Below are 104,176 nucleotides of genomic sequence, written 5' to 3'. Positions count from 1 at the left end.
AATACTTTAAATGATACATAATAAAGATAACTTTTTATACCTACAAATTTTTACTATGGCAAATGATAACATATATTAGGTAAATGTTGATTTAACGTTTTGCTATGTTATACTTTAATTTATTCTATAAAGTCATGATGGTCCACCAATAATGCAAAAAATAGTAAAATATAATTAAAAATTATATTATAAATTAATATAAAATTTTCTCCGTGTATATATGTATAATTACTTAAAATTATATGTAATTATATTAGAAAAGTTCAATAAATTGAAAATGCACTTACAGAAAAATATATAATTTTATATCTAATAATATGTATATAATTATTATTACTATAATTATATATAATTAAAACTAATTATATATGTACATGGACATATTTCATATATAATTTTATAAAAATAAATATCTTATGAGCAAGTCGACCAAACTGGCCAATTTATTACAATTGTTTAATACAACATTTCGACCGTCATTGCAGTCTTTTTCAAGTATCTACGAATAACAAAAAATTTTTTAATAGATAAAAACATTTAAATATAATTAAAAAATAAAAGTAACACCAAAAATGAATGCAATACCTAAGTCAGATATAAATACGGATTAGTAAAAACAGTAATAAAGACTAAAATTTAGTTGAAAACTGCAATAATTTCCACAAATTGTTTTAACGAACAATATAAAAATGACAAGCGTGTATAACGGATGTTAACTGTTTGACAAACGCTTTATCACTAACAATTTAAGAGGACGCAATCCATTTGTAAAGTCAGCACAAAATAATAAACAATGACAAGGTGAAAAGAATTATAGTAGCTAACAAGTGCGGGGTATCGTAAATTGGTCGAGAGTACGGAAGTTTGGCGCACGAGGCGAAGCCACACATGTTGGCTACGATATTTGTGTGACCGGTGCATGGAAAGGAAGCCCTTTCTAAAATTTCATTATGTGCGGAAAGGGCGACTTTCCGCGCGCCGGTTGCACAAAGTATATTAAATAGCGTTAAAAACCCGATCATAAGTTCTGCTGAAATTCTCCGTATCTTTTTGTAAATTAATAGTGTTTAAATGTCTTTATATGTGAAACATCTCTGCAATCTCTCTTTTTTTTGTATGTTTTTCTTGATGTAAAATAATGGGAGAACTCCAACGAAAGTCATGGTCATTAGAGGTCCGATGGAGGCTGACCACCGAATGGAACGGAATATCCTTTTTAATATTACTAATATGTTCTTTAATACGTGTTCCTAAGTGTCTTTTTGTTTGTTCAATATAAATCGCATTACAACTTTTACATTCTATTTTATAGACTACCTCAGTTCTTTTACTCGTGTCTATCTTATCTTTACCTCCTTTAATAAGGGTGTCCAATTTTTTTGGGATGGTATAAAGTATATCACAACCGTTCTTAGTAATAGAACGTGTAATATTCTCACTCAGACCTTTTATATATGATAGAACAATGCATGACCTAGCGTCAAATTTTTTACGATTTAATGAACCGCGGTTATTATTAGCAATAAGTTGTCTACGCCTTTTATTTATGTTTCTCAACCACTGAAGGGGGATAACAATTATTGATTAAAATTTTTTTAACGAATTCAATATTATCATTATAAAAAATAGGGTCTGAAAATGAGATGGCTCTGTCAATAAGGCCCGCGATCACACTAACAAGGGAAGTTCGGCAAGTGTAAAATTCAAAAAAATCTGAAACTTTGTATAAGTTTAGAGTAGATGAACCTAATCACAAAACAATTTTTTTTAGCTGCTGATATTCGGTTTTAGGGGTGCAGCATCCCCTTAAATAAAATCGGTGTTTACGTTTTCAAGCGAATATCGCCGAAATAATGAGAAATATAAAAAAATGTTTCCAGCAAAAGTTTTATGGTTTCGAAAGCTCTTTATAATGGCATGATCATATTTTGCAAAAATGTTTAATTTTTCAAAATACCCCCACCACGTATCTTTTTTTTTCATATTTAAATTTTTCTTGCAACTAAAATTAAAGTTTATTTCACGCCAAATTCAACCATATATAATAAAGTTGCGATCCGTAAACGTGTTTTTGAGAAATAAACTGAAAACATCCTTACAGGGTATGCTGTCAATTTTATCGGCCCGCTAATTTTGGCTACGACTTCTCTTATTCTATATAATTGTTACAATAATGGTATTGTTCAAAGAAGTGTTCAAAACAGAAGTAATTTTTGCACCATGCACAACGTATAAAAGCCATTTTATCACAAATGCTGCATTTCGGTATATGTTTTTCTTCTTTAAAATAACAGTAATTGATTGGATTTTCAAACTTTTCAGGCCGTGTTGATAAATAGCCACTTTTATACCAACTATATTTAAATAAATTTCGAAATCTTGGAGAAGAAAGTTGATTGTGTGCCAAAGACTGTAATTTTATAATGTTATTGCGTAAATGTAAATTTATATCGTAATTATTTAAAATAACATTATCAGAGAAGCTTCGAATAAAATTTTTCCAGATTCTAAAGCCAAAAACATCTAAAGGTTGTATAAAAGCAGTTGTTTTTTTTGGTATTGTTAAAATATTTACTTGTTTGTCTTTTGGTACAAGTTCTATTAATTGTTCCGGGCAATGGCCTGTCCATGAATCTAGCAACAGCAAACTTTTCTCTTTAGTATTCGGAAGATATACCTCTAAAAACCAATTTTTAAAGTGTTGGGTTGTGAGCTTTCCGGATTTTGAAGCCGCAATGTAAACATTAGCAGGTCGAAAAAGAGTTTCTTCTACTCGTGGTTCAAACGACCCAGTAGTTTCTTTTAAGACTATATATAGAGGCGAAAGAAGATACCCGTCCGCAGATATAATTGGCATAATAGTATAACTATGACTTATAGAAGATAAAGATTGAACAGTAGCTTCGACTGTCTTTACTCCCATATTAATTAATGTTCTTCCAGAATGTATTTCTAGATTAAAACCGCTTTCATCTGCATTATAAGTTGATCCTTCACCAGTTATAGCAATATGTGGTTTTACATTTGTCACAAATTCTTCTGCATTTTGATGTATCAGTGCATCAGCTTGTAAATTAGATTGCGTTTTAAATTTCGTTATTTTACGTGATGTAATGCGATGAGCTTTTTTAAAATTCCATATCCACCAATGTCCTGCTTTAAATGTAGCAAAATTCACTTGCTCCTTTGCTTCTAGCGCCCACCTTCGCAAATCGATGTCATGAATAATAGATCCTCTATCAATAGTTTCTTGAAATTTTATTAATACATATTCGGCAATGAATATCAATTTGTCTCTGTTTGTCCCTCCACGCATTATATACTCCTGCCATCTGTACAATTGCGAAACATGTTTTACCTAAAAGAGAAAAAAGATCCAATATTTAAAAGATTATATCAAACACAAGAAAATTAATCGAATGCAGATGAACATGCGACATGAAACGTTGTTCCTGACTTCTGTTTATTATCCACTATGATATTCATACACGTTTATCTATATTTAGTTAGTATTGTACTTATTTTTTAATGAGAATTTACCTTTCTAAAACGATTCTGTACAACAGAAACGGATAAACGTCTTTTTTTTCCACTGTTCCAATATTCAACCGCTTTTCTTTTATAATTTAAATCTACACTTCCACCTTCGTCATCTACAATACAAATTTCATCTTCATAGTTATCTTCTTCAGCATGAGGATCATACAAATCTACAAACTGTACAGCTTGAGGTTCCGATGGATCATCAAAATCAAGTCCCCAATCATATTCAATTGTAATATCGTCTTTTAGAGAATCCCTTATTAAATTTGAAATTGCATCGTGGAGTTCTACTTCACGATGATTAACAGGAGTGACAGCGAGATTTGCAATGTGAAACGTTGTAATTAACAAATTTATAACGTTCGCCGTATTTATGGCCAACATTTTGACATAAATGCTTGAATAAATGTTATATGAAACTTTCCCACAGAAAGTATCACACGTACAATATATTAAATAACATGAATGAAATGCAGAAGCGGATGGCTTTTATACTAATTGTATAAGGAAAACGAACATTAAAGATAGCCTTCCCATAACCTTCTCTTTTATTGCATCACATCAATCTCGATAATCCTTCAACCTTTCAACTATTCAAAGTTGATAACGTTCTCATAAATATAATGACGTACATAACAGGAAATATTACATATACGTTAGTGCATCCGTGTTTATTTCATTCTAGACGATAATCTTTAATTTTTTTTACCAAAGGTCTAAATCAGAAATTACTTTATCGATAACTTTGACTTTTCTCTTACGATATATTTTGACTACTATATTATTTATAAAATGTGTAATATACAAAAATCAGTTACGTGATTAGATTTATTACAAACATCTGTTTCATCGTTATCTTGTATTGCGAAAAATTACAGAGAGAAAGGGAGAAAGAGAAGTCGTAGCCAAAATTAGCGGGCCGATAAAATTGACAGCATACCCTGTAAGGATGTTTTCAGTTTATTTCTCAAAAACATGTTTACGGATCGCAACTTTATTATATATGGTTGAATTTGGCGTGAAATAAACTTTAATTTTAGTTGCAAGAAAAATTTAAATATGAAAAAAAAAAGATACGTGGTGGGGGTATTTTGAAAAATTAAACATTTTTGCAAAATATGATCATGCCATTATAAAGAGCTTTCGAAACCATAAAACTTTTGCTGGAAACATTTTTTTATATTTCTTATTATTTCGGCGATATTCGCTTGAAAACGTAAACACCGATTTTATTTAAGGGGATGCTGCACCCCTAAAACCGAATATCAGCAGCTAAAAAAAATTGTTTTGTGATTAGGTTCATCTACTCTAAACTTATACAAAGTTTCAGATTTTTTTGAATTTTACACTTGCCGAACTTCCCTTGTAAGTTTGTATCTTATTGGATGATTTGATAAGTTTATCTAACGACCCGAATAAGTGGACTTCCTAAATCAATTAGTGGTCAGTCTACCGCCATGTCGTAAAACATTAGTATCCAAGAAGCTCAAATCGGATAATTGTTAGATTACAAAAAGAATATACCGAAATAGGATCAAGAGACACGGTAGTGTCTCGCGCCCAGTTCGCGGCATAGCCAAATAAAAAAAGCGAGGCACACCGTGTATCTTTACGCGAAGTGGAGACTTGAGTTTATTATAAATTTCGAATACTCAATAACGGCTGAAGCAATCAAGTTTATCCTAGACTTAATCGATAGATTGAGCTCGAATTATATAATAAAAGTGTCTTTATTTCTGCTCTATGTGCTTTGTAAACGGAAATATTTTAATGCAAAGTCTCAAAGTAAAAATTTTCATTTAAGAAACGTTCACGTCGTCATCGTTCACGCAAGTCACCAATGCGCATGCGCGATTCTTGTACAGTTCCAACTTTTGATACAAGGATGTGCTATAGTAGCATTTCGTAATTATTACGTACAATGTGTTAATACTATTGACAGTGTAAAGTTATGTTGGTTAGAGCTACGGTCCAAAATGCGCTTACAGTGCTAAAAGTATCATTCTATCTTCGTTTGATATTCGTATATATACACATTGATGGGGTTATATTATAATATATAAAATAATAGATATGTATGTATGTATACATATTGATCTCTTGACATGTACACACATAACAGGTACGTGTCTTTTTTTAATAATATACTAAATTTTTCATATAATAATATCTATTTTCTTGTAACGCAGGATGATTGCGTAACAAGAAAATAGATTATTATATTATTATGAAAAAATATAGTATATTACACATATATTATATGGTATTGCATATGACATGTATTTAGTAAATAAGTATATATTGCAAAATGTAGATTCTTTTATCTATCTGTTTCTTAAATGTTAAATGTGTGTGTGCATATTTATATATTGATATTTGCAACTACTTTCTAGTTACGTTACTATTTTATTAAACTATTTCTTTTATAATAATAACTACTTTCTTACTACACTATCATCCTACTATTTCTTTTTTTATAAGTAGATAATTATTGATGTAAAATAAGGAAGCGAACTTTACCAATAATAATTATTTATATACTTATGAAAGATGTGTCCCCCGAATGGGTCTCCACCTTGGCGTGGTGGAGGGGTTTAAGATCGCGTCCGGATTCATCCTCAGGGGTGACTCCGGGTGCGACCGACGAAGAGGGACCCCCCAAGCTAAGGTGTTAGCGACCGTTCCGAGAGCTGCATGGCGCAGGGGATGCTGCGTTTCAAACGGTGCCTTCTGGATACCGGGCAAAATCCGGGAGTGGGCAGCCAAGCCCTGGCAAACGCGGCTCTGACCAGGTAAGACCGCTCTTCCGCGACACTCGTGAGAACCAAATGGACACAAATGAAAACAATAACACAATGCAAAAAGTCCTTCAGGGCGTGGCTTCCTTAGGAAGCGAACGACCGGAAGAAGTTTCTATTGCGGGGGAGGATTCCTCTGGGACCCACCCGAAAACCCGTCGTCGCTATAGCGGCGCCGCCAGACGACGCTATAAAAACAGAAGCAGCTTCAGGAGGAGGGGCTGATTTCTGGGACTGAGGCAACTCCTTCTGGGGCTGCTTCAAATTCAAATTCCAAGGGGGCAGGAGGATCGGAGCAAACCAGGGCGGGCAAACGGCCCAGACCGGTGCTTTCGTATACTCCTAGCCCCTCAGATAAACCCAGACAAGAGGCCCCGGATCAAGGATCAAGGGGTCTTTTACTCGGGCCACAAAGGAAATTGTCAGGTTGGCCGTCGTTGGAGACGGCTTCCCTGACAAAAAGCTGGGTGACGGGGAGGTGGCGGAGATCAGGAAGCTGATCAGAAGTTGCATCATAGCGCTCCAGAAAGGCACCAAAGCTCCACTTTCACCGGCTCCTGGATCAGGGATGGGGCGCTCATTTTTGCATGGGCCAATGATGAGTCGGCGAACTGGCTGAAAGGCCTCTCCGCCGATCTCAAGCTAGGAAACGTTTCCCTCCGTGTGCTGCCAGTCGATGAGTTGCCAAAGCGCCATCAGGTGGTGGTACACGTGGAGGAACCGGACCTCTCTATTAAGGAGGCGATTGAACTTCTTGACAGACAGAATGTCGGCTTTGCCCCTGAGAATTGGATGGTCTCAGGCGGGATTGAAAGTAGAGATGCTTCGAGCTCCCACTTTGCCTGCTTGGTGACTGCGCAATTGCTGGAGACACTCAAGGCATGTAATTTCAGGCCGTTCTGTGGCTCCACTTGGGCGACTGTCAAGCTGCTCAGGAAGGAATACAGAGAAGGACCTGCTGTTGCAGAGACGTTAAATTAGACCCTATCTACTCTATGATGGGGCCTGAAGTTCCTGTAACTCAGATTAACTTGCATCATAGCAAGTGTGCCTCGGCGATCTTAGCCAGGAGCATGGCTGCGATGCAAACAGATATCGCACTAATTCAGGAGCCTTGGCTCCTGAAAGATGCTATCAAAGGTTTGAGTAGTTGTGGTAAAATTTGCTACACTCACTCAAACTGCAAAACCAGAACTTATATTGCCGTCAAGGGTCTAAATGTAACTTTTATGCCACAGCTTAGCTGCGAGGACCTGACGGTAGTTCAGATAAGACTTGATTTCTCGATGGAGGTATCCTTGGACGTTCTAGTGGGCTCAGCTTATATGCCCTACGATTCCGAGGACCTACCATTTCAGGACGAAGTTAAGAACCTGATTGCATATGCGGAGAAACGTGGGCTCGAACTTCTACTTGGTTGCAATGCTAACTCTCACCACGCGTTGGGTGAGGGAGTTTGGGCGTCAACTCCAGGGGAGAGGGCCTACACGATTCATTATGAGCACCAACCTCATGATTCTCAACAGAGGTACAGAATTTACCAGGACTCCAGAAGACAGAAGGTAATAGACATCACGCTGTGTATGGAGAGAGTGGCTGGTTTGGTGACGAACTGGATAGTCTCAAATGAACCTTCAGGATCCGACCACAGATTTGCCTATCTCTCCGTCACTTACCGGTACATAAATGAACGAGACATCCGAGGAGAACCAATTGGGAAGGCTTGAAGGCCGCCTTATCGGCAAACCTTAGATCAGTTCTAAATAAATTTAATAACAAAGGTGATCTGGATACAGCGACATTTTTTATGAAGGGCGCCATTACAGATGCCTATGAAGCTAACTGTCCGTTAAGGAAGAGCCAGTACTTCTCAAGAGTTCCATGGTGGAACAAAGAGCTTTCAAAGCTTAGGTCAAGGATCAGGAAACTTTTCAACAAGGCCAGGAAATCTAGCTCTGCGGCCTGTTGGGCAGGTTTTAGGATCGCCTAGCGGGAATACAGCAGGGCCATCACTTCAGCCAAAAGACGCTGCTGGAGGAGTTTTTGCGAAAGCATTGAGAGCCTTCCTGAAGCGTCTAGGCTCAATAAAATTCTGAATTCCGATAGCTGCTCGCCAATGGGCTGTCTCAAGCACCCTGACGGGCATTACACGGAAAGTCTCACTAAATCTCTCACTCTCCTTATGGAGACTCATTTTCCAGGTTTTCAACCTTTTACGGCAAAACACCCTTTGTCCATTATGCCCACACCTAAGGTAGGTTATGTACCTAAGGAATGGGCACTAGCGGCAAGAGTGGTGTACTCAGAGGGTGTAAAATAGGCGGTTCGCTCCTTTGACCTCTATAAGGCACCGGGGCCGGACGGCATCTATCCCATTCTCCTGCAAAAAGGGCTAGACCTCCTAATAAGCCCTCTCACCAAAATTCTCAGGGCAAGCATAGCACTAAGACACATTCCATCGGCGGTGGAGCGACATTAAAGTCTGCTTTATTCCCAAACCGGGGAGAAACAATCATATTCTAGTAAAAGACGTTCAGACTCATCAGCCTCACTTTATTCATATTGAAGATATTAGAAAAACTGGTTGAGATTTTAAAACAGGGCCCCTTGCTCATAAACCCCTGTCTTCATGTCAATACGCCTACAGGGAGGAAAGATCCACGGACACAGCCCTACATCACCTTGTGGGCAGCATTGAAACACAACTTACGGCCAAAGGCTACGCCCTGGGAGTCTTTCTAGACAAGGGCTTTTGATAGCACCTCTTATACAGTGATTGAGAAAGCCATGGTCGATCATGACATTCCAGTTGCTATTATCGACTGGACCCTTAGCATACTAACGGGAAGAATTTTTACCGTCAATCAAGGAAATTTAACCTTAAAGGACTGCCCGCAGGGGGAGTCCTGTCTCCACTCTTGTGGTGCCTAGTGGTGGATGAACTCTTAGTCAATTTAAAGAAAACCAGTATTCGGTTGTTTGGCTACGCGGACGACGTGGCCATTATACAGAAGGGTGGTTTTCTTTCCATTCTCAAGGAGCTTATGGACAAAGCACTTAAAAGGGTACAAGATTGGTGCGCGGCCAAAAGGCTTACGGCTAATCCAAACAAGACCGAAGCTATTTTCTTTACCAGGAAGTATAAACCAGAGCACATTGACCCATTAAAGCTCTGGAATACTAAAATATGCCACCTCCATTAAATATTTGGGAGTCTACCTTGACCCGAAATTGAACTGGAGTTACCATCTTGAGACTAAGAGAAAAAATTTTACATTTTATTTTGGGTATGCAGGAGGGCTACGGGAGCAACTTGGGGCATTAGGCCTAAAGTTGCCCTCTGAATATACAAAGCTATCCTGTTGTCTAGATTGATGTACGCTGCGGTGGTCTGGTAGCCGATGCTTGAAAAGATGGGGGCAAGGAACCTTTTTTTTTTTTGTCTCTGGGGAAACCTCATGGTACCGTCCGCCTCCGGGTAGAGGCGGGGGTTATGCGGGACTCCCTGCCCCGTCTGGCCGGCCCGCACATCCGCCTGGCCGGTCCGCCGTAGCGGGCCGGAGAGTCGGGATCGGCGAGCCGGAGAGCCGGGACAGGACCTACCGCACTAAAACCCCAGAGGATGTCCTTCACGGGCGTTAATAGAGGACGACTAGGATGCTGGGATACCCATACCGACTGGCCGCCCCCCCGCCATATCCCTCCTTGAGAGGATGCCGCGGAAGGCGACACCCTCCCCCCGTCATTGTACGGGTTATATCTTCGCGGTTGCGGCGCAGGGCGACATCAACCCCACGCCGCGCCCTCTCAAAGAGTTTGAGGGGCGGAGCCATGGCTCGAGAACTCCCGCTCGAGCCATCGCCCCTCGCCCCCCCAGTGTCGCAACCCCCGGACCCCCAAGAGGGTGGTCCAGTTCGGCGGTCCACTGAAGGGGCCCTCATCAGGAGGCTCCTCTCAGAAGGAGAGGAACCCCCTTCCGTGGACGGTGTTGCCCTCCCACCGGTGCCTATGGCTCCCGGTGAGAGGGCCCCACGCGTCACGTCTCGTCCGTAAGAGGGGGCCAGGCACCCATACGGAAGGACAAGTCCGCCCGCACGGGATACGTGGCCCCCCCTCTCTAGGTCCCCCCGACTGCGGCCTCCCTCCTTCCTCTAGGGGTCAGAGTTCGCCCGAAGCCAGGGGGGCCCCACCCTCTTGGAGAGCGTGGGGGGAGAGGGTACGCCTAGGCGCACCCATGTCCCCCCCGACACCCTCACCCGGCATCTGACAATGCCGGGGTTTTTTGGGTCCCCCTCCCCCGATCCCCGTCGCCGCGTGCGGTCGCAGCCTTGGCTGCGGCCCCCGACGACGGGGAAGGGGAAGGAGGGCCCCCACCCCTAGGCCCCGCAAGGGGTGCCATAAGGCACCCCCGCTCCCCAAGCCTATGGAGCTGCCGAGCCGGCCGGAGGAAGTCCACACAGAGTGGACACCTCGGGCCGGATCGGCAGTTCGCCGCCCTGTGGGCAGAGGAGCCGCAGCGGTAGTAGCGGCTACCCCTGTCCACCCGCAAGGTGCACCGGCGCCAGGTATGTCCTGGAGAAAGACACCGGTAACACCTCGCTGCGCCCATGGCGTTGGCGACGGTCGCGCCGCCGTCGCCAACCCCATTCCTCCTTCTCTTTTCCCCACCACCGGTGGCCTTCCCTTCCCCACCGCTGGTGGTGGCGCCTCCTCCTTCTCCTTTCCCCCTCCTTTTTCCCCCTTTAATCACCTTCACCCACTCACCGGTGGCGGTGGTGGTGGTCTTCCCCTCCCTTCCCCTCTCGAGGGTCTCCTGGACCCTCCTCCCTCCTTCGATCTCGCCGAGACGCATCTCGATCGCCCTCAGCCGGTCCGCGGTGGCTGCCAGTCCGGAGAATATTTCCCCCAACCTGACCTCCACCGCCCCCGGCAACGGAGGGTCGACCTCCATCGCCTCGGCGATCTCCACCTGTGTCCCCTGATCCCGGAACCTCCCTCCGGGGTCAGGGGACGTCTGAGTCCCCCGGTCCCTGACCTCTTTTCCAGGATCCGGGGGGGACCCCTCCTCCTCAGCCTCCTCTGCCTTTCTCCTGCGCCGATCATGCTCCCGCATCGCAAGGCACACCACTGCCCGCGCGAGACCCTGTATCCGCCTCTCCATGGTCTCGGCGTAGCACTCCGCATGGCCCATCATCTGCTCCAATCTCCCTTCTTCCCCACATTGACGGAGGCTCTCCAGAAAGGACTCCGTGTCCTTCCCTACTCCGCCAATCTCCAGCAGTGAACGGCCGAAAGGTCCCGTTGCCGGGGCCTCGACCTCAGCCATCTCCAACAGCGGGGTGATCCTTTCCGGGTCGAGATCCGGCAGTAGTGCCAAAACCTCGAGCATCGGGGTCCGTGGCCCCGCTTCCATCGGGGTCGTCGGATCCCTTCCTCCCAATCCATGCCCGTCGTACGATGACGACGGGGTGGGGGCCGGGATAATACCCCCCTCCCCGCCGGGCCCTGACATATCCGACCTACCTGGGCCGGTAACAGTCTTTTTCTTTTTTCGTCCTCCCATGATGTTGTTTTGTTGGTTTTTTGACTTGGTGGCCTTCCAAGGGTGGCGGGCCGAAGCCCTGTGGCCCCACCAGGCCAGATGTACCTCCACTGGAGGTACGAACCACTCTTAGCACCCCTCGCAAGGCTATACCCTTGCGAGGGGTGAGCCCCCCCACCACGACAAGGTGGTGGTCCACGGGGGGGGGGGCAAGGAACCTGCTGAAATGCCTACAGGGTAGTTACCTGAGGTCGGCAGTGGGGGCCATGAGAATCACACCAACGGAGGCGCTGGAGGTGGCCTTCTGTATTCCTTCACTCGGTCAAAGGATCATCTGTGCAGCCAAACTTACGGCCTACAAGCTCTATTGCCAAAAAGAATGGAAGTGCGCCGGCCCTGGTCATACAGGGCTGGACTTTCTCTTCAAACCTCCCTTTTCTTTGAAACAAGACAAAATCACCAGGAGACACCATCCAAAGAGAACTTTTAAGATCTCTATACCGGATAGGGCTGAATGGGAAAATAATCTCATTCTTAGCCGTCTGGGCCATGATGTGTGGTATACAGACGGATCGGGAAACAATGGTCGCTTTGATGCGAGCATATATGCCTCGAAGAATAACTTTAAGTTGAGCATCTCTATGGGTGGAATGGCCACGGTTTTTCAGACTGAGATCTTGGCTATCCTGGAATGCGTCAAATCTATAACCATAACAGAAACTGGCAACAGGGGTATAACTATTTACACCGACAGCCAGGCTGCCCTTGGCGCTCTTGCGAAGCCCACCACGGAATCCTCCCTGGTATGGAACTGTATACAAGCACTAAATCATCTCGGGGAACACAACAGGGTTACCCTGATGTGGGTACCGGGTTATTGTGGAGTTCGAGGCAATGAAGAGGTGGATGGCCTAATATGCTTATTTTTTGTGTGTGTTCTATTGGTTTTTTTTTTAAGTTTTCTTCTAAATTCTATTACTGTTTCTAAGTTCTTTTAATTTTTTTTAATTTGTATTTTTCAATAGATTTGAAATGTTTCTTTGGGTATACATACATTCTCCGTAAAGAAAAATAATTTTTACTTTGTCTAAAATAAAATAAATGCAATCTAATATTTAGCAGAATGGTATCTATGTATGGTATAATAAAATATATTTTAACTGCAATAAATTTTAAAGTAACAAATAATTTAATTTTAATATTATTAGGATATTATTTAACAGTTAAAATATATTTTGTAATTAAATTAAGTTATGTAACTTTAAGGTGCATTGTAATTTTGAAACTTAGCAGCGCGCCCAGTTTTTTTAACTAAAATTTTATTTTTTTAAATTTTATATTAATTTACTATTATATTAATTTACTAGTTTATTATACGACTCTATATATGTTTGCAATTTTTCACTGGTACAAATTTCTACTTTAACTTGGCGCAATTTTTTTTATATCATTATTTTTGTAGTAAGATTCTATATGGATTTGCAATGGATAATTTTTCATACAATTCTACATGGGTTTGCAATGGTTTATTCTGCATAGAATTCTATATGGATTCGCAATGATCAATTTTTCATATAATTCTACATGGGTTTGCAATGATTAATTTTTCATAGGATTCTACATGGGTTTGCAATGGATAATTTTTTCTTACTGGTATGCCGTTAACTAGGCGTCTTTTTTACCTTTTTTTAAAGGTCTAATTCACGTAGTCGAAAAATTTAGAAAGTAGCATATACACGGATTTATACAGAAAAATTAGAAAGTAGCGTATAATCGGTTTACAAAATAATAGTAATAAAAAAAAGATAATACAAAAAAGGAAATTGATTCAGGCTAACATTCGCAGGATAAACAATAATTGTTACACAAAGCAAACGGACGTCGCTAAGATTTCGGCAAAGCCGACAAAATATAACAGTACGCGAGATACCGCGACAATCACAACTCGAAAAATAACGCAGATTTTATATACTTTCGATACGCGACAACTCTATAATATATTACACACAAGAGAAGAGCAGAACTAATGGTTCGGCAATCGAGAAAGTCAGAAATTAGATTCAAAAGATTCTTACAAGTGATAATCAGAGAGCAAAAGTATTGCCGCAAAATAATATAATTCGATAGTTAACGCGAATACGCCGGCGACCAGTAGTTCACAGCTATCGCCGTCTGGCTCACTCTCGCGCGTGCACACTCTCTGTCCTTGTCGCTTTCGCGCTCTCGCACGCGGTTTCCCCTGACCTCTTCTCTCTCTCGATTATATGGGACAACCGAATTACGGACAATTACAATTTTTACGCGATTTATTCTATTCACTCACACATGCATTGCTCGACATTCTTGCAAAAACGCAATTATACAAACACGAAAATAAGCGTGACAAAAAGTGAAACGAGGCGACGACAATAAATCCCAGAGAGATGTAACTCGCAAAGATAACTCCAACGCGTAAAGATTCTCGAAACTCCTCGCCGCTTGACCACGATTGCTCTCGCAAAATCACAAACTCGAAATTATTTCCAGTAACGGGTTTAGCCCATGCGTTAAATAAATACACTAAATTACGCGATCGCGCCAGAACGGTCGAGACTCGGAATTAAACAAAATGCGAACGTGTTACTAGTGATACTTTGACGAGAGGGTAGCCTCATCGGAAGATCCTCTTTTTGTCCTCGGGGTTCCAGCGTCTACGTTGACGAAACCAAGTTGACTTAAACAATGTGTTTCAAGATCATCCATCACCATGTCTGCCAAGATGGGTGAGAGAGGAGATCCCATGGGACTGCCAAAGATTTGTTCATAATATTGTTTATTAAAGCTAAAACTAGTAAAATCTAAAATAAATTTGACGGCATATAAAAACTGAGCACGACTGAAATTCGTGTGTTGAGAAATGTCACTCCATTGTTTCTCAATAGCGCGTAAAACCAATTCTTTTGGAATATTAGTATATAGGGCGGTCACATCTAAAGAAATCAAAGTATTATTGTCGTCAATGATTGTATCTTTTAAATTTGCGGAAAATGTCCAGCCGTCCTTAACGTAAGATTTCGGTAACAAAATAGAACTATGTAAAATATTATAAATATATTTAGCAACATTATATACTGGACTACCTAATGAAGATACAATGATGCGTAGAGGAAATTCTTTTTTGTGAACCTTTAGCAGACCATAACAACGTGGTAAATTACCATTAGTGATATTTAAAGACTTATATGTGGAATCGTCAATCAAATCGTTATCTCGCCAGAATTTTATTAAGGCGTTGGTCTTTGTAGTTAATTGTTTGATCGGATTTTTCTTTAGTTTTTTTAAGTGGATTCGTCATTCAATAACGATTCCATTTTCTCCAAATAATCATTTTTACTCATTACTACGGTGATCTGACCCTTATTAGCTTTGGTGACAAAAATATCTTCATTATCCCGTAGAAATTTTTTACAGAGTGAAAAACCTTGTAAGATGTGGCTGTCAGAAGAAGAAATGTGTTTATTTTCACATAAAAACTTTTTGAGAGAATCAGCTACTGAAATTCTGGTGGTTTCCAGTACGTCACTCGGAATGTTCTTGTGATTAATCTCTAAATTCTTTATGTTCTCCAGGACGATATTCATTCGATCTTTACCATTTGCGTGATCTATCGGCAAACCAAATTTGTCACCCAAGCTTAAAAAATCAGATACCTTATCCGGAATAGTTTTACCACTAATGTTCACCAACCACTTAGAATTGTCAATGTTTTTGAACAAGTTAGAAAATGCGTTTTATTTAGTGCACAATTTGTCAAATTTACTGATAGACTTATTTTTATGAGAGAGTTTAAATTTGAAAAGTCTCCTTTCATTTAACTTAAGAAACTCATGAACAAGATTATGTGGCAGACATGTAAAGAGTTTCTCAACTATCGCTTTAGTGTTGCGGCGTAAGTATTTTAAATTGAAATTCGCGTCTTTTATTTCCAATTTTAATAATTTATAACGATATTTATTAGTAATCTTCTCCATTTCGTGTTTTGCACTACTGCTTTTAAATAGTATGTTCGTTTTAAGATTAATAATATGAGAAGGAAGAACATCTTGCCTTCTACATCGTAACAGAAAAATTAGATGTTGGTTCACAGCAATAATCTTTTTCATGTTGTTAATCCAAGTTTTCAAAAGTGTTGTATGATAAGTACCGAACCTTCTCGAGATTATGCAAAAAAATCCTTCCACTTGTGTGAGCTCCATATCCAGGTCCAGGAGCGTAAAAAATAAGAACGTAGATATTTGAGAATCGCCAGACAAAATTTAAAAAAGGTAAAATTCTTCTCTCGACCGTACTGACAAATATTATTTATTTAATCACAACGTTTCGACCCTTCTTTGAGTCCTTATCAAGTGATCTAGATATACATAGACAGATTAATACAATAAAAAAACAAAATTACTTCACTAACAATATTACAAAATGATAAAAAGAAAAAGAAGCGAAACATATTTGTAAAAATAAAAATAAAATTATAATTTTAAGATGTCAAGAACGAACATAGTGTCGGTTTGACAACACGACAAGACTCTTAGACGAGTTATTGGAGACTAAACAACCTTTATTATTTTGTCGTAGATATTACTTAGATTGTCGGTATCCTTTTGTAAATTAATAGCGTTATTATTTCTCTTAATAAAAAACATTTCAACGATTTCTCTTTTTCTTAACCTTTACATATGAGACGGAATCAAACGGATGTCTTAATTTTTTGAATACAACGATCTCTCGGTCAAATGGAAAGCTTGTAACAAATTGGTACAGGAAGGAAACGTGTTCGAACAGATATATAAATTTCTTTTCCAACTACCCTTTTAAATATAAAATGAACACAATTTTTAATCTAGTAGATCATGCGATTCTTTTATCTAATGACCAGTTTCACGACGAGAATATTAACATCGTAAAACAGATTTTATTTAATAACTGCTTTTCTAAACATGTAATCGATTGTTGGATTAAAAAAAGGATTAATTTTTTAAAACACAGAAACATAAATGAATCGAGTAATGAGCGAAATATAGTTGATAAGTCTCCTTTCATTTCACTACCTTATGTTAATAACTTAGGCGATATTGATCGAATTTTTAAAAATATCGGATTTAATGTTGTTCATAATGTTCCTAAAAAACCAAATCATTTAATTACACTCGGCAAGGATAGACTGCTTACAGATAAAAAAACTGAAGTAGTTTACAAAATTAATTGTAAGGATTGCAACGTGTCATACATTGGACAAACAAAAAGACATCTTTGTACACGTGTAAAGAAACGTTTCAGCAACATCAAAATGCATTTGAGTAATTTATCAGTTATCAGTAAACATAAAATTGAATTCGATCACGATTTTGACTGGACTTCGCCTGTTATTTTGCATAGTGAAAAGCACGTAAGAAAAAGAGAAATTGCTGAAATGTTTTTTATTAAGGGAAATAATAACGCTATTAATTTACAAAAGGATACCGACAATCTAAGTAATATCTACGACAAAATAATAAAGGTCGTTTAGTCTCCAATAACTCGTCTAAGAGTCTTGACGTGTTGTCAAACCGACACTATGTTCGTCCTTGACATCTTAAAATTATAATTTTATTTTTATTTTTACAAATATGTTTCGCTTCTTTTTCTTTTTATCATTTTGTAATATTGTTAGTGAAGTAATTTTGTTTTTTTATTGTATTAATCTGTCTATGTATATCTAGATCACTTGATAAGGACTCAAAGAAGGGTCGAAACGTTGTGATTGAATAAATAATATTTGCCAGTACGGTCGAGAGAAGAATTTTACCTTTTTTAAATTCTGTCTGGCGATTCTCAAATATCAAAATTCAGTAATATTAATCCCGCTGGGGAGGCGCTTTATTTCGAGGCTTTTGCAGCCTTGAACGACGGGCCTTCTTATTATAAGTCGGCCGATGGGGTTCTAGCGGGGAGGACGCGGGGGAGCAGAGGTTATCCGCGGCTCCTCAGGGTCCTTTCGGCTTGTGGGCGCGCTCCTACCGTCCTCTTGCCCCACGGCCTTTGTTGTTGTGCTGATTTTTAGGTCGGCTACGTGCTTCATGCGTGGTGTTTTTGGCCGTTTCCTCGTCAAGGCGAAATTTTACATACAAAAATAAAAATAAAACGCGTTAATAATAATATCCTTCGCGCCGCTAACTCTCTCTCTTTCTCTCTCTATCTCTCTCTCTCTCTCTCTCTCTCAATTACTTCAAATCCTATTTTGATAAAGAAACTATACTGCATCTAATAAATACTTTTCTTTGTAGGAAATTGCTATTCATTACAAATCCAGAAAATTATAATATGCTGTGGTTCTGCAGGCAATCTGTGATACAGATTTACATTTGATTGATTGTTCTACTGGTTATCTAGTTTCAGTAGGGGACTATCGAATTTTCCGTAACTCAGACATATACAGAGATATTAAAAGAAATTTTCCTATATTCTTTTCTGATGACGAATTTATCATTGGTAATAAAGCGTATCCTATTTTAACATGGTGTATTCCTCCATTTCGAAATAATGGACGTCTCACACGAATAAGTACAAAAAGCCAAAAATTTATGAAATATGTTTAATAGTCGATGAGTGTACAGAATAAGATTTCTCTGGAAAGAGTGACTCTGAAAACAGCTGTTTTTTAGCCTGTTTTGCGGACCTCAAAATTCAAATCGAATTGTATGCCAAACAATGCTATATGATGGGACATTAATTCCTGAAAAATTAAAAATTGAGCATAGAGCTAGTTTTGGAGATACCGGGGGTCAAAGTGGCTAAATTTTAATATTATCCAAAAACAATTGTCGCAATAATTTTTTTGATAGGGCTAACGGTTTAGCCGGACTAATCCGCATCTAAAAATAGTATTTAGAAAGGACATCCTTTTCTAAAGGGAATCTGTAAGGAATTATGATTGCAAAAATAAATGTCAATATTATAAACTATAGTTGCAAAAAGATTTTAATTATTAGAAACTGTTATTATTTAAAATATTTTTATATTTAAGAGAGCTACTTAACAGCTAAGTGTCGCCAACTTCCACACTTATAATTAGCAGTGCATGATACGGAACTTATATAACTTTTTAAGTTGATAATGTTTATATTAGTTTGGATGCAATAACCTTTTGTCTTCTATAAAAATGTAAATAAATAAAATAAATAAGAGTTGCTGTGCTGGAAAAATAAAAAAGTAAAAATACAATAGTTTTTTATTTTTTTTTAAATTTTATATAAGCGTAAGAGAAGAGTGTTAGCCGTCGTCTCTATCTGTAGTATATCAATAATATAATGTCACGCAACGTGACTGGTGCGAGATAATGTTCTTAAACAATTCATGGTTGTCTTTGTTTCTTGGGAATAGTGATTGATATATTGCATACAGGATGTCTGACATAAGGTGTCACACCGAAAATATACAAGTAAATCTTGTTATTTAGAGACAATTTTTCCTCAGCAAAAATATAGAAGCATTAATAATTTTTGAATTATAAGCGATTGAAAATAAAGGGTTTTTCGCAAACTAAGCCTTGTGAAAATATTAACAAAACTCACATTCTGCAATTAATTCAAGTAGAGTTTACTTTAATAAAATTTTAATTTAAGGTTCGCAAACTAAGCCTTCTGAAAATATTAACAAAATTACATTCTCCAATTAATTCAATTAGAGTTTACTTTAATAAAATGTTAATTTAAGTATAAATTTAAAGTGTAAGACAGGCAATAAGAACCAAATCGCGGATGACAGTGCGTTATCCCAACAAAACTAAAATTTTTTCCGTTAGAATTAAATACCTGTGCACAAAGCACCAAATTTTACTTGGTCACGGCCAAGATTTAAAATTGGAATAATCTCTACAAGAGATTTAATTCCATACATCCCCTGTTCCCCTCTAAGGAAATAAATGCGAGAGAAAAATATAGATCCGAAAGTCGCTGAATCGGGAATCGAACCCGAGACCTTTCGCTTGCCGGACGAATGCTCTTCCAACTGAGCTATTCAGATCCTTTCGGTTCTATACTTTTCTCTGCTATATATATAATAATGTTAGGGGATGTATGGAATTAAATCTCTTGTAGAGATTATTCCAATTTTAAATCTTGGCCGTGACCAAGTAAAATTTGGTACCTTGTGCACAGGTATTTAATTCTAACGGAAAAATTTAGTTTCGTTGGGATAACGCACTATCATCCGCGATTTGGCTCTTATTGCCTGTCTTACACTTTAAATTTATATTTATATTACAGAGCTTTGTTAAACTCTTAATATATTTTGTTTGTTTTCTTCTTTTTGGCATCTACTTATTCTACCGCGACCTTTATACATTGTATGTGGCTCGTCACGGCGAACCACCGAGTCCTCTTTTACCAGAAAACTACGTAATCTTTTGTTCTTTTCACCGCACATATTATATACGTTTTTTTCTCTTCATCATGTTATTCAAATATGTTATGAAAAACTACACACCTCTGGTGATTTCTCGCCGCCACGCACCCGAACCTGTACCTTCCCCAGGGCTAGCCGAGCGGAAAAATTTATCGTCGCGATCTCTCTCCCGTAAATGATGTTTTCGGTAGCAAATTTTGACGATACTTCCGATAAAGTAAAATTTTGCGTTTCCGGTAATTAGCGTGATTGAGAGACGGTGCGGCTGCCGCACCTGGCGCCCAACTCAGTTGTGAATTTGGCGGATCGGACAGAGAGATTGTTCCGAAGAGAAATCGGCGTTCTGAAGGAGAAATTTCCTCCGTATTTCAAGATTCCCATTTTTGATGGGAATTTCGCGCAACCGGTTTCAGTATATATTATTAAATTTAAATAAATTATTAAAATTTAATTTACATGTATATTATATACATTTAAAAAAGATATGTACATATAATAATTAAAATAAAATTATGCGTTTATTAAAATTTTGTGAGTAATAAAATACAAAGATATGTATATAAAGAAGAAATATATAAAGAATATTGGTAAAGCGTTTATAATTAAATCGAATTTTTTTGTCTTTTTTATTTCGATTTAAATAATTATTTTGAAAAAAAATATGTTTAAATACAATTAAAATAATATACATATATATATATATATATATATATATATATCAGGAGACGCGGTAGTGTCTCCGGCCATGTTCAAACCCTAAAAGACCTTAAAAGACACTACAAGTCTCCTTATCCTGCACCATCAAAGTCCATTTTTTGGGGGTGTAGAACTACTAAAATATAAAAAATTTTGAATTGCACGTAACATAACCTGAAAGGCGGCATCGCCACGAGTAATTTGAGCCAAGAAAAAATAAAATCGGTCAAGCCGTTCCGGAGATACAAACGGTCAAAAAGTGACGTTTTTCATGAAAAATTAAGAAACGTCGTCTTCTTCTTCTTCTTCTTCTTCTCTGTCCGCGTCCGCTGACGTCATCAGGATTATATATATATATAAATCTCTTCTCACCTTTCACTCACATCTCCCTCAACTTCCACCCACCCCTTTCCCTCCCACATCCCGCCCCCACCCCCACCCCCACTCCCACCCCTCTTTCGCCCTAACTCACCCTCTTTCGTCCTATTTTTTCAGTCTTTTTGTTCTCTCTCACCCTCTGTTGTCCTCTTTCACCCTCTTTCACCCTCTTTCGTCCTCTTTCACCATCTGTCGCCTCTTTCACCCTCTTTCGTCCTCTCTCACCCTCTTTCATCTCTCTCACTCTTTCATCCTCTTCACTCTCTTTCGTCCTCTTCAACCCTCTTTCGCCATCTTTCAACCTCTTTCGTCCTCTTTCACCACTTTCTTTCTTCTTCACCCTCTTTCGTCCTTCTTTCACCTCTTCGTCTTTCACATCTTCGCCTCTTTCCACCCTCTTTTGTCCTCTCTCACCCTCTTTCAGTCTCTCTCACTCTTCATCCCTTTCACTCTCTTTCGTCCTCTTTCACCCTCTTTCGCCCTCTTTTTCCACCCTCTTTCGTCCTCTTTCGTTCCTCTCACACCCTCTTTCACCCTCTTTCGTCACTCTCTCACCCTCTTTCGTCCTCTTTCACCCTATTTCGCCCTCTTTCACACTCTTTCGTCACTCTTTCGTCCTCTTTCACCCTCTTTCGTCCTCTCTCACCCTTTTTCGACCTCTTCACCCTCTTTCGTCCTCTTTCACTCTCCTTTGTCTTCTCTCACTCTCTTTCATTTTTTTTCACCCTATTTCATTCTCTTTCACCCTCTTTCGTCCTCTTTCACTCTCCTTCGTCCTCTCTCACCCTCTTTCATTCTGTCTCACCCTCTTTCATTCTGTCTCACCCTCTTTCATTCCCTCTCACCCTCTTTCGCCCTCTTTCACCCTCTTTCGTCGTCTTTCACCCTCTTTCGTCCTCTCTCACCCTTTTTCGACCTCTTTCACCCTCTTTCGTCCTCTTTCACTCTCCTTTGTCTTCTCTCACTCTCTTTCATTTTTTTTCACCCTATTTCATTCTCTTTCACCCTCTTTCGTCCTCTTTCACTCTCCTTCGTCCTCTCACCCTCTTTTATTCTCTTTCACCCTCTTTCGTCCTCTCTCACTCTCTCTCACCTCTTTCACCCTCGTATGTCCTTTCTCACCCTCTTTCGTCCTCTTTCACCCTTTTTCGTCCTCTTTCACCCTCTTTCGCCCTCTTTCGTCCTCTTTCACCCTCTTTCGTCCTCTCACACCCTTTTTCATTCCCTCTCACCCTGTTTCACCCTGTTTCGTCGTCTTTCACCCTCTTTCATTCCCTCTTACCCTCTTTCGTCCTCTTTCACTTTCTTTCGTCCTCTCTAACCCTCTTTCATTCTTTCTCCCCCCTTTTAATTGCAATGAGTTTAAAAGTAACAATTTAATTTTAATATCATTAGAATATTATTTAGCAGCGCGCCCAGTTTTTTTAACTAAATTTTTATTCAGAAATAAATATTTTTATCGGCTCTCAATATAAATAATATAAGTATGCTGTCTTCTAAGCTGGGCAATAGAGCCAAGGAAACGAAACGAAAAATTAATTAAACGGAACTGTATCTCAATTTGAGATCCCAAAGTTCCACATATAAATATTTATTTCTGAGTTTATTCACGCCTTGGGCTAATCACGGCGGTATTTACTAACATCTACTAAAAAGGCAAATGAAAAATATAGGATCGAAAGGGTCTGAATAGCTTAGTTGGTAAGAGCAGTCGCCCGGAAAGTGAAAGACGCGGGTTCGATTCCCGCTTCAGCGACTTTTCGGACCTATATTTTTCTCGCTTATTTCTCCATATGTAAGTTTCGAAATTAATTTATATGTGGAACTTTGGGATCTCAAATTGAGATACAGTTCCGTTTAATTAATTTTTCGTTTCGTTTCCTTGGCTCTATTGCCCAGCTTAGAAGACAGCATACTTATATTAAAATTTTATTATTTCTTTTTATTTTATATTAATTTTAAATTTGCATAAGTTTTTAAATTTTAATTTTTGACTTGGCATCTTGCATTTTAGAGCAGATAAATTTTCCAATTTTTGCTGTATCAAATAATTTTACTTTTTTTTTTAACTTTATCGGTGTGTACACACAAAACATTTCTTTGAGTAACATAATTTTATATTATTTAATTTTCTTTCTAAAATATTTATAGCTGATTTCATAAAAATTTTAGATCAGCTTTGACATAGCTTATACATCTTTTTTCGGACAATGATTTATAAATCGCTTTTTTTATTTACTCTTATTAAAAGTACATTTATTTTAGTAGTAATAAGAAACTACAAATTAAGTAGAATATAAAAGTGGCCTCCTCTGATATTATTAATGAAGAATAATCATGTTTCTCTTGTTACATAACATGTCAAAATATCAAAATTGATAATTTATATATGCCTCCTTAAATGTGTAATAGAGCATATTATAACTTCTACATACATTTCTAAATATAAGAATTAATATTTCAATGAGAAAAACTGCTGGTCAAAAATAAACTCTTCAAGTTTTTTTGCTTTACTCTAAATATAAGAATTAATATTTCAATGAGAAAAACTGCTGGTCAAAAATAAACTCTTCAAGTTTTTTTGCATTACTTACAATAAATTGATATACATCTCGTTCAAAGTCAACATTTGGTAAATCTGACATCATGTGAACTATCATCACTTTGAAGACTTTAAATATTCTGATGTATTCGTATATTATGTGATATATTTTTTTATATTATATATAATTACATATATGCAGTATTGCATATCACATGTTTAGTATATCATAAACATATTCTTTTATAAATATATATTTATATAATGATATTTGCAACTTTTTGATATTTATTAAATACTTTTATTATGTTACGTTATCATTTTATTTATACTATTTTTTCATAATAATTTTCTGCAACGCTATCCACATGTGGATAGTCCGCGACACGGGGACTAAGTTAAAACATTTAATGAAATTAAAGCTCTCGATGAAAATTCTACGAATATTTACTGTTCGTCACTCATCGATGATTACTATCCAAATAGACCTCAGGAATTAGAATCATTAAATTTGTACGATTTTGCCAAATTCTGGGAAATTACGAAACAGATGTCAAATAATGACGAAGTCAAGTGTTACAAACTGGCATCGGGTTTATTTTTAAAAAAACGAAAAAAGGGTTATTTAATTAACCATTATCGATTTAATATAAAAACTGAGCCCGAAAAATACTTTTACTCGCTGCTTCTTCTGTTCAAACCATGGAGAGATTTGAGTGAACTCAAAGGTACATTCGAGACTTACACGGATGCCTTTAAGAATTCAGAGTCTGTTTTAACGAAGGCAATGAAATATCACGAAAGGCTCGAAGAAATACAGAAAGCTTTTGAGAACGTTGCTGAATTAATCGAGAAGCGCGAAAATGATCTGAAAACAGCAGACAGAGACAAATCCGATGACGATGAACTGGATTGTAATCCGATAGAAGCTGACGACGCGATGAAAGATCTGGAAGATTTTGGTAAGATTGACGACCCGATTGATTTATCGCAAATGATGTCGCAATTGAACAAAGACCAGAAAAGAGTCTTTGATGGAGTATGCCAAGTTTTACAAGATAAAAATCAGATTCTGCGACTGTACGTAAGTGGCGAGGGTGGTACAGGGAAAAGTTTTCTAATTGAAACGATTAAACATTGGATCAGAATAAATTTGGAAAAAACGACTGCCATATCTGCTCCCACGGGTATCGCAGCATTCAATATCGATGGCTTGACAATCCATAGAATGTTTCAACTACCCGTTAGTCATGAATCTACACCAAAATATACGCAATTGTCAGACATGGTCTTGAAAACTTTGAGAGACAAGTTAAAGAATGTCGAATTATTTATAATCGATGAAGTATCCATGATTTCAAATGTGACACTTATGTTTATCAATCTACGATTATGTGAAATCTTTGATACGACAGATACAGATGATGGTTTCTTTGGCAGAAAACACATTCTCCTGTTTGGGGACTTGTTGCAGCTTCCTCCTGTAAAAGGACAATTTTCGTTTGTTAAAATGTCTCGATCAGAGATTCAGAAGTATTTAGGTACCATGGGTGGATGTGATTTGTGGAGATTGTTCGAGTACGACGAACTTTTGATTAATATGCGACAAAGATGCGATAATACATATCGTGATATACTTTCTAGAATACGAATAGGTTTAGTAACGGATTCTGACATCAATGTTCTTCAGTCTAGAAGAATCAATTTTAAAGAAGTTGCGACGAAAGATTGAATGAACTTTGCACTTATATGAATCAATTACCGATTGATACAATTTGTTTATTGCCCACGTGTTATTTGTGCAAGGTTTTGAACACAGCAATGCTCGATAAAATCGACAGCGATGAAATTCTACTGATAGCAGAAGATGATGTCGACTGTGCTCCAGCAATGAAAAAAAAAGGTGCATAAAATTTTAGAAGACAAAGATGATAAAGTGTCTGAAACAGCTGGCATTGAAAGAGTAATAGCGATTAAAATTGGCGCTAAAGTGATGATTCAACGAAACATTGACGTAACTTTGGGACTTGTCAATGGAACGATAGGCAATGTAGTTGCAGTTAATCGCTCTGCTGACGGCAATCGTATTGATTCCATCAAAATAGTTATTTCGGGTAACAAAGAAATCGCAATAACGAAAGTAGATATTAAATTTGAAGTATTCCACAAATTAGTGGTACATCGGAAACAATTTCCATTGTCTCTCAGTTATGGTACACAAAAGTCAAGGAATTACATGTAACAATGCAATGATGGATTTAGGAACGACTGTATTCAGTGATGGTCAAGCCTATGTAGGTTTGTCACGAGTAAGTAAATTGGAAAGCCTACATTTGATAAATTTCAATCCAGCATCAGTTAAAGCAAACTCGAGAGCCATTGTGGAATACAATCGACTGAGATCTATATTCAAATCTGAACTGCCACAAATCAATCGGTCCGAGAAAAAGGTTGTGAAAATGTACGATCGTCGATGGGCTATCCCTAATATCATTGATGATGTGCAGAATTATGATTGTGAGGAACCAGAAAGTATAGTTACGTGGAAAATATATGGCCTTTGCAATAACGATGCTGTTTCGTGTTACGCTAATGTAATATTACAATGTGCGTTTCATTGCGTACGTATTAGGCAACAAATACTGAAAAACAAAGCATCAAATGCATTGACTGATGCTATCTGCGCGTATGGTGAACGTAAATATTGATTGCAACATTCAAGCGGTTAGAAGATCTGTCGGAAAACGCTTCGAAGAACGAACACAACAAGGTGTTTCGGAATTTTTTACGGCTCTAATGTCGACGTATTCCGACATCAATGATGTATTAGAACTCGAATTAAAGCACGTAACATGTTGCTCGAATGTCAAATGTAATTACAATGTAACTAAGCTGGAAAGCAGTAGTTTGCTAATATTACCTATACATTCGACATTAAAAAGGAAAAAAGGTGTCACTCTACAAAGTTTGATTAATGTAGAATTTTCTAAATGGGAAACGATAAACGGCAATTGTAACGAATGTAAGGGTACCGTGTTGAAAAGGAAAACCGTAATCGAATCAACTTTATCCGTCGTAGTAATACAGCTCAATTTATATACTTTTGTAAACGGTGCTTCTAAAAAAATTATCAACAATCGGATTAACGCCGTGCCGACGAGTAATATCACGATTAATGAAAAGAAAAAAAGTACAAGGTAATAAGCGCTATATTTCACGAAGGTGAAGAAATGAATCGTGGTCACTACACGTGTATGTTGAGAGCTGACACAAAATCGGAATGGTATTATTCTAATGATATGGAAGTGTTCAAGAAAAAATGGCCCAAAGGAGCACAAGGGGCATACATATTGTTCTTAGAACAGATTAAATAATGGCGCTGTATAAAGGCTGCCGTAAGCGCCGAAATGAAACATCGGCTGCTCTGGCGCTGTATAAAGGCTGCCGTAAGCGCCGAAATAAAACATCGGCTGCTCTGGCGCTGTATAAAGGCTGCCGTAAACGCTACATTAAAACATCAACTGTTCTAGCGCTGTATAAAAGTTGCCGTAAGAGCCAAAATAAAATATCGGCTGCTCTGGCGCTTTATAAAAGCTGCTGTAAGCGCTGCGTTAAAACGAGTGCAATAAGTTTCTAATTTGACCTAGGCTTCATGACATTTCAAAAAGTAGTATCATCAAGAAAAAAATTATCAGACATAAATATGTATGTCGTGTTAAAATCGGAGAGACGAAGAAAAATATATGGTTGCGTTCTCACGAGAATGGGCGATGGAGGGGCCCATTCTTTATTTTCAATATTCATTCCATTCCTCTCTATTCCACGTTCAAATTAAATCCGGTATTTCTGCTTCGCGTGCCCCACCAATCTGTGTGTTACAAGCATTATCCAATGTGCACCTGGGTGCTATCTAAAAAAATTACAACAAGCGGATTAATGCGGCCCGACCGAGTATAGCACAATTAATGAAAAAAGTACAAGGTAATAAAGCGCATCATTTCAACGAGGTGGAAGAATGAATCGTGGCACTACACGTGTATGTTAGAGCTGACACAAAAGCGGAATGATCTTCTAGATTATATGGTAGTGTTACAGAAAAATGCCCAAAGGAGCACAAGGGGCATACATATTGTTCTTAGAACAGATTAAATAATGGCGCTGTAAAAAGGCAAAGGCTGCCGTAAGCGCCGAAATGAAACCACGGCTGCTCTGGCGCTGTATAAAGGCTGCCGTAAGCGCCGAAATAAACATCGGCTGCTCTGGCGCTGTATAAAGGCCGCCATGTTATTTTTCTGAGTCATTAACAAATTGGTACTCTGGAATTACGAGCAATTATTTTTCATTGTACGGGCTAGTATGAATTTCAAATCAAATCTTTATAAACGACTATTATATTTTGTGCACTAAGAATAACATATCGCACTTATTTTCTAGAATCAAATTGTAATCAGTTTTACTTATATGTATGTATATTCAATGTAAACTTGCACCTTGAATAAAATATCACAGTTACTTTTCATGGTAATATATTATTACTAAATTTAGATAATATCTACTTTACGTATGTTCACTTTGAACTGGCACCTTGAATAACATATCAGTTACTTTTCGTGATAATTTATTATTAGATCGTTTAAATTTTGAGTACCTTCTTTTGAACATGGCCTGATCTTTTCATTTTTATGATTTTTTTAGGATTTTCTCATTTTCACATATTATTTCAGTTTTTATAAATTTATCAAGTCAGAGTGGATTTTCTTTTAAATATTATTTAGTATTATATTTTCATGTGACTATGTCAAAGTATATTAATATATTAAGCTTTTATTTATAATGCATTTTTTGATAGAATTTTAATGTACATAATAATAATATTTAATTAAAAAATAATAATGATAAATGATAAAGGTTTCACACACATTAGCTTAATTTAATTATACATTTATTTATATTATTTGTATTTATATATTATTTTATATTTTTTATTTTGTATTACTATTTCTTTTTATTCTTATAATTATGACGTTAATTTTAATATTTTCTTATTAATGAAAGTTTGTCAGTACTCTGAAGAGATTTTAAAGTAATCTTATTGTATTAGTAATATAAATAAAAATACATTTAAATAAAATTTAAGTAAATTATTGCTTTTTATATAGAAATATTTATTCTGATTCATAGATATTCATTTATTTTGTAGCATCTCCATTGGTATAACAAAAAGAAGACGTTGGACGGAAAGAAGAACTAATACAATATTGAAAGAATTTCAAAAAGAAATTATCACTTCACAGCTGCCATCTAAGAAAAAAATTTCCTGTATAAAAGAAAAAAATAGTGCTTATTTAATCGATCCGTTTCTCAAATTAAAACGTAAATCCTTAACTATATATCTGGCAAAATTAAACTTCACTAAATGAATAAATATTTTTTCAGAAATTATTTATGTAGTCATAATCGAAAATATTTTAATTTTTTATTCAAAAAATAATACGTAGATTACTTGTATTTAAGCAAATGCAAAAACTAAGTAGAATACCTAATTTTTATTATTTCAACACATTAAAACTGAAAGTTAAGGTTCCGTTGTGAGGAATTTATAAAAAAGAAGTTAGAGAAGTTGCACTGCGCCAACGTCATTATTTTGATTTCTTCATATATTTATATACTAGCTTTTCGGACCGCGCTTCGCGCGGTCCTCAAGCCAGCCTTTCTATTCGGACCGCGCTTTGCGCGGTCCTCATATAGTCTATATTAAATCCGTTTTAACACAAAAAATTAATTCTTTTTTTGTATTACCGCGAACTACTTCCACATTTGTTGTTCGACTTTCACGAAATTTATACCAAAATAAATGTTTAAATTTTTTTGTGGATGACTACTATGTTATCTATTTCTTTCTCCCAGATATTTTATTTTCTTTTTTTAAGACACGCTTTCTCTCTCTCTCACTCTAAAACACACGCGCTCCCTCTCTCTCTCTTTAAGACACATGCTCTCTCTCTCCTTATCTCTCTCCCTCCCTCTTTCTTTAAGACACACGCTCTCTCTCTCTCTCTCTCTCTCTCTCTCTCTCTCTGTGTGTATGTGTGTGGGGTTTTTTAAGTTTAACGCTTTCACCTACGCATCCACCCACACAATCGCATATTTATGAACGGATTTTTTAAAAAATTGGTACCAAAATGTTGCAAATTTTTGGCGACGATGTGGTTTTTTCAAGTGTTACACCTCCACCCACACGCATGCGCATTTATGGACCAATTTTCACGAAATTAGTACCAAAATGTTGCAAATTTTTCTGAGAAAGCTGCTGTGTGGTTTTTTTAAGTTTTATCCCACCCACGCATGCATCCACGCATTCACCACATTTATTCACATACTTTTTTGAAATTTGTAGTTAAATTTTGTTGGAGATGGCTACTATGATTTTAACAAATTTTTATCATCCTATTCATCCACCCACGCACCCATGCACCCATTTGCATACGCATTTATTGACTTGGTCACACCAAGAAGTAATTTTTAAAAAATTTGTGTACGTATTTGTGATTATGTGTGCAATTCGTGTAAATAAACCTTTAATTTGTATGCAATTTTCACGAAATTAGTACCAAAATGTTGCAAAATTTTTGCAATCACAAACATGTACACAAATTTATTTAAAATTACTTATTGGTGTGACCAAGTCAATAAATGCGTATGCACATGGGTGCATGGGTGCGTGGGTGGATGAATAAGATGATAAAAATTTGTTAAAATCATAGTAGCCATCCCCAACAAAATTTGAGTACAAATTTCGAAAAAGTCTGTGAATAAATGTGTGAATGCGTGGGTGAATGCGTGGGTGGGATAAAACTTTAAAAAACCACACAGCAGCTTTCTCAAAAAAATTTGCAACATTTTTGTACCAATTTCGTAAAAATATTGGTCCATAAATGCGCACGCGCGTCGATGAATGCGTGGGTGGAGGTGTAACAATTGAAAAAACCACATCGTCGCCATCTTCAAAAAATTTGCAACATTTTGGTACCAATTTTTAAAAAATCGGTTTATAAATATACGATTGCGTGGGTGGGTGCGTGGGTGGAGGTGTAACACTTGAAAAAAACCGCATCGTCGCCATCTCCAAAAAATTTGCAACATTTTTGTACCAATTTCGTAAAAATATTGGTCCATAAATGCGCACGCGCGTGGATGATTGCGTGGGTGGAGGCGTAAACTTAAAAAAATAAAACAGTAGTTTTCTCAAAAAAATTTGCAACATTTTGGTGCTAATTTCGTGAAAATTGGTCCATAAATGCGCAAGCGCGTGGGTGGATGCGTGGGTGGGTGCGTGGGTGGGGGTGTAACACTTAAAAAAACCGCATCGTCGTTATCTCCAAAAAAATTTGCAACATTTTGATACCATGTGTTCAGAAATATTGCAAAAAAAGATTAAATATACCCTCCTCTGTAGAAAAAAAAAAAATTAAAAAATTAAAAAAAAACCCCACAGCAGCCACCCCCAAAAAATTTGCAACATTTTGGTACCAGTTTCACGAATATCGGTCCACAAATGCGGAAGTAGTTCGCGTACATACATACAGACAGACGGTGCTTATATATATAGATATGTAGAGTAGCAGTACTGTGTAGTTATTACAATTCTTTTATTGATAATATATATTCGTGATTACAAGTGCAATATGTTAAAATAATTATATGACACATTAAGCTAAAAGTTAAGTTACATTGCGAGAATTTTATAAAAAAAAAAGTTAGAAAAGCTGCACTGCGCAAGCTATTTATTTTGATTTTTTCATATATTTATATTATATGTAGAGTAGCAGTACTGTGTAGTTATTTATTACAATTTTTATTGATAATATGTATTCATGATTACAAGTGCAATATGTGAAATTAATTATATAACACATTAAACTAAAAGTTAAGTTACATTGCGAGAATTTTATAAAAAAGAAAGCAAAAGCTACACAAGTTTTTATTTTGATTTTTTCATATATTTATATTATATGTATAGAAGCAATACTTGTAAAGTTATTTATTTTAATTTTTTTATTGATAATATGTATTCATGATTACAAGTGCAACATACTATTATACATATATGTATTAGGTTTGTGTTTTTATATATATTGTGGCGATTACATCGTCAAATAGGCCCGTATTCATAGTCCCTTCTCAAGGCAAAATCTTCATGAAGATCATCTTATTCAATTAAGATCGTCTTAAGACATTATAAATTCATAATCTATGCATAAGATAATTCTTAAGAAGAAGCTAATCCTTAGGATCGTCTTGTGTCGTATAAGACTATCTTTATAAAGACCGTGCTTAAGACAATGCTTGTTTGCGTTCGGAAATTTTCGGAATAATTCCGTTGAAACAACCAATGACAGAAGGCTATTCTGCTCGTTCCATGAAATTACAGGTTAGTCTGATTTCGTAGTATGTATGTGCATAAACATTTTTACTTTTTTTTATCTTATAAGTTAAAGAATCTTATAAAAAATGGAAAAAATAGAAAAGGAAAACAAAAGCAAAAGTAAGCATTATACGCCAGCGGAAAGAAGTCTTTTTTTACAAATTTTAAATAAATATAAACAAGTTATCGAATGTAAAAAAAGTAACATTAATACACTACGCGAAAAAGAAGCTGCGTGGGATTGTATCTGCCAAGAATTTAATAATTCCTCATTAATTACCCAAGAAGTAAGAGAGAATCTTTATTTATTATGCAATCAGGAGACGCGGTACGTCTCGCTAAGTTATATCTTTCATTCGTCAAATTGAAATACAATCTACAAAAAAACAAAAAAAAATATTGAAAGATATCGAAAAGATAGCGAAAATATCAAAACAAAAGCAAAAATTATCCGTAGGACGCTATTGTGTATCCTTTACCGGACGTAACACGATTTTCGTCACCTTGAAAACAAAAATTTGAAATATTTCATGAACGGGAACATATTTTTCAAAAGATGACCAAATCAATCGAAAGCGCGATTTTTTCCGAGTAAAATGAGACCTTAACGAACTTGATAGCTCTATTGGTTGCGAAGATATGAATTTTTTAAGTTATTTTTTGGTCGAAAAGGTGTCACTTTTTTTTAAGACTACGGCGTCGTACTTGTCCGCGGTCACCCATCCCGACAAAGTGATTCTGTCCGAAGCCCGAAGCTGCTTTACCTTATCCGCGGTCACCCATCCCAGTATAGTGACATTTTCCTCAGCTGCTTAACCTTTTAAGCAACCAAACAAAAAATAAATTCTCTCTCACTCTCTCTCTTTCTCTCCCCCCTCTTTCTCCCTTTCTCTCTTGCTTTCCCACGTCTTTTTTCGCTCTCTCTCGCCCTCTCGCGCTTTCTCTCGCTGCCTCTCGCTCTCTCTTGCTCTCTACCGCTCTCTCGCGTTCTCTCGCTCTCTGCCGCTCTCTCTCGCGTTCTCTCGCTCTCTCCCACTCTCTCTCGCGTTCTCTCGCTCTCTCTCGTCGTCTCTCGCTCTCTCTCGGTTTTTTTCGCTCTTTCTCGCTTTCTCTCGCTGTTTCTCGCCTTCTCTCGTTCTCTCTCGCTCTCTCGCTTTCTTCCGGTCTCTCTCGCTCTCTCCCGCTCTCTCTCGCGCTCTCTCGGCCTCTCTCGCTCTCTCTCGCTCCCTCTCGTCTTCTCTCACTCTCTCTCGGTTTTTTTCGCTTTCTCTCGCTGTTTCTCGCTCTCTCTCGCTTTCTTTCGCTCTCTCTTGCTCTCTCCCGCTTTGTATCGCTCTCTCTCGCTCTCTCTCGCCCTCTCTCGCTGTCTCTCGCTCCCTCTTGCTCTCTGCCGCTCTCTCTCGCGTTCTCTCGCTCTCTCTCGTCTTCTCTCGCTCTCTCTCGGTTTTTTTCGCTCTCTCTCGCTTTCTCACGCTGTTTCTCGCCTTCTCTCGTTCTCTTCCGCTCTCTCTCTCGCTTTCTTTCGCTCTCTCTCGCTCTCTCCCGCTCTCTCCCGCTCTCTCTCGCTTTCTCTCGGCCTCTCTCGCTCTCTCTCGCTCCCTCTCGTCTTCTCTTACTCTCTCTCGGTAATTTTTATCTCTGTATTATTTTTTAAATTTCATATATGCATATACGTAAAATATAATATAATAATTTTAAAGATTATTTAATAGGGAGTATAGGAATATATATATATATATATATATATATACTTTGACACAAATTTGTATGTATATCGAGACATATTTTATTTAATATATGTTTAGATTTATTCAAAAAACCAATAACTTAAAAGAATATCCGAAATATAAAAAATATTTCATATATAAGCATATATAAATAAATATATATATGTCAATCGCATACTTTGACGACGATTTTACGCAACACTTGGCTATTTCAACGACTTTTGGCTATTTTGACGACGGTCGTCAAAATTTTACCGATAAATCGTACACTTTGGCGACGTCGTCAAACTAACTCAAAATGGAGAATTGTTTAATTTGACGACATTGTACACTTTGACGACACTATATTTATTTTTTGGCGATTTTGATGACAGTATAAGAATTTATCAAAAAATTGAAAATATAATATTTGACATATAATACAATTATTTCTTTTTCATTACAAATAATTTGAATGACTTAAATGAATAGTAATTAGTTATTTTTGAATAAATTTTGATTGACTATACAGATTGACAAACCCTTTTGCCATATTAAAGTATTAAAATTAATAAATCGCGCTAGCTATATTTCAAGTAATAAAACAATCTGTATTAGTCAATAGATTTTTAATCGAATCTATCTCACTTTTCGGTCGATAAAAACTGACAAAACAGATGCCACTGCTCCGGCATTATTTTAATTATTATAATCATTTAATTATTGCAATTTTTTCTTAAGATAATACATGGAGGGGACAGAATATATGGTTAAGCATAACAGATTTTATATGTAAATCTCATATGTATTTCGTAGTAAATACATATGAGATTTACATATAAAATCTGTTATGTTTAACTATATATTGTTGAAAGAAAAATATGTAAATAACAATAATTCAATGTTATATATTTGAATTTATTTAAAATTTATTTTAATAAAAAAAAGTTAATTTTATTTATGTATATAACTCAATATCTTTGGTTGTACAGATTGTATTCATATTGCATTTGATAAAGATATATAGATAAAGAATATGTGAACAAGATTGAGGTATTACAATATAATATTTATTCTACTAATACTAAATATGTATTATACAATAGTACTAAAATTTAAATATGTACACGTTATATATATATATATATATAGTAAAGTTCTATGATGATACTTATTATGTGCGCAAATCTAATCAAATTACGATTTAAAAGTGTTACAAAAGCTACATATAGTGATAAATGAAGCTACCCAGCAACCATTTTAGCGAAAAATGGTAAGTTAAATAAAACATCAATCTTTGTAATATGTTTCATATCAACATTTTATATTATTATTATTATTGGATGTCATTAACATTTAATACATTACCAATATATATTCGTAGATGTATTTCTACATCTATAATTTCATTATATCGTACACAATCGCATCGTTACTGTTTACTATTTAATCTTGGATTTACGTATATGTATATTGGTAATGTAATATAAATGTTAATTACATACAATAAAAATAATATATTATACATACAATAAATTTAAATATGTATACGTTAGTAAAGTTCTATGATGATATTTATCATGTGTGCACATCTAACCAAATTACGATTAAAAAAAATGTTACAAAAGCTACATATAGCGATAAACGAAGCTACCCAGCAATCATTTTAGTGAAAAATGGTGAGTTAAGAATACATTTCATATCTATATTTTATATTTTTATTATTATTGTATGTAATTAACATTTATATTACATTAACAATATATACATAAATCCAAGATTGAATAGTAAACAGTAATGATGCGATTATTCACGATATAATGAAAATATACATGTAAAAATACATCTACAAATAAAATAAGTAATTGGGAACACATTTTAATGTATTCTCAATTTCTTATTTTATTAACAAATATTTCTTTAACATTACAGATAATAAATATATATTGCAAGATATTAAAAAAATATTATAACAAATAAACCACATATATTACGCAAAAGAACTGATTTCCCAAAATTTAGTGGTAAGTATAACTCATATCGATAATACTTGCAATACTTATTCTATCATATGTATGTGATAATCATGTATCTCTTCTCTCACAGATATTAATTCGATAAGTCTAATAGATAAAAACAAAGGCAATGAGTCTGTGATACTAAACAAGGAGTGTATTACCAAAAACATTGATATTTCATTAAATATCGGAGAATCTCACATGATAATGTCTATGGATGAAAACCATAAATATAATGAAGATGTGTCAAACAGAGATTGTAATAAGAAGTTGACTGATGTTACATCAAATACTGGTAAATGTACACATTTCCAATTATTTGGTTTAGCTCATATGTATGATGTTTGTAATACTTATTTTATCGCATGTATGTCACATAATCATGTATTTCTTCTCTCGCAGATATTAATTCGATAAGTCTTATAGATAAAAACAAAGACAATGAGTCTGTGATACTAAACAAGGAGTCTATTACTAAAAATATTGATGTTTCATTAAATATTGGTGCATCTGACATGATAATGTCTATGGATGAAAGGGATAAAAATAATGAATCTGTACCAAATAAAGATTCTAATGAGGAGATGACCGATGCTACATCAAATACTGGTAAATGTGCACGTTCTCAATTATTTGGTTTAGCTCATATGGATGATGTTTGTAATACTTATTTTATCGCATGTATGTCACATAATCATGTATTTCTTTCTCGCAGATATTAATTCAATAAGTCTTATAGATAAAAACAAAGACAATGAGTCTGTGATACTAAACAAGAAGTCTATTACTAAAAATATTGATGTTTCATTAAATATTGGTGCATCTGACATGATAATGTCTATGGATGAAAGGGATAAAAATAATGAATCTGTACCAAATAAAGATTCTAATGAGGAGATGACCGATGCTACATCAAATACTGGTAAATGTGCACGTTCTCAATTATTTGGTTTAGCTCATATGGATGATGTTTGTAATGCTTATTTTATCGCATGTATGTCACATAATCATGTATTTCTTCTCTTGCAGATATTAATTCGATAAGTCTTATAAATAAAAACAAAGGCAATGAGTCTGTGATACTAAACAAAGAGTCTATTACTAAAAATATGATGTTTCATTAAATATTGGTGCATCTGACATGATAATGTCTATGGATGAAAGAGATAAAAATATTGAATCTGTGTCAAACAAAGATTGTAATGAGAAGATAATCAATGTTACATCAAATGCTGGTAAATGTGCATATTTGCAATTATTTAGAAACTGACAAATATCTTTATCTTTAATTATTTGTATACTTAATATCTTTTAATATAATAATAAAATACATATAAATAATAATACATTCTTTTATTTAATTTTGTTTTTTTTTAAATTGTCAAATACACATTGGGTTCTTTCCAGCAATGACACAATGCAGCATATATGGTATTCTATGTGTTAGATTATAATACTTTTTCATTATTTTAGATTGTCACCATAAACCGACGCTTTTAAATGCGAAGAATAAAGGATATGACATAAAAGAAGATGAAATTCCCGTAATTATTGACAACTGTGATTATCAAGAGATTACAGATCTCCCAGTAAATTTTGGTTAGTTTAGATAATGTTATCAGTTATATTTCTAAGCACTATTTTATTATCTGTATGAAATATTTTTTTTTATATATATTGTTTCAGATATTGGCACAATAATCTTTACAGATGAAAATGAGAGCATTGAAACTGTCATGCCAAGTAACTTTTTCATGAATGATAATATTGAAGCAGCAGAGGCAAATATTTCTTTATCTGGTATGCAATACTGTTAGAATTAAATTTCAAATATTAAGTTTCATATTTTATACTATAAATAATATGCAATTTTTTATTGCACTGTTGAATGAACGTATTTGTCCCTGTTTATCTAATCTCATGTTTTGTTTGCAGATTCATTTAATGGATCTATTAGAATCAATGAGTGTGTTAGGAGATTAAGTTTCAATATGACTGGTATGTAAAAATTGAATTATTTTTATATAAATAAGTATAAACTCATAAACAAAATATAAATATACACAAATTATAAAAAATAAGAAATAAATGCAATAAAATTTATATATATATATATATATATATATATAAGCATATCATGAAAGTAATAGACAACCACTTAAATTAAAATATAAACATTAATGTTTATATAATAATATTATAAATATATCAGCTGCAGGAGCCTAATACGATATCTTTTGCGTCGGTTATTGCGAAAATTAATTGTTCTGCTAATTGGGAATAGTATCTTTGATTTAGATCTCTAATTCTCATGTTTTCCATTAACCCCTCTGTAAAGCTGTAGACGAGAAAAATATCGGTCTGAAAGTTGGTTGAATTGGGAATCGAACCCGAGTCTTTCGCTTTCCAAGCGACTGCTCTTATAACCAAGCTATTCAGATCTTCCGAAACAATACTTCACTTTGTTGCCTTTTAACTAAATAACGCCGTTTTTTTGCCCAGACATAAACAAACAATATTATAACTATTAATATTATTAAACAATATTAATATTATTATTAATATTAATATTAATAATGTTTGTGTATATTTATATTTGTTTAGAGATAAAAGATTGTATCTATACTTATATAAATTTAAAAAAAAACAGGTTTTGTAGTTTCAAATATACATAAGAAATGATAAAATTTTAGACATAAAATAAAAATAAATATAACACAGTAATACAATTTGATAAAGTTTTATGAAGTATTTATAAACTGACATTTTAAAATTTGTTTAAAGTATAATCTTGTAAACATGTATTATTTTATGTTATTTACACTTATCTCTTTTTATATCTTCAATAAATCATACAGAAACTGATGCAAGACGTGTAAGCATGTTATCTCCTTGCCGAGATGATGTGCCAGATCCAGAAATTGTTGCTGCGCCAGTGTCTTATAGTATGTAGTTATGTTTTTTTTTTCTTTATAAATAATTTTTGACGTACATTTTTAATTAACAAATTTCACAATATTATGTATATAATTGATATACATATACGTACATATATAATATTATATATATTAATGGATATAATTCTTATAACATTGAGTTGCTACTGTTTTACATCAAGTTCGTTATTATTTTCATATAATGTACAAGCTGCGATTGCAACTTCATGCAAAAAGCGGCAATAATTTTGTTTCATTAATTTTATATAAACTTTTAGAGATTCTAATTATAATGACTAATTATAAATATATACTTTTGCAAGACTAATTATAAATTTAAGTAATGTAATTCGTGCAATATTGTGCTCTATATTTGAACAAACTATCTTTTGTATTGAGAAAGACCTAGTAAAATCGAAACGTATACTTTTTATTATATAAATAAATTATGTTTAATTTTTTTTACATCTAAATTACTTTGGCTCGTAGTTTTGGCCTACTTTTCTTGATTTATTAATTCTATATTTGAATTAAAATTAAAATAAATAAATTTTATTATCTCTATTACCTACTTCAAACATTATTTTTTGTCTTTTGGTAATATATACATTGACATGCAAATATTGTGTGCTTTAGTTTTTCAATGATATGTGAGTTATGTCCTTTGTTCATAGTTATATAATTTCTTTGTTTTTTTTATATTAGATAATGATAAGAATGAAAGTGATGATGAAGATTCAGAATATATACCTTCAGAACACAGTTCTTTAAATAACGAATCTCCTCAAAAGCAAGTGTCAATTGTTAACAGAACTATTTTATCCACTTCCAGTTTTGATACATCAAATACAAATGTTGTTGGTACATCAGCATGTAACGATGAAGTTATGTATGTTCAAAAGTCTAATATAAAATCGAAACAAAATTATTGCGCTTTTTGTATGAAGTTGCAATCACAGCTTGCACGACATTTGGAAACAGTACATGCTAATGAGCCTAATGTAAAAAAATTTGCCATTCTGCCTAAAAGAAACCCAGTAAGGAAAAAAATAATAGATACTATTCGAAAAATGGGTAATTTTAAATTTAACACCAACCCAAAATTTAATACTGGTCAATTAATTGTATGCAGACGTCCAAATGAGAAAACTAATAAGACTGCTAAAGATTTTGTTGCCTGTGTAAAATGTAAAGAATTTTTCGCAAAAAACACAATACGTCATCATGCTCGAGTTTGTCTTAAAAAAGATTTTCGAAAAAATAAAAATATTATGATTATGGGAAGAAAAATCACTGGTAGAATACATTCAATAGCAAGTGAGTGTTTAAGAAAAACAGTGTTTCCTGTTATGCGAGATGATGAAGTAACACGTATTGTGAGATATGACAAATTATTGATCATATATGCAAATAAGTTGTGTGTTAAATACAAATCCCAACATCAGCATGATATGATTCGTGCACGATTACGTCTACTAGGTCGTTTTCTTATAGCATTAAAAGATATAAATACGAATGTAAAAGATTTTCAGTCGCTGTATCATCCACAAATATATGACGATTGTATTTCAGCAATTAATGTAGTTGCAGGATATGACAATGAAGAACAACTTTATAAAACTCCTGCAGTAGCGGCTAACTTGTCAACACTTATTAAGCATATAGGAAATCTTTTCATTATGGAATGCATCAAGACTCAAGATGAAGAGAAGAAAAAATTAGTTAAAGACTTTTTAAAACTGTTAGTTGTGGATATAGGTACGAGTGTCAACAAAACAGTTCTCGAAACGCAGTCTGCACATAAAAGGCACAAGAAAATAAATCTCCCGTCATTGGAAGATATTAAAAAATTACACACACATTTGGCGAAAATAAGAACTGAAGCATATACAGCATTAAATGAGTCCTTTTCATATGAGAAGTGGATTTCTTTAGGAGAAGTAACATTAACTTCAACACATGTCTTTAATAGACGACGAGCAGGAGAAATTGAGCGAGCATTAATAGAAGATTTTGAAAATTATGAAAAAGTAAATAAAAATATGTACAGTGATATTTATAAATCATTGTCAATGGAAGATAGAAAAATTGCAGAGAAATATGTCCGATTTTGCATCAGAGGAAAACTAGGACGCACAGTGCCTGTTTTATTACCGAATGAGCTCTTTGATTGTATCACTTTAATCTTAAAATATCGTGAAGAGGCTAATGTATTAAAGAAAAACCCTTATATTTTTGGACTACCTGCTGTCGACAAAAATAGACACCAATACCTGAGGGCCTGTGTTTTAATGCGTAAATTTTCCCAACAATGTAACGCAAGTCAATCAACTACTTTGCGCGGTACAACATTAAGAAAACATATAGCAGCATACTGCATTCAATTTAATCTGGATGTTACTGATGTTTCGTATATTGAAATATTTATGAGCTATGCTGATAAAATACATGGAGATGATTAGAAGCAACCATAGCAAGCTGAGATATACTGAAAATCTCCCGCTATTTAGAAGCAGTATCGGAAGGAAATGCACAAAATACGAATAATGAATCGATATCGGACAGTGATTCTGAAATAGAAGATAACATAATTGACGTTAACAACAATAATACTGGCGAAATAAGTAATGTTATTTGCTTAAATTATGTAAGACGTAGAATTTATAACATTAATATCTACATTGTTTATATTATTAAGATTTACATTATTTACATTATATTTACATTATTGTTTTCATTATTAATTATTTCACTGTTTATTTATTATTATTAATTGGTTTTGTTTTTTTGGTGCTTATTTATTTTATACTAAGTATTCCTTTTGTATATTATTTTAATATTGTAATGATATAATAACAAAATAAGAGCATTACGATATTATGATATTGTAATTTTGTAAATGTTTTAATAACTACTGTTTATTGTAGATATTTCATTATGTGAGACATCAAATCATTCCAGAAATTCTGACAAGCAAACGGATGAACAAGGTGGAAAACGGAAACGTAGTAGTAAGTAATTTTTCATATCTACTTTCAATCCATAACTGTACGAATTACAATACTATTCAGTTTCCTTTATTATTATGTTAATTCGTTCTTAAAATGATACTTATTTATATATTTCTAATATAACATTACATATTTGATTAGTGCCTGCAAATAATTATCTTTTGTCGCTCCTTTTTTATTATACCGAAATACATAACTTAGTTTTGTTTCCATGACCGATAACATTTTCCAATATTTATACTAAAACTATTTATAATTACTATTCAAAATTAAAAGTAAATAAGTAAAATAAAATAGTATTAACATTTAAATAATTTATTATCGTTGAAGATGGAATATAATAAGAATGTATAATTATAGCACTCAACATATTATTCTTATGTCAAAGTCAATAACAAATAGTATACTTATTTTGTTTTGTTAAATTATTTCAACAATATTCTCTATACTCCTCTAGCATCTCCTTATGGAAAAACAAAAAGAGTACGATGGACAGAAAATGAGAAAGAAGCAGTGCTTTCTGCGTTTGCACAACATATAGAAAATCATACATTGCCGTCTCTAAAAGAGATTCAAGAAGTAAAAAAAAAATATATTTCTCTGGCTCGGCGTACATCGCCGCAAATCAAAACGTGGCTGCATAATAAACAAAAAACCTTGCAACAACAATAGTGTAAGAGTTTGCAATTTCGTACAAAACATTTTATGAATACTTGTAAAAAAATCAGAATTTTTTTAAAAACAATATAAAATGTTTTCATATTACTTAAATCTTAAATTTTTAAATTAAAATTCATATAATTTAATACTTTATATTTTTGTATAATATATAACTTTTTAATTTAATATGTACTATACAACTCTGATTCAATATCTTTTTCTTTTTGTTTTTGTACATCTGTAGTAATCTGTATATTAGATAAGCTAATATATAGATGTGTGCGTTAGTTCGTCAACATTATAGATGTTCAAAGTAAATCTTATTCTATCTTTTAGTTTCAGTTTCACTGCCTCATTTTAGGAGAACTTTGTAAAGGCGTTCAACTCAAGATTAACGTTGAATACACCTAGATTATCGGATATATTGAATATATTCAATAGAATCAGAGAACCTGAATATTGCTATACCCAGCGATGAGAAGTGGATAGAATGCTTAACGGAACAGATTCAGTACAAGATGGAATTTATAAAGTGATATGTTCCAGAAGATGTTCAGCTGTATCTTATTTAACATTCCATAGCTGCTTGAATAGTACTCAACTTGTTAAAAAATCATGAGATTGATAAAAGAATAATAGATTACTTCTGTTCCTTTTTACAACAAAGCACAAGGCAGAAACAGTAAAGCAACCTTCACAGTGATGTTTCTATCATCTCTGCAAACATTATTAATATAAGTCTTTGATATATTTTGATGTTTTCAAGTAAATTTGTCAAGCCAGTGTATGAAATGCAGTGACAAAAGTCATAAACTTAAAAACTTTATGCAATTAAATCAATTTTGATATAGAAAAAATGTATGAAAAGGTTGCAAATTGAGAGCAATTAAAGCTGACAAACTTTTATTTTATTATAATGTTAACAGTAGCGAAATTCCAAGACAAATGTATATTAGACACTTCAATCTAAATGTTCAATGATACTAATGCGATTTTTACTTGCTTTTGTGCTAAAAAAATGATATGTGATACTCGTCGGCGATTTTATTAACTAAATTTTAAAATATTAATTTTGCATTTAATTTATTAATGGTGCAGTTCTTTGTTACATATTAAAGTAGCATTTTTTATAGTAAATAAATAGGACACATTTTCATTTTACTGATTAGAACAAGGTTTTGTTATTGCTGTGTGTTTTGATGAATCGAATACAAAACTGATAATTTTCGATATCCTTACAAAAGATTATAAAAATAATTACAATAAACGGATTAGCCAACAAACAACTAATTATAGTGATATCTTGAATTAATTACAATTTGATTATTATAGATTAGTTAGTATGGTATAATATCTCTTATGTTATGTTAATTAATTAATTACATATTATTTATCATTTGTATTATCGCTAAACGTTTAAGGATTTAAATTTAATTTTAAGGATGTTGCTTTATATAGTCAAAGTAAACATGAGTGATGTATCAAGGTTCTATTATTTTTGCTGAAGTCGAGAGTATTAAGTTTCCTTATTTATAACTAGAGAGAGAGAGAAAGAAAAAGATATCAAATTTTGTATTGTCATAAAAATGAATAAGTAATTACTTAAAATAAGTTCTACATACATTATAAGCAATGATTTTAGTTACCATTCTGTTGTACAATTATCATTTTCTCTCGTCTTACTATATATTTATCACATTTTTCTTTGTATGATTAGTGGTATTATAAACACATATTAATGTTTTCAGATTATTAAAATCGAACACAAAATTTTATATTACACTATATTAATACGTTATAATTAAGATTTTTATGTATTTCTTTGAACCACCGCACAAGCTTTTCTGTAACGCGTTACGTTACGTTAAGTACTAACCTTTTATTCATTAGACTTTACTCATTGTCAGTACATAATCTCAAACTTTAGTCAAAGCACAAAAAATCGTTATGTTAAATTACGTTAAGTTCTGATCTTATCATTATGATTTTTGTGTGCGTTGATTAAAGTTTAAGATTATGTACAAGTTAAGTCTAAAGTAAATACTTAATGTAACGTAACACTTTACGAAAAGATTATAGGCGATAACCCTTTTTCTTCAACATATTAACTTTGTCATTTTAATGTATACAATATATACGTTTCTTTTTTTAAAACTAATTGAAATTGTGAATATTTCAACTTTGTTCACATATTCTTTATCTATGTAGAATTATTATAAAAAACATTCAGAAAAACAAAAAAAATGTTCAAATATTATTACCATATGTCACATATCATTATCAAATGCTATATGAATAAACCTGTACAACCAAAGATACAGTTATATACATAACATTTAGTTTCATTACTGTTATTTACATATTTTTACTTCATATATTCTCTACGAAATACATGAGATTTTCATATAAAATCGATTTTATTTAACCACATATTGTTCTGTCTTCTCCCTGCACCATCTTAAGAAAAAATTACAATAATTAAATGTCTATAATAATTAATACAGACTATGTATATATATCAAAGAAAAATGTAGACACATAGAAATCTATTTAACAACTTCGAATTACAGACGTCAATTTCAACATTACAGCAGTACATCACTAATCTAGCTTTTCTTGTGCGTTAATGTATTTATGTATATACAAAAAACAAAAATAAATATTTTATACATCTAACACTTGTCACCTATTAACTCCAACTAAAAAAACATTAATAATTTGATATTTCTATAAACTTTTTATAGCACTCAAAAACAAGGTTTATAAAGAAAACGCTCGGTATTGCATCCGTTCTTGTTAACGCATGATGACGAAATATCTAACTTGAAAGTAACTACGAAAAGACTAAAAAATCGTCCTATCGTTTCAACTGATTTCACTTCCTTGCACCAGGATATCGATTCTGTAACTTTTTTTAAAGTGAAAATGTGAAAAGTGAAAAATTCTCGCCAATCACGCATTGATTTTAAAATGAAATCGATGTACGATTGGCGGAAATTTTTTACTTTTCACGTTTTCACTTTAGAAAAAGTTACAGAATCGATATCCAGCTGATTTTGCGTATTACAAGTAAAACACAACTTAAATTTACTTAAAAACAAATTATAAATATTAATAAATCAAAGCAAAATAATACTCGAATAAATTATAACAAAATACATAATGTCAATCGAATAATTAACTTCTTGCTTAAAAAATTTGTTCTAACAATAAGGGTTTCATATATTGTGAAATCCTATAAATTTCTTTAAACGAAAAGTCAATTTCAATTAGACGGTTGAATTTTGAGCCAATATTACTATTACATCACATCTATAGCCTCGAGAATCCAATGAAAGCTCCAAAAATCGTTTATCGCTTTTCCGATAGTAATAATTAATTTTAAATTATATGACATTCTTTAGTATATACGAAAATATGATTAAAAAGTTGAAAAAATTTGATAAATGATTGCTATTCAAAAAGATTTTTCAACTTATTTTTGGAGTGTCGTTAAAACAACCGTTTTATAGAAATTAGTGGTGTCGTTATAATAGTCAAATAGTACAATGTGTTGTACATAATTTTGTACTGTCGCTGTACTAATGGTTTTATACTTAATTGCTTATACATATGTACCAGTTCATTTTATTACAAAATTATAACTAATGTATACGGGGGAGGAGGTGGGGGAGAAGTTTTGGACGGGGAGGGGGGTGAGACAGGGATGCCCACTGAGCCCGCTTCTGTTTAACATGTTGATGGCGGACTTGGAGGAGGAAATGAAGAAAGGGAGATGGGGGGGTGTGAGATTAGGAGAGGGCAAGGTCTATACATTAGCGTACGCGGATGACGTGGTGCTGTTGGCAGAAGATGAGGGGGGGATGAGGTGTATGATGGAGAGGTTAGGGAGATATCTGGAGGGGAAGGAACTGGAACTGAATGAGAAGAAGTCGAAGGTGATGAGATGCAGAAGGGGGGGAGGGAGGTTAAAAAAGGCTAGTTGGTTTTGGAAGGGAAAAAAATTAGAGGAGGTAAAGGAGTACAAGTATTTAGGATATGTGATTCAAAGGAATGGGGGTCAAGAGGGACAGGTAAGGGACAGAATAAAGAGAGGGGCAGCAATTATGGGACAGGTATGGGGAATAGGTAAGAGGAGATTTGGGAATAACTGGGAGAGGAGGTTGTGGCTCTTCGATGCGTTAGTATGGACGGTTTTAGGATACGGGATGGAGATATGGGGATGGGAAGAGAGAGAGGGATTGGAAAGGATACAAGAAAGGTATCTGAGATGGATGTTAGGAGTGGATTGGGGAACGCCTGGATATATGGTAAGGGAGGAATTGCAAAGGGAAAAGATAAGGACAAGGATGGGAAGAAGAGCATGGGGATATGAGAGAAGGTTAGAGGAGGGTAAGGGAGGATGGTTGGCGAGAATATGTTTGGGGGAGATTAAAGAAAGGGCAAAAAAAGGAGGGGAATTGTCAGGGTGGGAGAGAGAAAGAAGGGAATTTTTTGAGGGTAAGGGGATGGGATTAAGGGAGATAGAGGAAAGAAGGGAAAAGGAGGAGTTCAGATGGGAAGAAGTTGAGGAATGGGAAGGAAAGGAACAGAGGGAGGAGAGGGTAGGAAAAATGATAAAATCGGAATATAATAAGTGGTACAAACAGATTAAAGGGGAGGGGATTCCGGGCTATTTGAAGAAAGGGTGGGCGGAAGGTAGATGGAGGAGGATGGCAAGGTACAGACTGGGGAATGAAATGAAGGGAAATAGGTATTGGGAAAAGGAGGAGGATAGGAAATGCAGGATATGTGGGAGAGGGTTAGAGACGTGGGAGCATGTGTGGGAGGAATGTATGGATTGGGGAAGGGAAGAGAGCTGGCAGGAAATGGTAAAGGAGATATTAGGAGAGGAGGGGGAAGGGGAAATATGGTTAAAAAGGTTAGAGGAAGCAAGAGGGAAAGGGGGGGAGAAGGAGAAGGAGGAAAAAGGAGGACAGGGGGGTGAGAGAGGGTAGGAGATAAGGGGAGAGAGAGAGGGGGGAGTGAGTGTGTGAGTGAGTGTGAGAGAGAGAGAGAGGGAGGGAGAGGAAAGGAGTGGAAGAATAACGGTAACCGGAAGCGGAGGTCCAACATAGGCTAAGTAGAATGTAAGATTGCGTAGGTTAAGATAATTTAGAATAAGAAAGGTTAGGGAAAGGCGGACGTGTGTGTGTGTGTAGGTAGGGCAGAAATGCGAGAAAAGATGAGAAAGGCGGCGAAGAGGAGAGGCGTGGCGAAAAATATGTAATTAGATTAAGTTTTAGGTATAAGTTTAGGCTAAGGAAAAAGGGTAAAGGAAGGAATAAAGGTTTGGGAACGCTCCTTTAAAAAAAAGCGCCTTGTAATCCCCAATTGGGGCGGCAATAAATATATCTAATCTAATCTAATCTAACTAATGTATACGTCAGGGAGTCGATGTACTCTTATGTATACAATAAAATGTTCGATTTTTTGATGTCGTCAAAATAGCCAATTGACATATATATATATATATATATATATATAAGAAATATATATAAATATATATGATTATATATTATTATACAAAATAATAATGCTCCCAAGCGGTCACCCATCTAAATATTGATCATGTTCAAGCATTAGTTAACTTCAGCGATCGGACGATAACTTTACTTTTTAATCGAGCTTTATTTAATTATACAATTATATATATATTTTTATATAAATTATATATATATATATAAATATTTTAATTTATATAACATGTCTCTTTTCTTAATTTCATATTCTCTACAAGTTTCGTGTCATAGTACTTTTAAATAATGTTTATAATTTTAGTATTGTTTTAAATTTTACATTTTTTAAAGGAGTCGGGTTGGCAGTTGATGCGATAGTTGGCGGTAGTTACAAAGTAAGTACAGGATCAAGTAAGTACTTCAATTATATTTTTATTTTTATTTAATTGAAAAAAATACAGAAAATAATAAAATGGTAATTAAAAATATAATAAAATTATCAAATTACGATATAAATATTGTAAAACAAAATAATACGTGGTTGGAAGATATTCATATCGATGCATTTAATTCTATATTAAAAAATTGCTCTTCTTTTTGTCCTCGTGATACATGGAGGATTCAATGTCCCGAAACAATAGAGCCTATTTCAGCTATGCAAGAACATATACAAATCTTGCATAGCAGTACATCGAAATATGATGGTCACTGGGTATGCAGCTATTATGATACTAAATATATATATATATATATGATTCATTAAATTATGGAAAACTGCATGCTCATCATGAAATATATTTAAAAAAATTGTATCCATTTTTTAATTTCAATAAAAATAATATTAAATTTCCTAAAGTGCAACAACAACCAAATGGAAATGATTGTGGTGTGTTTGCAATTGCTTTTGCTATATCATTATTATTTGGTTTAAAACCAGATATTATAAACTATGAACATTCTTTGATGAGAAGTCATTTATTTAAAATTTTTGATACTAATATAATTGAACATTTTCCACAAAATTGTATTAATAACATTCCAGAAAATGTTCCACATTTAAAAGTAGTAGAACGCAGAAGAGTAGATGCACATCGAAAACGTGTGCAAAGAAAATATGAAACTCAAGAACAATATGATCTTCGAATCAAAAAACAATTAATGTATGATAAACTTGAAGAAAATAGAATTAAAAATCGTGCAGCAAAACGAAAAGCATATGCATATAATTTATTAGAAAATCGTGCTATAAAGCGTTTAAAATATGCAAATGATAGAAATGATAAACGTGAAAAAAAACGTAAATATTATGTTTTACATAAGAAACATGAATGTGAAAGATTGGAAAAATATATACGTTGTCCTACAAATAAGAAATTATTTAATAAAAAATATTATGAAAACCACAAGAAATATATAACAAAAAACCAAAAAAATTGTATAGCTAATAAAATATGTTGGAAATATAAGCGTATGTATTTAAAAGAAAATAGAATTGGAATTTTGCAATCAATGGAAACATATGTTAAAATCCTCTTACGAAATATTAAAGGATCTTCAATAGAAGAAAAAAGACTTCGAGCAGAACGAATAATTAAATGGTGTATACACGCTAGAGAAAAATACATAATAATCTTGAGAAAAACATTGGCATTATTAAGAGAAAAAGCAGAAGTATGTTTAAGTCGCGCTAATAAATGTAATGATGATATTACTTCCAATAATTATAATCAAGCTTTATGTGGTTCAAGTAAACATACTGCTTCCACAGAATCATATTTTTTTGAAAGTAATTACAAGTATATTGAATTTAAGGAAGCATTAATAATAAATAAAAATGGACAAGTAACTAATGTTTTACCAATAACGACAAAATGTACACGTAATAAAACAACAATATTTTGGAAATGTGGATCTCTATGTAGAATAAATGATGCTATTATAATTGAACGATTCAAACAATTTTTAACAACAATATCAAAGTGTTCAAAAGTGAGAAATATTTCTACATTTATTAAATCAATAGAAACATGTTCATATTCATATAGACAATCGAATAAACTTGGTTATTCGCAAGTATGTTACATTGATCCCAAATTATGTAAATCTAAATTGTTGACTTTGCATTTCTTGTCACCACATTATCCAAAAGTGAGATATATACAAAGACTTGCTTCTCGCTTGACATATTATTACCACAAACTATTAAAATTGGACGAAACTTTACATTCTGGTGATGTGCAAATTTTGGACAAAATTGTTGATAATATATGTAGGAAAAGTATGTTTACCGATGTTAATATCGAAACAGTTATAAACTTAAATGAAGATGAAATATTATTAAAGTATTCGAAAGCTTTTACCGTATTAACAAAACGGTCTACAGATACACCTCAATTTGTATGTTTATCTTGTGAAAAACTTTGCTTTAAACGAAATGTGTTTAATGTGGGAAAATTGAGAAAGTCTTTATCAGGAAAACAATGGAAGAAATTAATAAACTACTTGCATATTGATTTAAAAAGTACAGAGTTATATATTTGCCGATACTGTTTGACATACTTTCGTAAAGGCACTTTACCACCAATATGTATTTTGAATAATTTATACGTTGACAAAACACCAGACGTAATAACTGCATTAAATGAATATGAAAAAATTTTGATACAAAGAGCAAAAGCTTTTCAAGTTGTACAGAAAATGGGAACAGTATCAAAGAAAAATTTACCACAATCACATCTTCAAAGTAAAGTTAAAGGCAGAACGTTTCACTTACCATTGCCAGTAAATAAAACGATAAAAAAAATTTGTAACCCAACAGACGTATTAAATTATGATCACGAATTATACATTGTAGTTCGTGGTGTTCCAACTAAATCTAAAATAATGTGGGAAAATTTAGTAAATGTTAAAAAAATTTATGAAGTATTAACATGGTTCAAAAAACACAATCCGTTATATACAGCAATTGAATTACCAAAATCACATGATGATCTATTAACTGACAAACTAAACGACGTCGAATATCAATTGAATGATAATGTGGAACAAATTCAGCAAGCATTATTGACACAGATTACGGATCCGGACACGTATTACGAACAGTTTACTATTTATCCAATGTATGATAAAAGAACAAATGAGAGTGCAACAGCGTTGTATCAAATGTTAAGAGTTGAAAATATTCCAATAGATGGTCGAGATAAAACTTTGGATCTTTTGTGCTTTCCCGATTTATATCCATTTGGAAAAAATGGTCAATATGAAGAAAGACCAATACGTCTGTCAGATAGCGAGTTTATCAAATCACGATTAATGTCCAAACATTCTCAATTTCGTTTAAATATACAGTATATATTTTATTTATTGAATAATGCAAATATTCGACAATTAAATAGTGGTATTTATCATAAAATGAATATAGTGAATTTGAGAGAACGATTTACAGCAAAAAGCTTCTTGAATGCAATGTCAGAAAATAAATTAGAAGGAAACATAAGTACAATATTTTCAAGACTTCGCAACAGTGAACAATATTGGCGCAAACCTAGATGTGATTTAAGTTGTATGATCTATTATTATGGACCTGCTACCTGGTTTTTAACTCTAAGTCCAAGCGAATGGCTGTGGTCACATATGATTGAATATCTTCGAGAAATAAATCCTAATATGTCCACAAAATCTGCGAATGAACTTATTGCATCTGATCCCGTGTCCGTATCTAGATATATGGAAAATCAATTTCACGCTATGCTCGATTTCATATGTTCGAGTGATCATCCGATTGGTGAAGTAACACATTACTTTTGGAGACGTGAGTATCAAGGTAGAGGTACTCAACATTTTCATTTATTAGTATGAATAAAAGACGCTCCTTTAATCGGCGAATCTTCTAATGAAGAAATTGTTAAGTTTCTATTAAAATATATATCATGTAAATTACCCGATAAAGATATTTTACCTTTATTATATCGAAGAGTCAATACTCATCAACGTCACGTTCATAATAATTACTGTTTACGATGTAAGAAAAGTAAAAAGGGTGTTACTCGTGTTTGTCGATTTGGATTTCCACGTCCAGTCACCAAAAATCTAATTTTAAAAGATCTAGTATCGTCGATAGCAGGAAGAAGAACTTTAAAAGCAAAAAGCAGATTATACGATCTTCCACGAGAAGAAAAAGAAAAGAATATTAATGATTACAATCCTGTAATTTTAACTGCATGGGAAGGTAACATGGATATGCAATTTATTGGTGAAAAATCAACTTTGTTAAATTGGTACTATACAAAATATACTACAAAATCTGAGTCGAGTTATGTAAATGATACATTCGAAGCAGTTAACTCTACGAAATCATTACGTAGTCGTCTTTGGAACTTTGCAATGCGTAATTTAAATAACAGAGAATGTGGTGCTCTAGAAGCATGCGACACACTTCTCGGTATATCACTATATAGAATAGATCCATGTACAACAATTAGATGGCTAGATGTTAATCAAATTAGAAGCCGAAAAATAAAAACACTTAAAGAAATTAAATTGTTGGACGCAGATTCAACAGACATTTTTTGTAAATCAATGATTGATTATTACTATCCAACCAGACCACAAGAACTCGAATCGTTGAGCCTTTATAATTTTGCGAAATGGTATGATATTACAAAGAAAATACCTGCCAATAATTTTTATACTTTGAAAGGTGAAGGTAAATATCCACATTATATTAAGAAAAAACAGCGGATATCTGGTGAATCATTATAAAAATACAATGTTGAAATGCAACCAGAAAAATATTACTATTCGTTATTGTTATTATTCAAACCATGGAGAGATTTATCAGAAATAAAATCAGAATATTCTACTTATGCAGAAACATTTTTAAGTATATGTTCGCAACTACCAGAAGCAATATCTTATCATGAAAAAATTGTTAATGATCAAAATTACTTGAAAAATATTAAAGAAAATATTGAGAATTATTTAAATGAAATAGTAAAATCACAAGAGGAAAATAAGCAATCTAATAATGAAACAGAATTTCTTGCTTTGGAAGCAGGAAATGCTATGCAAGAATTTAGAGATGTTTTAGCTAAACCAGACGAAACAAATATCGATGATTTAATTTCTGGGCTAAATGATGATCAAAGGAAAGTATTCGATACCATTACAAATACCATTAAATTTGATTCGAAATGCTTGAGACATTATGTAAGTGGCGAAGGTGGAACAGGCAAAAGTTATCTCATAAAAACTATTAAATGTTGGGTGAAACAAAATTTAAATAAGGATGTTGCGGTAGCTGCACCCACGGGTATTGCTGCCTTTAATATTGATGGACTTACTATTCATAGACTTTTTCAATTACCAGTGGAGCATGGCTATATTCCTAAATACAAACAATTATCCGACGTTGTTTTAAAAACATTAAGAGAGGAATTAAAGAATACTATTCTTTTTATAATCGATGAAATATCAATGGTATCAAATATCACTTTTATATATATACATCTTAGATTAACAGAAATATTCAACACGTTTGATGACGATGATGGATGGTTCGGGAAAAAGCACATATTATTATTAGGTGATTTATTACAATTGCCACCAGTACGCGAAGAGTCTGTTTTTATTAATACGAGGGTCACTATTTATATTTCGGGAATTGGCAACACTGATGTCATGTGAGTCCATCTGACGGTTCCATCGTAAAGTTTGACATTTTTGACGATATGCGTACTCAGAACATTTTGTCATACAGACGCTATTTGTTTATTTTATATTTAGTTGAAAGTTTCGTCTCGGCAAAAAATGGATCTGAATCGTGAACATTTTTGTGCGATGATTTTTTACGACTTTCGACGTGGATTATCATAACAAAAGTGCGTCAATCAACTTAATTTGACTTTTGGCGATGAAGCTCCATCAAAAACCACTGTGTATCGCTGGTATAGTGAATTCAATCGTGGTCGTAGTTCGCTGTCCGACGAGTTTCGTGAAGGTCGTCCAAAATCGACTGTAGTGCCAGAAAACATCGATGCTGTGCACGAAATGATTAAGCAAGATCGTCATGTAACCTATTGTGAGATTGAGGCATCCCTAAGCATTAGTTCCACCAGCATATATGCGATTTTACATGAACACTAGCTGTGCGAAAGTTATGTTCGTGTTGGATCCCACATAATTTGACAATCGCTCAAAAAAAGGCTCGTGTCGATTGGTGCAAAGAAATGCTTAAGAAATACAATCGCGGTGCTTCAAAAGACGTTTATAAAATCGTGACAGGTGACGAATCATGGATATATTCGTATGAGCCCGAAAGTAAGCAGCAGTCGACTGTATGGGTGTTCCAAGATGAACAAAATCCAACAAAAGTTGTTCGCGCACGAAGCACTTCAAAGAAAATGGTGGCCTGTTTCTTCGGAAAAACTGGTCATATTGCAACAGTGCCTCTAGAAGATCGTAGAACAGTAAATTCTGAGTGGTACACAACCATCTGTTTGCCAGAAATCTTCGGTGAAATAAGGAAAACAAACAAGAGACGTCGGATTGTTCTTCATCATGACAATGCGAGCTCTCACACATCGGCTCAAACAAGAGACTATTTGAGCACTCAAAACATCGAATTGATGGGTCATCCGCCGTACAGCCCTGATTTGGCACCCAATGATTTCTTTTTGTTCCCATCCGTGAAGAATAAACTGCGTGGTCAACGATTTTCATTGCCCGAAGAAGCTATTGAAGCGTTCAAAAATCATGTTTTGGAGATACCTCATTCGGAATGAAATAAATGCTTTGAAAATTGGTTTAAGCGCATGCAAAAGTGTATTGATCATCGTGGCGAGTACTTTGAAAAACAATAAAAATATATTCGCAGCTTAACTATTTGTTTTTGTTCCTATTCCCGAAATATAAATAGTGACCCTCGTATGAGTAAAGCTAAGACAGAAAAATATTTGGAAACATTAGGAGCTACAAATTTATGAACTGATTTGTTTACTTATGATAAACTTAGGATTAATATGCGTCAAAAAAGTGATATCAGTTACAGAGATTTACTTTCTAGAATTCGACTTGGAATTGTAACAGATACTGATATTGAAACATTGAATTCGAGAAAAATAAACTTTAAATCTACATCATGTAATAATAGATTAGAAGAATTATGTAATTATATTGCAAAATTGCCGTGCGATCCAGTGTGCTTGTTACCAACATGTAATTTATGTAATGTTCTTAATACCGCAATGTTGGAACGCATACCTTCTGAAAATATTTCATTGTTAGCACAAGATAGTATTGATTGTCCACAATATTTAAAGAAAAAAATATTGAAAATTATTGGTGCAGATGATGAGGATAGTACGAAAACTGGTGGACTGTCAAATGAGATAATTGTGAAAATAGGGGCAAAAATTATGCTACGTAAAAATATCGACATCACATTAGGACTTGTTAATGGAACTATTGGTACAATTACGAAATGTTTACGTGATATTGATAATAAGGATGTAAATACATTAACAATTGCTTTATCGAATGGAAAAGAATTCGATATAGAACGTGTAAGTGTCAAATTTGAAGTAATGGACAAAGCATACATTATTCGAAAACAATTTCCATTGTCACTTAGTTATGGAATAACAATTCATAAAAGTCAAGGCTTAAGTTTGAATTCGGTTGTTATTGATGCAGGAAATCTTATTTTCAGTTGCGGTCAAACATATGTGGCATTGTCACGAGTCACATCTATAGAAGGATTACATTTGATAAATTTTGATCCAGGATCTGTAAAAGCTAATGAATTAGCCATTGTTGAATATAATCGTTTAAGAAACTTATATCGTCAAGATATAGAAAGCATTATTATGCAAAAAAATCAATGTAATAAGATTAAAGATCGACAATGGACAGTGTCTGTCCGATTTCTTGCTGGACAGGAAATTTATGAAGAATCAACAAATCTTGAAAATATTTCATTAACGTCCATTAAAGGCTTTATCAATACAGATAATGTTTCCTGCTATGCAAATACCGTTTTACAATGTATTGTACATAATACTGTTATTAGAAAATTATTATTACAACACGATGAAACAGATGTTATGAAGCAATTAATTAACGATTATATTGGTGACAAGAATGTATTAAACAGTATGAGTATAAGACAATTTCTTGGTAATTCATTTTTACTGAATGTTCAACGAGATGCGGCAGAATTTTTAATAGCGCTCTGTGCAAAGATTACAATTCTTAAAGATATCATTGAACACGACTTTTCTACAACAATCCATTGCAAAAAATGTAATTACACAAACGTTAATAAGCAAAAAAATATAATAGCTACACTAACTATTCCCACAAATCTAAAACAGAGCATAGATATGCAATATTTAATGAAACACAACTTTTCTTATTGGATATCTGTCGAAGGAATGTGTGAAAATTGCAAAGAAAACAATCAATTACTTATTAAATATATGTTCTTTTAAAAAAATAATTGTAATGCAATTGATGATATTTTTATCAAATGATAAAGACACATCTAGAATTATAAATAAATGTAACATTAAAGGTCTTTCAACTGCCAAAATATCTATTGGAACAAACTTTTATAAAGTCGTTAGTGCAATATTTCATCATGGAAATAATTTACATGAAGGTCATTACACAAACATGTTAAGAGACTATAAAAGTAATAAATCAAAATGGTTTTATGTTAATGATGAATCCATTTCATGTAAACAATGGCCACGAGGTGGTAAGAATTTATATATATTGTTTTTAGAACAATGTAAGTAAATTTTATCTATTAATATGTTATATAATATTCTCACATATCAGTGATATTAATATATATGTATAAAAAATAGAGGAATTAATAGAATGTTTATTAAATTTCTAAATTATAATAATTAATAAATATTCCTTATAATTATAAAGATACACTAGTGCTCGATACAAAAATGTAAACATTTAAATAAATTATTAAGCTTCACGATATACTTATTAATGAAATCATTATTGATTAAAATCATACATTGATATGAATAATTTGACATTTTAAGAAAAAAAAATTAATTTAAAAAAAATGTGTAACATATTACACAAAGAATTTTATTTTGAATTTAAAAAATATACAAAAATTATTAAATAAAATCCACATGTATATATAAAAAAAATAGTGTGTGCGTGTGTGTGTATTTATATAATTTTTTAATTGCACGCATGTATACTGACAATATATATACGTTTGTATCTTAAAACAATAAAATGATTAATGATCAACGATTATCCACATCATCTATGAAGTACCACCATTGGCATATTAAATTTTTAAAAGTGAATTGTTGTCTGGCGCCATATACTACATTATATTATTTAATATTGTATCTAAGAGTAAAAGAAGAATCAATGGATAAATATAAATATATAAATAATAATCCAATAAACAGTGGGTATCTTATCATTCATATATGACTTTTAAATTTTTGGGATACTATAAAACTTTTTCTTGACCAAAAAGATTATGAATCAAAAATAAAAAAATTAAGACAATATTTATTATTTCTGATATATTTCTAATATAAAATTCTAATGTGTGGCATATTTCCTATTTCTAAAACATAGTTTAAATTTTTTAATTTTTCCAAGTTCTAGAAACAAACATTTAATTGTTGCAGCCAAAGTCATTACAACTTTTAATATTCAATTCAATTCAATTCTTTATTCGTCCCCTAAGGGATTGAAGGCGCTTTTGAAGGAGCGTTCCCCAACCTTACAACTTCTTACAATCTTACTTATATCTACTCTTAACTCTACTCTTACATCTAATTTACAAATAACTTAATTCTACCTTAACCTACTTATCTACTACTTTAGAGAGAGAAAGAGCCGTCCCTACCTATCGCTTCGCTTCGGCTTCCGATTCCCCATACATTCTCCACCACCTCATTCATACCTCACTCATCCTCCTCCTCATACTTCCTTCCTCATTTTCCCCTCCCTCCCTCCTTTCTTCCGTTCTCCCCTCTTCCCTCTTTTTCTCTATTTCTCTCATCCATCCTTCCCCTTCTCCTCCTTCCTGCAGTATTTTCTTCATTCTTTCCCACCAGTTTCCCTTCTCCCCTTCTCCCCCACATTCTCCTATCACATGCTCCCATGTTTCATCTTCTATCCCGCATAACCTACATCTTCTTTTCCCCTCTTCTTCCCAGTATCTCGCCCCTCTCATCTCATTGTTCATTCTGAACCTAACTATCCTTCTCCATCTACTTTGCCCCCATCCCTTTCTCAGGTATTCCGGTAAACCCTCCTCCTTCCATTCCCCATACCATCTATTATATCTCGACTCTCTTATCCTCTCCCATCTTTCCTCCTTCTGCCTTTCCCTGTCTTTCTGTTCCCACCCCTCATATACTTCCTCTCCCCTTCCCCTTTTTTCCTCTATCTCTTTCCCTTCTATTCCTCTTTCTTCCCAGAATTTCCCCCTCTCTTCCTCCCACATCGTTCTTTCCTTTCCTCCCCTTATCCTCTCTTTCATATCCTCAAAACATTTCCTCGCTAAACTTCCTCCCCTTCCTTCCTCCAACTTTCTCTCATACCCTACCGCCCTCCTTCCTGCCCTTATCCTAAATTTGTCTTTTCCTATCTCCTCTCTTACCATATACCCCGGCGTGCACCAGTCTACTCCTAACGTCCACCTAATCCATCGCTCCTGCATTGCCTCCACCTCTCTCCTCTCCTTCCATCCCCATATTTCCGCCCCATATTCCAACACCGTCCCCACCAACCTTTCCATTAGCCATACTCTTTTCATCCAGTCTCCTGCAAACCTTCTCTTTCCCATTCCCCACACCTGTCTTATCACCGCTCCTGCTTTCCTAACTCTGTTCTTTACCTGTGCCTCCTGCCCCCCGTTCCTCTGTAGCTTATACCCTAAATATGTGAATTCTTTCACTTCCTCTAACCTTTTTCCTTTCCATCTCCACTCCACTCTCTTCATTCTTCCTCCTCCCTTTTTAAACCTCATTACCTTTGTCTTATCCACATTCACCTCTAACCTTTTCTTGTCCATATAACTTTCCATTTTCCCCAACATATGTATCATCCCTTCTTTATCCTCCGCCAACAGTACCATATCATCTGCGTACGCCAAACAATGCACCTTTTCCCCTCCCAGTTTCACCCCCCCCCCCAACCTCCTTTTCTTAGCACTTCCTCTATATCCGCTATCAGCAAACTGAATAAGTGCGGACTCATTGGGCAACCTTGCCTCACCCCCCTTGCCGTCCAAAAATTTTCTCCCTCCTCCTTCCCCACTCTTACCTTACTCCTCGTTTCCCTGTACACCTCTTCTATCCTACTCCTTAATCCCTCCCGCACTCCCCTCCTCTTCATTGCCTCCATTAACACCTCCCTATCTACCGAATCAAACGCCGCCTTCAGGTCCATAAATGCCGCGACTACCTTTTCCCCCTTCTTGTTTACCCTCTTATTCACCAGATAGTTCAACACATAGATACTATCCATCACCCCCATTCCCTTCCTAAAACCTGTTTGACTCTCCGGTATCATATTCTTCCCCTCCATTTCTTCCTTTAACCTTTCAGTTAAAATTCCCACGTATATCTTGTATAGCGTTGGCATCAATGTTACTCCTCTATATACAACTTTTAATAATTTTCCAAATTATTTGAAAATCAGCTTTTTAAAAAAAAGGATGTGATATTAATTTTAGATTTTCTAAAATAGATAGTAGAGAATTACAGCAATTAGTAAGTGATATTAATCTAATATTTGTGAAAAAATGTCTCGCGAGAAATTAATGAAAGAAGAACAGGCAGGCATATTTAGAAATGTTCAAGAGAATTATCTACAATTTTGTATAACTGCTACCGAGGAAATTAGTAAAAAATTATCTATTAAAAATAGATTAAAAAATTTTCCAACAAGATATAATATTCTACATATAGTGTAACGGCCTGGCCGTTACTAACGCCTCGCGGGCCGATTACCCGCCCGCCACTTGAGGCTATGGCGCCTAAGGCGCCCCTAAACGCAAAAACACAAGCGATACACGGGTCACCCTACCTCAGGGGCGCCCCACTACAACCCCCAGAGGCGCCCCACTACGACGCCAGCGTTACTTCCACCACAGCCTCGATGCAGAGTGGGGGAACCGCCGGCAGGGTATATAAGCCGGTTCGACGGATGAGCCGGCACCAGTCCTGTTCCGGACCTCCTAACCAGGCAACGGGCTTTTCGTTGTTACGCCGGGTTTCCCGGTTTCCGGTCTCTTCCTGCTATACACCGGGTGACGGGTTTCTCGTCATTACGCCGGGTTTCCCGGTTTCCGGTTTCTTCCTGCTATAGGCTATACGCCTCCGTACACCGTATCTCTAAGTTATACCGGGTAATTTGTAAATCTTTTCCGGACACCGCTACAGGCTATACGCCTCCGTATTTTGTTTATACCGGGTAGTCAATAAGTTTCTCTTTTTAGGCTTTATGCCAACAAACATTTTGTTTATACCGGGTAGTCAATAAGTTTCTCTATTTAGGCTTTATGCCAACAAACTTTTTGTTTACTTGTTTCTTTTTGAATAAACCAAAGCATTGTTAATAAGGAATAAGCGAGTCTGAATCTCCCCCTTCCTCCCGAATCCTGGAACCGGCGAGCCGATCCGCGGCGTCGGGAAAGGTGAACCGTTACATGGTGCCCGAACAGGGAACTGCCCAGTGGAGATCCCGACTCGCTTAAGCCTATCCAGATGCCCGCGTGGGTAAATCAATTATTAAAATCCGAAGCTATTGCCTTGGCCAAAAAACACGGAATCGATAGCCAAGGAACTTTAGACGAGGTCCGCCGACGCCTCCGCCGATTTGTCGGGCAAAACCCTGCGCTATTTCGAACTCACCTACCTGTGCCCACTATCAACGTCGAAATGGCCACCGGAAGCCCAACCAAAGACGAAGAAACTACCGCCCCGACACCTGTTGAACCGGCCAGGATCATGGATCAGATCCGAAAATGGGGGTGCCACTTCGAGGGCAAGGACCCCCTGGCATTCCTCGAGCGTACGGAAGAGCTGTGCCTGGGCTGCGGCTACACCGACGCCCAGATGCTGTTAGGGCTACCCGAACTCTTACGGGGAGACGCCCTGCTGTGGTATCGCAACATCCGCGATACCATAGCCAGCTGGGCCGACTTTCGCCAAGCTGTCCGCCAGCAATACCTGCCAAGCGGGTATGAGAGACAGATGAAAAGGACGATCCAGGGACGTCAACAACGCCCTAAAGAGTCCTTCCAAAAGTACGCCACCGAGGTCCTGACCATGATGCGGCGCGCCGGGGGATATTCACCCCTAGACCAACTGGAACAGCTCTACGAAAACATGGATCCGGAGTACCAATTGTACATCCGTCGGGCGGACGTGCTCAGCGTCGGAGATCTGAGCATCCGAGCCACCAAATACGAAGAGGCCGACCGCCGGAGACAAGAACGACGAAGAGACGTGCCGCAAATCCACACCCCGGTCGTAGCTTCCGCGGCCTACAGTCGGGAGGAATGTTGCTGGAGGTGCAAGCAACGAGGACATACACGCCTGCACTGCCAGCGACCTCCGAAGAAATTCTGCTCGAGATGTGGCAAGGACGGGGTCCTCACCCGTGACTGTCACCCCCCGACGGGAAACGGGGTGCGGGCCGGAGACGTCGCGGCCGTCGTCCAGCCCGACTCGGCCTAAAATACAACCCGAGACCGCACCTCCGGATCCAGATCGCCGGACAACATTTGTGGGGCCTCCTCAATTCCGGCTCGGAGATTTCATTTGTAAACGCTGAAACGGCCCGCCGAATCAACCGCACACCGTCTAGCCCAGATCTCAAGGCAGCCCAGATACGCCTGGCCGACGGGACCCAAGTCCCCATTGCCGAGACCATCGAGGCAACGGTCAGGTTACGAGGAAAATCGTACCGCCACCGTTTCTCCGTACTACCACAACTAGACAACGCCGTACTAATAGGCATAGACCTCTGGGCGAAATTAGGAGTCGAGCTGCGCCCGCCGCCCAGACCTGTCACCGAGACAACAACCAAAGATGGAATCGCGACAGCCAGTATCAGCCCAGGAACTACCAGCGAGGCGCTAAGGCTACAGGCCTTTCTAAATAACGAACTTCCAAAGTTCGAATCGGTCCGCGGCCCGACCGACAAAGCCACAAACCAAATTCGGCTAAAACCGGGGCCGCCCATTAAACAACGATATCGGCCCCGTAATCCGGCCATGCAGGCCGTGATCGACCAAGAGGTCCAAAAGATGGAAGCCGAAGGAGTCATCGAGCCCTCCACCAGCGCCTGGAGCTCTCCGATAGTGCTGGCAAAGAAGAAAGACGGGACCTACCGATTTTGTATAGACTTCCGCCGATTAAACGCGGCCTCCGAGAAAGATGCATACCCGCTGCCTCACATTGCCGCCACCTTGGATAAGCTACGAGGCGCACACTACTTGTCCACGTTGGACCTACGCAGCGGGTATTGGCAAGTGCCACTAACTCCGGAGAGCCGCCCCGCGACCGCCTTCACGGTGCCAGGGAGAGGGCTGATGCAGTTCCGCGTCATGCCATTCGGACTGCATTCAGCACCGGCCACCTTCCAACGGCTGCTCGACACCGTGCTAGGACCCGAGTTAGAACCACACGTCCTCGTCTACTTGGACGACATAGTTGTCGCATCCCGTACTTTCGAGGAGCACCTAGGCCACTTGGCCGAAGTCTTTTGCCGCCTCCGTGACGCCCGACTCCGCCTCAACCCAGAAAAATGTCACTTCTGCCGGCCAAGTCTCCGGTACCTCGGACACGTTATCGATCGGCACGGAATCCGGACGGACCCAGAGAAAGTGCGAGCCATTACCGATTGGCCTGCCCCCACGATCCTCCGCAGGGTTCGGCAATTTCTGGGGGTAGCATCATGGTACCGCCGATTCATCGCTGACTTCTCCACTATCGCCGCCCCTCTCACTCGACTCACTAAAAAGAGAGCGCGCTGGACCTGGGCAAAAGAAGAAGAAACCGCGTTCCGGAAACTAAAACAGGCCTTAACCACCGCACCTGCTCTCGCCTGTCCGGATTTTGCGCGACCATTTCTACTACAAACCGACGCCAGCGCCCACGGGTTAGGGGCCGTATTAACCCAACACCTCGGCGAAGGAGAGCGGGTTATCGCGTACGCCAGCCGGACCCTCAACGCAGCCGAGAAGAATTATAGCGCTACCAAACTAGAGTGCTTGGCTGTCGTGTGGGGTATACGCCGGATGCGGGATTACCTCGAGGGCTACCGATTCACCGTCGTGACCGACCACCAAGCTTTAAAGTGGTTACAACACATTGAGGCCCCTACCGGACGACTAGCCCGCTGGATGTTTGAATTACAACAACATGATTTCGACATCCAGTACCGGCGCGGGACACTTAACCAGGTGGCAGATGCCCTCTCCCGCCTCCCGGAAGCTTTGGCGGTTACCCGGCCGAAATGCCGGTGGTACCACCGGAAACTAGCCGAAGTACGGAGACATCCGACCGATCACCCGGACTATAAAATCCAGAATCAACGATTGTACAGGCATATACTCCACGATCTGGACTTCCGGGAAACACCAGCCGAAGAGCAATGAAAGCAGTGCGTGCCTACAGACCAACGACCCGCCCTGCTTCAGCGAATGCACGACGACCCGGCCGCCGGGCACCTGGGCATTTCCAAAACATTGGCTCGGGTGGCCCAGCTATATTACTGGCCCGGCATGTTTCGGGAGATTGCCCGGTACGTCCGAGGGTGCGCTAATTGTGCGCGGCACAAGGCCAGTCAACGACGACCGGCTGGACGGATGATGGCCACCCCCGTCCGCGCACCATGGGAACAAGCCGCCGTAGACCTGATCGGTCCCCTGCCTTGATCCACTAGCGGCCATACCTGGCTATTAACCATTCAAGACCGGTTCAGTAAGTGGATCGAGATGGTCCCGCTCAGAAAAGCCACCGCCGTAGCCGTAGCCCGAGCACTCACCGAACGCCTGATATACCGGCACAGGTGTCCGGTCGCCCTGGTGTCCGATAACGGGACTCAGTTCGTCGCGCAACGCATTAAGGCCTTGCTAGCCTCCTACGGGATACAACATCGGACATCTCCCGTGTACACTCCGCAATGCAATCCGGTAGAGCGAGCAAACCGTACAGTTAAGACAATGATCAGCCAGTACGTAGGCCGGCGGCACAAAGACTGGGACGAGCGAATCTCCGCCTTACAGTTCGCCATCAACACCGCCCGACATGAGGCCACCGGATACACTCCGGCCTACATCCTGCACGGCCGAGAGCTCGCCCGCCCACATCCAGAAGATCGACCAGGAACCGCACCAGCACCAGGACCAAGCACCCGCCAGACCCAGTTGGAGGACGCCTACAAGGTGATCCGGATCCACCTCGCCCGGGCCTTCCAGCGGCAAGAGAAGCCGTACAACCTGCGGCGACGAGACTGGCGACCGCAGCTGGGCGAACGCGTCTGGAAACGCGACCGCCCCCTGTCCAGCAAGGCCAACGCGTTCAACGCCAAGCTGGCCCCGAAGTACAACGGACCAATGACTGTCCGGAGGATCGTATCCCCCGTAATCGTTGACCTCAAGGACGCCCGAGGACGATGGCACCGCCACATCCATGTGCAGGACCTCAAGGCGGCATCCGAGGAAGAGGACGAGGAAACCGTCGGGGCGTAGAACAGGGCCAGCCGCCGTGATTCCTCCAGCGCCATACCCCCCACGCCATCTCGCGGCTCCCTGTATCAACCTCCCGACTCGGCCGACCACGTACGATCCGCCGTCTAGGGAGGGGGTAGTGTAACGGCGTGGCCGTTACTAACGCCTCGCGGGCCGATTACCCGCCCGCCACTTGAGGCTATGGCGCCTAAGGCGCCCCTAAACGCAAAAACACAAGCGATACACGGGTCACCCTACCTCAGGGGCGCCCCACTACAACCTCCAGAGGCGCCCCACTACGACGCCGGCGTTACCCCCACCACAGCCTCGATGCAGAGTGGGGGAACCGCCGGCAGGGTATATAAGCCGGCTCGACGGATGAGCCGGCACCAGTCCTGTTCCGGACCTCCTAGCCAGGCAACGGGCTTCTCGTTGTTACGCCGGGTTTCTCGGTTTCTGGCCTCCTACCTTTAGTATCGGGCAACGGGTTTCTCGTTGTTACGCCGGGTTTCCCGGTTTCCGGTCTCTTCCTGCTATACACCGGGTGACGGGTTTCTCGTCATTACGCCGGGTTTCCCGGTTTCCGGTCTCTTCCTGCTACAGGCTATACGCCTCCGTACACCGTATCTCTAAGTTATACCGGGTAATTTGTAAATCTTTTCCGGACACCGCTACAGGCTATACGCCTCCGTATTTTGTTTATACCGGGTAGTCAATAAGTTTCTCTATTTAGGCTTTATGCCAACAAACATTTTGTTTATACCGGGTAGTCAATAAGTTTCTCTATTTAGGCTTTATGCCAACAAACTTTTTGTTTACTTGTTTCTTTTTGAATAAACCAAAGCATTGTTAATAAGGAATAAGCGAGTCTGAATCTCCCCCTTCCTCCCGAATCCTGGAACCGGCGAGCCGATCCGCGGCGTCGGGAAAGGTGAACCGTTACAATAGTATTGATAAAGAAACATTATTTAATGATATTTTCTTTTTCATTTAAATCCTCGGTGGTATTAATAACAATGCTTTAAAAATTATATAAGGAATTATATAATATTACATCTATATTTTACAAGTAGTAGAAAAAGAACATTTATCAAAAATAAAAAATAAATAAATTTTGATGAGATGTGAAAATAAATTTCAAAACACAAGTATCTTAATATAAAGTTTCTTTTGAATGCTCTTAGATAACTTCCCAATTGTAATTTAGAAAAAATGTTTTCTATGCTATCAGATATAAAAACAAAAAAAATTGAAATAAACTTTTGTGCGAATATATAAATGTTAGTTGTGTCATCGAGCAACAGGTCATCCGCGGATTTGCCGGCTGGGTCCGCGGATGGGAAAGCGACAGCGCCGAGGAGCAGAACGGAGGACGAGGTGGAGGACCAATTCATTAAGTTGGCCATCGTCTGGGAGGATATGGGTGAGGATGATGATCCGAGAAACCTCGCGATCAAAGTCCGACGTGTCCTCCTTGATGAGAACGTTCGTGCCTTTAAATATCTTGGCATTTATAGGCGCCTGAAGGGGCACATTCAGTGCTATTGGAGGAGTTGTTCTCGTGGCGCCACCAAGTTCTGTGCTCGTCATGAGTGTGTGGGGCCTTATGACCCTATAAATGGGACCCCGGGCTCAGACAGGTGTGCCCTGGGGGCCATACAGGAAGAACCTGATCCCCGAATCAAGGAGACGGAGGAGATCCAAGGGGACTCATCGCGGGACATGACCCAAAAGGTGAGTGGACTGGGCGACGGTGCGTTGGGCGCTGCCTCTGCCTCCCCTGGGAGGTCCGATGGCGCGCTCAATGTGTCGGAGCCTGGTGTTTTCCATAGCCCGGTGGAGGTCCTGGACAGGGAACAAATTCTGTCGGACAATTGCCGAGCTTACGTGGAGAAAAACAGGGAGCTCGAGGAGCGCGTCAGCCTATTAGAGGCGAGCAATAAAAAACTCCGTGAGGAGTTAGAGTTGATGCGAGGAGCGGCGGCTCCCCTTCCTCCCTCTTCTGGGGAGAAGGAGGCGCCCCCTCCGAAGAAGAGATCTCGACAGAGGCGGAGTAAGGAGGTGGTCTCCGAGCCGGAAGTTTCCGGCAAGGAGACCTCTTCAGAGGTGCGAAGGGAGTTATTTTCCGATGCGGCTCCGAGGGAGGATCCACACCAGCAGCTTTTAGCGTGGGTGGATCTTCTCATCGAGAGGCGTATCTCTGGGGCGCTCGAGGACCTGAGGAGGACTGTAGAGTCTCTCAGGTCCTCACTGGATGCTCGGGAAGGTGGGGTGGATTTACCTGCCTCCGCTCCTCCTGCCAACAAGGTTTCCCCTGTCCTTTCCACGCGTAAGCGGGGGAGGCGGGGTCGGGGTGGGAGTGGGGCGGTCTGCTCTCCTGGGGCTGGGTCGCTTGCCCCGCCGGCAGCTTCTATGGTTGCCGGTGGGTCGGGTGGCCCTGGTCCTGGGAAGGTTCGGACGTCGGGTCTCGCGGCTGGCCCTGGGTCGGGTGCACGGCGTGGGCGAGTGGCCCGGGCTGTTCGTGCTCCGAACGCGTCGGTTGTACAGCTTCTGTCGACGGAGGGTAGGTCCTACTCAGGACATTCTGAGGGAGGCCAAAACCCGAGTAAACCCCGAGGTGCTGGGTATTGGGCCGATGACGATGCGATTTGGAGTAGCCGGGGGTCTGCTTTTGCAGGTCCCTGGAAAGGGTATGAAAGAGAAGGCGGACAAGCTCGCGGGCAGGCTGCGGGAGGTCTTCTCGGACGGGAGCGTGGTGGTCTCCCGCCCCCAGAAAACCATGGAGCTTAGGCTTCGTGGGACTATGGGGGAGGGGATCACTTCGCGCGAGGAGATCTTGGAGGCGCTGGGGTCTCTGGGGGGATGCAGTGCGGGGGACATCCGACTCGGGTCGGTCCGTCCCCTGCCGCGGTCTCCTTTGAGCACCTTGTGGGTGCGCTGTCCTGTATCGGTGGGCCGGGGGGTTTTGTCGTCTGGAGGGCTGAGGGTGGGGTGGAACACTCTCGAAGTAGAGCTGCTTCCTACCCGTCCTCTGAGATGCTTCGGGTGCCTGGAGTTTGGCCACGTACGGGCTAAATGCACGTCCGGGGTTGACCGTTCGGGCCTTTGCTACCGGTGTGGTGCCGAGGGACACCGAGCGGCGGGGTGTGTCGCCACCCCTCGCTGTCCAACTTGTGCGAACGGCGGGAGGTCGGCTGACCATGTCCTGGGTGAGCGGGGGTGTGGTTCGCTCCCCCCTCCACCCGGGCAACGAAACACCGGGGTGTGCGATAGGCGCCGGGCTCCGGGTCGTCCCGATGGGGGACGGCCTATGGAGGCCGAGGCTGCCTCGGCGTGCGCGCAGGCTTCGGGGCCCCCTGTTGGGGGGGCTCCCGACAGTCCCGAGTGGGTGGGGGTAAACTGCAGTCGGGGGCGGGGGAGGTCACGGAGAGGTGGCTTCCCTGTGCCGGGCTGCAGCTCTGCTCCCAACGTCTAGTGTTGTTTCTTGTCCACTAATCGTAGTATGTAGCGGTGGGTGCGGGGGGTTCCGGGGGGGATGCCGAAAGGTGACCCCGCGGTCTCCCTGTCCCGCCAAGTATATGTATAGTAGGTAGCGGCGATGGGTGTTTGAGTGTCGGGGAGGCTGCCGAAAGGTGACTCCGCGGCCTCTTCACCCGCGCCAAGTCCATGTTGTTTGTTTAGTCTTGTTGTCTTTCGTTCATAGGTGGGAGTAACAACCCTCCCACCTTTATTGTGGTCAGCCATTGTGCCTCATCGTTGGCCCTTAGAGAGCTGGGCCTGTGGCCCTTTATTTGGTCTATGTCGTGGATTGTGTATATGTCTGTCCACGTAGTTGGTGACGTCCTGTAACGTCTTAAATGTGGGGTGGGCGGCTGCGGCTGTCTCACTTACCGGGTTCGGCAGGGAGAGGGGTGGGGGCCTCGATCCCATTGCACGTCGACCCAGGGAAGTCCGGGGGGAGCTAGTAGCCCGGCTCCCTCCGATGCCCTTTCGGGGCAAGGGTATTGTCCTCTCCGGGGGGATACTGGTAGTATCCTCCCTGTGTGTCCTCCCTAAAGGACGCCGGTCGGGTGTCCACCGTGAAGTAATGCTCACGCGGTTCCGCGGTGGACAACACCCATACGACCAGGGGCTTCAGTCAGATTTTAGGTCGGTCCCCCGCCCGATAGTCCTTCGGGATACTACGGGCGGGAATCCACCACGAAGCCTCCTGGCCCTCCCTCAGGGGTCAGGACGGCGAAGTTTGGCTTAGGCAAATTTCCTGACTTAAAAAAAAAAAAAAAAAAAAAGTTGTGTGTTAAAATCAATGATAAATGCAAGAAAAAAATTTCTTCTGGACATGAAGATTAATAAATGTAAAGCATTTGTTATAAAGGGTACAAATTATTTTCTATTTGTCCTAAAAAAGAAAGCATAGTTCAACGTTATATGTTACCGATAATAACCCTAGTATTTCATTAGCTAATGATGTATAGAATGATATTTTTCAAAATAAAATAAATTATATAAATGGACATTATTATTTTTATAATGTAATAATAGTTTTGCTCACTTAATTATATATATGTATATGAAATAAAATTTGTCTGTAATAGATGTCGTACTTGTAAAAAATCAGTATGTAAAAATATCTTTAAAAGACATCACACTTGTCAAAGACAAGTGTGTAAAGAATATTTTGTAAAAGACATTACATTTATAAATAAGAAATATAGTACAATATTATGTAATATAATGTGGTATAATATGGCTCCAGGCGAAGGTCTATTTAAAAAAAACCTAACGCGCCATTGATGGTACCTCATATAGGTGGTGTGGAAAATCATCATTAATTTCGTTGTTTCTAAATACAAATGTATACATGTGTAATCCGTATATGTTTGTGTCAAAAACAATTAAAATTATTACATATATACAAAAATTATATAATATATAGGTAGTATTAAAAAATATTATATTTCATAACAGATTATTATTAAAATATAATTTGAATAAGTTAACTTTAATAAGTATTAATAAATATAACTTTAATATAGGTATTAATATTAATAATCTTTTATCGCTTTACAAAAAGCAGAGATATAAACATATATTACTCATTATATTAAAATTTATTCTTTGTATGTAAGTATCAATTTGAATTGAATGTGAGTGTGATGTTATATTACTAAACATGATATATATATATATATATATATATATATATATTGTATATACTAATAATAAAAAGAAAAATAATGTCAATATTATAAACATACCTATTTTATTGTTCATAATTGCACTATTTCTTTCTTTTTTTCTTTATTTATTCATTATCCTTTTTTGACTCTTTTATATTGTATGTTTAATTTCCTTTGCATTTATCCTTTGCATGTGTATCCTTTGTATGCATCAATTTAAATTAAATATATGATGTGTTAACTTAACTGAAAATAATAAAGAAATACAACACAAATTATCCTTATTCAAATTAATATTCAAAGTTGGAATAGGATTGTTTTATAAAACTTATCTGAAGAAAATTCTGCTTTTTGATTCCTTCTTTTCTCTAATTTAATTTTGATAATTTTCTCTTATATACATACTTATATACATATAATACATATAATATTCTCTTATATACATGTATATTTATTTATCTTTACATTTAAATAACATGAATAATTATGTAATTAATTTAAACTGGAATGTATATACATTGTAAAGTTATTATAATTAATTAATGAAAGGCTCGTATAAATTAAACAAAATTAAACAATCATATATAGGCCAACTAAACGAGCAAATAAATAAGATGTAAAAAATTTTTTTATTAATAGTTAAATCATTAAATTAACATTCCGTTACAGAATCGATATAAATTGTAAACGTTTCGACTGCACTACAGTCTTTATCAATACATAAAAATTAAATATTAAAATATAAAGTTAGATGTTAAAATACAAAGTTAGTTAAATATTAAAATATAAAATTGAAACGATTCTTCGCTGTTGACCAATAGATATGCAAGGCGATTGGTCTGAGATGCCAAGTTATGCGACATTTGAGCATGCTACGGATATAATACGCGAATTAAATCAATGTCAGAAAAAATTAAAAAATCTTTCAACTTACATTATCGTTTTAACAAGTCCTTTTCCCCGATATTTCAAGTGTGTGTTGCGAAGTCTGAATACCAAATGTCAAAATAGAGAGCGTGATGTATTTATTTATTACCAATGTTTTTTCTAAATTATGATTCAGCAAATTTTTTAAGTATGTCAAAATAACTACTGTCTAACAATTCGGTGTCTGTATTTAAATTAATTCCATTTTTCTGTTCTTTAATGTGGATCATTTCAGATATTAGTCTTTTTTGGTAATTCTTTTCATGATCCATAATTTTAATATTGTCCCAGTCAAATGTATGTTGTTCGTTTAGAATGTGTTCCGTGATAACCGAATGTCTAGCAGAGTCTAATTTAATATTATTTTTATGTTCTTTAAGTCTCGTTCCTAACTGTCTTTTTGTCTGTCCGACATATGTGGCGTCACAATCGTTGCAATTCAATTTGTAAATAACGTTAGAATTCGTGGGGCAATTATTTTTGTCCTTTTGAACTCTTATGAAGTCATTTAATTTTTTAATGCAACGATATCCTACCACTACGTCAGGTCTTCTTATTGCTGAAGCAACTTTCTCAGATATTGATTCTATATATGGTATGACAAAATATTTAATGTTAGTATTAGTATTATTAGTATCTGTTATATTGTTATTATTAGGCTTGTTAAATTTCTTAGTTGAGAGATTTTTTAATCTGCGTTTTATTTCTGTGAAAATTAGATCAAGAGGATAACCGTTGGATAGCAAAATGTTAATAGCTTTCTCTATATTTTTTTTGTGAAATTGCGGATGTGATAGTAATAAAGCTCTATCTACCAAGTTATAAATTGTTCCTATTTTATGACAAGTCGGATGATTTGAAAAAAATGAAAGTAATCTACCTGAGAATGTCTTTTTGTGATACCAATCTAAATAAATTTTGTTATCTATTACTTTGATCATTATGTCTAAAAAGCTTATACAACGATTATCCTCCTTTTCCAATGTAAATTGTAGTCTATCGTTATAATAGTTGAATTCGTTCAAAACATATGTAATATTGTCAGCGGAAGTGCATAAAATAATGTCGTCTACATAACGGAAATAGAAAGTCATTTCGCAATTTAAATTACTAATTACTGATGTTTCCAAGTCCTGCATGACTATATCGGCAATGATCGGAGAAAGTGGGGAACCCATAGGAGTCCCATAAATTTGTTTGTAAGTTATGTTATTAAAAGTGAAAAATGTAGAAGTTAATATAAATTTTATCATACCTATGAATTCATTTTTGGGAATCTTTGTGTGTGACTCTATAAAATGCCATCTATTATTGATACCGTTTAATGCAAGATCTACGGAAACATTAGTAAATAATGAAACAACGTCCAATGAAGCTATTATGTCGGTATCTTGTATTGTTTTCCCTGATAGAATGTTGCATATATCAAAACTGTTATTTACAAAACTGTCCGCTCTAGGAAGGCTATCTTTTAAAATTTTATGAAAGAAAGAAGCAATATTATATAGAGAAGTATTTATTGAGGAAACTATTAATCTAAAAGGAACTATTAATCTAAAGGAAAAGTTATTATATATTTTTATAAAATATTTAGATAAATAGATATATATAATAAAATAAATTATTTATCTATAAATAATTATTTAATTCAAATATATTTAAACGTATAGTCAAAAAAGGTAATATAAGGCACAAAGAATTAAATTTAGAAAATTAAAAAAATTTAAAGTTAAATAAAAATTTTTAATTTAAATTAAAAAATAAAAGTAAAAAAAATGTAATGTACAAAAAATACTTAGCGCTTTTTGTACATTACATTTTTTTTACTTTTATTTTTTAATTTAAATTAAAAATTTTTATTTAACTTTAAACGAAACTAAATAATTTTCGTTAGAATTAAATACCGGTGCACAAGGCACCAAATTTTTACTTGGACACGGCCAAGATTTTAAATATGAAATAATCTCATATTTTGAGATTTAATTTCAATACCCCTTTAACCCCCCTACGGAAAATAAATAAATGAATGCAAGAGAAAAATATAGATCCGAAAATCGCTGAATCGGGAATCGAACCCGAGACCTTTCGCTTGCCGGGCGACTGCTCTTCCAGCTGAGCTATTCGGATCCTTTCGATTCTATACTTTTCTCTGTTATATATATTAATGTTGGTAAACAAACGCATTTTTTAAGCCAGCGTGTATCAAATAAAAGAGTTTTAACAAGGCTCTGTAATATAAATATAAATTTAACGTATAAGACGGGCAACAAGAGCCAAATCGCGGATGACAATGCGTTATCCTAACGAAACTAAATAATTTTTCGTTAGAATTAAATACCGGTGCACAAGGCACCAAATTTTTACTTGGACACGGCCAAGATTTTAAATATGAAATAATCTCATATTTTGAGATTTAATTTCAATACCCCTTTAACCCCCCTACGGAAAATAAATAAATGAATGCAAGAGAAAAATATAGATCCGAAAATCGCTGAATCGGGAATCGAACCCGAGACCTTTCGCTTGCCGGGCGACTGCTCTTCCAGCTGAGCTATTCAGATCCTTTCGATTCTATACTTTTCTCTGTTATATATATTAATGTTGGTAAACAAACGCATTTTTTAAGCCAGCGTGTATCAAATATAAGAGTTTTAACAAGGCTCTGTAATATAAATATAAATTTAACTTATAAGACGGGTATTACAGAGCCTTGTTAAAACTCTTATATTTGATACACGCTGGCTTAAAAAATGCGTTTGTTTACCAACATTAATATATATAACAGAGAAAAGTATAGAATCGAAAGGATCTGAATAGCTCAGCTGGAAGAGCAGTCGCCCGGCAAGCGAAAGGTCTCGGGTTCGATTCCCGATTCAGCGATTTTCGGATCTATATTTTTCTCTTGCATTCATTTATTTATTTTCCGTAGGGGGGTTAAAGGGGTATTGAAATTAAATCTCAAAATATGAGATTATTTCATATTTAAAATCTTGGCCGTGTCCAAGTAAAAATTTGGTGCCTTGTGCACCGGTATTTAATTCTAACGAAAAATTATTTAGTTTCGTTAGGATAACGCATTGTCATCCGCGATTTGGCTCTTGTTGCCCGTCTTATACGTTAAATTTATATTAATATTTTTGATGATGATTAGTTTTTGCCAAGAATTATTTTTCCTATAAACATAATTTTTGAGAAGATAATATTTTTTATTATTATAAAGAACTATTTTTGCTGGCGAAAGATATAACTTAGCGCTTTTTTTTTTTTACATCTGTGATGTCTTTTTTGTGGGATATAAGTTATGTTAGGTTATGTGTTGAGTTTACTGCCAATATCAGCATACATATCATTTTGTACTAATATTCTTTTAACATTATAGAGAAGCATACAGCAATTAAAGAAGTTGTGGACTAATCTTAAACAAAACCAAAGAGATATAATAACAAAAGAAAGGCAAGCTAGATTTGCTACAGGTGGAGGACCGGAAAAACCTTCCACGGAAATAGATCCAGATGTTGCTCTAATAGCACCTACTTTAATGGCTACAGCCCCTGTATTATTTTCATCTAATATGAATGACAATGAAATAGAAGGTAATGTATTCATTTATCAATAGTAATTATCAAATTGGAATGCGAAGGATAATAATAGTTAAAAAGCGTGTGCGCAAAGAAGTAAATAAAGTAAGCATCAAACTAACAGTAACGTAACAGTCAATATTATAATTTCCCACAATATAACTGTTGCATACAATGCAATTGCATGTTACATTGCAATTGTTACATTATTGAGTAAAAAGTTATAATTATTAATAATGTTATGTTATTGTTAGTTCATGTTTACTGAGATATACTTAAAAAATATGGGCATTGTGTTTTAACTGAAAAATGTTTAACAATTAACTATGTTTTTGTTTCATTAAAATATGAAGTTTTATTAAGTTCTTAAAATAGCTATTGTTTCACTTATAGCTTTGTTTTATTTGTTCTTGAATTCTAGATCAAGACAAATGGTGCAAAATACTAGCGAGGATTTAGATGTCATTGAATTAGCAGAAGCGTTTGCAGAAAATAAAGAAAATGAAACAATATGTGAAACTATAACATCAGTTGCCAAAGGTATGTACTATTCAAATGTATATTTTTTCATTTATCTTTAATGAATAACATATTGTATTGTTTTTATATTTATTCTTTATCATAGTATTTTTGTATTTCACTTATCTTTAATGAATAACGCATTGTGTGTGTGTGTGTGTGTGTGTGTGTGTGCGTGCGTACGTGTGTGTTTATGCGTACGTTTACGTGCATGTGTAATGGGTATATAAAATGTACGTATATAAAATGATTTTTTTAACACCTTTAAATATGTTATATTTTTTTTTACAGAAAAGTTTATAACCAACACTAAGCCTATCGACACTAGCAAGACTGCGAAAAAACGCAAATTTACAAAAAGAGGAATAAAAACGGAAGAAGAAGTTAAAATTCAAAGATTAAAATTTATAATAGAGCAGGAACAACAGTTAGCAGAGGCCAAATTAAGGCATGAAGAAAGGATGGCTGCTATAAGAGAAACTCATTTAAAAGAAAATAATACATTAGAAATAAGAGCTAATTCAGCAAGAGCTGAATTAGCAGAACTTCAACTAAAAAAAGAAAAAGATCGTATTTATAATCTACTTGACTCAATATAAAAAAAACTCATATATTAAAAACTTATAAACGCTATAAGTTTAAATTATGTTTAAAAACAGAGCATATTATTTTTTTTAAGTGACTATTATTTATATTTAAATAATTACGTTTAATTATAATAAAAGAGAGCATATATATGTATATATGTTTTACAACTTTATTTGATATTTTAAATAATATATACTTCACAATCATAATTTTAAAAAATTGGTTTATTTTTTGTACATGATTGATAATGATATATACGGTTATATAAATATATTTCTAAATATGTATCAAAATTAATAATGTATACAGCATAATTAATGTTTTTGTAAATTTATCGAAATAAACGTTCAATGAGAGCTTGTCTTACTGCAAACCCTTCTCCTGGCTGCCAATGTGGTGGATCTACCGGAACTTCTTCATATTCATCATGTGGATCATTTTCCTCATCCTCAGGAAGCTTATCACGGAATATGAGAGCAAGATTGTGTAGTACTGAACATGCTATTACGATAGTTGTAGAGCATAACAATTTTGTGCCAAGTCCTCTTGATAGACAAGGAAACCGTCGTTTCCACATGCCATATGTTCTTTCTACAATTTGTCTCGTTCTTCCGTGAATAGTATTGTACCTGTGTGAAAAAATAATACATATAAAATTTCAAAATAGATATTTGAATATTTGAATTATGCGACACATGAATTGAATAAATTTCCAATCTGATTAAGTACATATATCTCTCTTGCAGAATTATATAAAATTATTTAGTATGAATGCAAAAAGAAAGTTCACTCGCTATTCAATAAATATTTCTAATAAAGTGATATACGATTGAGAGTATTTGATATTAAACGAGAAAGATTTCTTACATTATTTCTTCGTCTGTCTGAGGATTTCCTATTGGTGTTAAAAGAAAATGGTAAAGTCGGATAACCAGAATCACCAACTAGTTTTCCATTTAATCTTCCCTGCATATATTGCATATATAGTCTTGAATTTTGGAAAATCCTGCTATCATGCTGACTGCCAGGATTTTCTGGTACAACATCTAAAAATTCCATTCGTGGTCCAATTACGGTCTGTCATATTAAAGCAAATAAAGAATTAAACGTGTATTGTGTATATATATTAATAACCGGTTATTATGTATAATAACCGTATTATTCAAATTGACCGTACATATATATATGTTAGCATTATATAAATAATTATTAGTATAACTATCAATTATCCCAGCAAACACAAAGTAACGGTAATATAAGTGTTTTCAATGTCCTACTGAACAATATAACTGTAATATAACATGCCGTGTGTGTGTGTGTGTGTGTGTGTGTGTGTGTGTGTGCGTGTGTTACGTAACAGTTAATATTTTTAAATTTATTGAAACATTAAATGTTATGTTACTGGGTGCTTTCCATTTAGCGACACAAGTCGAACAAGCATCATTCTATTTTTTTTTTTCAACAACAGCGAACAACAAAGGTAGAATTATACTTATGATTTGTGTCGCTAAATGAAAAGTACCCAAATGTTATTTTAATTTGCTGGGATGAATTATAGTAACATACCTGTACATTTAATGAAAAGTACCCTTTTCTATTTCGATATACTTCATCAATACGATAAAATCGTGTATGTGTTAAGCGTATATGTGTGCAATCAATTGCACCATCAATCCCAGGTAAACCAATTGCTCCATTACCATATCCAAGAATTCGAAATAGTTGATAATTTTCAGTTTTTCTTTCTTGAGTAGTAGGCATTTTTATACTTTCTCCTATCAAACTAGCAAGTAGAGCAGATACACGAAATACAATTCTAGATATTGTTGGTTGTGATAATGCTACTGTATCTCCAATAACCATCTGTAACGTTAAAACGCATTTATTTTAATTATCTAATACATGTATATATAAAATAAAATAATCTATAAAATATATATTATCATGCGTCTAACCTGAAAACTTGAACTTGCGTAAAACCGTAGACAAACTAACAATTGTATAGCAGGAGAAACAGGTAAACCACGATTATTGATCTTCATCAAATACTGTTCTATTTTAGGTAATATTCCATATAAAATCGATTCTTTAGAGAATCTAAAGCGTCTTTTAAATTCCGATTCTTCGTAAAATTCGAATGGGTTATGTTGCATCACGGATATATCGTTTCGGAATTCGTATCACTCTAACATCTTCGATGTCTCAATTTCTTCAATATTTATTGCTGGAATATCCATTTTTCTTGCTTAGCTTTAGCTTTTAGAATATAATACCACGTTGTAACCACACTTTTTCACTAGCGATTTCAAATAAGATCACCTTAAGAGCTCATTTGACTGGACTTCACAAAGACCGGTCTTATTTTCACTTTTTTACGTCATTGAAGATTGTCTTATTTGAAGACAGTCTTCACAAAGGTAATACTTAAGGCGCGATCTTAAGATTACCTTAAGTCGCAACTATGAATCTAGAGGGCGTCTTAAGACCTAACTTAAGGCGATTTTAAAATAAGTTTGGACTATGAATACGGGCCATACTTCCCTGAAATTAACAAGGAAAACACGCATACGAATACGGACACTCACATATACGAAAAGGACAAAGGCACAAATAAACATAAATAAAATATAACAGACGAGACGAAAGACGAGTAGTACAGAAACAAACAAGTAAAACATATAGAAAATTCGCGAAGCCTCTCGAAGATTAGCGAAGGGCGTTTTTGAGGCAAGATATAGATAGAACATTTTTAGATGAGGGAGATTCCGTTCTTGACAGTCGTCGCGTACGGACGCACATTATAAATCCGAACGATTTTATATTCATGTACCGGTTTTTAAAAGACTGTGTTCCTCGAAGAATATACTTTGAATTATATACAATAAATGCCTCTCACGTTATTTATTCCCGACTCTTATCATACTTTCCAAACGTAACGCGCGAGATAACCAAAAATAAATATACATGTATATGCTCATATGTTCATATTATTTTACTAAATATATTTCAAATTGCTTTAAACAAATATAAAGAATACTGTTTTGTGACTATACATAGAATAGTATTTTACATTCCTATTATCTACATATTTAATGTTTTATCCTTCTACTTTTACATAACATTTATATTCATCAAATTGTAAAAAAAAATAATCAGTACAATTAATTTTGATACTAATTATTTAATATATATATACACACACAAATATATATATATATATATATATATATATATATACGTAGTGTGAGTGTCACTAAATTATTATTGGACACTCTGTTTAAATATGTGAGATCTTATTTGAAGATTATTTGGAGACAATTTTTGCTCACGAATGACTTTTCGAAAGTAATATTTGAAAGCTGGGTAAAACTTTAAAATTTAAATTCTTATTTTGGCGAAACAAAGTCGTTTAAAATTGGTCTACTTTTTGGACAATTTCTTTGACTATTTTAAGATTTGTTATTGTGTAAAGTAAAAATTTTAACGGGAATTTTTTGATCATTACCTATATTTGATTGTGGATTGTGGATGTAACATTTAGGTATATACCCAGATAACACACAGAGACACTTTCTATAACATTCTATAAATATTTGTCGAGAATATTAAAAATAATATTTTTTTCGATGTACTAGAAGATGTTTTATAAATGTAACAACTCGTACTCGTGGTGAATGCATCACTAAGCCTTCGGCTCATGCGGCAGACTCACGCGCAATGTAATTCGTTATTTTCGGCGCGCACTTGCCACATAGGATACTATTTTCAGTGTGCATGACAAAATTATCTGGCAAACAAAGGTGCCAATTAGGAGACTGATCTTGTTGATTATGTATCATCGACGAAATAACGGACTTTTTACATGTTACAGGGGCATGATCAAGGAAGTGCGAATTCAAGGATTTGGCGACGACGGCATCTCTGTTGGCGGGCTTTCGAGAAAATGATCCTCTGAGCAAGGGGATAGAGGGATGGCATGGTCACCCAATGGGAAAACCGGCGGCAGTGCAGTTTTTTTTAATAATTTTATATTTTTATAAAATTTACAAAAAAATTTTATATTTTTTAAAATTTAAATTTTAAACAAAAATTTTAATTTTTTCAAAATTAATTTTAAAATAAAATTTTATATTTTTATAAAATTTAAATTTTTAAAACAAAAAAATTTTTTAATTTTTTATAATAATTTTACAACATAAAATTTTATTTTTTAAAAACATTTTTTTTAAACTGGCGAAAACTTCGTTTTAAAAATTTTTTTTTTTAAAAAAGGTTTTTTTTAGGATATCTTTTTTTGTAGACAACTAATATTTTTTTTTTTTAAAAAAAAAAAACAAAAATCCCCTCTCCCGTCATATTTCATTGCATTAATTATTTATTCCCTTTTGAAAAATTTATTAATTTTTTTTAGCCCCTTTGGGGGCCACTTTTTTTTTTTAATTTAAAACATCACCCAATTGACCCAAAGGGGGTTGAACTTTTTACACTTTATTAATAATGACCTTTATCAAAACACAATCATGAAAAATATAGCACCATCTCTTATAAAGTCACTTTAAAATTTTTAGGGAAGCCTAGTTTAATTTTTTTTGGCTTTCTTTTTAATTTTTTAAAATACTTTAATGATTAAAAATTCTTTTGCCAATTATTTTTTTTTAAATTTTTAACTTTCCAAAAGTTAAAATGTTCTTGTTATTTTTTCCATGGAATGAATTTTAATAAAAATTTGATTTAATTTTCTTTTTCAAATTATAAAGAAAAAAGAAATTCCACGTAATTTTTATTATAAAAATTTTCATCTTAGTAAAGTAACGATTTTATTAAAATTTTTTATAAATATTTTTTGAAGGTCGAAAAAGGAATGATTTTTGCTTGTTAAAAAAATTTTCCCAAAAACTTTCGTACTGAAATGTATTAAATTAAATTATTTACGAGCTTTTTAGTAAACTTGATTTACCCAAATTTAAATAATTTGTTTAATACTTTAAATGTAATAAACAGAAATTTTGATTTGATGATAAAAAAATTTGTTGTATTTTAAACCGTTTTTAAGAAAAATTCGTCGAATTTTTGATTGTTTATTTTGACAAATATTATTTTTTTGGTAACGCCCTAAAAAACTCTTTTTTTTAGTACGTCTTTTGTCTGGAATTTTCTGCTTTTTTATTGTGTTCTTTTTAAACGATTATTTAATAATGCTTTTCCTCTTTACGATGAGGATCGGGGAATAAAAATGTAATTTTAAATTTCGGGAAATTTAAAAATTTTTTTAAAACAATCAATTTTTCCGATGTCCTTTTTTCACTCGAAAAAAACCCAAATTACTTTTAAATTATAATAATAATAAAAATTGTTTTTAATCCTTTTTTTTAATTCAAATTTCCCCTTACCCTTCAATTTATTTTTGAACCTGAAATTAAAGAAGTTTAATTTTTTTCTAATATAAGTTTTTAAATTAAAAATTAATTTTCCCCAAATTTAATTTTTAAAAAACCCAAAAATTTTAATATTTATTCAACATAAATTTTTTTAAATTTTTAATTTAATTGTTTTAAAAAACCCCCCTTTTTAATTTTATATTATTTAAATATTTTTTTTTTTTTTAAAAATTAAAACAATTTTTTCGGTCTTCGAAATTTTAAAAAAATTTCTTTTTTAAAAATGTTAAAATTCTTTTTTAAAAATATAAATATTTAAATAGGCAAAAACAAACTGTCTATTTAATTATTTTTAATAAAATCAAAAAAATTTAATTAGATTTAAAGATAAAACCCTTTAAAAATTTTTCTCTTTTTAAAATTTAAAATTGTTTTGAAAACCAAACAATTCGAAAATAAAACACGGTAAGAATTATCCCTTGTTGGGCGCAAATTTTTTTTTCCATTTCGTGTAAAATTAGTATAATTAAAAACTTTGGCCCAAAATTTTCATTTTTTTTTATTTATAAATCATAAGTGGGTTTCGTGTAGGAGGAATTTAAAAAAGTTCCAAAAAAAAAAAAATAATTTTTTTCCCCCTTTTTCCCAACCCCCAAACCAAATCACGTAATTAAAATTAAATTTTCAGATATCGAAATTATATAATTAAAACAATTAAAAATTGCCTTCATTTAAAGAAAACATTTTAGATTTGGTGTAAAGTTTAAACTTATCAGAATTTTTAATTTGGGGGGCCCCGTTAATTTTGAAACATTTTAAAAAATTTTTAACCCCTTAAAAATTAAACCATAGGTTTTTGTCAAGTAAACTTTTTGAATTTTTTTTTATCCCTTTAAAGTTTATTAAAAACTTTTTTTCCCTAACTTTGGGAAAAATAATTAAAACCTTTAAGATTTTTTGTATTAATAAATTTTTTGAAATTTTTTTGACCAAATTTAATTTTTTATCTTTTTTAAAAATAATTTCCTTTTTTCTATAAATTTTAAAACTCATCTTCACCACTTAATTTTAACACCTTTGGGTTTCCAATCAACCTGAGATGTTTTTTTTCAAAAATTTCATAAAATTTGTAATAAAAAGTTTTCAGTTTCAAAAAAGTTTTTGGGAATTCTTCTAATTTTATTATTAATGTTTTAAAGTCGGTTTTTTTTAAAATATCACATGTTTTGATATTTTAATTTCTTTTTCCTTTTAAAAACCCCAAATGCAAAAAAAAAATTTTCCGGTTTAAATTCTTTCTATAAATTTTAAAAGAAAAACGTGTCGGGTTAAATAAAAAACCTTACTCATTTTTTTTAAATTCCAAAATTTTCATTTTTTTTTTTGATTTTGTTTTATACCACTTGGGAAAATTATAAGAATATTTTTAATTTATTGGTCTTTGGATAGTTAATCATAGATGGGTAAAATATATTAATTTGCATAAGGGGGCCAATTTGGGCTTTTTTTTTCAAGTTTTTTTAAATCAAAAACCTTTGATAGGTTTGATAGTTCCATATAAAGAAATTTTCCACAAATCAAGCTTAATCACATTCTTTTTTTTGTAATCGAAAGAAATTAAAGAAATTTAAAATTTTTTCATTCTTACAAAAAAAAATCAAGGTTTCCCTTTTTTCCGGTTTTTAATATATTTTTTAATGTCCGGAAAAACATTTTTTTACCAATAAATTGAATCCATATTCCCCCCCCCAGGTAAAATAAAATTTTTTTACTTTTTAAAATTTTTAAACCCTTCGGGACATAAAGTCTCTTTTGTTTTAAGTTCCTCCCCAACCGGTCCCATCGCTCTGCGATGTATAGTCGCGTCACAAAAAAATGCGACGCATTACTTTCCGGACAAACCCTGTATGTTGCTGATGCGTTTTAACACGTCTGTACAATAATGGCGAAATATTTGCATCTGGCATTTTGCAACTTATATATTGTAAGATAAATTTGGAGACTTCTACAATAGTAGATTCACCGAAATAGGTGCATTTTTAATCCAAATTAATATGTGAAAATGTTGTATTCCTCTACCTTGATATTCTTGTCGCCAGAAATAGTGCGTTACTTCTCCAATTGGATGATCTTTAGAGTTAATAAAGTCAAGCATTGCTCTAAATTTATTATCGAGAAACCTAGATGTTGATACAGGATCTTTAGCAACAAGTACGTTAACACATAAGGAAGTATCATGCCATCCATTTACTTCACGAATATATTCACCTAAATCTTCCCATAACCATTCACTCGGACTTAGTGTTATAAACCATGTCGCAGGCCCATAATGCTGCGTCATACAATTTAAATCACTTCTTGGTTTACGCCAATATTGCTCCGTATTTCGAAGTATCGAAAATATTGTACTCAAATTAGATTCCAACAATTCTTTCGACATTGCATCTAAATATTCTGCAGCTGTATAACGAACTCGCGGATTAGTTACATTCATTTTATGAAAAATTCCACGACTTAATTGACGCATATTTGCATCGTTTAACAAATAAAATAAATATTGTTGATTTAATCTATATTGTGGATGTTTAGATGTCAAACGACATTTAATAAATTCATGATTATGTAGTTTGACTGGCCTAATCTCATGTTGTCCATTAATACCAAAAGGGTATACATCTGGAAAACACATTAAATCTAAACATTTTTCACGATTATCTAAAGGCAGATCTTTAATTTTTAAATTTAATAAGGAAAACAATTAGATATTTAAAGACAAGGCTCGTGTAATATTATAAAATTAAGATTTAGAAAGACAGGGCCAACTATAACGAGCATATTAAATTAGTGAGAGATGTAATGTCAACACATAATTGATTTATTTCTTAGTAGATACAATGATAATAAAAATAATAAAACGTTTCGGCTGTTACCTCAGCCTTCTTCAGTAAATATAAAAACAATAAAAATTCTTTTAAGAAAAATTATGACATATTACGCATTAGAGTCTATTTTTTAATGAACATTTTGGTTTAATAAGTCGATGAATTTAAATTAGGTTACGCTTATAACATTTATTAAATTAGATATTTTTTCAAATCGGTTAACCATTTTTTAGTTAAGATGGTAAACTTTTTGATTATGTCAAAAAACATGTAAACGAGTTCCCTGTTGTTAGTAGAACAGGTTGACGGTCCATTCCACGTCATCAATGCTTTTGAACATTATTAGTTAAAATTATCGTCAGAACCGCTTGATATGAGAATTGAAAACAATTAGATGTTATCCAGCATCAAAAAGTTAGTCCCCATCATCAAGGATATTTCCGAGTAAGTTCGTCATTGCAGTATATTTCACCGTGATTGTCTAAGTATATTTTTATTTTTTCGGTATATTAATTTATATTAATAAGTTATTTTTTATGTGAAAGATCTTAATTGTGATTAGAATTGCTTACTTAAATTGATGAGTAGTCAAGATTCCGCCAAGTTGATGTGTTCACTATACAAAGTCACAGTATGATGTGTCGAGTTCAAACTGTGACTCCTATTATTATTATTATTTATTTATTAGATAATTCTTCTAGAATGTCAAAATATGACTCGTCAAGCATATCGGTATCTTTTTTTAGGTTTAGACCGTTTTTTTGTTCCTTTATATGGATCATTTCAGAAACATTTCTCTTCTGGAAATTAGATTCGGAATCTAAAATTTTTATGTCTTCCCAATTAAATGAGTGTTGGTAATTAAGAATATGTTCCGAGATGACCGAATGCTTTGACGAATCTAACTTTATATTATTTACATGTTCTTTAACTCTCGTTTTAAGTTGTCTTTTGGTTTGGCCAACATATGTCGCATCGCAATCGTGACATGAGATCTTATAAACAACATTGGAATTAGTTGAAAATTGATTTTTATCTTTATGAACCTTGATAAAACGATTGAGTTTATCAAGACAACGATAACCTATAGTCATTTCTGTTTTTTTGATAGATGATGCGATTTTGTCAGAAATGCTATTCACATAAGGAATAACAAAGAAATTCTTTTTTTCATTATCTCCATCTATTTTAGGAACCTTAGTAATATTATTATCATTAGTCAAGATATTTAGTTTGGAATTAATAAGATACTTAATTCTTTGATTAATAGCGGAGAAAATAAATTCTAAAGGATAACCGTTGTTACGTAAAATAGTTATGATTGAATTTATATTCTTATTATGGAATTCTGGATGTGAAAGAAGAAGAGCTTTATCTACTAAGTTATAAATAATGCCTTTTTTTGGCAGAAAGGATGGTTAGAGTAATAGGAAAGAGTTCTTCCAGAAAATGTTTTTTTCTGAAACCAATCAACAAAAATGGTATTGTTAATTAATTTCAATGATACATCTAAGAAATTTAAACAACGGTTATCCTCATATTCCAATGTGAATTTGAGTCTGTCATGGTATTTGTTAAAAGAATCCACAATCAAATCAACCTTCTCCTCAGGAACTGTCATAATGATATCATCAACGTATCTATAATAAAATGGGATGTCGATATTAATCAAGTCAAGAACAGAATTTTCCAAATCTTCCATTATTAAGTCAGCTATTATGGGCGATAATGGTGATCCCATGGGGGTGCCGAAAATTTGTTTATAAATTATTTATACTGTTGTTAAAAAAGATCCGACTAGGAACCTAATTAATCAATTACACGGGATTTTAAATAGATGGAAAATGAAGAATTACATTTCTTCAACAACATATAAATCCCTGAACTGCACGGACGGGGTTTTACCGAGAGCGTATGGTCTGCCGAAGGTGCATAAACCGAATTGCCCTTTACGTGTCATCGTGTCATCTAGGAATACACCTCTTTACTACTTGGCAAAATTTTTACATAAGATAATATATAAGGCAATTCCGAAACCTGATTCGGCTATTTCTGATAGTTTCCAATTAGTGAACAAATTAAATGGTTTATGTGTGGATAGTGATGTAAAGTTAGTTTCACTAGATGTTGCATTATTGTTCACCAACGTACCATTGGATATGGCTATCGATAGTTTAATTAACAGATGGGGGTATATTGAAAAAGAGTGTATTATTCCACGGGATGAATTTTTATTGGCAATTCGTTTTATTATGAATTCGACTTATTTTATGTTTAATAATGTATGTTATCAACAGACCTTTGGCACGCCTATGGGTTCCCCCCTCTCACCGATCATTGCGGATATCACGTTGCAAGATTTGGAGAATAGAGCGATTGCTGCGATTCCAATGTCATTTCCATTTTATTTTAGATATGTTGACGATATCGCGTTGGCGGCCCCTCCCTCCATGCTTAAAATTGTTTTAAACACTTTCAATTCTTTCCATCCTAGATTGCAGTTCACCATGGAGGAGGGGGTTGACAACCGATTGAATTTTTTAGACGTCACTATTATTATAAATAATGGGAGCATTGAGTTTGATTTATTTCATAAGCCGACGTATTCAGGTAGATATTTAAATTTTGAGTCGCAGCATCCTCTCTGCCATAAAAAGGGCACCATTATCAGCCTCATAGATAGAGTTTTTTGGCTATCTCATCCGAAATTCCATAAAGATAATTTTGAGTCTATGATTGGAGTTCTTTTGTCTAATAATTATCCTCTCAAATTGATATTTCAAACATTACAAGCGCGGTTAAAAAAGTTGTTCTTCCGGTACAATAATAAGTTGCATAACAATAGAACAAATATATGCAATGACAAGATTCCAACGCAGAAAAAAGTTTCGTACTTTAATATTCCGTATATTAATAATGTATCAAAGAGAATCGAGGACATTACACGTGATTTGGATGTCATTCCATCCTATACAGCAATTAACAGTCTCCGTAAATTCATCAAAGTACACAAGGATAAGTTGCCAAGGGAACTCCATAACAATGTAGTTTATAAAATTGATTGTATGGATTGTGATGCGTCGTATGTAGGGCAGACGGGTAGATTGTTGAAAACTAGGATGAAAGAACATCGCAGCAACATAAAAAGAAACGCGTCACAATTATCAGTCATATCGGAACATAGATTATTGAACCATGAATTTAATTGGGAGGATGTAAAAGTCTTGGACGAGGAGCCTTTTTTGGGTAAACGTTTGATATCCGAAATGATCCACATAAAGCGTCAGAAGAATAGTTTAAATTTACATAGCGACACCGACAAATTAAACGAGAATTTTGATCTGTTAATTGAAAAATTTACCAAAATCTAGCTTTGTGATTATACATATCCGGATTTTTTCGTTAGACCTTTGACATGAGTGCCGATAAGTATTAGTTGTTTTTATTTTATTTTCATATTTTATTTTTATATTTGTTTTTTTTGCGTATATATGTATCGACTGTGTCGAGGTAGAATACCGCACAGTCGTTAGAGTGATGTGTCACGTGTAGCATCGTCTTCTCTCTGTTTTTGCTGTCGGGGTGAGTGTTCTTCCCGGTTTTTAATTTATAATTCTTGGGGATCTTACACGTTTAATTTATACTATGTTGATTAGTGTTGGTAAGGGAGTTACTGCTCTGCTTCCTTCCTGACGATGGTCACCGTTAGGGAGACACTCCGACGGCCGGACGGTTCGAATAGGGAGGAGAATGATATTTAATTTATTTGCGGATTGTATGTATACGAGTTTTATAATTTTCTGATTGTACCGATTATCTTTTATTTTTTTTTGTTTCTTTGTATTTTGCAGCTACTGAAGAAGACCCGAAGTGGGTCGAAACGTTTAGAATTTAATAAATGAGTTTGACTTGAGATCTCATTTTAATTTATTAATTTTGTGCATGTCATCCGCACAGGCTCCGATTGCCGTCGAGATTTTATTTTTATTGTAACACAATAATTTGAGCCGAGATTAACAGTTTTTTTATATTTATAAATTATATTGTTAAATCTCTCACTAATTTAATATGCTCGTTATAGTTGGCCCTGTCTTTCTAAATCTTAATTTTATAATATCACACGAGCCTTGTCTTTAAATATCTAATTGTTCTCCTTATTAAATTTAAATAACGCAGGCCTTATAATGCGTAATAATCTCAGTAACATTAATTATCGTAAATTATACTATGATTTTGGATTTATCAAGAAACACTATGGTGAATACACATTTTACAACCTTAAAAAATGGATTAACGCTAATTACAAACTCCTTGAAGCAAGATCTAAATTGTATTTTCTAAAGTCTTGCATGAACCATGAGATCTTACCGTCGCATTTAACCAACATTGGAAAAACACAATTTAACATTCACAATTATAAACTAATAAATAAATTGACAAGAATACAGCACAAATTCAAAACAGAAATTTTAAAAATAGAAATTTATGATTTGTACAGAGTTGTTGACACTTTACAAAGAGAAATATTACAATTTTTACATAAGTTATCCATTTCTATCCCTGTTTATGTATGGCAATCAATAATTATATATCAAAGAAAATCCTTTAACAAATGCAAAGAAAGATTATATAGGTCTCATTTAAAGAAATTCCTGTGGTTAAAAAACAAAAAAATTAGTGATCATATGAAAAAAATTCAACCTATTCATTATTTTTGCAGGTTAAATAAGGAAACATCACAACCAATCAAATATACTAAAAATTTAACCACTAAGAGTTCTAACGAAACTATCATAGACATCCATATTGATCCTAAGTCCTCTATTATTAATGATATTGACCCATTAAACAAAACTAATAATAAATGGTTCATTAATTTAACGAACACAGAAATCCCACTAAAAGTATCTAATCTTTTACAAATGGGTAGTAATTTCAATCTTCCCATCTCCAACAAAAAAACTGCCATACATGAATTTATCAAAGATTTGGAAGCTAATGGAAAAAGAAATAATTTACAAAACCTCAGAACTATTAGGAATATTGCAATCCCCCAATTTAATCATTATCTACATAATTTTCACAAAAAGAATTTAATAAATGAAAAAATTACGGATATGTACAATACCACAGTAAAATTTTGCAGAGAAAACAACAATATAATATTTACGCGATCTGACAAGGGTAATGTGACAGTTGCAATGGAGAGGGATTTTTACAATAATAAAGTAACTGAACTTCTTACAGATGTTAACACTTACTGCGTGGTCAATAAGAATCCAATCTTAAAAATTAAAAGAGAACTGAATTACACTATCAAAAATTTGCTAACAAAAGGATATATTTCAAAAAAAGAATATTATTTTATGCACTCTCGTGATTCCATACTACCGAAAGCTTACGGTCTCCCTAAAATTCACAAACAGAACATTCCTTTTAGAATTATTGTATCATCTATTAATACGGCTCTTTACAATATAGCCACATATATTCACAATGTATTGTCACGAAGCCTTCCCCCACCAAAAAGCCATATAAATAATAGTTTTGAATTGTGCAGGATTCTTACGGGAAAAAAGTTAAGGAATTCAGAAATAATGATATCATTAGATGTTATCTCTCTCTTCACTAATGTACCTATCAACCTTGCGATTAACAGTGTTAATAATAGATGGGAGTATATTAAGTCACAGACAAAAATTCCAAAAGAACAATTTATTAAATGTATAGAATTTGTTCTGTCATCTACATATTTTACATTTAACAATATAATTTATAAACAAATTTTCGGCACCCCCATGGGATCACCATTATCGCCCATAATAGCTGACTTAATAATGGAAGATTTGGAAAATTCTGTTCTTGACTTGATTAATATCGACATCCCATTTTATTATAGATACGTTGATGATATCATTATGACAGTTCCTGAGGAGAAGGTTGATTTGATTGTGGATTCTTTTAACAAATACCATGACAGACTCAAATTCACATTGGAATATGAGGATAACCGTTGTTTAAATTTCTTAGATGTATCATTGAAATTAATTAACAATACCATTTTTGTTGATTGGTTTCAGAAAAAAACATTTTCTGGAAGAACTCTTTCCTATTACTCTAACCATCCTTTCTGCCAAAAAAAAAGGCATTATTTATAACTTAGTAGATAGAGCTCTTCTTCTTTCACATCCAGAATTCCATAATAAGAATATAAATTCAATCATAACTATTTTACGTAACAACGGTTATCCTTTAGAATTTATTTTCTCCGCTATTAATCAAAGAATTAAGTATCTTATTAATTCCAAACTAAATATCTTGACTAATGATAATAATATTACTAAGGTTCCTAAAATAGATGGAGATAATGAAAAAAAGAATTTCTTTGTTATTCCTTATGTGAATAGCATTTCTGACAAAATCGCATCATCTATCAAAAAAACAGAAATGACTATAGGTTATCGTTGTCTTGATAAACTCAATCGTTTTATCAAGGTTCATAAAGATAAAAATCAATTTTCAACTAATTCCAATGTTGTTTATAAGATCTCATGTCACGATTGCGATGCGACATATGTTGGCCAAACCAAAAGACAACTTAAAACGAGAGTTAAAGAACATGTAAATAATATAAAGTTAGATTCGTCAAAGCATTCGGTCATCTCGGAACATATTCTTAATTACCAACACTCATTTAATTGGGAAGACATAAAAATTTTAGATTCCGAATCTAATTTCCAGAAGAGAAATGTTTCTGAAATGATCCATATAAAGGAACAAAAAAACGGTCTAAACCTAAAAAAAGATACCGATATGCTTGACGAGTCATATTTTGACATTCTAGAAGAATTATCTAATAAATAAATAATAATAATAATAGGAGTCACAGTTTGAACTCGACACATCATACTGTGACTTTGTATAGTGAACACATCAACTTGGCGGAATCTTGACTACTCATCAATTTAAGTAAGCAATTCTAATCACAATTAAGATCTTTCACATAAAAAATAACTTATTAATATAAATTAATATACCGAAAAAATAAAAATATACTTAGACAATCACGGTGAAATATACTGCAATGACGAACTTACTCGGAAATATCCTTGATGATGGGGACTAACTTTTTGATGCTGGATAACATCTAATTGTTTTCAATTCTCATATCAAGCGGTTCTGACGATAATTTTAACTAATAATGTTCAAAAGCATTGATGACGTGGAATGGACCGTCAACCTGTTCTACTAACAACAGGGAACTCGTTTACATGTTTTTTGACATAATCAAAAAGTTTACCATCTTAACTAAAAAATGGTTAACCGATTTGAAAAAATATCTAATTTAATAAATGTTATAAGCGTAACCCAATTTAAATTCATCGACTTATTAAACCAAAATGTTCATTAAAAAATAGACTCTAATGCGTAATATGTCATAATTTTTCTTAAAAGAATTTTTATTGTTTTTATATTTACTGAAGAAGGCTGAGGTAACAGCCGAAACGTTTTATTATTTTTATTATCATTGTATCTACTAAGAAATAAATCAATTATGTGTTGACATTACATCTCTCACTAATTTAATATGCTCGTTATAGTTGGCCCTGTCTTTCTAAATCTTAATTTTAATTTTTAACATTTGATATAAACTTGTCGAAGTTTTATTTGCTTTTTTTTCATATAAGGGATAGATAGAATATTGTTCATAATAGCCATTATTTTCATCAGTAACTTGAGTTAATATTGCTTTTTGTTGTTCTAATAAATCTTCCATATCATTTTTTGTCTCTTTTATCGAATTATTTGATAATTCATAGTTGTCATCCAATATTGCTTCTGTATCATTTTCTGTCTCTTCCACTTGGAATACTAAATTTTCTAACTTTTCCAAATCTAACTCATTATGATTAATTGGCAATATAATGTGAGAGTATAAAGCATTGTTGCGCTTTAACCACGTTAAAGCATCAAATATTTTTTTAATATTAACCATCTCTTCCCAAATAATCTTTGATTTTGTCGGAACACCTCTAACTAATATATATAATTCATGATTAATATTTATTGGATCAGTATTATGACATAATTTATTCAATGTCTCCTGTAACGGAAGTGCTAAATGAAACGTTCTACCTTTAACTTTTTGTATCATTTGCCTATGAGGCAACTTTCTATTTATAACAGTTTCCATTTTAAGAACAATTTGAAATGCTTTAGCTCTTTGTATAAGAATTTTTTCAAATGTGTTAAGAGATAATATTATTTCGGGCACAACATTTGTGATGAGATTATTTAAAATGCAATATGCAGATAATAGACCTTTACGAAATTTGCCTGCACAATAATTACATACATATATATTCTGCATTAATTTTGTGTTGTTGAATATGTGCCATTAAATCTCTCCAAATTTGATTGTCTATTTGTGCTTGAATATTACTAACTTTAAACAAACTTCTTTGATAACACAATCTTTCACATGATACGCAAATATGCCGTGGTGTGTCTTCAGAACGTTTAGTTAAAGCTTTAAATGCTTCATGATATTTAGAAAAAATATCATCATCACTCAGAATTGTATCTGTCTGTTGATGTTTGTACATATCTGTTTTTTCTTGTGCACAAGTCACAATTTCATTCAATGCGTTTAAATCAGCATGAATTAATACTTTATCGAGATTTTCAATCTTTTGATAAAAAGCAGTCATTTTATAAATTAAATGCTTAATATATCTTACTTTTGGAAAATGAGGAGATAATAATTGAACTGGAAGAAACATTCCTTTACAAAGTGTTAAATCAATATGACAGCTACGCGTATGACCCAATTTCTCATTTGTGGTTTTCATAGTACATTCATGAATATTTTTTATCAATTCTGGTACATTCTTTAAAGTACAGTTATCTATAGTTTGCAGAAACTTTTGATAACGATCAATTAAAAACGAATCAATTTTACATGAAGTTTTGCACAACCAAGATTTTGTTAATGATTCTTCTTGTAACGGTAATATATTCATAACTCGTCCTTTCGTATCTATTACCAAAGAATTTGATAAAGTTACATTTTTTATTAACGGTAATATATTTAGAATTTCTTTTTTCGTATCCAAAGGTTCTTTTGAAGTTACATAATGATATGTGGAATCAATAAAATAATTTTCGGATGAGGCTGTATGCCTAGATTCGCCACATAAAACATTTATTTTTTCTTCAAGTTTAGAACATTCAGCAACAAGTGTCAAACTTACTTCTGATTTCTTTTTAATTAAAGCTAACAATTTGTATATATTGCGAACCTGATTGTTCCTAATATGCATACACCACCGTACGATTTTTTCGGCTTTTAGTCGTTTCTCAATATGACCTTTAATATTGAGTTTCTCTGTAATATTTTTTATAATTATTTCTAAAGAATAACGAAATTTTATAGAATTTTTCGATACAATTTTTTTATATTTTTTAATAACTTTTTTTGCACAATTGAATTTTGTTATTGTAGATACAGATTTTGTGCTTATTTTAAATTCTTGATTACGTTGATTTTCATTTTTAACACAATTATTTTGTAAACCTTGTTTATTTTTCAAATTTTTTGAATATCATTGTCGCTTTTTATCACGATTATTTTCTAAATCTTGTGCATATAAGTGTCGCTTTTTATCACGATTATTTTCTAAATCTTGTGCATATCGTTGTCGCTTTTTATCACGATTATTTTCTAAATCTTGTGCACATCGTTGTCGCTTTTTATCACGATTATTTTCTAAATCTTGTGCATATAAGTGTCGCTTTTTGGCGCGTTTATTCTCCAAAACTTGTGCATATTGCTGCGACATTTTATCAAAATTATTTTTTAAATTAGCACTATTATTTTCAAGATTTTGATTTTCTTGTAAATACAAAATTTGTTCTTTTTTATCTTGATTTTTGAAATTATATTTGTTTCTTTCCATTTTAATTTCTTCTAATTGTACATTATTCAAATCTTTTTTAGATTGAGTAATGTCGTAAATTTCCTTCGATTTTAATTTTTGTTGTGTCTCATATTGACGTTTCGTACGTACACGAGCAGCATCAATTTCTTTAAATTTTATTACTGCCAATGGAAAGACTTTCTGAGTATTATATTGTAAATCTTGTGGAAAATGCTCGATTACATTTGTTTCTAAAATTTTCAGCAAATGCGGACGCATTAAACTATGATCATACCTTACTTTTTCAGGTTTAATATTAAATAATAATGAAATCGCAAAAACACCACAATCATTACAATTTGGTTGACGTTGAACGGTAGGAAATTTTACAAAACGTTTTTCAAAATATTTGGAAATAATCTTGATAAGAATTGCTTATGATGCTCATGTAATTTCTTAGAATTTAAAGAATCATAAATAAATATATTTTTCGTGTCATAATAACTGCATACCCAATGTCCATCGAATGGACCCGATGAACTATGCAATATTTGTATATGTTTTTTATCTATTGGCATAGGTTGAATTGTATCAAGACACTGCACTCGCCAAGTTTCGACAAGTCTAAAATCTGAACAATTTTGTAAAAGACAACCAAAATGTTCCATATGCATGTCAGTTAACCATTCACCTTGAATAATTATATCTTTTTCTTTAGACGATAGAATCATATGTTTCTTTATTTATCAGACATTTTGTATGTATATAATGTAAACAAAATATTTTTTTATAAACGTCAATTTTTTATTATAAGTACGCAGTAGCTTCACTTTTCAATCGCACAGTATATTGCCATTAGATATTGCCAAGCAGTTTGTGTTTTTACAGGTGCACAGCAGCCTCTTTTTACAGGCGCACAGCAGCTCTGTATCGGCGCACAGCAGCCTTTTTTACAGGCGCACAGCGGCCTTTTTTACAGGCGCACAGCAGCTCTGTATCGGCGCACAGCAACCGTTTTTTACAGGCGCACAGCAACTCTGTATCCGCGCACAGCAGCTGGTTTTTACAGGCGCACAGCAGCTCTGTATAGGCGCACAGCAACCTTTTTTACAGGCGCACAGCGGCCTTTTTTACAGGCGCACAGCAACCTTTTTGAATAATTTAATTAATTAACTTACTTATTACCGCTTCAGAAGCCGCTAATTTTTGAAGGTGTCCTGGAAAAGTCCTGAAAATCCTGCGCAAAAATATTAACTCCTTTTTTCTAACTAACATTATTTAAAAAGAATAGAGAGAGAAAGAGGGAGAGAAAGAGAGAGAAAGAGAGGGAGAGAGAGAGAGACAGAGAGAAAGCGCGAGAGCGAGAGCGCAAGCGAGAGAGAAAGAGAGAGAGGGCGAGAGACACCGGGAGAGAGCGAGAAAGAACGAGGGAAAGCGAGATAGAGCGAGAAAGAGCGAGAGAGGGCGAGAAGAAAAAAAGCGAAAGTTAGAGAGAGAGCAAGAAAGAGCAGGAGAGAACGAGAAAAAGCGAAAGAAAAAGAGAGAGGGGGGAGAGGAAGAGGGGGAAGAGGAGAGAGAGGAAAAAAGAGAGGAAGAGAGAGAGAGAGAGAGAGAGGGCGAGAGACACCGGGAGAGAGTAAGAAAGAACGAGGGAAAGCGGGATAGAGCAAGAAAGAGCGAGAGAGGGCAAAAGGGAACACAAAAGAAAGCGAAAGTAAAAGAGAGAGCAAGAGAGAGCAGGAGAGAGCGAGAAAAAGCAAAGAGAGGGAGGGGGAGGGAGATGGAGAAAGAGACGGAGGGAGAGAGAGAGAAAGAGAGAGAGAAAGGGAGAGAGAGAGAGAAAAAGAGAGAGAGAGAGAGAGAGAGAGAGAGAGATGAAACTAAAGATATATATACTGTGAGTTCTCTTCTATCCTGCCTTCTTCAGCCCATACAGCACCGATAGATTGCAAAGACATTACAACAATCTTTCACCGCAATATTGCAATATTGCAAATTCACTGCAAAATGTTGCTACATCATTGCTGTTGAATTGCAGCAATGTTAAAATGTCCGCTTTTTGGAAGATTGCAACAAAATATTACAACAATATTGCAATATGTTATGAGTTTGCAATAATGCTTGTTATTGCAACCATAAACTAATGTTGCATATACAGGTATATAAATGTAAATAAATCATTAATGAAAATACGTTGTAGTTCATTTATATATATTACAATATATAAATTATAGAATTTGGATTACATGCAATATTTCCGAAATAATAATGTCATGTTGCTACAAGTGTGCTGGAATTTTGTGCACTTATATCTCTGCAATGTCTTTATAATGTTGCATTGCAACTTGCAACATTGCAACGTTGCTGCAATATAATTGCAATAATCTGTGCTGTATGGGAGGTATTCGATTTCCTTTTTCTGAATCTTATTGTTTATTTCAGTTTTCTTCTATTTTGTCCTCTTGAGAACAGGAATTTCCTTTTCCTGAATGAAAGATTTCTTGAAGAATTATTGAAGAACAGAAGACAGTTATAAATGATAATAATTAAAGTATAATGAGAGGCATAACGCCTTTAATTTTTTGTATAGATTATAGAAAATTTACATACATAAGTTATGTATATTTCTCAAACATACCTTGATATAAATTTCTATTTCTCTTTCTAACTGACAAACTGTAGTCAAAACCACTTAATCACAAAATTAATAAACACTTATTTATCAGATTTTATAACTATTAAATACACCAAATCTTTTATTATACATTACTATCACTACACTAACCCCTCGATACATACAACTGTCAAAATATGCAATGACAGCCCCTCACGAAGTAAACGCTGACGGAACTAATCGGCATCGCGGATTAAAGATATCACCAGACGATCGAAAAACTAGAATCAATTTCAATATACACCAAAGCCTGCAGTGGTGGCTAATATTGTTAACCCCCCACAAGAGAATGCTTTCCGTAAGTACAAAAAATTATATATACAATTATATTATATAAAAAGATAGAAATATATACATACATATTTACACACAATAAAATTTTTGTTACAGTAAAATATAAAACTACCCGATGATCAATAACAGGAAACCGACGGGGACGCGGACGCGGACGAGAAAAAACAATATATATATTTATGTAAAATTTATATAGCTGCTATATAACATGTAATTAATGTGAATGTTACATGTAAAATACACATTAGTTGTAATTTCTCATTTATACATAAACTTTTGTATTATAACATATGTTACATTGTAATTGTATTGTAATTACATTCCAGATAGCACTGTAACTCATCGATAGATATTGTAGGATGTTGAAAGTAATCTTTTGATAAGTTATTGTGCTATCTGGAATATAATTATTATAATATAACTACAATGTAACATATGTTATATTACAAAATGTTACTTTTATAACTTGAAAATTATAACTAATGTGTGTAACATGTAACATTTACGTTAGTTACACATGTTATATAACAGTATTTTGTAAATTGTTTTTGTAATACCAACCAAAATAAATATTTAAAAAATTGAATTTATGTTTTTTAATATATATATTTATTAATACAATTATCTTTATTTATCATATAATATAATTATTTATTATAACATGATTACATTTATTTATTTATATAGCTGCTATATAACATGTTTAACTGACGTGAATGTTACATGTTAAGGACACATTAGTTATAATTTCACATTTATAAAAGTAACATTTTGTAATATAACATATGTTACATTATAGTTATATTACAATAATTATATTCCAGATAACATAATAACTTATCGAAAGATTATTTTCAGCATCCTACTATATCTATCGATGAGTTACAATGATATCTGAGATGTAATTACAATACAACTACAATGTAACATATGTTATGATACAAAAATTACATATATAAATGAGAAATTACTATTAATGTGTACTTTACATGTAACATTCACGTTAACTGCACGTTATATAGCAGCTATATATATTTTACATGTTAATATATATAGTATTTCCTCGTCCGTGTCCGCGGCCACGTCCGCGTCCGCGGTTACTTCCGCGTCCTCGACCACGTCCCCGTCGGTTTCCTGCCCGTGACCATCGAACAGTTTTATATATTACTGTAACAAAATTTATATATAAATATTTATGTATATATTTCAATCTTTCTATATAATATATTTGTTTAATTAATTTTTTATACTTACGTAAAGCATTCTTTTTGGGGGGGTTAAGGATATTAGCCACTACTGCAGGCTGTTGAGGTTGCGGAGCAGCTAATGGAATTTCTGCATCAGCAGCTGGTGGAGCTTCTGCCTGAGTAGCTTGTGGAACCTTTGCTTGTGCCACTGGTGGAATCTCTGCCTGTGCAGCTTGTTTTGCAGCAGCCAACTGACGCTGCAATTCCTGCATTTTAATTTTTAATTTTTGGTTTTCAGTCACGATGAGATTGTAGTCATCGTCACACTAAAAAAATAAAAATGAAATTAATAATTTTGTGAATCTCTATAAATCTGTTCATGAACTGGCTGCACTAGTTAAGAGGTTGTCTTTTTTACTCAACATTGGAATAAAAAATATAACCTCTGAACTAGTGCAACCAGTACAGTCAAAACAAAGGTCCAATGTTTGTATACCTACAACAGGAATGTTTTAATAAATTTATACACACATTGGAGCATATAGAAAATGTAAATATATTCCGATATGTGCGTAAAATTTTGTTAAGCCATTCATGTTGTCGTATAATGAGAACATATTATAAATTAATAAATTGGAAATCTACTTACTTCTTGAATTTTTGTGCTCTTTTCTTTAGTATTCGGCGTTTTCTTTTCTTTATCTTTACTCATTTTAAATAAATATAATATCACTGCGAGCTTGCAAGACGGGCAGTATACTATATCGAAATTGACAAAAGTGCCGACGTTTTCTTGTCTCATTAACCGCAGACCGGCATCTATTGTATACTCGTCTTGCAAGCTCGCACGCAGTGATATTATATTTATTTAAAATGAGTCAAGATAAAGAAAAGAAAATGCCGAATGCTAAAAAAAAGAACAAAGTGATTCAAGAAGTAAGTAGATTTCTATTTTATTAATTATAATACGTTTCTCTATATTATATGTTCTCATCACATGGCAACATAAATGGTTTAACACAATTTTACACAGATATCGAAATATATTTGTATTTCCTATATGCTGCAATGTGTGCATAAATTTATTCAAACATTTTTGTTGTTGTGTGTACATATAAACATATCAGATCTATGTGTTTTGACTGAACTGGTTGCAATAGTTCAGAGGTTACATTTTTCCTTCCAATGTTGAGTAAAAAAGACAATCTTTGAACTAGTGCAGTTAGTTCATAAACAGATTTATAGAGAAATTCATAAAATTATTAATTTAATTTTTATTTCTACTTTTTTAGTGTGACGATGACTACAATATCATTATGGAAAATGAAATATTAAAAATTGAAATTCAAGATTTGCAGCAGCAATTGGCCGCTGCAAAACAAGCTGCGCAGGCAGAGATTCCACCAGCTGCACAGGCAAATGTTCCACAAGCTACTCAGGCAGAGGCTCCACTAGCTGCTCATGCAGAAATTCCACCAACTGCTCCGCAACCTCAACAGCCTGCAGTAGTGGCTAATATCCTTAACCCCCCCAAAAAGAATGCTTTACGTAAGTATAAAAATTAATTAAACAATTATATTATATAGAAAGATTGAAATATATACATAGATATTTTTATATAAATTTTGTTACAGTAATATAAAACTGCCCGATGGTCACGGGGAAACCGACGGGGACGTGGTCGAGGACGCGGACGTGGCCGCGCACGCGGCCGCGGACACGGACGAGGAAATACTATATATATTAACATGTAAAATATATATAGCTGCTATATAACGTGTAGTTAACGTGAATGTTACATGTAAAGTACACATTAATAGTAATTTCTCATTTATATATATAACTTTTGTATTATAACATATGTTACATTGTAGTTGTATTGTAATTACATCTTAGATATCATTGTAACTCATCGATAGATATAGTAGGATGCTGAAAATAATTTTTCGATAAGTTATTATGTTATCTGGAATATAATTATTGTAATATAACTATAATGTAACATATGTTATATTACAAAATATTACTTTTACGATGGGAAATTACAACTAATATGTACTTAATATTTAACATTTACGTTAATTACACATGTTATATAGCAGCTATATAAATAAATGTAATGTTATTATAATAAATAATTATATTATAAAAGAAACTATATTGTAATTATTATTAATGTATTTTTATTAATGTAATAAATGTAATTATATATCAATATATATACAGTATATATCAATATACACATTAGCTCTCTCTCTCTCTCCCCCCTCTTTCTCCCCCTCTTTTTCCCTCTCTCTCTCTCTCTCTTTATCTATCTATCTATATCTATCTATCTATAACTTGTGTTACTGCATGATATAAATGTATGTATGATAGAAAGGAGGGGAGAGAGAAGAGAGAGCGAGAGGAAGAGGGAGAAAGAGAGAAGGAGAGAGAAAGAGAGAAAAAGGGAGGGAGAAAGAGGGAGAGGGAGAGAAAGTGAGAGGGAGGGAGGGAGAAAGAGAGAGAGAGAAAGAGAGCAGAGAGAGAGAGAGAGAGAGAGAGAGAGAGAGAGAGAGCGAGGGAGCGAGGGAGCGAGAAAGCGGGAGAGAGAGGGAGAGGAAGGGAGAGGTAGGGTGAGGGAGGAGGAGAGGGGAGAGGGGGGAGAAAGAGAGAGGGAGAGAGAGAGAGAGATGTATAATCTTGACATATTAACAAATAATAATTATTTAATCTTTTATAATTAATTGCGTTATAAGAAAATATACAAGGATTTGCGAGAAAATTTATTTGATTTTCTATACAAAAAATTTTATTGAAAAAAAATTAATTTGCTAACAAAAGAAATCGAAAATTATAATCACTGATATGTAAACATGTTTATACAATTTGTTTATACAATATATATATATTTTTAACTCGGTAACTCTTGAATTATTGTAATTCATATATATGCTACGTTATCAATTTTACTTAAGGCAAAGTACAATATGCTTGGTTGTAGTAAGTTGTTCATATATTGAATTTGGCTTTGATTTTTCGAGAATTTTCTCATAGTTCATGTAGGCTATAATTTAACTTGAAATGAGATTTATAACACCCGATGGTATTGTTGCTGTTGAAAATATGTCACAATATTTTACTAGAGTGCACACATCTGGATTACATATCACAATGACAGCATTGCCAGTAATTAAACATTGTGTTAACTCGCGAAATAGAGTAACTGCATCTTTCTTTTCAAGAAAAATGACACCTTTTGGTATACGAATTTTTGTTACTTCAAATTTGTCATTCTGATGACAATTCACGTGATTCTTATAGTAATATGCCAATTTTATCCAATGAGATATTTCATTCGCTAATAAAGGTTCACTATAAGAGAAAGAAAAGAAGGAAATATTTATAAAATTATCAAATATATGAATAGTATTAAATAAAAATTAAGAAATATAAAAACTTCAATAATTTGTGTAAATTACTTGTGTACACGTACTTAGTTTGTAATATTGACGTAAGCTTGGATAATATACATATTTTAGAATCAATAGACTTTTCTGTCCAGATTCTAAATCCTTCTGTAGCTAACTCAACACATTTCTCAAAATCTCCTCTACAATATTATATATGTATATATATTAATCGATTAAGTTATAAATGTTTAATGTAATGTTATTAAATTTTTTTAATTTTAAAAGTTATAAAATAATGTCAGAGAAATGTGTGTATATCTGTACCTTGTTGCATTTGCCAGTAAAATACCATTGTGTTCCCAATATATATCATCGATAGGTTTTTGCCACATACCACCATAAAACAGATTATAAATTGTACCTAATTTTGGATTTAGTATCCACGTATTATTAGATTTTTCACTCATATATTCAACTTGAGATAAGAGTTTATATTTAAATTTGCATAGTTTTGTGTAAGATATCAAGATACCAGCACAAAAATTCATATGTGTATTTATGAATACAATATTTCCCTGAAAAGAATAAGAATTAGTTTTATAATTAATTTGGTAATAACTAAATCAAAAGATTCAATTTATGTATGTAGGTTAAACTGAACCTATGTGTCAATCACAATGTGTCAAAACATCATTCATGGAGCGACATCAACGCTATCTTGCAATGAATGCTCGAAATGGACATTTTCAAATACATGCGCATTGAGAAGGTCGACGACGACGACCAAAATTTATAACAATTTTTAAGAAAAACAAAGTTTAGATTATAATATCTCCGTTAATAAAGCACATAGAGAAAAAATAAAGGCACTTTCTTTTGTAATTCAAACCTAATCTATCAATTGAGCATAATAAGAACTCGATCGCTTCAGCCGTTATTGCATAATTGAAATATATGATGTTCTCAGATGTCAGACTCGCGTTATAATACACGGTGTGCCTCGCTGCGCAAAGCGTCGTTTTTTGACTTGGCGCGAGACACTACCGTGTCTCTTGATATGCGAGCCCCGTGATCTTGGTAAAAAAAAAGGAACGGCGTATCGATTATGCGTAGATTACCGGCGACTAAATCAAAAGATTGTAAAAGACTGCTATCGCCTGCCGCGCTGATCGATGATCAGCTGGATCGGCTGCAGAATGCGAAAATCTTTACTACCTTAGATCTTGAAAATGGATTTTTTCATGTCAAAGTATACGAAGATAGCCGCAAATATACGGAATTTATTACGTCTGATGGACTAGGTACGAATTTTTAAAAATGCCATTTGGCTTGTGCAATTTACCGGCAGTTTTTCAAAAATTTGTAAACGTTACTTTTCAAGATTTTATTAACTGACATACATGGACGACTATTGTGTCGTCTGAAAATTACGGGAAGGTTTTAGAAAAACTTAAGCGGAGTAACAGGGCGAGTAAATCCGGACTAGCAACTGGAATAAATGCTATTTTTTAAAAACAAAAGTAAAGTTTCTGGGACAGGAAATAGAATTGGAACCGTCAGAAGCGAAAATAAACGCGGTTACGAGATTTCCCGAGCCGAGAAATATAAAGCAAGTTCAAAGAGCTTTGGGTTTATCCGGTTATTTCCGAAAATGTATTAGTGGTTATTTATTTATTGCGCGGTCCTTGGTCAACCTATTGGGAAGAAAGAATGTTGTTTTCCAATTTGAGGGAAAATAAAGAAATGCGTTTAACAAGATAAAAGTTGCTCTGGTGAATAAACTTATTCTTAAAATATCCTAAAATAAACGTCAGACCATCGAACTTCATACCGATGCGTCAAAATACGGCTATAGCGCTATTTTATTACAATATGACAATAATCTATTGCATCCCGTATATTATGTAAGCAGCCGTACGACTTCGGCGGAAGAAAAATACAGTAGCTATGAGCTCAATGTGCTTGCAATTATAAAACCTTTGAAAAAGTTCCGCGTGTATTTAATAGGTATATCCTTTAAAATAATAACAGATTGTAAAGCGTTCAGTTTAATCATAAGTAAAAAAAGATTTATGCGTGCATGGGCTTTACAGCTAGAGGAATTTAGTTATAACATCAAACATCATTCGGGAAAAACTATATTAGACGCACATATAGACGCACTACTTTATTGGTTTATGTATTGTTTCTTTTGTGTACCTATTATTCTGCCTATAATGTACTTATTTTCAAAACAATTCGTACTCTTGTTTTGACATGCAACGGGTAATCGCGCGATTTCATTACCGCCGAGTGTTGAATGTGTCATTACTTGATTGACTCGCAAAATTTGTAATGTGATTATAAATCGTCTCTTCTGAAACCTCGAGGTCACAGACCGCCGAATTCACGCAAAGAATGCTCTTAATTCGTAGAATAAAATAAAGCCGAAATTTATAGAATATCCCCTTATGTAAATTTTCTTTTCTCGTCTTAAAATAAATCAAGCTCGTAAACCTACAGTATGTATATAAAATCAGCTGTACCAGAAAAATCAATATCAAAAGTAATGTCAAGGCCACGTGCAGTGATGCGAGGCATCCCATGTATCTATACGCGATTTTCCCAAACTTTGCGCCCTATGTATAACGTATATTGCGTACTAAATTGTAATGCCTCTGTACATACACAGACTAGGTCAAATTTAATTGATTCGTTAATTAATTGAAAAAGAGTAGAAAATGTCTTTTGTGTATAAAAAGA

General features: G+C 34.6%; 6 protein-coding genes, 1 long non-coding RNA gene and 2 pseudogenes across 7 annotated transcripts; 7 read left to right on the top strand and 2 right to left on the bottom strand.

The window, feature by feature from the left end:
- Positions 1-414: 414 nt before the first annotated feature.
- LOC114943454 (uncharacterized) lies at positions 415-4,043 on the bottom strand. The gene is made up of 2 exons (XM_085485661.1): positions 3,541-4,043; positions 415-3,358 (listed from the first exon to the last, which is right to left on the bottom strand). The coding sequence occupies exons 1-2, from the start codon at positions 3,925-3,927 to the stop codon at positions 2,150-2,152; spliced, it is 1,596 nt and encodes a 531-aa protein (XP_085341787.1). The 5' UTR covers positions 3,928-4,043; the 3' UTR covers positions 415-2,149.
- Positions 4,044-6,237: 2,194 nt separating this feature from the next.
- Positions 6,238-7,322, top strand: LOC146722025 (uncharacterized; annotated as a pseudogene).
- Positions 7,323-7,339: 17 nt separating this feature from the next.
- Positions 7,340-8,068, top strand: LOC114943457 (uncharacterized). Its single transcript, XM_029319099.1, has one exon. The coding sequence runs from the start codon at positions 7,340-7,342 to the stop codon at positions 8,066-8,068; it is 729 nt and encodes a 242-aa protein (XP_029174932.1).
- A 24,360-nt stretch (positions 8,069-32,428) lies between these two features.
- On the top strand, positions 32,429-75,842 carry LOC146722021 (uncharacterized; annotated as a pseudogene).
- Positions 35,188-36,337, top strand: LOC146722024 (uncharacterized). The gene is made up of 3 exons (XR_014925385.1): positions 35,188-35,321; positions 35,981-36,072; positions 36,155-36,337. It is a non-coding gene; the product is annotated as an uncharacterized LOC146722024 (long non-coding RNA).
- On the top strand, positions 36,345-37,224 carry LOC146722023 (uncharacterized). Its single transcript, XM_085485659.1, has 4 exons — positions 36,345-36,361; positions 36,469-36,675; positions 36,782-36,988; positions 37,096-37,224. The coding sequence occupies exons 2-4, from the start codon at positions 36,582-36,584 to the stop codon at positions 37,188-37,190; spliced, it is 396 nt and encodes a 131-aa protein (XP_085341785.1). The 5' UTR covers positions 36,345-36,361; positions 36,469-36,581; the 3' UTR covers positions 37,191-37,224.
- Positions 37,214-43,151, top strand: LOC114941877 (uncharacterized). The gene is made up of 8 exons (XM_085485662.1): positions 37,214-37,301; positions 37,540-37,665; positions 37,753-37,866; positions 38,002-38,064; positions 38,925-39,011; positions 41,930-42,013; positions 42,471-42,592; positions 43,035-43,151. Exons 1-8 carry the CDS (start codon positions 37,214-37,216, stop codon positions 43,149-43,151), a joined length of 801 nt encoding a protein of 266 aa, XP_085341788.1.
- On the top strand, positions 39,646-41,264 carry LOC146722022 (uncharacterized). Its single transcript, XM_085485660.1, is given in 3 exon segments — positions 39,646-39,652; positions 39,708-41,077; positions 41,079-41,264. Coding segments are annotated over 3 exon segments (1,431 nt in total). The 3' UTR covers positions 41,133-41,264.
- A 25,214-nt stretch (positions 75,843-101,056) lies between the features above and the next one.
- Positions 101,057-102,012, bottom strand: LOC114941879 (uncharacterized). Its single transcript, XM_029317036.2, has 3 exons — positions 101,759-102,012; positions 101,518-101,634; positions 101,057-101,396 (listed from the first exon to the last, which is right to left on the bottom strand). Exons 1-3 carry the CDS (start codon positions 101,980-101,982, stop codon positions 101,096-101,098), a joined length of 642 nt encoding a protein of 213 aa, XP_029172869.1. The 5' UTR covers positions 101,983-102,012; the 3' UTR covers positions 101,057-101,095.
- Positions 102,013-104,176: the final 2,164 nt, after the last annotated feature.

This window comes from Nylanderia fulva, unplaced genomic scaffold (assembly GCF_048542155.1).
Source record: "Nylanderia fulva isolate GAGA-0341 unplaced genomic scaffold, ASM4854215v1 Scaffold382, whole genome shotgun sequence".
NCBI lineage: Eukaryota > Metazoa > Arthropoda > Insecta > Hymenoptera > Formicidae > Nylanderia > Nylanderia fulva.
Note: the sequence above shows the minus strand (reverse complement) of the source record. Positions and strands in the feature narration are given on the sequence as shown.

Excerpts from the sequence above, each read along its gene's own strand:
- LOC114943454 (XM_085485661.1), bottom strand. The coding sequence starts at position 3,927 with ATGTTGGCCATAAATACGGCGAACGTTATAAATTTGTTAATTACAACG. Across the intron at positions 3,359-3,540 it reads TACAGAATCGTTTTAGAAAG|GTAAAACATGTTTCGCAATT; the intron begins GTAAATTCTCAT and ends TTTCTCTTTTAG.
- LOC114943457 (XM_029319099.1), top strand. The coding sequence starts at position 7,340 with ATGGGGCCTGAAGTTCCTGTAACTCAGATTAACTTGCATCATAGCAAG.
- LOC146722023 (XM_085485659.1), top strand. The coding sequence starts at position 36,582 with ATGATAATGTCTATGGATGAAAGGGATAAAAATAATGAATCTGTACCA. Across the intron at positions 36,676-36,781 it reads CGATGCTACATCAAATACTG|ATATTAATTCAATAAGTCTT; the intron begins GTAAATGTGCAC and ends TCTTTCTCGCAG. Across the intron at positions 36,989-37,095 it reads CGATGCTACATCAAATACTG|ATATTAATTCGATAAGTCTT; the intron begins GTAAATGTGCAC and ends CTTCTCTTGCAG.
- LOC114941877 (XM_085485662.1), top strand. The coding sequence starts at position 37,214 with ATGTCTATGGATGAAAGAGATAAAAATATTGAATCTGTGTCAAACAAA. Across the intron at positions 37,867-38,001 it reads GGCAAATATTTCTTTATCTG|ATTCATTTAATGGATCTATT; the intron begins GTATGCAATACT and ends TTTTGTTTGCAG. Across the intron at positions 42,593-43,034 it reads CTCTAAAAGAGATTCAAGAA|GAGAACTTTGTAAAGGCGTT; the intron begins GTAAAAAAAAAA and ends GCCTCATTTTAG.
- LOC114941879 (XM_029317036.2), bottom strand. The coding sequence starts at position 101,982 with ATGAATTTTTGTGCTGGTATCTTGATATCTTACACAAAACTATGCAAA. Across the intron at positions 101,635-101,758 it reads TTACTGGCAAATGCAACAAG|AGGAGATTTTGAGAAATGTG; the intron begins GTACAGATATAC and ends ATAATATTGTAG. Across the intron at positions 101,397-101,517 it reads ACGTCAATATTACAAACTAA|TGAACCTTTATTAGCGAATG; the intron begins GTACGTGTACAC and ends TTTCTCTTATAG.